The sequence below is a fragment of the Schistocerca nitens genome, chromosome 6 (assembly GCF_023898315.1).
Source record: "Schistocerca nitens isolate TAMUIC-IGC-003100 chromosome 6, iqSchNite1.1, whole genome shotgun sequence".
In the NCBI taxonomy this organism is placed as follows: Eukaryota; Metazoa; Arthropoda; class Insecta; order Orthoptera; family Acrididae; genus Schistocerca; species Schistocerca nitens.
In genome coordinates this window covers 571,253,610-571,397,788 of record NC_064619.1, presented here as the reverse complement: position 1 = coordinate 571,397,788, position 144,179 = coordinate 571,253,610, and the positions used below count along the sequence as shown (strand labels likewise).

Genomic DNA, 144,179 nt, shown 5'->3' with positions numbered 1-144,179 from the left:
CAATTTAGACTTTTGCCCACAACGATCTCGCTTATATACTGTAGACTACAGATGGATCGCATGAGAGACAACAAAAGAAAACTACTGGGTTTCCTGATAGCTCAAAATTTAATGGACGACGAATAATAGGATTATTTGTTCCAGACCGATGCGAAGCACAGAAAAACAGTCAACAATACATTTTTAGCACTGCATCAATTAACAGTTCATCTTCTACACTGAGGCACACATGTAGCGTTTTAGCACACTTTGAAGCAATTTTGCTCATGAACTTTTGCCGATTGCATCAACTATTTCACTAGAACGTAGCGCTCAACGCATGACTCGTCCAGAACCCGTTGATCTGTTCCGCCTAATGTAAAGCACCGGCGCACTACGCATAGCGCACTTTCAGAGAACACCTTCACTATTTTATCGCTGTCCAGGGAACGACGTACTATGCCGGACGTATTAGATGCTACGCGGCGCAAAATTCCTGATTCTACAGCACCGTCAATTGATGTTCGAAACAACTATTTCCGTAACAAAACTGCCGACGTTTTTGACGATTCCCCATATTTTTTGGGGTGCTGAATCCGAATTTCATGTTTGTTGCCTTTTAGGAGGTCACCTCTAGGACGAAAAACAGAAAAAACCTCAACGTTTATAAACTTTTTTTCAGTTTTTCGCTTGTATCTCGAAAACTATGGGTTTTTCAAAGATAACCACTGAGCACATGACATCAGTACAGGCATTTCTTCATCCATCGACAGTTCACTATAAAACTTATCTGTCTTTTGTATCCATATTCTGTCACTAAATACGTTCTTTCTTTTTTAGGTGGAGAACCTACTCGAAGTAATACCTCAATCCTGGGTTCCACATTCACTTATTTCATGATATGTACATGATAACATACAAATTTCATATTCATCTTTCTATTCAGTGCTATGTGTCTAATACGTTGTAAATAAAATATGTTAATGTCTTTATCAGATATCCTTTCGAATCAATTCATTCGAAATCTCATTTTAGCGTAATGCGCCGAAAGTGCGCCTGCGTGAGGTAGACAAGTTGTGGAAGGATCGTCTGAATGTAGGGTGCAGAAGGCATTTTTCGTAATCTCCGCTTTGCTCCTTATAAGAAAATTGGAAGTTAACACACGTTCCTTGTAGTAAATTTAATGTACTTTCGCTTGGCGCATGGTTGATAAGATGTATACTTTTCAGGCTGTAGAGGTTGGGAATGGGCGTTTTTGACGTTTTGCAGAAGGACCGAAAATTCGCTGTTTTTCATCGCGCTCTAGCGCAGACATCGCTTGTCAGAATATTAAACCTGACCAGTGAATTTTGCACGACATTTTGCCTACCTTAATTTTGTATGGACTGATTATCTTCGAAAAAACTCATAGTTTTCGAGATATAAGCGAAAAACTCAAAGCAATTCGACAGTTTTGGATTGAGCACCTAAGAGAAGAAAAACAAAAAAAAAGAAACAAAACAAAAACATACAGAACCACTAAGAAGAACTTACAAATTTGCTACCGAAAGACCATTATTTGACAGGGCTATTAGGAAAATCCCGGTTTTAGCGTGGGACGAAATGTATAACGTGTTGACTGTAGTCCCTACGTAAATATTTCATCTATTTTTGCGTGGTTACGTCTTCGCTTATTTCATGTCGCTTCCCAGCATTAACCGCTAAATATTTAAATGATGTGACGTACTCCAAACAGTTTCGCATACTGTCTCTCTGTTATGGGCGTTATCTTACATTAACCATACTCTTACCCGAAGTGAAAATTTTGTTCAAAGCATTCTTCGTTTTCTTACGATCGTCTTCCGACGACACTCTTGAAAAAAAAAAATAGAATCTTAAATAGTCTGACAGCGCTCCTGACGCTGGATGATCATTTATGTTTACATACATCTGAGAAATCTGAAGCCTTGTTATGCTTCCTTTGTCACGTTCATTATTACTTTTGTTTCTGTTGAGCATTCACAGTTCTAGTATAAAGTCTGGGTTCTATTAGTGAAAAATTCATTGACAACATCGAGTATCTGTGAAGACACGTCGTATGACCATACTTTTGGTTATCATTCAGTGCTGTGGCATAGTGTCGAAAGGTTTTCTGAAATCTAGGAAGATGGTGTTTTCCAGCGTCCCGTACTTTTCTGTGTGACAGGGCGGACGACTGCCTTGTGCGTCTTGGCACTAAAGTACGTATGCATTCGTTTGTCACAGAGCACGATGACCAACGATCCCAGTCTGGCTGCTCACTCTTTCATCTCCACTGAACCTTCTAATAAGTGGCGCAAGATATCATAATAACTCTATCATCCCGTACACGTGATAGTTCAGTTGCCAAGACGTAATATGTAGGAAACTGATAAATTTTATTTTGTTTCTAATACGAAGAGTATTTGTCTTGGTTCCAGGGACATTACATTGTTAATATATCGATACCAAATTACCTGGTACGGGAATGCCACTTTCTTTCCTGTATTCAATATTAGAAACCAAGTACGTGTAGCCTCGGATGGCTTACAACTATTATCACAAGACTTTTATGTATATTATACCTGGACACTGCTATTTTGTGAAGCTTTATTCAACAGCTGTACAGTTAGCCAACAAGCTTATTTCGGCAGCATTGCCATTTTCAAGTGATCTTCAACTATATAGTGTTATTAGTGTATACAGTTTTGACGTTCTATATATTTGAATAGAAATTACTCAACATCAACGTCTACTGTTGAGAAAAAACATATATAAACAAAAACGAGTCTGTCTGAGGTACAAACACAGAACATATAAATATTTCACAGCTACAACGTCAACGATAAGACATACACGGCACACTGTTACAAAACCAATCAGACATATAACATAAAAATTGTGTATACTAATAGCGGTATGTACCGCAACTGCAGGTTGCTTGAAAATGGCAATGCAGCCGAAATAAGCTTATCGCCTAACTGTACAACTCTTGAATAAAACTTCAAAAAATATCAGTTTCCTGGTATATTATACACAAAAGTCTTTACAATGTATCTACTGCGCTGCAGGCCGCACACGCACACTGGTTAACGTTCAGCTGCTTATTGCTTCAGCCACATTTCATGAATTCTTACATAATATTGCCTATATCGCAGAGTTTTAATTTCAACTTTCCAACAGTTCGTGATTTTCGGTAAACTTTCACGTAAATGCAAATCAGCAGGCTTCTATGACAAGTTAATAGGTCAAATTTCCATCTCACGAGCGTTTCTTACGTATATAAAAACTTATTTTGACTTTCTAACACTCAAATTAGACTTCATTTATGTATTCTTTTTTTCTGGAGGACGAAGAAGCAAACTCCATCACTCCCACTCAGAAAAAAATATCGTCGGTTATATCTATGTCTACATGTACATGATTACTCTGCAATTCACAGTTAAGTGCCTGGTAGACGATTCATCCAATAACCTGCAAACTATTTCTCTAGCATTTCGCTCTCGAACATCGTGCGGGAAAACGAGTTCATAAATCTTTCAGTGCTAGCTCTGGTTTCTCTTATTTTATTATGATTAGTAATTCTTCCTATGTAGGTGGGCGCCAACAAAATATCTTCACACTCTGGGGAGGAAGTTGGTGATTGAAATTTCATGAGAAGTTCCTGCCGCGGCGAAAAACGCCTTTGTTTTAATGACTGCCACACCAATTCGTGTATCATATGTAAGTAGGCTGTTTAGGTTTTCTTATTGGTAACGCCACGTAGCGCTCTGTATGAAAATCACTGGCTGTGCTGTGTGCAGTGTATGGCTAGTTTGCACTGTTGTCTGCCATTCAAGCGTTGGGCAGCTGGATGTTAACAGCGCGTAGCGTTGCGCAGTTGGAGGTGAGCCGCCAGCAGTGGTGGATGTGGGGAGAGAGATGGCGGAGTTTTGAAATTTGTAATAGTGGATATCATGAACTGCTATGTATATTATGATTTTTCAACACTATTAAGGTAAATACATTGTTTGTTCTCTATCAAAATCTTTCATTTATTAACTATGCCTATCAGTAGTTAGTGCCTTCCGTAGTTTGAATCTTTTATTTAGCTGGTAGTAGTGGCGCTCGCTGTATTGCAGTAGTTCGAGTAACGAAGATTTTTGCGAGGTAAGTGATTTGTGAAAGGTATAGGTTAATGTTAGTCAGGGCCATTCTTTTGTAGGGATTTTTGAAAGTCAGATTGCGTTGCGCTAAAAATATTGTGTGTCAGTTTAAGCACACAGTCTTGTATAATTGTTCAAAGGGGACGTTTCATATGTCGACCCTTAGCCGAGGATACCTCACTGGAATCTTCTGATTTTTTCTTGTAGTTTGTGTAATTAGTGAAGATTTTGTTTATTGCTAGCGCGTAATTGTAGAGAGAATCTCCTTTGTAGTTGCAGTCTTTCACTGTTGTACAGCAAAACAGGTGTGGCACGCATGTAAATTTGCACCAAGTATTTCGCAGCTGCGCTTGCAATTAGCTAGATATTATTTTCAGTGCTATGTTAAGGTGTTCTCTTATTTTTGCTCTTCAAATTGTGTTTTCCTGTGTTGTCGTGTGAAATATTGTGACAATAATGGTGTGTGAAAAACGTAATACTAGGCTCCAAAGTAAATTGAGAAGTGACAGTGAAGACGAAAGCAGTGTGTTAGCACCACCATGTAATGAATTAACTAATATTCAAAGTAGTAATTTGGTAACTGTGCATAGGGAAATGGAGCGGGCGTCAAATAATGGTGTAGACAGTGAAACAGGTAGTGAACAGGGAAGCATTATCGATCGATCGGTCGGCAACAGCTCGCCTCAGGAATCGGGAATGACAGAACACAATATTGCAAATACTGTAGACTCAGGTTTTGGGTTATCACCGTTTTCTCAAATGAGTCAAGACACATTTTCCGCTTGTCAAAATGTGAATGTTGCCGGTGCAAATTCACTGCCGAAAAGCACTGAGGAACATGTTTCAGACACCAGTGCATTGTTATTACAATTAATGCAACAAATGGGACAAAAGCCTCAAAAGTTAGACACAATGGAACAAAATCAGAGACAAACACAGCAACAGTTAGACACAATGGAACAAAATCAGAGACAAACACAGCAAAAGCTTCAAAAGTTAGACACGATGGAACAAAATCAGAGACAAACATAGCAACAGCTTCAAAAATTAGACTCATTGGAACAAACTCTTGAACAAACACGTGAAGATTTAACTACTGAGTTACATAACATTGAATCGAAATGTCAAAAAGTCTGTAATGTAATAACTCAAATTTGTGAGCATTTTCAACCTATTTTTTCGCGGCATGAAAATGCATTACAGAATAACGAAGCAGCCATAAAAGAGCTGCAAACTATTGTTCATGAAAATCATGAGACCTTGCAAGCTAAAATTGACTCAGTTGCATCTACCGATTCGGTTACGCAACTTGCAAAAACTCAGAAAAACTTAAAGGACACAGTAGATACTCTGAAAATTGGTTCAGAAAGACACATGGAGGAAATTAGTTCATTATCAGAGAAAGTAGCTGAACTTTCGAATCAGCTAAATAATTTATCTACGAAGGTAGATGATAATCTGAATGACACAAAACCGGTAGTCTTTAATGACACAGAAGAGTGCGAACAAATTAGAAAATTCAAACAAAATCAAAATCAAATCAATACACAGTACAAAAGAGAAATCCGAGAAGTACAAGATCAGCTGACACTGGTAATACAAGAATTACGTATTTCAGAGGACACTCGCGCCCCAATACGGGAAGAGGGACATAGAAATACGGAACAGCCACAAAATAATAACACAGGGCATTTCGTAAGTTATGAAAGAAATTGGCAATGTGCACCGAATTTTGAGATTGAACCGCCGACACGACGTAACAATGACCGACATGCGACTCGCCGACATGATGATTTTGACTATAAGCTGTTCATTACAACACGTAAATTCAAAACGTTTAAGAATTCTGGCAACGACATTCATCCACAAGCGTGGCTCCATCAATTCTCTCATTGTTTTCCTCCCAACTGGTCATTAGAGCACAGATTAGAATTTATGTGTGGCTATTTAGAGAATGAACCAGCTGTAAGAATGCGATCGGTCATTCACGATTGTCACAGTGAAGGAGAATTTTATCATGCCTTCCTCTCAGCATATTGGTCTCAAGCTACACAAGACCGAGTAAAACATAGCATCATAATGATGAAACATTTCGAACAATCTGAATTTTCCAGTCTTGTGAAATATTTTGAAGACGTGTTGCACAAGAATCAGTACCTGTCAAATCCATACAGCCCCTCAGAACTCATCCACATTTGCCTAATCAAATTACCTGAACATTTACGACAAATTACGAGGGCGGTTCAGAAAGTAACCTCCGATTGGTCACAGTGCGGGTTGTGGGGGGAGTAGCGACGCCATCTGTGCGTTCACGCACTCAACAGGTCAGTCAGCATCAAGCCGTGGTCGAGTGAACGTCGTACCTGCGCTAGTTTAGTTTTTGTGGCAGTTTGAAATGTGTGCTGCAATAGAAAACCCCGCCAAATGTGAAGTGCGTGCTGTCATAAGGTTTTTTACAGCCAAAGGATATTCTGCAGCAGCTATTCATCGTGAGCTTCGTGCCGTGTACGGACCAAGAGTTATGAGTGAAGGAGTTGTCCGTGAATGGGTACGTTTATTTAAAAGTGGACGAGAAAACGTTCATGATGAAGAGAGGAGTGGTAGACCATCATTGGTGACTGACGAACTCGTTCAGACAGTTGATGCAAAAGTTCGTGAAAATCGACGTTTCTCAATGTCGGAGTTGTCTACTGGTTTTCCACAGATTTCTAAGACTCTCTTGTACGAGATAGTGACAGCAAGATCGGGTTACCGTAAGTTCTGTGCACGATGGGTGCCCAAAATTCTTACCGACCACCACAAAACTCAAAGAATGGCCTCTGCATTAGACTTTCTGTCACGTTATGAGGACGAAGGAGAACCATTGTTAAACAGAATCGTGACCGGTGACGAAACCTGGATTAAGTACGTGAACCCTGAGACAAAAGAACAATCAAAGATGTGGGCACATTCAAATTCGCCTACCAAACCAAGAAAAGCCTCGCAAGATTTTTCTGCCAGAAAACTGATGGCAACAGTGTTTTGGGATGCCAAAGGGGTGTTGTTGGTTGAATTCATGGAATGTGGTACGACCATTAATCAAGACGTGTACTGTGAAACAATAAAAAAGTTACGACGGGCTATACAGAACAAACGCCGTGGTATGCTGACTTCCGGTATCGTTTTTTTGCACGATAACGCCCGTCCTCACTCTGCTCGCAGAACAACGGCCCTTCTTGAGTCCTTCAAGTGGGACGTTATCAACCATCCACCTTACAGCCCAGACCTGGCGCCAAGTGATTATCACCTCTTCATGCATTTGAAGAAATGGCTTGGGTCACAGCGGTTTGATGACGACGAAGAGCTCAAAGATGCGGTCACAGGCTGGCTCCAGGCACAAGCGGGTGATTTTTATGCAGAAGGAATTTCAAAGCTTGTGAAGAGATACGATAAGTGCCTCAACCGCTATGGAGACTATGTAGAAAAATAGTGCAAAGATGTAGTTGTAAGATGTATATATTAAAATATTTTTATTTAACTTGGTGTATTTTTTTAAATCAACCGGAGGTTACTTTCTGAACGGCCCTCGTATTTTGGCAGGACGTTGCAAAGACGACATTGAAGCTTTTCAGGGACTCATACAGGAATTAGAAATTGACACTGACAATCGCGGAACGCGAAAACAGGAACACAACAATTACAGGTCACATCCGTCGCAATTCCGCGATGAAAGAAATAATAACTGGACACGACAAGGCTATTCTCACAACACAAATCGTGACCAAAACAGACACCACCCGTATGACAACCACTGGCAGAGTAATAGTTACAGAGAAAGATCGTATTTCCGTAGTAATGAATACGATAGAGATAATCATGGAAACTGACAATATGGGAACCAAAACAATTATTATCAAGGGAGATAGAATAACTTCAGACGCAACAGTTTTGCGCACAGTAACGATTCAGGGAGAAATTCTCCACCAAGTGACAGACAAGGAAGAAACTACGGAACCTACTGACATGACGACAGACGATATATTCGTAACGACAGACCTGAATTGCATCAGAACTGGCGGGATTTAAACAGGGCAGGGCCTTCTTGGAAAGGTGAAATTGTAGAAGTTAGGTCTCCTAATCCCAATAACGACGCGCGCCAACAAAGGGACAGACAATGACTCGCACCGCAGGCAGCCGCATGCGCCAGCTGGCTCAGAGAAAAATAACATAGACGCTAACCTTGAGAAAAATTCCAGTATTCTTTACCGACGTATACCGCATGATAATTGCGTTGAAGTTGAAACTCTGCGTACTAGGAAGAGTAAAGGTTTACACCACATTGCACATATAAAGCCGTTTGTTGAAAGATAATCTGCTTTTTAACTTTGTCTTTGCCATAAAACTCTTCACTTCACATTTCTAGTATGCATTGTCAGACTTAGAAACTGTTACCATGCAACAATGTTTGATGTTAAATATCCAATCAAGAACCAAGAGAACTTATTTAAACAGATATTACGAATGCATTGTTATAGTGAACAGACGTCACAGTGTCATTGTGTGTGTACATTCTTGCGTGTTAGTTGCACGATTACGTAATGACTATAAGGCTTACATACTTAGAACATGTACCAGTACTGCTAATGAGATTTTAATGTAACATTTTGGTTTACTTGAAAATACATTCTGGATTTAAAGTACTTTCTGTGAGATACCAGATGACACAGTGGTTAGTTTATGTGACAGCTATACGATTTTATCACGACGCTACTAATGAGTGACAATTTACAATGTTGCTTTTGCGGTGTATCTGTTTTATATCTGCACAGTTTTTCTGAATTATTCTGGAAAGTAAAACATGTTTTAGTAGGACCTTTTGTGGTATAGCTACAATGAGACAGCCTTTTTCGTATCACAACGATACGTTACATTATAGTACTTTCTTGATCACGGTAAGGTACGTAATAACTACGATATCTATACGCAAAGCATTTCACTTTCGTTTATGATGAGGTAAATACATTGACTTCAGCAGAACTTTGCTTACAGAGGACGATAACTACGACAGTTCCACAGAATTATATCTTACAGCAAGACGCACATTCAGCGCTACAGGAGATGCATTTGAGTGATTAATTTTGTACCTAAACCATCTATTTTTCAAGATTTTTGAATTACAATGAAAGTTTTCCATGCTACATTTCATTCCATTTCTGTAATCTGTAACACCTGAGGGTATAATTACATTAATCCTCAGGGGGGTACACGCCTACTTTGTGTACCATGTGTGTGGCAAGCACAAGGAGCCCTAGCTAATATGGTATTTGCTTATACAACTTTACACATCGGTACCATATTTCTCTAACACAGAATTACACAGCTATCTGATCATTTAACTGAGAGAGACAAACATTTTTTTTTTCTACGTCAGTGACAGATGTTTATGCAATTACACAGCTGGATAACTTCACACCTATGAAATTTTATTTTGTGTGTACTGTGTGATCCCTTCATAATTTTCAGAACCATTGTGATACTATGAGAGCTTTGAATGATGTATTTGGTATGGGATCATGATTTTTAAAGTACGTTTGAGGTGGATGAAACTTTTGACATGAGCAGAGAGTTTTTTTTAGGTTCTTAAATTATTGGAGGAAGCTACGAGGATTTTGAGAGTTGACTGAGGTTTTATGATGTTATTATTACAATGACTATGTGTATTATGCTGTTGCGGTATGTTTATGATCAATAAGCTGATGCTATACGAGTTATTTGAGTATGCTACGTATCTGTTATGATGAAATATTGAAGAAGTGTCGACGAATAAGGTAAGGAATAATGAGTAGTGGTTAGGGACTCTGGTTTGTGAAAAAGGATGTTGGAAACCGAGAATCGTATTTTAAGAGTTATGAAATGTGTGTACATGTGTGAATGTATCACAATGCCACTCAAAATTTTTTTGGACACTGTTATATTCATAGGATTTTGTTTCTACACATTTGCAAAGCAAATTTTCGACCTGTGAAATTTTTTATATGAGACTGCCACTGTAGCAGAAACTGCTGTCGTAAATATTTCCATAAGAAAGTTAAGTGACCACCTGCACGTAATGCGACGTGGGCACCCAGCTGTGCCAGACGCCTGGAGAAAAAGCCATTAGTGTGTGCCTTTTCAGAGGCACAGGTAGAAAAAAAAGGGAGGCCATTATCCTCGCTATTGACATTCCTTTGTAGAAAGCATCGCAAATATGACACGCTCAAATTTGAAAACATATGATTATACTGTGAAGCTCTTAATTTATGATATTTACTAAATTGCCTAATGAAACGATGAGAAATATTTCACGACTATTGTCTTGCTAGTTGAGAGAAATGCCATATGGCTTGCTTTATGTATTTATTTACTCAATTTGTTTAATATCTAGTTTCTAGCTGCGCTGCAGCATTGGTTAAAATAAAATTTATAGATGTACTAATATAAATATTTTCTGTCTACAGATCGAGTAAATAATAATTTTTTTCAAAAAAATTTGGGAGCACAAAAAGACATTTACCTTCACAGGAACTGCATTCATAATTTTCTTTTCCAGTACTTGGTAATTTATTTTGTAGAATAAGTTGTGGTGCACCACTTTAATGACATAGATATTAAGATGTGAATAGACATTTCCCTTATCTGCATTGTTGTCTTTACTGTAATATTTTTCTGCTTGAGCTTTGTCATGCTTAGATATAATTTATTGCATTTGCTTCTGCTGTTTGCCAGGCATAGTACTACTAAATTTCACATTACATTACTCTGTTAAGCCAGTTTTACTACTGATTTATTTTTCTTGTTTGCTGCTCATTGCATAATATGAGTTGTAATATTGCTGCTTGCTTGGCCAATTTGAATATTTTGTCATTGCTGTTTGTGTTAATTGTTTTGTACTGCTGCATTGCCTCGTCCCTTAGTTTAGCATCTGAGCTCAGTAGATTTAAGTTAGCTTAAGAGGGGGTAGACTATATAAGAGAATGGGTTGCGATGAATTGGAAGAAATGCATTGAGAAGTTATACGAAAAAAGTACAGAAAGCAGGTATAGATAGGACCTTTTGGGAATAATGAAGAACGAAGGGAGATCTCCGAGAAGTAAAGAAAGTTTTGTTTGCAAAATACTGCAGTAAAAGAAACCCTGTCCTTTCCTTGTGTTATCCCACTATGTGTTTGTGTTCCCTTGTGTATTTGTGTTTTTCCTGTCTTTATGTGTTTACCTGATGTTGTTATGTAGTAGAATTTTTCTAATACTATGTTATTTACTTCGTAAAGATGTTTAAACATTATTTGTTCTGTTTTGTTTTAATGCTCATGTGTGAAGTTGATGTTTCGAAAGTTATTCTGATCTTTTATGTATGTACTTATGTCACAATTTTTGTAACACTGATGTGCATGTTTATTTCTATTCTTTTGTAAAGTCTGTGTTACTACAAATGTTATCTGTACTGTTATGTTCTTTAATGATGTATTTAGTACCTTTGTTATTGTATTCTTAAGTTATAAAATTGTAATTGACACCAGTTCATCAAATTAAGTATCATTTCACTACAAACGTTTTGGGTGGCCATAGTATATGGACAATATGTGAGAAGTAGGGACTGTTAGTGTTTGCACGTGTGTTGATAATTCAGCAAGGGACTGGTTAACAGCATTGCTGGTTCTAAGTACATTCCAAAAAGTTTTGTGAGTACACAAGCGGTGGTTTATGGACTTGCTATATTGTTCGCAAGACTCTTCGATGGTGATTGTGCACCTTGCACAGTCACAACAGATGGCTGCTGGCCATCTCTACATGGACTACAGTGGGTCTGCATCTTTGATGACCCACCAATACCATTATCTCTACAATGACTGCAGTAGGTCTGCACCTCTGGTGGCCCACCAATACCATACTCTCTACCAAGACTACAGTGGGTCTGCTCTGTGATGACCTACCTACCAATATTCTTCAAAACTTCGACTGACTCAGCTGTGGGTTTGCTCTGTTGTGGCCCATTACCTGTCTGCATGTCAAGAGTCAGCACTGTCTTTCCGTTGGAAGGACAACACTACTTCTTCAAGACTGCATGGAAATCCACTACTTCCGTGTGCATTTTCTTTTACTGCTCAGACTTTGAGAAAAACACTGATATTTTAATGTGATGAACGATCAGGACTGTCTTTATGGACTGTAAGAAAATTTTAGCTTTTGACCAACATTGTATCAATAAGTGTGTTCATTTGATTTCTTTGTTATTGTAATTATGAAAACTTTTTTCAAATCTGTATTGGCCACTGCCCAAAACAATTTGTAAAATTTTTTGTGGGGAGCATGGGGGCTATGTAAGTAGGCTGTTTAGGTTTTCTTATTGGTAACGCCACATAGCGCTCTGTATGAAAATCACTGGCTGTGCTGTGTGCAGTGTATGGCTAGTTTGCACTGTTGTCTGCCATTCAAGCGTTGGGCAGCTGGATGTTAACAGCGCGTAGCGTTGCGCTGTTGGAGGTGAGCCGCCAGCAGTGGTGGATGTGGGGAGAGAGATGGCGGAGTTTTGAAATTTGTAATACTGGATATCATGAACTGCTATGTATATTATGATTTTTCAACACTATTAAGGTACATACATTGTTTGTTCTCTATCAAAATCTTTCATTTACTAACTATGCCTATCAGTAGTTAGTGCCTTCTGTAGTTTGAATCTTTTATTTAGCTGGTAGTAGTGGCGCTCGCTGTATTGCAGTAGTTCGAGTAACGAAGATTTTTGCGAGGTAAGTGATTTGTGAAAGGTATAGGTTAATGTTAGTCAGGGCCATTCTTTTGTAGGGATTTTTGAAAGTCAGATTGCGTTGCGCTAAAAATATTGTGTGTCAGTTTAAGCACACAGTCTTGTATAATTGTTCAAAGGGGACGTTTCACATATACGTGACACTCCCTCCTTTATTTCGCTGTAATACAAAACGAGCTGCACTTCTCTGAACTTTTTCGATGTCCTCCGTCAATCCTATCTGATGCGCATCCCGCACCTCACAGCAGTACTCCAGAAGAGGGCAGACAAGTGTAGTATGAGCAATTTCTTTAGTAGACCTTTTACATTTTCTAAGTGCTCTGCCAATAAACCGTAGTCTTTGGTTTACCGTCGCCACAACATTATGTATGTGATCGTTCCAATTTTTATGTTAATCGTAGTTGTAATCCCTAAGTGTTTAATTGCGTTTACAGCCTTTATATTTGCGTGATTTATCCTGCAACAGAGATTTGGCGGAGTCCTTTTAGTATTTGTGTGAATGACTTCACACTTTTCGTTATTTAGAGTCAACTGCCAGTTTTTCATCTGGGGACATCACCAGAGGGTGAATGACACCATCGCCTGCAAGCAGTCTGAGCTGCTCAGATTGTCTCCGAAATTGTTTAAGTACATCAGGAACAGCAAAGGGCCTAGTAACACTTCGTTGGAGAATCCCGGATATTAAATCTGTTTTACTCAATGACCTTCCGTTAATTGTTACGAACTATGACCTTTCTGATGGAAAATCATGAATCCAGTAACAAGACTGAGACGATACTTGAAAGGTGGCTACACTGAGCCACAGCGCCAGAGATCGCTAGAGAGCATTGTTCCGCCGCCTCCACGGGAAGTGATTATTGAGATGTCGTAAGTCAGTGCTTGTCCAGGACTCGTAGTAGTCAGTTCGTGTTCAGGTGTGCTAGTAGGGAGTGCTTGCTGAGATGTGATGCTGAAAAGTTCTTGTTGAGATGTGGTAATAGCGAGTCGGTGTGGAGATATATTGTAATGATTAGAGTGATTTTGGTCAATATATGAAGGTAACGAAACTTGATTTATTTTTCATTATTTCCATGTTTTAAATAATGCGTCATTACAGGTTCAGTCAACAAAGCATCTGGCTTGTGTTCTTGTATTAGAGTGTAATTCTGGTTTTCTTGAGTAATTATGGTATTTCTATTTTATTTAATTAATTCAGTATAAATGTTATTTAAAAATTCTTGTGTTATTGAAGAAGAACCGTGCCAGATGCGTACGTTGAGTCATACTTCCACACACAGAACAGTTACACTTGTGCTTTGGTCTCGTAGGTTTTATAGTTGCTGGGGACTTAATTAATTAATTGTGTTAATGAAAATTTCCATTTCATTCCTTGTTATTGTTCTATGCAGTCAGATAGCGTAATAATACTAGTCAGGGCCAACCGTTACGAGACTTCGTAATCGGACAGACTAATACTAAAGCAGAAATTAAAATTATTTGCATTTCATTTTAATTAAGCCCCCATGCACGTGGCGACCCTGCCAGGATCGTCCCTTGGAATTCTTCTGATTGTAAAAATAGTAGACAGTAGCATTGTTGTAGTAATTTGTAGTTTAGTAATTATAGTCTATTTTGCATGTGTAGATTTGGTAATTGTCATTCTTATAATGGTATTTTTTCTCTGAATTTGATTTGTTGTCTTGTATACGCGTTTGACGATTTAGTGCAATTATTTCAATTGTTCGTTAATCGTGTTTGAAGGAAACATTTCGTGTAAATGGTATTGTTGGAGATAAAGTGTCATTGTGTGCAATTTTCATATAGTAACGAGTTTTGTATATTCTGTAATTGATTACGCGGTCGATGAAAAAGGCAAAAATGATGGACAGTGAGAATGACGAAATTGTTGACATGGCGAATTCGCCAACACAGGACAACAGTATGATGAATAATGGAGTTGAAAACAATGTAATAAGTCGGGAAAATAGTCCGGAACCACTTCAAAATTTTTCTCAATCAGAAAATTCACAGAATCCGAGATTAACGGCAGAAGATTCTGGAATTGTATCGAACACAGATAGCTTTATGGCTATGCAGAAGGAAGTTAGTTTTGCGGGAAATGTTAGGGGCGAAAAGAATTTTGATCCATTTAATATGGAGCAGTTGATGGGTGCAATATTAAATTTGGGATCTCGGTTAGACTCACAAATGGGAACAATGGAAGCACGGTTTGACTCACTGGGATCACAGATGGGAATTTTACGATCTGAATTAAAAACTGATATGGGAACACTGGAGACACGGTTAGATTCACGAATAGGGACATGTTTCAAAAACATGAAAGATGATTTAAAGAAAGAAATTAGAGAAGAAGTACAACCGATTTTGAATTCTCACAATAATAGATTAATTGCAGTAGAGATTAGACAAAGGGAACAAGATAGAGAACAGGAAGAAAGAGATCGCGTGATAGTACAAAAATTTTCAGAGTTAAATTTACAACGTGCACACGATAAGGAAGAAATATTTGAGAGAATCGAGGAATCCGTACCAAATGACAGATTAAATAACCTAACACAACAATATGAACAGTTAACTACCAAATGTGTCAACACTGAAACCCGAGTCGCGACACTTACGGAAGACGTAGGTAAACAGAAAGAAAAAATAGGTGACTTATCGGAAAGAGTTGAGGAGATTTCAGATAAATTGACAAGTCTTAGTTTACATGGGGGCAGAGATTCGGATGATACAGCTCCATTACCATTTGCAGAAACCGAAGAGTACCAGAACATAAGTAAGCATGTTGAAAATCAGGGAAAATTTAATGAACGTGTTAAAAGGGAAGTTGAGGCATTACGGAAGCAAGTCAAACAAATTGAAGGGGAAATCGTAGGAAAAGACAGTAGAAGAAATTTAGAATCACAGATAGCAGAGGGCTTTGAAGAAGATAATTTGTTTCATTTACGGGATGCAGCAAGAGAGCGCCAGGCGCGCGAACTTGACAATAATCGACATTCAAACTGGGACAGACGCGGTAGGTCTTTGTCGCCACGAGGCGAAAACTTTGACTATAAACACTTTTTGACTGTTCGGAAATTTAAGATCTTCCGTAATTCTAAGAATGACATACATCCATGTGCATGGTTAGATCAATTTATGTATGCACTCCCACCAAATTGGCCACTAAGTCACAAACTGGAATTTATGTGTGGATATTTAGAAAACGAACCGGCGTGCACTCATTAGAGATTGTAATAATCTGAATGATTTTTATCATGCATTTCTATCGGCATACTGGTCCGAAAACACACAAGACAGAGTCAAACACAGTCTTATTATGCAGCGTAATTTCAAACAGTCTGAGTTCCGCACGCCAGCAGAATATTTTGAAGATATGATTCGAAAGAACCAGTTCCTTTCCAACCCTTATAGCCCGACTGAATTAATTCGCATTTGTTTAACTAAGCTGCCACAATCCATAAGACAAATTGCTTTAGCTGGAAGATGTAAAGACGACATTGAGACTTTTAAGACTTTGTTACAAGAACTTGAGTATGACAACGACGACGGGACTTTTTGTAACTTTTTCAGTAACAGTAATTACGATAGATTTTCAGAGAAAAGGGATAGTGATCGGAACGGGCGTTATATGGGTAATTTTGAGAATGACAGACGTAACAGACAGGACAATAGATACCAGCCTTATGACAATAACAGACGTTCCAACAGAAATTACACAGACAATTATAATAACGGTAATTCTTACCGGAATGATCAATCATACGGAAACAGTAATCGGTATCATCAAGACAGAAATTATTCATACAATAATAGAAACTCTTACTACAGAAATAACCAGGGTAGTAGGTCTAACAATAATTTCAGAAGTGACAGTCGAAATTATACAAGAAGTAGTTATGCAGACAGACAGGAAAACAGAAATTTTAATAACAGACACAACCAAGAATTTGCATCTAACAGACAGGAAGGACCTAATTGGCATCCTCCGCGTGACAGAAATTCAGAGAGACAAGTAGAAATAGTAGAAATTGATCCGCGAAATGTCGGGAATAATCAAAGACGTGACGCAGACAATCGACAATGACTAGCAGCTTCGGCTTCTGGCAGCAATATAGACGGTTCAGAAAGTAATGACACTACGACTTTACACTACGTACGCCTGGAAGACATGAGAGACATTTTGCTAGATGAAAAGGAAAATAATGTAGACGCATTTTTACATCCTGTTATTGAAGTATGTGTGGGTAAGAATAAGTTCACTGCAGTTTTAGATTCTGGGAGCCCATTGAACGTCATTAGTGAATCAGTTTTTCGTATATGTGAAAGAACTATTGCCTGTCCTGTGTTACCTATTTCTAAAACTACAATTCGAGGAGCGATTTCTGGAAAAGGGGTGGAAGTTAAACAACAGACCAACCTAAATTTCATTTGTCAAGGATACGAATTGTCTGCTAATTTTATTATTGTTCCATTACTCAGTACACAGATTATATTAGGTATGGAGTTTCTTAACACACATAAGGCAATTTTGAACTTTAAAGAAGGAAGTGTGAATTTGACTGTTGCCGGAATGCCGAAATGTTTGAAATTTTTCGAGTGTTTAGCAAGATCTGAATCAGATACAAAATGTTTAAGGTTTCTTACTTCTGATGCTTTCGTTGAGCATTATGACGACAGTGTGTTTATTCATGACAATGACAATAGATACAGAGACGCGATGGAAGATATAATTAGTAGCGAAGAATTAATTAATGAAAAGGTTAAAAAAGCTGAAGTGCCAGATGACGTTGCAAGAGAAGAGCTGCACCATATTTTGACTTCACATGCTACAGTGTTTAGTCATCACACAGGAACTATACAAGGCTTACAATATTTATTTAAAGTTAAAGAACACACACCATTTCGAGGAAAAACGTACGCTATTCCTTTGGCTTACAGAGACAAGGTTAAGAATGAACTTCAATACATGTTAGATCAGGGCATTATTGAGCCAGCAGTCAGCCCTTATACCAGCCCATTACACGTTGTTCTTAAAAAGGATGGATCAATTCGTTTGGTTCTGGATTCCAGACAGATAAATAATATTATTATTCCTGAAACTGACCGTCCACAAAATTTAGATGAACTTCTTCAACATTTCCATGGAATTAAAGTTTTATCCACGATTGATATGCGCGCAAGTTTTTGGCAAATAGAACTCCACCCTGATTGTAGAAAATATACTGCCTTTTTAGCCTTTGGTAACTGTTACCAGTTTCGGAAATTACCGTTTGGACTTACTGTATCTTCTGCAGCATTTATTCGCAGTTTAAATGAAATTTTACCTGTTTATCTTCGTGACAATATTACTTCTTATGTTGACGACATTCTTATTGCTAAACGTTCTTGGAGTGAGCACAACAAAATTTTGGATTCATTATTACGTATTTTTGCACGAGTTGGCATGACAGTGAACTTGGAAAAATCAGAATTTGGTCGTTCTCAGGTGAAATTTCTCGGTCACATTATTTCTACAGAAGGTATTCTTCCTGATCCAGAGAAACTAGACGCTATTCGTAATTATGCTGTTCCTTCCACAAAACGTGATGTTCGTAGTTTCCTTGGTGTTTGTAATTTTCTTAGACGCTTTGTTAGATTGGACAATTTGGCCACACCTCGTTTATGTGAACTATCTGGAAAAAATTCTAATTGGTGTTGGGATGAGGAAGCTCAATCAGAATTTGAACAACTTCGTGATGCTTTAGTTGCTGCTCCACTTCTTTCACATCCGGATTTATCTAAAGATTTTTGTTTGGCGACGGACTCATCATACAAAGGCCTAGGGGCACATTTATTTCAAGAGATAGAAGAAAACGGCGTTGTAGTACAGAAGACAATTGCATTTGGAAGTCGTGTTCTCTCTAAATCAGAGAAGAATTATTCGATTACGGAACTTGAAGCTTTGGCTGTTGTATGGGCTTTCACAAAATTTCGCACATTTTTGTTTGGCAGACATACTAAGGTTTACACCGATCATCGAGCTCTGGAATTTCTTATGTCGACAAAATTAACTCATGGCAGATTGTCACGATGGGCGTTGTACCTACAGGAATTTGATTTTCGTATTGTTTACATACAGGGATCTTCAAATATTGTTGCTGATGCTTTATCACGTGCACCTATGGGTTTGAAACAATGTGCTGAAGAGGACTGCAAAGAAAACCATTATTGTTTGATGTACATTCAAGGTGTTGCGTTTGAGAACTTTATTTCGTCTTCGCTCCAGGACATCGCTAAGGAGCAAAATAAGGATCCAATCTGGAAGGACATTAAGGAGAAGTGGAGGAGAAAGGAAAGCGTAGCGATTAGACAGCATTATTTAGTTCGCAATGACATTCTTTTCAAACGAAAATCGGTCGACAACTCTGTTTGGTTAGTTTGTATTCCTGATGAGTGGGTCAATAAATTGATTTGGTACACACATTTCAGTTATGCGCATTTTGGTCCCAGAAAATGCTTTCATAAATTACGAGAAAATTGTTACTTCAGTAATATGGAAAAACGTATTCGATCTGTTCTTGCCAAATGCAAATTATGTCAAAAGGCTAAGCCGCCAACGGTTTCTCACAGAGCACCGTTGTTTCCTATCATTCCAGCGAAATTAAAGGAGATGGCTGCAGTCGATTTGTTCGGTCCAGTGGTTCGTTCTACTAATGGTTTTGCGTACATTTTCGTAGCAGTGGAGTTGACATCAAAATATGTGTGTTTTACACTTTTACGCAAAGCAACAGCTCGTTCAGTATCTAACGCTTTCATCAAACATTTTCTTAAAGAAGTTGGTCATGTTGATAAGGTTATATCAGATAATGGATCACAGTTTCGCTCTAAAATTTGGCTTCGTACTCTACGGCGTCGGAAGATTAAACCAATTTTCATTTCACTTTTTCACCCTCAATCTAATGCTTCAGAGAGATGGATGAAGGAAATCAACAAATTGTGCCGTCTTTATTGTCATCAGAATCACAGAACTTGGGATCAGTATCTTAATATTTTTCAAAACATTCTGAATGAACTTCCTAATGACTCAACTTCTTTACCGCCTCTATTGATATTAAAAAATAAAGTACCAACAAATCGCATTTCTGAAATCGTTCATTTTCCGCCTTCACGGAAACTGCGGCATTCTGAAGTTGTCAACCTGGCTCTACAAAATATTGCATCGGCGGCTGCTAGAAGAGAGAAATCAGCTAAGCGTCCTGGTCGTTTAAAAATCTTGTCAGTTGGCCAGAAGGTGTTAATTAAGTCCCACCGTTTATCTCATAAAGGAAAAGGCTTATGTCGCAAATTTTTTCTGCTTTATAACGGTCCGTATAGAGTTTGCAAAATTATTCATGATAACACTGTTGAAGTAGAAACTCTTAAATCTCGACGCTCTAAAGGAATACATCATATATCAAACGTTAAAATTTTTGTGGAATGACATACTTGTGAGAAACTAATAGCTATACGTAAACATGGAGAGAGTACAAGGATACCGCGCTGTGTTTGGCGGCGGCACATACTCAAAGCAACAGTCAGTCTGCGCGCCGCACAAGGCAGTCGTTGACCGCAAACAATCACTTCCTACGTCACGCGCCTACAGCTGATCGAGCGCTCAGTGCGAATGCACTGACAGACGTAAATAAATACACAGTTTAATTTCTCCGAATAAATTCTGTATAAAGCTATAAGGACTTCATAAATTATGTTATTAACGTTCAGCATTTTTCAGGATACGGTTGTATAAAGTATTTAAGACCTTCAGGTAAATTCTGTGCGTGTCCGACGTTAAGACGACTTGCTTTGGAGAAAATTTTCAGGAAGAATGTCATTTCGAAGAAGAAAGTAATAAACAAAAAAAGGTAACGGTTAATTGAGTTTATTTTTCAGGTAACATATTTCCACTTAGGTACGTACTTTAGACGTAATTTGCTGCTCGCGATTACGTGACTCATACTTTGTGCTAAATTTTATGTTCTATGAATTTACTTGTGAAGCGACGTGCTTGTGTACATTTACTGATTTTGACAATTATTGATTAATGAACAGTGTTATTACTTGCGTATATTATGCATCGCTTGGCTGCTATGCTTTTTCACTGATGTCATATTTTTCTATTATGTGCCTGCTGTGCTTATTTATTTAAATTATAATTGTCACCTGATTAATTGTGCTGATGTGGTTAGATATGTAAGTTATACTTTGTGATTTATCTGCTTGCGCCTTCATGCTTACTTATTAAGATTACATATAAACATTTATTTGCTTATGCTGATATGATGCTAATGACCTGTTTATTATGATAGATAACATATATGCTGCCTTGCTTATGGATTGCATATTTACACATTTCTGTTTTGTTGTCATAACTACTCTTCAATTTAGTATATAGAAATGCTGATATACTGTGTACAAACATAGAGACTAGGTTACACTATGGTATTAGTTACAGATTGTTCGCTTGGCAGAGCCTCGTTGTAAGAATTGTGCTGCATCCACTTGTTGACATTCTGTTCTCTACTGGTATATTTACTCACTATTGCATGTTTTGCTTACGCTCAGTGCCTTATATATTTAAGATAAGAAAATGAACTGCTATAATTCGACGAACGACATTAGTACAAGAAAGTCATAGAAGTCACATGAGCTGAGGTTTTATGGAAGCTGTATAAATTTATGCTAATAGGAAGGAAGCTAACGACATGACATACCAAAACTAGGTTTAGACCATTGACAGTATTACACTGCATTTTTCGTGAGCAATTGAAATAGGAAGTGACACTTGACACAAAAAATACTCCACATGTTTGCTTCTGCTTTGATTCTTGAAGTGGTGTACACACTGTGAAATATTATGATCATTCACACTCCGTAATCGTACTTAATTACTGAGAGTTATTCGAACTAAAGTCTGTTAGAGGTCATGTATGCATTTCTTTTATTTAATGATGGACAAGGAATCAAAATGTATCTTATAATTTATAATGAGTAGAAATTTGGGTCAGATGGATTACACAGAGGTTGTGTGTAGACACTGTGTCTTCGGATTGTATGGGATGATGAATTGAAGTTGCACTAGGATTTTGTCTGTACTTGTTCGAGGAGACTGACTAGAGGAAAGAGTTGTTATGGAAGTGAAATGATATTGGTGCTGAGGTTTATATGTATCGACGTATTATTGAGGTATTGAGATTAGGTGAAGTTGATGATTATTGGAGTTTTGGTGGATAAGAGGTAAAGTAAATGAGGAGCATATTGTTTTGTTGGTTTATATGGAACAAGGAGGATGAAGATGGCAGACTAGAACACTAAAGTGGAAGGAAGATTGTCTATACACACACTTTGTCAAATCACTAAGCAGTATACACTTTTTTTTGAAGAGAGGAAGTATTTGCATATCTTGGCTCACTGACAGTTGTTCAGCAACAGTACAATTTGATCTGGCTTGGCAAACATTGGTCTAGACATGATGACTATGACGTTGACTAACTATTATTGACTGTTATACATTGCTGCCACTACTACTTGATACACATAATGAACATAAAATTTCGACAGAATTGCATTTACACAGTTAACACTATTCAATTACACAGTAGCACTAATGTGGATGAAAGATGAGTGAGTGTGTTTTGTGTGTTTTCCTTTTATAATCCCAGAGAAGTGATCCCAACCTATCTCCTAAATATTATTTCACTTGTTTGTTGTGGCTTGCACTGACACCCATAAATATTATAGGTTAACTGTTATTGTGTACTGTAATAGTTAATGTGACAATTACCTGATATCATTTGTGTGTTTATTATGATTTGTATGTTTAGTGTAAGAGCATTGATAATAATTTGTTAAAGAAATTGTATGTGCATTCAAACTATTGTTCATGACTGAACTGTCTCAGTAGTTATGGTGAATAGTATGGACTGTTACTTGCACTTTTTCTACATGATTGGTGCCACTAGGACATGTTTAATTTCTGCTTATAAACTCTGATGAACAGTGTGATCAGTGACAGTGTATTTTATGGAACTGCTTCTGCTGAGAAATGTGACTTGTTGGTGTCTGCACCTGCTCAACATTACTGAGTGCCACTGATGGACTGTTTCTACTGAAAAGATGGCACCTGCTCAACATTGCTGGGTGCCACTGATGGACTGTTTCTACTGAAAAGATGTCACCTGTTGCTGTGTGTACCTACTCAACATTGCTGGGTACCACTGATGGACTGTTTCTACTGAAAAGATGTCACCTGTTGCTGTGTGTACCTACTCAACATTGCTGGGTACCACTGATGGACTGTTTCTACTGAAAAGATGTCACCTGTTGCTGTGTGTACCTGCTCAACATTGCTGGGTGCCACTGATGGACTGCTTCTACTGAAAAGATGTCACCTGTTGATGTCTGCACCTACTCAACATTGCTGGGTGCCACTGATGGATTGCTTCTACTGAAATGAAGTCACCTGTTGCTGTGTGCACCTGATCAACATTGCTGGTGCCACTAATGGACTGATTCTACTGAAATGGTGTTACTTGTTGGTGTCAGCACCTGTTGACCATTGCTGGGTGCTACTGCTGGAACTGTCAACTGCTTATTCTTGGGCTATGGAAAGCGTTTGTGTGAATATTTGTATAAACTGATTTTTTGTGTATTACTGTTTGTGGAAAGTTATGAGACTCTTACCTGCACATATTCGTCATTGCTGACGCTATTGATTGAATTGTTTAACCACATAATACTTGTGTAAACTATTATGTATAGTCACATGTATTAAAGAATTTGTATTGCTTACTGTATTCTATATAATAGGTTATTGAAAGGTCAGTGCAAAGCCAAAATTTTATCTAGTTATATGATATTTACGTATTAATATTATCTTTTATTTTTGTCTGTATTTTTTTTGACGAATTTGGTGGTATTTTCACCACCAATGCTGGCAAAAATACCATCAAATTCTAGCCGTGGAGGAAGGGCATATGAAAGGTGGCTACACTGAGCCACAGCGCCAGAGATCGCTAGAGAGCATTGTTCCGCCGCCTCCACGGGAAGTGATTATTGAGATGTCGTAAGTCAGTGCTTGTCCAGGACTCGTAGTAGTCAGTTCGTGTTCAGGTGTGCTAGTAGGGAGTGCTTGCTGAGATGTGATGCTGAAAAGTTCTTGTTGAGATGTGGTAATAGCGAGTCGGTGTGGAGATATATTGTAATGATTAGAGTGATTTTGGTCAATATATGAAGGTAACGAAACTTGATTTATTTTTCATTATTTCCATGTTTTAAATAATGCGTCATTACAGGTTCAGTCAACAAAGCATCTGGCTTGTGTTCTTGTATTAGAGTGTAATTCTGGTTTTCTTGAGTAATTATGGTATTTCTATTTTCTTTAATTAATTCAGTATAAATGTTATTTAAAAATTCTTGTGTTATTGAAGAAGAACCGTGCCAGATGCGTACGTTGAGTCATACTTCCACACACAGAACAGTTACACTTGTGCTTTGGTCTCGTAGGTTTTATAGTTGCTGGGGACTTAATTAATTAATTGTGTTAATGAAAATTTCCATTTCATTCCTTGTTATTGTTCTATGCAGTCAGATAGCGTAATAATACTAGTCAGGGCCAACCGTTACGAGACTTCGTAATCGGACAGACTAATACTAAAGCAGAAATTAAAATTATTTGCATTTCATTTTAATTAAGCCCCCATGCATACTCCATAGGTACGCAATTTGATTCGAAGTTACTTATAGAAGCTAGTATCATTCATGACTTTGGAGGGGAATATTTTTCTTGTTTGCTAGTGCTTGCCTGAAGATAACATGGGTTCTCAAAGACTGGCTTCTACTCTTCGTAACATTCAACTATCCTGCTGATGGAACAATATATCTCACTTATGTTGAACGGATTTTGTTTCATTGCCGAGGTAATTCAGGCACTCGTGATAAAAAGTTTTTACTCCAGTTACTCTTGCACAAGCAATATCATCGCTCACCGTATGTGCAAGGATCGTACCGAACCAACATTAAATGAAAGGTTAAACCCTAATTATTTTGGCCATAAAGACTTTTAAGTCGCGCTATGGAGAGAACGCTTGGGATTCTGGAGGACAGTACGGTAGCAACCATTTCCCTGTGGACCAATTTCTTATGCTAAGAGGCAACACTCGTATATTACTCGGACACTCTATCAGAGTGGAGAACTTGAAAAAGGTGAAGCAACTACGAATGAGTTTCAGCAATTGAACGTTTCTTATATTGAATTCCGTCTCCACACTGAACAGGTACATTACATCAGAACAAACGTAACTTCACTACGGTGTCTTACACAACTAAGTAGTTATCTAATTAATTAAATGATCAGTAATAATTATGGGATTTCATACTCTTTAAGCTAAAAGGAATAGGCTAGATTCGGCCCAAATAATCAATCACACAATGCGAGGAGAAATACTGAATTCATCACGCCTAGAAAAATCCAATAATTTCACTTATATACACTCCTGGAAATTGAAATAAGAACACCGTGAATTCATTGTCCCAGGAAGGGGAAACTTTATTGACACATTCCTGGGGTCAGATACATCACATGATCACACTGACAGAACCACAGGCACATAGACACGGGCAACAGAGCACGCACAATGTCGGCACTAGTACAGTGTGTATCCACCTTTCGCAGCAATGCAGGCTGCTATTCTCCCATGGAGACGATCGTAGAGATGCGGGATGTAGTCCTGTGGAACGGCTTGCCATGCCATTTCCACCTGGCGCCTCAGTTGGACCAGCGTTCGTGCTGGACGTGCAGACCGCGTGAGACGACGCTTCATCCAGTCCCAAACATGCTCAATGGGGGACAGATCCGGAGATCTTGCTGGCCAGGGTAGTTGACTTACACCTTCTAGAGCACGTTGGGTGGCACGGGATACATGCGGACGTGCATTGTCCTGTTGGAACAGCAAGTTCCCTTGCCGGTCTAGGAATGGTAGAACGATGGGTTCGATGACGGTTTGGATGTACCGTGCACTATTCAGTGTCCCCTCGACGATCACCAGTGGTGTACGGCCAGTGTAGGAGATCGCTCCCCACACCATGATGCCGGGTGTTGGCCCTGTGTGCCTCGGTCGTATGCAGTCCTGATTGTGGCGCTCACCTGCACGGCGCCAAACACGCATACGACCATCATTGGCACCAAGGTAGAAGCGACTCTCATCGCTGAAGACGACACGTCTCCATTCGTCCCTCCATTCACGCCTGTCGCGACACCACTGGAGGCGGGCTGCACGATGTTGGGGCGTGAGCGGAAGACGGCCTAACGGTGTGCGGGACCGTAGCCCAGCTTCATGGAGACGGTTGCGAATGGTCCTCGCCGATACCCCAGGAGCAACAGTGTCCCTAATTTGCTGGGAAGTGGCGGTGCAGTCCCCTACGGCACTGCGTAGGATCCTACGGTCTTGGCGTGCATCCGTGCGTCGCTGCGGTCCGGTCCCAGATCGACGGGCACGTGCACCTTCCGCCGACCACTGGCGACAACATCGATGTACTGTGGAGACCTCACGCCCCACGTGTTGAGCAATTCGGCGGTACGTCCACCCGGCCTCCCGCATGCCCACTATACGCCCTCGCTCAAAGTCCGTCAACTGCACATACGGTTCACGTCCACGCTGTCGCGGCATGCTACCAGTGTTAAAGACTGCGATGGAGCTCCGTATGCCACGGCAAACTGGCTGACACTGACGGCGGCGGTGCACAAATGCTGCGCAGCTAGCGCCATTCGACGGCCAACACCGCGGTTCCTGGTGTGTCCGCTGTGCCGTGCGTGTAATCATTGCTTGTACAGCCCTCTCGCAGTGTCCGGAGCAAGTATGGTGGGTCTGACACACCGGTGTCAATGTGTTCTTTTTTCCATTTCCAGGACTGTATGTATTAGGGAACAACCATCACGCACATAGAGATTCGTTGCACTCAGTGTAATTAGTGCCACGTAATTAAAGAAGGAACCGGGGGCAAGACAAGCGAAGGACAGGGCCATTCGGCAAAGTAAAACACATTCAGTCCAATAAAACTGTTTTACGGAGGATCGTAAGCAAACAGGCAGGGATTCGTTACAGTCAGTGATTTTTGCACTATCTAACAGAATGGTCTTTTAACTATAGAACCCAGAGTGGAAAACAAATAGTGGACAGAGCCACACAAAGGATGTGTTTGAACTACCGGACGTATGAAATGGTATAAGGAACCAGAAAGAAAAAGATCCGCAATATTGGAAATAAATCATTCACATAGCACGCCGCGACAAAACCCTCTGCGAAGAACTGATACTGAACAGTCACATCGAAAGACGGAATATTAAACTTAGCAACAACTAACATGCTAAGCTCACATGGCCGGTAACTAAGGACAAAGAATATCTGCAGGATCGCACGTAATATACGAAGTCAATTAATTTCAAAATGCGTGCCTCACTAAAAGCGTTAATAATTACTAACTCAATATTGAAACGTTGATTTACTCATAATTACTAACAATAACTGCCCATGTCGTGTTGTGCCGACTCCTGTGTAGCTTGAATGGATTTTTAAGTTTGTTTTATATGCCTGACTTCTAATTTCACCACACAAGTATCCAGGGTTGAGCAGTTATTGCCCGATGACGACACGCAATACAGTTTGTTAAAGCGGAGTTCGCCGTTATTAATTATGTTTTTAGATTTAATTTTATCACTCGTACAGAGACTCAACGCTCCTTTGTTTAACAGCGCGTCGTCAAAATAAGTGTGAAATGCTAATGTCTTTGCAATACATAATGTCGACTATTGAGTTAAGTACGTACCTATTTTGCCATTTTAGAGTAGAGAAACCTTAAGCTCTTCTTCTTATATAGTCTCAATATCAAATGTTCACTAATTTCAATTTACTTCCTATCTCAGTTCAGTATTCAACACAAATTATATATCAATGTCATTTCAGAGATATTACGTCGGTTCCACACTAACGGAATAACACGCAATCGTCATTTAACATCACTTTTATTAATAATCTTTTTTCTTATGACGTAAATGTTAATGAATGATCACTATCTATGAGGAAAGAGGGATTGATCCTAATCATGAGATAATAGCTTTTAATGAGCCCGCAATCGTTAATTAAATAAAAAGTCGCGTTCAAGGATGATATGCGAACAACTTTCGTTACGTCCGTTTTCACGTATCTGTCAAAATTAATCCTGTCGCCCACAATTCAAATTAACACTGACGTTAACCCCTTTTCTTGGAACATCGAATCGTAACTATTATGTGAAATTTTATTATAGTCCCCGAATTAATTCCTTTCAATACGCGCACGACTGAACAGCAGAACGGAACACAAACGACTTGTTTTAACAACCGAACAACGCAATGACGTTACATTACGACACTGGCCGCCCAATGAACATCTCCTTAACTTTATCTTTTCTACTCTGCTTAATTAAATTATTCCTAATTACAATTTATTCAGCTATTTGACGAAAGCATCTAACAAAAAATAAAATAAATTTATCCCAACGTAAAAGATCCGTTTACAACTCAACATGGAAACGTTGATTGAGTCACACCGGCGGACATCTCAGCTCGCACAAAGCAACCTGACTTAGTATTGAGCAGTCGTCGCCAAACTTTCTTCCTTAAGGGCTGATACTGACATTGTGGAGAAGCTCCTCGGGACGTATATGTACCGATCTTACTATTAATTGGATGGTTGGTGTGTAGATTAAAGGGACTAAACTGCATGTTTATCAGTCTACTATTAACTGCTAACATACATAAAGTAATATGTTATGAGCCCCCAATAGACTACATATAGTAAGAGCATCATAAGTTGGCCAGCTCCCCATGTGAATGACATCAGATTTTTGAGTTTTTAGAGTCAGCTGCCTCTTTTCGCACCAAACAGATGTCTTGTCTGAATCATTTTGTAATTTTTTGATCATCTGATGATTTTCCAAGTCGGTAAAGGAAGGGATCATCTGCAAACAATCTAAGAGGGCTGTTCAGATTGTCTCCTAAGTCGGAATAGCCGTTAAAAGTCGGCACCATTCGAATCACTTTCTGTTTGAGGTTGTTGCCATCCTCAGCGACCCCAACGTTGTGACACTGTATTTACCTAACGAAGTGTTGTTGTGTTATCTGTGTGAGCGATTGATTAATTGGTGCATAACAGTAATTGCACTTATGTTTAAATGAATTATGCAATATGAGGCATTATCACACATCTTTACTAAATGTTATGAATGCCATTTTTCTTCTACTCATTGCGTTGTCTTACAGGAACCTTAATTCAATTCCTTGTTACAAATATGTACCGCGTTTTTTATGGCGTATGTATTTCGAAGACTAGTCTTCGAAGCCACATTTCACAAAAAAGGCATACAATCCAGGTATTGATAGCTCCGATTATGCATGCATCGATGTATCTGATTTTCTATACGTCGAGTGCTTAGGGGTAGAAGATGATGTTAATCAGATGTTGAATTCCCGGGTTCGATTCCCGGCGGGGTCAGGGATTTTCTCTGCCTCGTGATGACTGGGTGTTGTGTGATGTCCTTAGGTTAGTTAGGTTTAAGTAGTTCTAAGTTCTAGGGGACTGATGACCATAGATGTTAAGTCCCATAGTACTCAGAGCCATTCAGATGTTGAAACTCAGGTAAATAAAATAAAATAACAACTTCTGAAAACATACGGCTGTTTGGTGATTTTTCTTTAGTAAATATCTTACCGGCCGCTGTCCCATACCCCCGAAGGATCAACTGAGAAATATCCACTTCCTTCCTTCAGCAAACAGACTGAGTATTATTAGACGAAATTCTAAATTGGACTGGTCACATGACTGCAATGTGCAAGAATTCATCAGCATTTCTCAAAAAAATGGCTCTGAGCACTATGGGACTCAACTGCTGAGGTCATTAGTCCCCTAGAACTTAGAACTAGTTAAACCTAACTAACCTAAGGACATCACAAACATCCATGCCCTAGGCAGGATTCGAACCTGCGACCGTAGCGGTCTTGCGGTTCCAGACTGCAGCGCCTTTAACCGCACGGCCACTTCGGCCGGCAGCATTTCTCCATGCTATACAAAAACATGAAAAGCTCTTCCCTCTTGACCCGAAAAAGAAACTTCCTCGATCACTTATTTTTCCAATTATTGATTACAACGATGTGATCCTGCATTTCCTTTGTCAGGAAAGCTCACAGACGCTTAAATTGGTTATGAATGTCTTTGTTAATTGTATCCGTGATGTTCGAACCTTTTACGTATTTCATCATCTTATGAACAGCTATCCTGTCTGCATACAGACAAGTGCAGAGAGTTCCATAGCCTTTGTCTTCTCTACTGTATCATCCACGAACACTGTCGTTCTTACAACTCCTCGACCTTACCGCCTTTGTGTGAACAACATGGCACGCATGTCCAAAGGAACTTCGTATCGTAATTCAGGATAACACAGCCACTGCAATATCGTGTTCATCCATCAACACCGGGCAAGCCGGTTTTGAGTAAAATGTTTTGCCTCTATGGGAATACACATAATACACTCCTGGAAATGGAAAACAGAACACATTGACACCGGTGTGTCAGACCCACCATACTTGCTCCTGACACTGCGAGAGGGCTGTACAAGCAATGATCACACGCACGGCACAGCGGACACACCAGGAACCGCGGTGTTGGCCGTCGAATGGCGCTAGCTGCGCAGCATTAGTGCACCGCCGCCGTCAGTGTCAGCCAGTTTGCCGTGGCATACGGAGCTCCATCGCAGTCTTTAACACTGGTAGCATGCCGCGACAGCGTGGACGTGAACCGTATGTGCAGTTGACGGACTTTGAGCGAGGGCGTATAGTGGGCATGCGGGAGGCCGGGTGGACGTACCGCCGAATTGCTCAACACGTGGGGCGTGAGGTCTCCACAGTACATCGATGTTGTCGCCAGTGGTCGGCGGAAGGTGCACGTGCCCGTCGACCTGGGACCGGACCGCAGCGACGCACGGATGCACGCCAAGACCGTAGGATCCTACACAGTGCCGTAGGGGACCGCACCGCCACTTCCCAGCAAATTAGGGACACTGTTGCTCCTGGGGTATCGGCGAGGACCATTCGCAACCGTCTCCATGAAGCTGGGCTACGGTCCCGCACACCGTTAGGCCGTCTTCCGCTCACGCCCCAACATCGTGCAGCCCGCCTCCAGTGGTGTCGCGACAGGCGTGAATGGAGGGACGAATGGAGACGTGTCGTCTTCAGCGATGAGAGTCGCTTCTGCCTTGGTGCCAATGATGGTCGTATGCGTGTTTGGCGCCGTGCAGGTGAGCGCCACAATCAGGACTGCATACGACCGAGGCACACAGGGCCAACACCCGGCATCATGGTGTGGGGAGCGATCTCCTACACTGGCCGTACACCACTGGTGATCGTCGAGGGGACACTGAATAGTGCACGGTACATCCAAACCGTCATCGAACCCATCGTTCTACCATTCCTAGACCGGCAAGGGAACTTGCTGTTCCAACAGGACAATGCACGTCCGCATGTATCCCGTGCCACCCAACATGCTCTAGAAGGTGTAAGTCAACTACCCTGGCCAGCAAGATCTCCGGATCTGTCCCCCATTGAGCATGTTTGGGACTGGATGAAGCGTCGTCTCACGCGGTCTGCACGTCCAGCACGAACGCTGGTCCAACTGAGGCGCCAGGTGGAAATGGCATGGCAAGCCGTTCCACAGGACTACATCCAGCATCTCTACGATCGTCTCCATGGGAGAATAGCAGCCTGCATTGCTGCGAAAGGTGGATATACACTGTACTAGTGCCGACATTGTGCATGCTCTGTTGCCTGTGTCTATGTGCCTGTGGTTCTGTCAGTGTGATCATGTGATGTATCTGACCCCAGGAATGTGTCAATAAAGTTTCCCCTTCCTGGGACAATGAATTCACGGTGTTCTTATTGCAATTTCCAGGAGTGTAGATGTACGAGTACAGGTTATCAACACATGGATGACGACAAATGGTGATAGGTGACAGACCACTCTCTCACTTTAGCAACACTCTCCGTCAGATTAATATTCATATTTTAGGTCGTGAACTCGGTGTTCCCCAGTACTACATTTGGTATGTGTGGTTTATGATGTTTTGAAATGAGGAAATTGTGGTCAGAATGTTCTTATAACTGCATGTGTAGCCTGTAGAGAACTTGTACCCGAGTGCCTTAGTGGAGACATTGGAGAACAGGGAGAAAGATGGATTACAGGCCATAAATGCAGCCTCCAGCGACCTGGCTGTGCAAGTGATTCTGGGAACCAATGCTCTGTGAATTGTACCTGAAGAGGACTTTGGGCCATGGCACTCCCTCATCCCACTTAGGTTAGAGCAGGAGGGCTCTAGTTCGCAAAACATTTTATCTGGGCCATGCAACAGACCCTCGCAAAGGCAGCCAGTGGACGCAAAGTGGGTGGAAGAAGCCATTTAAGAGAGACTGTTGTAATCTGAGCTTTTGTACAAATGGTGGGACGGTCGTAGTTCTCCAAGCATTCTTGTGTTAGAAGCTGGGATGATACGGACAGAGTGGCTGGTGCACGTGTTTAGTAGAGGCAAGACGGTAACTCGCCTGACGCCAGGAAGTCGCCAGGTTCTTTTAGCTAGCGCCGAAAACACGTATTTCATGTGTACGACTGTCTGGGAAGCTTAACAGCTTTCCTTCAGAAATTGGAAATGGACGACCTGTAAAGATTAGATCCCTCTGTAAATGAGGGTCTGTGGTCCCTTCTAGGTAGACGTTTCTTACCGAAACATGACCACACGTACCGTGAGAACGACGCCTCCCACGTCTAAAATCTTCTATTTTCAGACAAGAGAGATTTCGAGTTGCGGGTTGGCTCCTCTCAGGATATGCAAAACAGAGGCGTGCTCCCCCAGCGTGGGAACCCCGGTGCTCTGTCTGGACTGGCTGCCAGGCCAGTAGATCAGTTAAGTGGAGACATTCAATCAGTAGAAAGTACACGACTGGCCATTAAAATTGCTACACCACAAAGATGACGTGCTACAGACGTGAAATTTAACCGACAGGAAGAAGATGCTGTGATATGCAAATGATTAGCTATTCAGAGTATTCACACAAGGCTGGCGTCAGTGGCGACACCTACAACGTGCTGACATGAGGAAAGTTTCCAACCGATTTCTCATACACAAACAGCAGTTGACCGGCATTGCCTGGTGAAGCTTTGTTGTGATGCCTCGTGTAAGGAGGAGAAATGCGTACCACCACGTTTCCATCTTTGATAAAGACGTTTGCAGCAGCATTGACTATCAACTCGGAGACCATGGCTGCGGTTACCCTTGACGCTGCATCAGAGACATGAACGCCTGCGATGGTGTACTCAACGATGAACCTGGATGCACGAATGGCAAAACGTCATTTTTTCGAATGAATCCAGGTTCTGTTTACAGCATCATGATGGTCGCATCCGTGTTTGGCGACATCGCGGTGAACGCACATTGGAAGCATGTATTCGTCATCGCCATACTGGCGTATCACCTGGCGTGATTGTATGGGGTGTCATTGGTTACACGTCACGGTCACCTCTTGTTCGCATTGACGGCAATTTGAACAGTGGACGTTACATTTCAGATGTGTTACGACCCGTGGCTCTACCCTTCATTCGATCCCTGCGAAACCCTACATTTCAGCAGGATAATGCACGACCGCATGTTGCAGGTCCTTTACGGGCCTTTCTGGCTAAAGAAAATGTTCGACTGCTGCCCTGGCCAGCACATTCTTCAGATCTCTCGCCAATTGAAAGCGTCTGGTCAATGGTGGCCGAGAAACTGGCTCGTTACAATACGCCAGTTACTACTCTTGATGAACGGTGGTATCGTGTTGAAGTTGCATGGGCAGCTGTACATGTACACGCCATCCAATCTCAGTTTGACTCAATGCCCAGGCGTATGCAGGCGGTTATTACGGCCAGAGGTGGTTGTTCTGGGTACTGATTTCTCAGGATCTATACACCTAAATTGCGTGAAAATGTAATCACATGTCCGTTGTAGTATAATATATTTGTCCAATGAATACCCGTTTATCATCTGCATTTCTTCTTGGCGTAGCAATTTTAATGGCCGGTAGTGTAGTTCGATTCCTTTGTACAACATGTAGAGGATTTTTTTTTCTCTAATTCGGCTCCCGTACCAAGTCCTGGTGGAAAGTGATTGTGATTCTTTAGCTGTTATCATCTTCTAGTCTTCACCTGCTGGAGTGAGACTTGTGCACTGCAACTTGTGGTGGACTAAGAAGCAGTAGCAGTTTCCAAATGTACCGGCAGTGGAACTGTGTATCGTGTCTGACATATTGTGCGTCACGAGGGTGAGATTATTCGTCCTGAGTCGGCTGTCCGTCGTTTGACAATTCCAGCACGCACCGTCGCGCCTGTGAGTCACATTGGTTCGGTCAGACCTCACACTGAAATCTGCTGGAATTTCGGAGCTCTTACAGGGAAGTTCCCCGCTTTCTAATAATCAGAACACCAGTCCGCGTAGTTTACAAATTTTCGTGGACGCGTCAGAACATTACAGCTGACTCAGCGCGTCGCTCCTCGCTCACAGTGTACCGTTTTCTGCTGCCACAAGAGTCGAGGTAAAAGGGTATAAGGTATTACTGCAGCGGTGTATGGTTGTTAAATGATATTTACAGCTCCATGGTCTCCAGAGAACCATAGTTTGTGGTGTTCTTGGTCGTAGTTGATTCCAGTTTAATAGATTTCTGCCTCACAGTGGATTCGTGTATCAAAGTCCGATTGCGCTGTAAAAGGGAGAATTTCTATAGTTTCCACCGCAAGGAATGCTTAGCCAATCAAGCGCTGTCCCTTCCTTATTTGTGTTTGTCATCTTTTCGTAAAATTTATCAGCCCATTGTAAGTATAAAAGGATTACTAAAAATTAGTCATTATTTTTGTAAACTTAAATACACTATTGTCCTCATTCATACTCCCTCAACTAGTCATTGTTTTTATTTTATTGTGGGGATACATGAATACACCAGCAATTCAGAATTCAATCGTATTAAATTATTTAATTTGATTATTAATTTGAGTTCTGAAAGTGACCGCAGACATAGGCAACAAAAGTGCCATGAGTAAATTCACTAATTTCAGAACATAAAAACCAAGGGTGTAGCTCACAATTTGAAAGTTATTGACAGGGTAATACTTTCACTTATGTAAATGTAATAATATTTAGCATCCTTGGACATATATTTATGATTAAAGCAAGTGGCAGCTTGCAATGGAATATGACGTTTTTTGTGCTCATGTTTATCTTTTTAACAGATAGTCTAATGATGAGCAACGCCTGAAACTTGTAATAAAGAGTTTGGATTCAATACAACAATTGCACGGAATACCCAAGATCTCTTATTACCGACCAGTCAGAGTTGTATAGTTTATTAACTTAGGTGGATTTGAGCTGGCCGGTGTGGCCGAGCCGTTCTAGGAGCTAAAGCCTGGAACCGAGCGACCGCTACGGTCGCAGGTTCGAATCCTGCCTCGGCATGGATGTGTGTGATGTCCTTAGGTTAATTAGGTTTAATTAGTTCTAAGTTCTAGGGGACTGATGACCTCAGAAGTTAAGTCCCATGGTGCTCTGAGCCATTTGAACCATTTTAGGTGGATTTGGTGGGATCGTCGAGATTTCTGGAGTGTAGGATAGAAGGCGAGGAAAGCGGGTAGAAGGCGAAGAAAGCGGTGTCATCAGCATAGTGAAGGAGATAGGCTGGTGGGAGTGGATTGTAACCTCCCAACAGAAAAAATAATTATATAAATATATAACATTCACATTTAGTGTATCCTCCCAACAGTTTATTATACCGTAACCTTGCAATAATAACGTGACTAACCTCCCAATAAAAAATGTGACTCATATATAACCTTTCAATAGTTAACTCACTGTGAATCTAAACTGGTAAATTTGGACGTCGGCAGTGCTGCGTCATAGCCCTGAAAGATCATTCTGAATAAATTGAAAACTGTTACCTCAATGAAGTCGCCAGATAACGCGTATATGTCTAATCCTACAAGAAATTTTTCTGGCACAGCCCAGGGCAATGCTGGCTGCTAGATTTGTCATGTATAAAAAGAAATAACTGATTTTTCTTCACGAAAATCGGGATGACCATGGATTGGAGAAATTAGTAAATTCTTTAAATTCAGATGAATGATTGTAAAAAGTTAATTTTTACAAGAAAGTTTATTATTAAAAGGTTTTTTAAAAAAACATTTACATGTTACTTGATATGACAATAGTACAAATTTAGTTGTAACAAATTAGATACGCCCGCAGCTGCTTTTACCTTATATTACATCGCTCAGGAACGACCGGCCCAACCGCCCGACTGCGAGCTACCACCACTACTACCGACACAGCTCCTACTGCAGCCGACACTGCTCTCTGGTCTGCGATTCTATTATAGCTTACATATTGCAGGCAGCGCGTGAGCAATCCATCGAAATTACATCTGCTCGAGTGCGCTATCAATAGATTCCTTGGTCATGGACCTCTTACAAGTTGTATAAGTTTATTAACTTAGGTGGATTTGGTGGGACCGTCGAGATTTCTGGAGTGTAGGGTAGAAGGCGAGGAAAGCGGTGTCATCAGCTCAGTGAAGGAGATGGGCTGGTGGGGGTGGATGGGCATATCAGCTGTGTACGGGAGATAAAGGAGAGGAGAGAGGGCGGAGCCTTGCAGGACACACACAGTGGGATGAGAGGTATGGAAACTGGTATTGTTCGTAGTGAGAAAGGATGGGCGATTAGAAGGCAAAAATAGCGGATTTATGGGAGTTGAGTTGGAGGGATAGGAGATGGGTGAGGTGCAGGAGCAATCAGAGGAGAAATTGAATGGAAGCTAGTCTCTTTAAAAGCAAGAAGGTGGTGTTGGTTCTTCTGTGCCGTCTCGTTATCACTGTAATCTTGTACCACGGGAAGCAAGGAGAGGATGTTGTTTGGTGGCCGGTATCCTCTTTCTGTAACATAACTGCATGCATATATTAAAACGGTTCTTTGTTCATAAGAGCAAGAAGTTAATTAACTTAAGATAGTCCAGATGTTGTGGTACAAGGTCCTACTAATCTGACTGATTCTGAGCTACAGGCTGAGCTAACTGCGACTGGGACTCGCACTGGACTGCGACTGATGACTCGACTCATTGACTCACGGATGACTGACTGACTGGGCCCCGCAGTCCGCGGTGGTGATCTAAATACCGGTGGCAGAGAGGGCATTGGAGGCGCGTTTCTTGTGAGTCTGTCATTGGCCTCACTCCTGATAGGCTCGCTTGTTCCGATGCCTACTATCGATCTTCTGGTAACCTCTTTGCTGCCCGGTGGGCTGGCGACACAGGTTGTGGTGTTGGTGGATGTCTCAAAAGGGGATGGTTTGGAAGACCTTGCTGAACACTGAAGCGAGTCAGGTAGGGTAGTAGGAGGAGGTATCAGTAGGGCATAACTCATTTGAGAATAATAACCCCAGGCTATGATTACACTTCTCCTACATCTGAGAATAAAGTTCCTGGAGACAAATGTAAGGTATTTCCCGTATTATTACATGTAGTAGTTGACAGTTTATTAGTTTTGACACCAAAATCTGTAAATTATAGTCGTTATATATAGGATACTCACAGAGAACGTTTTAAAGCAGGAACATTCCTGGCCTTTCGACATGCTACTGATGACGTGACGATTTATAGCACTAATCTCATCTATTCCAACTCCATTAACTGTACATAGTATGTAGGACGAGTTTAATAAAATTTTTATTAACTTATGTATTTGACCAAGATGGTTCAAAATGGCTCGAAGCACTATGGGACTTAACATCTGAGGTCATCAGTCTCCTAGACTTAGAAGTACTTAAACCTAAGGACACCACACACCCGTGCCCCAGGCAGAATTCGAACCTGTAACCGCAGTAGCAGCGCGGTTCCGGACTGAAGCACCTAGAACCGCTCGACCACATTACCAAGATGTTTTGTATTTTTAAATTATATTCAGTTGTAAATTGTGCATCATTAACTGCCGCCACTGGCTAGTCCACACAGTTACCACCATGTGTAGCCGTAAAACATTAGTCGGCAGTTTTAATTACAACCGCCTTACTTGTTTCATGTACATAAGTTTTTTAAAGTATAAACTAATAATAAAATGATACTCGTGCGACTGATGATTTGTCTTTTTATTGTGCAAAGCGTTTAATTTTGTCAGTGACCATGATCATCTTTTCTATTACATTGTTTAGAATTATATTTTCGTGTAGCTGAAGAGCTGCAAACTGTATGCGCTGAAGTAACAATAAAAGAAAGATTAATAAAGTGATAAACATACTAAGTGTAAAATAAAGTTAATACATGATTTCAGTGCATCACAGATGTAAGGAGGATGCTGTAGATTTGTATGACGTACACTGAAATCAGCTGTGTTGTAATTGTAAACAGCGACCTCAGTGTTAACTCAACCTCTGACATGAATAGTCCACATATAAAAAAATATTTTTAATGTTTTCAAATGGTTCAAATAGCTCTGAGCACTATGGGACTTAACTTCTGAGGTCATCAGTCCCCTAGAACTTAGAACTACTTAAACCTAACTAACTTAAGGACATCACACACATCCATGCCCGAGGCAGGATTCGAACCTGCGACCATAGCGGTCATGCGGTTCCAGACTGACGCGCCTAAAGCCGCACGGCCACACCGGCCGGCCTTTAATGTTTTAACTTGCATTTAATGGTATGTGTTTTATGACTGAGTCACATTTAAAGCTTATGCACGTTACCTTATTGTAACTGGTTCTTCTGATGTTTTCTTAGCACTGAAGATGGGCACACGTGACCGAAATCCACATACGTAATAAACATCATTTGCAACTTCTTGCTGTGCCCTTTCCTGCTTGATAAAATGATTTACTTTACTTTTTCGAGGTGATAATTAAGATTTTATGACTGCGTCTCGTTGTGGAAACAAGTGTGAAGTGCACCATTTTTCAGACATCACCGTGAAGAATCTTCGCTGAGCGTCTGGCGCAGCGCCAGCGTGTGCGCACGTGATGACGTGACGTGCCCGCTTCATTACAGCAGCGCGCCTCCTGTGGTAGGCAGTCGACTGGGAGCGTTGCGCTGCACAAACACTACGCCGCCGCCTGCTTTCCGAATGCAGCTTAGGTGAGCAAACTCTTTGTTTACACTCGGTTTTCGGGTGCACAGTGATCTCAGAACGGTTGAATACAGCAGTGTGCGCGTTAACCGCTTTGCAGATTATCTGTGAACAATAAAAAAATCTTAACAAAATCGAAACCTGAAGTATTCTTTTATAACACGAACAAGTACTTCCATTTATAATACACTATTCGTCATATGACTCATCTCTTACTTCTAAAACATCGGAAGAGTTATACGAACTTTGTTCTGCGTACTCCAGTAACAGACCAATGCATTTCAGCGCCTCGACGTGCGTGGTAATGGGATCCTCTCTATTGCCTCCACTTCGCTCTCTTCCTTCGCACTATCCGTGATACCTACCTGCTCAAATCCCGTTTCACTGAGATCGCTGTTTAACCACTTGTGGATGCTTCCATCATCTACTTATTCGTACCAAGGATTCTGTTTCAAAACATACGTCAGACAAGAATAGTATCGCATTCCTGACTACTTCACCGATGTTTTGACCGTTAGAAAAATGAGAGACACAGTCGGAATATTAGTGTATGGAAAAAGGGCACGGAAGAAAACTTGACGATTATCTCCCGAAAGTGAACAGAAAGCAACTGATAGGAATTGCAATTTTGTAAACATGTTGTCCCTTTCTGGCGAGTAACGCGTAAGTAATGCACTGGACTTTCAAATGCGACATGTGATAGTATTTTTTAAACAGCACTTTCCTGTAAAACTATTTGCACTCTGCATTATCTGTGTTTTTCTGTCAGCCACACAGTCTCGGCCCGCTTAACCTGAAAAATCGGGAGCAGTGTGTACCAAACATTTCTCCTTTATTATTATTTAATTCCCCTAAAGGAGATGGACTGGCAGATTTAAAGTATCTGCTCGTCAGCCGTACTGTTATTGAAAGTAATTAAGCTGGGTATAAACTTACTTGTACGAAAATGTGGTAAAAGAGTGCGAATTTCAAGAATTGAATTAAACGATCTCTATTTGGCGATGGATATCTGGGATGGCGATTTAATGCAGCTGGCGATGTCGATATTGAAAGATTTTTAATTCGGTTCCACTACTTCAAGTAAAAAAAAGAAAATTGGCTGTAATGGAATTGCGGAACAGAGAAAAAAGGTGGGAAGCTCGGTTGGTCGCATAGGATCTTACTGCGATAATAGTGTAGAAGAGTAGGGATGCTGTGCAATATGGGATGGGGTTTGTAGAAGCTAGAGGGGGAAAAGTGAAACGGGTGTGATTCTGAAACTATGTAACTGTGGCAACAGTGTGAAATATGGAACGGTTAGTTAGCGTAGGTTGCAGCAAAATGTGGGGTCGCTGAAAGAGATGGATGTTTTGGCGAACTGTGGTTAAGAAACAGATTATATCTTCGGTGATTAATAGTTCGTTAACCTGTTAGATCTCTAAACTATTCAGTTTGTCGCAGGATAATCGAAAAACATATCGTTCGATGATAGTAAACGACCATCGCACCAGTAAATGTCGCGGTTGATTGGGATGTTCCGTAGAACTTCAGTCGCGTCAATGTGAAGACTTCATTCACTCACATGAGTTGCTCAAATTTCCGTGGTAAACTAAGGGGAATGAGAGTATTGTGTCGTAAATATAAATAAATACGTGTCTTTTGAATGCGCGGAGAATATTTTTTTGTGTTCGCGTGGTTGATGACAGCGATGTAGGGAAGGGAGGAGTGAAACCCGGTGTTTACACATCAGTTCGTCTTTCCAGGAACGGTTTAAGTTGGCACCCAAATCAGAGGGCTGACCACCGTATTTGTTTCTCACGGGTGCCGTGGAAAAATACAGGACCTATTAATAGTTGCTTTTAAGACACCAACATTAATTACTTATGTAGAAAACTTCAAGCTATCCGCATTCGGGAGGACGACGGTTCAATCCCGCGTCTGGCCATCCTGATTTAGGTTTTCCGTGATTTCCCTAAATCGCTCCAGGCAAATGCCGGGATGGTTCCTTTCAAAGGGCACGTCCGACTTCCTTCCCCTTCCTTCCCTAATCCGATGAGACCGATGACCTCGCTGTCTGGTCTCCTTCCCCAAACCAACCAACCAACTTCAAGCTATCTATACCACACTCGCTTTTCTGTTTCCTGTAATAGCACGGCACGTAATATTTCGGCATCTTGTTGTCATCTTCAAATGTTCATACGTTATTATTATTGTTATTATTATTATTATTATTATTAGTGTAATATGCACTCCTATCAAATATTGTGCTTCTGCCGAGGGCGCCATTTAGGCTAGGTGGCGAGTTTTTGCTCCTAATAACAACAATTTAATATACATCAGTTCAATCTATCGTTTGTATGATTTGTACATTACGGCACGAGATGTGAATAGGCATCCGGTCGCAGATTCGAATCCTGCCTCGGGCATGGATGTGTGTGTTGTCCTTAGATTAGTCAGGTTTAAGTAGTTCTAAGTTCTAGGGGACTGATGACCTCAGAAGTTAAGTCCCATAGTGCTCAGAGCCATTTCAACAAACACAGCTTCACAATTATTCTTTACAAATGCCTTTTATTGGTCAAATGTTGTTATGTTATTCAGATGCTATCGATTGGTTCAGGCGTTAATATTACCAAAATTTACGTTACGATAAGTTATATGGACTACACAGATGAAAATTTTTTCAGAGTACTTTGCGCTTGTTTATGAAACAATCTTTCACCAATGGAGCACTGTTTGAAGAAATTTGCGTAGTTACTTTCTAATTACTATAACGTGTCATAATGAATATTTTGCCCCTAATCTAATTAACACTCCCAGCAGAAATATTGTATTACAAAACAGTCACTGCTGCGCAAAACAATGTAATGGTAACCTCTGATCACCTAAAGACACCAGCGAGCTTCCGAAACGCTTCGTGACAAACTATTTGAAATAAAACAAAATGCCGAAAGCAAAAGACGTGTGGATTCCTACAAATTCCGTAAGACAGACACGAACCTTAACTAGTACTGTTGTAATATGCGTAAATTTAAGTAGAATATTAATAGTATCTTCTTGAGACACATATTCATGGTTGCTGTTTGTGCTATACGTGTCAACAGACCATACGACCCCGAAAACGTAATGAAATCTGATCTGTTATAGTTTAAAAAAAAAGTTTTATCTTTTTTTAATATTATCTGCGAATTCTCATTCGTAAATTATAAATAATATCAAAAAACAACTAGAAACAGACTTTACTTGAAAGCAGCATCTAGCAGGAAAATACTGACGAAATGTTGTGTATAATAAACAGTGCTGCACACTCTTTTCAGCGAGATACCTTTATAAAGATATATCACATACAGGATAGCTCACACAATGGTAGAACCTACATACATTGCACAGACAATGCAATGTAGGTAGCCATCAGTACCAAAGAAATAGATAAAAGAAAGTGATGGTTCAAATGGCTCTGAGCACTATGGGACTTAACATCTGAGGTCATCAGTCCCCTAGAACTTAGAACTACGTAAACCTAACCAACCTAAGGACATCATACACATCCATGCCCGAGGCAGGATTCGAACCTGCGACCGTAGCGGTCGCGAAAGAAAGTGATGCGTACTTTGTGTTCACATTTTGTGTAATTCTGAAGCGTAGAAACACTTGAGCTCTACTATCAATAGATACAAAACACATTAAAATGTCGAGTGTGAAACGGAGAACAGATTCAAATAGACTGTGTGTTAGCTCAGTTGTTTTATTAATCGGTTTTCTTACCAACCTCTACAGAGCGTTATTAAACAGTGACTGCATTCTTGGTACGTGATGTTTCGCAGGAAAACGAATGTGCATGCTATTGTGTTGGAACGAGAGTGGAGTGTAGAGGGGAGAGACGAAGGTTATCTCGTGGACCTGTCCCTCAAGGTCGCCATAAACACTAGCGGCTGAGGCTCTGGGCAAGCAAGTTGCGGAGTCCAGGCACGTTGCCGCAAGAGCTCGTGTCTTGCTTTAATTCTGACTTAACACTGGTCAGTTCTTCTGGTGAACTTACTTCCATGCGTGTTGTGCAGTGACTATTCCACTATCACAACTACTATTCGGGGCGGATGGGAAAAACCGACCAGTTAAAACCCATACCACTATTTCAGCTCTGAATAACCAGTATTTTTCGATATTTGTCTTGTCCCAGTTATAACAGGGTTTTTAGTCATAACTGGCAACAAAACCGCTATATCAATTTGCCATAGCACAGCAGCGCAAATATTTTAGATTCTTTTTTAATGGGTAATGTTCATTCGTAAAATTTCCGTTGCTTAGAGCTATTGGGTTGCTATAGAAAACGGTGAAGGCTACCAGTGTTATTTTAATAACAATGCTGACAGGTAGAGAAGTGCAACAAACACAAAATTTAAGAATCGCTGAGAAATTAATGTACCTCTTGCCATGTAGCGTGGCCGATCAAATGTGGTGTGCGCCCACGTGCTCTGTGCAAGACTTACCCATACTTCGTTTATTATTGCCAAGAGAATAATGTACGTGTTCCCTTGTTGCTTGCCCTGTTGGACGGTATGCCTTTAAGTGCACTGAGCAAGACTTGCCATCGCCTGGTCTATACTGTAGTTTCATGCCATCTACTATCTAAATTGTTCATTTCAATTTTTTGAAAGAACAGTTTTAGTTTTGTCAGCAAAAATTCCTATTAAAAAGTAATAAATGTATATGGCTGCAAAATGTGTTTTACATTCAGAATAAAGAAATTAACGCTACAAATTCTATGCAAATATTATTTTCTGGCATTTCTATAGAATAATAAAGAAACGAAATTTTAAACATGGCTGAAGCAGCAACTGTTAAAAATCTTCAAGGTAAATAAACACACCTTTAGAAAAGGATTGTTTAGAAATAGGAATAACTTGAGTAAAATCCATAGCTATCAACAATGGATAAGACCCTATGTTAATTGACCTAATTGTTAGGAAAAAAACAGCTGTAAAATGTTCAACCTCAGGAGATAACAGGGCGATAAGGAGTGAGGGTAAAAACTATATTTTCTATTCCATTTTTGGGGAACGTATCATACAAGATAAGAAGACTTCTACAGAAGGAATACGATTACAGAGTTGCCTTTTCCGTAAATAATAGTTTGAAACAAAGAGTGATTCATATCACTGGGACACGGGAAGAACTTGGTATTAGATCCGGAGTTTACATAATTACTTGTAACTACTGCCCCAACTATTAAGTTGGACAGACAAGTAGACCCATTAAAGTAAGATATAAAGAACACGTGCTAGGTAAAAATGGGGAAAACGTGTAAAATTCCACGTTTGCTGAACATCTGTTGCTCTTACAACATACGCCATGTAAACCGGATGACGTAGAATTGCTCCACGAAGTGAGTAAGGGTTACAAGCTGTTCGAGGAATTAGAAATTTCTAAACATCTATCTCAAAAAGATGGATTTATTCTTAACAAACAGGTGCAGCCTAGAAACAAAAATTTTTTGCATAGTTTCAAACCCCTTCTTGCTCTGACGTAATATAGTCTGGTTGACTAGAAGCTAGTTTTCTTGTCTGTTGATGCTGGTGAGATGCTCCTTTCCTGTCTTTTGGGGATTTTACGTATTTTTGATTACTGTTGTTCGCTGTTTTCGATGTGTATATGTGATTTAAATAATTCTGTTATATGTTTTATTTATGATGGCAAATGTTTTCGATTTTCTACAACATCTTGTTCGTTTTCGTTAGTATGTATCCTAGCCTTTAATTTTGCGCGAGAATCTTGCGCGTAACAAGAGCGCCCTCTCTCGTTGGATATGTTCCTTAGCGCAAGCTTTACCTGCTTGACACAAGGACACAGCCAAATTGATGTTCATATTTTCTGTTGTATGCAGGTGCTTTAAATGGTTATGATATGTTTTATTTATTAAGGCAGAGGGTTTGAACTAGCACAACCTTTAAAAATTTTGGCGCGCATGAGTATGTATCCCAGGTTTTAATGTGCGCGACTGTCTCGCGCATACCACAAGTGCCCTCTCTCGGTGAAACTGTCTGCCCTAGTGCTTCCACACTCTCTTCACGCTAGTTCACGGGATAAATACTGGTAGTATGCTGCGTTCGCATCGACCATCTTTTCATAATTATGCTGTGCAGATGGAGGTGATATTTTAATTTTAACTAGTGGTGCCGCCTTTCGCACGATTGTTTTATGCATCTCCACTGCTGGATGTGATTTTAGTAAGTGACTAAAGGGTTTTGTGCTTGTCATACTTTGGTAATTTTCACGGTTCCTTAAAGCTATAAGTGTTTGTTTTTCTCTTCTATCTCAGTTATGTTGCTAAGTTTTTTGCTAATGAAGGTGTTTTCCTGTTCAGGTGTAATTTTGCTTCTGATGAAGGTATATTTAGATATACCCAAACCGTGGTCAAGGATTTCAGTAAATCTTTATCCTGCATCTGTTTGGCTGTTATCATTTACCATGAAGATAATAAGGAAAGAAAATTATGGCAACAGCAATAAATTACAAACTTAACAATTCATTTAAAGTTTATAATACAAACAGAAAGCAGCCGATCTGCTGCCTGTGTTCAGATGATGTCGTACGTCATGTTCCTTTATCTCGCTGTAACGCTTGGAAACGGACAGCCCAATATGAAAAATACAGTTGCCCATCCTCACCGTTCATCATTCAGCACTCACTATTCTTCATGTCCAAATAGTGGTATGACCTTCGATTACAACGTGATTTTTTAGTATAGTTTCAAAAAAATTAGAAAGAATAAGAGAATACAGATTTCTTGTGGTATTCAACTCCTCATCACTTTTCGATAAAAGCAGCGGACAGTGCACAGACTGAATTTTATTTACTTATTTTATTTGTTATTATGATTCTACGTGCCTTGAAACGTATAATACAGATGTCTGAGGAGTGTTAGAATTTTTCAGTCTTTGTTTGGTGTCTATGTTTATTTCTGAACGTAACAGCAGTAAAAAGCCGAAAACCGATTCTTTTAATGATAACAGCCATCGCTATTGCTCTGGCGTACCAGCTTTCAGGCCACAGACGTACTCCTTACAGAACCCTCTGATACCAGAAATTTTAGACACACAAGATGTTAACGGAAATGAATGTACTTCACATGGTGGGATGATTACTTTTGAAACTAACGCAAATGCAGAGATGTAAAGCCCGAAGCTCGCTCACTCCAGCAAGAAAGAGTTATTAAAAGATATGTCTTCTGGTGTTCCGAAATGTCTTTACTGTGACCATTCTGCAGTTACCGTAGAAAAAAACATAACCGGAGCATTCAAGGCTATGTGTCATTCAGATTAAACATTCGATATAATAGTCTGTTTTCAGATTCTGTTTTATCGTGAGTCAAGAACTGTTATTTACTTCGAAGCGCAGTTTTTTCTTTTACGTCAGAAAGCCCGTCATTTATTAAGTACATCTACATCTACATCTACATCTATACTCCGCGAGCCACCTTACGGTGTGTGGCGGAGGGTACTTATTGTACCACTATCTGATCCCCCCTTCCCTGTTCCATTCACGAATTGTGCGTGGGAAGAACGACTGCTTGTAAGTCTCCGTATTTGCTCTAATTTCTCGGATCTTTTCGTTGTGATCATTACGCGAGATATATGTGGGCGGTAGTAATATGTTGCCCATCTCTTCCCGGAATGTGCTCTCTCGTAATTTCGATAATAAACCTCTCCGTATTGCGTAACGCCTTTCTTGAAGTGTCCGCCACTGGAGATTGTTCAGCATCTCCGTAACGCTCTCGCGCTGACTAAATGTCCCCATGACGAATCGCGCTGCTTTTCGCTGGATCATGTCTATCTCTTCTATTAATCCAACCTGGTAAGGGTCCCATACTGATGAGCAATACTCAAGAATCGGACGAACAAGCGTTTTGTAAGCTACTTCTTTCGTCGATGAGTCACATTTTCTTAGAATTCTTCCTATGAATCTCAACCTGGCGCCTGCTTTTCCCACTATTTGTTTTATGTGATCATTCCACTTCAGATCGCTCCGGATAGTAACTCCTAAGTATTTTACGGTCGTTACCGCTTCCAATGATTTACCACCTATGGCATAATCGTACTGGAATGGATTTCTGCCCCTATGTATGCGCATTATATTACATTTATCTACGTTTAGGGAAAGCTGCCAGCTGTCGCACCATTCATTAATCCTCTGCAGGTCTTCCTGGAGTACGTACGAGTCTTCTGATGTTGCTACTTTCTTGTAGACAACCGTGTCATCTGCAAATAGCCTCACGGAGCTACCGATGTTGTCAACTAAGTCATTTATGTATATTGTAAACAATAAAGGTCCTATCACGCTTCCTTGCGGTACTCCCGAAATTACCTCTACATCTGCAGATTTTGAACCGTTAAGAATGACATGTTGTGTTCTTTCTTCTAGGAAATCCTGAATCCAATCACAAACCTGGTCCGATATTCCGTAAGCTCGTATTTTTTTCACTAAACGTAAGTGCGGAACCGTATCAAATGCCTTCCTGAAGTCCAGGAATACGGCATCAATCTGCTCGCCAGTGTCTACGGCACTGTGAATTTCTTGGACAAATAGGGCGAGCTGAGTTTCACATGATCTCTGTTTGCGGAATCCATGTTGGTTATGATGAAGGAGATTTGTATTATCTAAGAACGTCATAAAACGAGAACATAAAACATGTTCCATTATTCTACAACAGATTGACGTAAGCGAAATAGGCCTATAATTATTCGCATCTGATTTATGACCCTTCTTGAAAATGGGAACGACCTGCGCTTTCTTCCAGTCGCTAGGTACTTTACGTTCTTCCAGAGATCTACGATAAATTGCTGATAGAAAGGGGGCAAGTTCTTTAGCATAATCACTGTAGAATCTTACGGGTATCTCGTCTGGTCCGGATGCTTTTCCGCTACTAAGTGATAGCAGTTGTTTTTCAATTCCGATATCGTTTATTTCAATATTTTCCATTTTGGCGTCCGTGCGACGGCTGAAGTCAGGGACCGTGTTACGATTTTCCGCAGTGAAACAGTTTCGGAACACTGAATTCAGTATTTCTGCCTTTCTTCGGTCGTCCTCTGTTTCGGCGCCATCGTGGTCAACGAGTGACTGAATAGGGGATTTAGATCCGCTTACCGATTTTACATATGACCAAAACTTTTTAGGGTTCTTGTTTAGATTGTTTGCCAATGTTTTATGTTCGAATGTACATTGCTGCATGGTAACTTGACAGTTACAATCACAGAACTATTTTTAGCCCTCCGTGCAATACATACACACATAGACTCAGGAGACAGAAGTCATGGGCTACCTCTTAATTTCTTGTCGGATCTCCTTTTCTCTGGCGTAGTGCAGGAACTCGACGTGGCGTGGACTCAACAAGTTTTTGGGAGTAACCCGCAGAAATATTGAACCATGCCGCCTCTAGAGGCGTCCGTGACTGCGAAAGTGTTGTCGGTGCAGGATGTTGTGCGCCGACTGACCTCGCGGTTATGTACCATAAACGTTCCAGTGGATTCATGTCGATCGATCTCAGTGGCTAAATCATTCGCTCGAATTGTTCGGAATATTCTTCAAATCAGTTGCGAACAATTGTGGCCCAGTGATATGGCGCAACGTCGTCAATAGAAAGTCAACCATTGTTTGGCAACATTAAGTCCAAGAATGGCTGAAAATGGTCTCCGAGTAGCCATTTCCAGTCAATGATTAGTTCAGTATGACTGTATTACAACGGCCAAAAATAACCGAGACTCCGCCCATTATTGAAACCCATTTCTGAATTTACCAAGTTTCTCAGAACTTTCTTAGAAATTTTTCCCAAAAACATCGTTCAAGAAGGCACTTCTGTAGTGAAATAAGATGTTTCCCTGCGAGAGGAGTCTAATGTCATCAAAGAAATAATGAGCAGTGATACAGCACCTCAGCAAAATGTGTTTCTGCATTTGGAACTGATGGGCAGTTTCCAACATCCTTCGAATATTAGTTGTTTATAGTTGTATTTCACTTTAAGCACTGAAGCTATTTTTTTGTTTTGTAGCCAGCCCACGAGCAAAACGTGAACAGGCATCTCAGTTTACCCAGCTTATTACAGGGCAATGATCTTCATTGGCGAAATGTGCACTATCTTAAAAAATTTAGTTTCGAGTTGTAGCATAACTTTCTCCTCACAAAAATCGAAGCTAATTGACAATAGAGAGCAACATATATTGTCAAAACTTGGACACAATAAGAAAGGAAACCCACAGGTAATGACGAACAATCATTGTAATTTATAGTATGATACGGAGCATGTCTTACGGAAATTTTATTCACAATATCAGTATAAAGAACTTCCATATGAGACTACTTCGGTCGTAAAACATAACCTATTTAAAAATGGTACATAATGTTGAAAGGGATACGATTAAATAGAAGAGCGATTCATTGTAACATTCTAGAGACGGGCAGAAGTGAATGGAAAAAGGAGTGGGAGACTGAAGATCTCCATAGGCGCACCTGTCAAAAGAAAAAAATTGTATGCTGAAAAATAATGGGATATGAATCCTTGCTCTACTGGCAAACAGGACAAGAGACTGTTCGTAATGACCCCCGCCAGACTGAAATTCAGCCACTGCTGCTACTGTCGACAGTTCCACAAAATTCACGTTTACCATCATAATTTATGGATTTTGTGGGGAGATCTAAGACGTCAACCACACACAAAAATGCCATACGACTTTACTTTTTTCTCTGGCTACCCCAGGCTGGAAAGAAGTAAGATTGGCTAAAATGAAACGAAACAAGAACTTCCCTCGCATATATTGATGCTGTTGGTAGCAACTGTAAACTACACTTAGGACTCTTTTTAAAAGTTGACATTAAAATATAAACCACCAGTTGTGCGCGTGAGTGGGTATGTTATTTTGATCATTTACAAACTAGCTTTGTTAATGTAAGCCAACGGTCTTGCCGCAGTGGTAACACCGGCTCCCGTCAGATCACTGAAGCTAAGCGCTGTCGGGCTTGGCTACCACTTAGATGGGTGACCGTCGTGGTCTGCCGAGCGCTGTTGTCAACCGGGCTGTACTCAACCCTTGTGAGGCCAGTTGAAGAACTACTTGATTAAAGAAGTAGCGCCTCCGGTCAAACTGACAACGGCCGGGAGAGCGGTCTGCTGACCACATGCCCGTCCATATCCGCATCCGGTGACGACTGTGGACAGAGGATGACACGGCGGTCGGTCAGTACCGTTGGATCTTCCGAGGCCTGTTCGACGGAGGAGTTTGTTAACCTGATATGAAGAGACCTTTCAGACATTGTCTTTATTTAAGCATTATCGTCAGTGTCAATAAAATTTGTTAATAAAGTACTTAACAATTTTTGAAAAAGACAGGCTGTAAAGGCAACCCTAGAAGTTTGAACTTGCTATATCGATACACCCAATACAATTAGAAAGTATTTAAAAAACAAAATATAAGTTAATAAAATTTTCTCGGGCTTCCAGCAGCGTCAAGTGGCTAAAATCCCACGAGCTGCCGACCGAGCTCTCCTCAGTCGTTGTCAGTGCTACCAAAAATGGCTCTGAGCACTATGGCACTTAACTTCTAAGGTCATCAGTCCCTTAGAACTTAGAACTACTTAAACCTAACTAACCTAAGGGCATCACACACATCCATGCCCGAGGCAGGATTCGAAGCTACGACCGGAGCGGTCACGCGGTTCCAGACTGTAGCGCCTAGAACCGCTCGGCCACCCCGGCCGGCTCAGTGCTACCACTTGACAATGACTGAGGAGAGCTCGGTCGGCAGCTCGTGGGATTTTAGCCACCTGACGCGGCTGGAAGCCTGAGATTTTGTTAATTCATATCGCTGCGAAACCATGCATTCATACAAAATATAACTTATCTAATATAATTTATTTTACATATAAAAAAGCAAGATAAATTCCCATTTTCATTTTTGGGACTTTTTTTTGTCATCAGTCTACTGACTGCGGCCCGCCACGAATTCCTTTCCTGTGCTAACCTCTTCATCTCAAAGTAGTACTTGCAACCTACGTCCTCAATTATTTGCTTCACGTATTCCAATCTCTGTCTTCCTCTACAGTTTTTGCCCTCTACAGCTCCCTCTAGTACCATGGAAGTCATTCCCACATGTCTTAGCAGATGTCCTATCATCCTGTCCCTTCTTCTTGTCAGTGTTTTCCACATATTCCTTTCCTCTCCGATTCTGCGTAGAACCTCCTCATTCCTTACCTTATCAGTCCACCTAATTTTCAACATTCGTCTACAGCACCACATCTCAAATGCTTCGATTCTCTTCTGTTCCGGTTTTCCCACAGTCCATGTTTCACTATCATACAATGCTGTACTCCAGACGTACATCCTCAGAAATTTCTTTCCTCAAATTAAGGCCGGTATTTGATATTAGTAGACTTCTCTTGGCCAGAAATACCTTTTTTGCCATAGCGAGTCTGCTTTTGATGTCCTCCTTGCTCCGTCCGTCATTGGTTATTTTACTGCCTAGGTAGCAGAATTCCTTCACTTCATTGACTTCGTGACCATCAATCCTGATGTTAAGTTTCTCGCTGTTCTCATTTCTACTACTTCTCATTACCTTCGTCTTTCTCCGATTTACTCTCAAACCATACTGCGTACTCATTAGACTGTTCATTCCGTTCAGCAGATCATTTAATTCTTCTTCACTTTCACTCAGGATAGCAATGTCATCAGCGAACCGTATCATTGATATCCTTTCACCTTGTATTTTAATTCCACTCCTGAACCTTTCTTTTATTTCCATCATTGCTTCCTCGATGTACAGATTGAAGAGTAGGGGCGAAATGCTACAGCCTTGTCTTACACCCTTCTTAATACGAGCACTTCGTTCTTGATCGTCCACTCTCATTATTCCCTCTTGGTTGTTGTACATATTGTATATGACCCGTCTCTCCCTATAGCTTACCCGTACTTTTTTCAGAAACTCGAACAGCTTGCACCATTCTATATTGTCGAACGCTTTTTCCAGGTCGACAAATCCTATGAAAGTGTCTTGATTTTTCTTTAGCCTTGCTCCCATTATTAGCCGTAACGTCAGAATTGCCTCTCTCGTCCCTTTACTTTTCCTAAAGCCAAACTGATCGTCACCTAGCGCATTCTCAATTTTCTTTTCCACTCTTCTGTATATTATTCTTGTAAGCAGCTTCGATGCATGAGCTGTTAAGCTGATTGTGCGATAATTCTCGCACTTGTCAGCTCTTGCCGTCTTCGAAATTGTGTGGATGATGCTTTTCCGAAAGTCAGATGGTATATCGCCAGACTCATATATTCTACACACCAACGTGAATAGTCGTTTTGTTGCCACTTCCCCCAATGATTTTAGAAATTCTGATGGAATGTTATCTATCCCTTCTGCCTTATTTGACCGTAAGTCCTCCAAAGCTCTTTTAAATTCCGATTCTAATACTGGATCCCCTATCTCTTCTAAATCGACTCCTGTTTCTTCTTCTATCACATCCGCCAAATCTTCACCCTCATAGAGGCTTTCAATGTATTCTTTCCACCTATCTGCTCTCTCCTCTGCATTTAACAGTGGAATTCCCGTTGCACTTTTAATGTTACCACCGTTGCTTTTAATGTCACCAAAGGTTGTTTTGACTTTCCTGTATGCTGAGTCTGTCCTTCCGACAATCATATCTTTTTCGATGTCTTCACATTTTTCCTGCAGCCATTTCGTCTTAGCTTCCCTGCACTTCCTATTTATTTCATTCCTCAGCGACTTGTATTTCTGTATTCCTGATTTTCCCGGAACATGTTTGTACTTCCTCCTTTCATCAATCAACTGAAGTATTTCTTCTGTTACCCATGGTTTCTTCGCAGCTACCTTCTTTGTACCTACGTTTTCCTTCCCAACTTCTGTGATGGCCCTTTTTAAGAGATGTCCATTCCTCTTTAACTGTACTGCCTACTGCGCTATTCCTTATTGTTGTATCTATAGCGTTAGAGAACTTCAAACGTATCTCGTCATTCCTTAGTACTTCCGTATCCCACTTCTTTGCGTATTGATTCTTCCTGGCCGGCCGCGGTGGTCTCGCGGTTCTAGGCGCGCAGTCCGGAACCGTGCGACTGCTACGGTCGCAGGTTCGAATCCTGCCTCGGGCATGGATGTGTGTGATGTCCTTAGGTTAGTTAGGTTTAAGTAGTTCTAAGTTCTAGGGGACTAATGACCACAGCAGTTGAGTCCCATAGTGCTCAGAGCCATTTGAACCATTTGATTCTTCCTGACTAATGTCTTGAACTTCAGCCTACTCTTCATCACTACTATATTGTGATCTGAGTCTATTTCTGCTCCTGGGTACGCCTTACAATCCAGTATCTGATTTCGGAATCTCTGTCTGACCATGATGTAATCTAATTGAAATCTTCCCGTATCTCCCGGCCTTCTCCAAGTATACCTCCTCCTCCTGTGATTCTTGAACAGGGTATTCGCTATTACTAGCTGAAACTTGTTACAGAACTCAATTAGTCTTTCTCCCCTTTCATTCCTTGTCCCAAGCCCATATTCTCCTGTAACCTTTTCTTCTACTCCTTCCCCTACAACTGCATTCCAGTCGCCCATGACTATTAGATTTTCGTCCCCCTTTACATACGGCATTACCCTTTCAATATCCTCATACACTTTCTCTATCTGTTCATCTTCAGCTTGCGACGTCGGCATGTATACCTGAACTATCGTTGTCGGTGTTGGTTTGCTGTCGATTCTGATTAGAACAACCCGGTCACTGAACTGTTCACAGTAACACACCCTCTGCCCTACCTTCCTATTCATAACGAATCCTACACCTGTTATACCATTTTCTGCTGCTGTTGATATTACTCGATACTCATCTGACCAGAAATCCTTGTCTTCCTTCCACTTCACTTCACTGACCCCTACTATATCTAGATTGAGCCTTTGCATTTCCCTTTTCAGATTTTCTGGTTTCCCTACCACGTTCAAGCTTCTGACATTCCACGCCCCGACTCGTAGAACGTTATCCTTTCGTTGATTATTCAATCTTTTTCTCATGGTAACCTCCCCCTTGACAGTCCCCTCCCGGAGATCCGAATGGGGGACTATTCCGGAGTCTTTTGCCAATGGAGAGATCATCATGACACTTCTTCAATTACAGGCCACATGTCCTGTGGATACATACCTCAATCGGTAGAAACGGAACCCGTGTAAGACCACTTTGTTGTCTGTCTGTCCGACTGATAAAACTCTTTTTTTTTCAGAAACTGATAGACGTATCAAGTTGAAGTTAAGTCACATATTAAGATCTACGGTCCCTTGGCGGTGTAAAACACTCAAACTTCAAAGTAAATGCAAAAAAAATACAGCCATTTATATCACATTATTTATACCCAGAAACTCACTTATGCAAACCTAAAAGGCACTTTCCGTTGATCTAGAACCATAAAATTTGGCAAGAAGCAAGGTTTCACAGTACAACCAAAGGAAAAAATCCGGAAACTGTTAATTTGTAATTATAACGTAAGTAAAAACTTATCCGATTATCTATCACGTTAACACTCCTTTTTCTTAGGATTGAGCAGACGTACATCTTGCCTGTATCGGTAACAGGCAAAAATCGTTGGGATTCTCAATTTCCAGGTTGGATAAATCACCTATTATACATAATTAGGTTTAGATGGAACCCTCGGTGCGCGAGTCCTGCTCGCCCTTATCCTGATTTTTTTCAGTACGGTAAGGATACTTCTACATAAATTTCACCGTTCACTCCCTATTCCATGTATTTTTCCCCCCTTTACGCACCTTCCCATGCCAAATATATGACATTCACTAGAACACAAAACATAATTACTGCATATCCTATATTTGATATGGTACCTTTTTATGACAATCGCCGGCCGCGGTGGTCTCGCGGTTCTAGGCGCGCAGTCCGGAACCGTGCGACTGCTACGGTCGCAGGTTCGAATCCTGCCTCGGGCATGGATGTGTGTGATGTCCTTAGGTTAGTTAGGTTTAAGTAGTTCTAAGTTCTAGGGGACTGATGACCAAAGCAGTTGATTCCCATAGTGCTCAGAGCCATTTGTACCTATTTTTTTTTTATGACAATCGTCGAAATTCAAGAAGACAATGCTTTTGAGAAAGTAGTATCTAAGAAGACAAGCATTTCTCTTGTATCAGACCCAAAACCAAAGTAAAGGCAAAAAATTTTTACCATGATCCCAAAAGGCAGTGATCAACACAGTCCGTTAAATTGCAGTTTTCTTAAGTTTTTAATAAACGGAACGCATTATTGCATTTCTGCATTGGTTAGAGTGCAATCACCGCGTATGTTGTCCGGCGTAACACCAGTATTCCTGATCGGCACTGCGGCGACGGCTTTCTGTGTTGCGTCCGGCGTGCGCAGCTGACTGCTCAGCGTGTCGTGTCGTGCTGTGACACAAGAAGCAATTAAACGCACCCGCCTTGCCAGGGTCACTCATTCCGCACTTCCTGCCGAGCGAGAAAATAACCGTTCACTACTGTCACGGATACCGCGGAACTTTTCATGCGTTTTACATTTTCCTATTTTTGTGTAATTCAGACAAGATTTGAAAATCGCTCATCTACATCTACTCTACATCCATACTCCGCAAGCCATCTGACGGTGTGTGGCGGAGGGTACTTTTGAGTACCTCTATCGGTTCTCCCTTCTATTCCAGTCTCGTATTGTTCGTTGAAAGAAAGATTGTCGGTATGCCTCTGTGTCGCCTCTAGTCTCTCTGATTTTACCATATCCTCATGGTATCTTCGCGAGATATACGTAGGAGGGAGCATATACTGCTTGACTCCTCGGTGAAGGTATGTTCTCGAAACTTCAACAAAAGCCCGTACCGAGCTACTGAGCGTCTCTCCTGCAGAGTCTTCACTGGAGTTTATCTAGCATCACCGTATAGCTTTCGCGATTACTAAATGATCCTGTAACGAAGCGCACTGCTCTCCGTTGGATCTTCTCTATCTCTTCTATCAACCCTATATCAGATGTTAGTCAACTACTTGCCTGGTCTATTCGTGCATGGAGCGAAAGAAGAATGTTTATACGCTTCCGTTTCCAGGTGCTCTCATAATCCCACGTTATAGGTACCCATTCCTACTTATTCAATCTAGATTTCCCCTCTATTTAAATTTAATGGTTTCATGGTTTAAATTCAATGGTTAGTCTCTTTCTATGCATTCTTGTAATGTGGTTATAGCATATTTCTTCCGTGGCCTCGAAGTTTTATTTTTGAGCTACAGATATCCGTTTCTTTCATAATATCACTGTTACTGTCCGAACTACATTTTTTTACTGTTTTAATAAATCTCTTCTCAGATATTATAGTATGGCTTTTCTGTTGCTTGTTTGTAACCAATAGTTCGTTTCTACATAACGCCGTTTGAACCGCAACTGTTTTAAGTTTTATCCTTTTTTTCCGTTGTCTCATAAATATCCATTTGGCATTCTTCACATATCAGTGAACTTTGACGGAATCTGTCTATATCATTTTCTCATTCGCAACTGATATCGCCGGCTCATTAAAGTAGCTAATTTATTCTCCGTTTAATCATCTTTTATTATTTTTCCTATCTCCAATAAAATCGAACATTTGCTTATTTTCTATTTGATTTTACATAATATTTTAAATTACGTAAGGACATAAATAATATCTTCAGAGAGCTGCAGCAATCCTTAGGAATTTTTAACTACATCTCTACATCTACATCCATACTCCGCAAGCCACCTGACGGTGTGTGGCGGAGGGTACCTTGAGTACCTCTATCGGTTCTCCCTTCTATTCCAGTCTCGTATTGTTCGTGGAAAGAAGGATTGTCGGTATGCCTCTCTGTGGGCTCTAATCTCTGATTTTGTCCTCATGGTCTCTTCGCGAGATATACGTAGGAGGGAGCAATATACTGCTTGACTCTTCGGTGAAGGTATGTTCTCGAAACTTCAACAAAAGCCCGTACCGAGCTACTGAGCGTCTCTCCTGCAGAGTCTTCCACTGGAGTTTATCTATCATCTCCATAACGCTTTCGCGATTACTAAATGATCCTGTAACGAAGCACGCTGCTCTCCGTTGGATCTTCTCTATATCTTCTATCAACCCTGTCTGGTACGGATCCCACACTGCTGAGCAGTATTCAAGCAGTGGGCGAACAAGCGTACTATAACCTACTTCCTTTGTTTTCGGGTTGCATTTCCTTGGGATTCTTCCAATTAATCTCAGTCTGGCATCTGCTTTACCGACGATCAACTTTATATGATCATTCAATTTTAAATCACTCCTAATGCGTACTCCCAGATAATTTATGGAAGTAACTGCTTCCAGTTGCTGACCTGCTATATTGTAGCTAAATGATAAGGGATCTTTCTTTCTATGTATTCGCAGCACATTACACTTGTCTACACTGAGATTCAATTGCCATTCCCTGCACCATGCGTCAATTCGCTGCAGATCCTCCTGCATTTCAGTACAATTTTCCATTGTTACAACCTCTCAATATACCACAGCATCATCCGCAAAAAGCCTCAATTATTATGCTCACAATTGCGAAATAAACTCTATTATTAGAGATTTCAGTCGTTGTGGACCACTTCAGATTTTTTCATTTTCTTTAAAATGTGATACGTCAATTTCCTCGCTCTATATAAATCTCGTCATTAAAGTTTCAATTAATTTTAATGCTGAGACTGGCGTACACAACGATGAAGCTGACGAGCTATACCGGAAGGAACCTGAAAAGATTAGGTGGGCCGCAACGGCCAAATACGGTGAGCATACATTCCATTTCGCAACTGTGACTAATTATTATTATTATTATTAAAATATTTCACTGAGAAGATAGATTTCTTGTTCGCTGTAGTCTTAACTTTCTGTCAATGTTGTAATATAATATTTTGTATTTATCAATACATATCTAGCATTACGGTCTCCAGTGTAACTTTTTGTGTATTATTATCACTTATTGATGTCTTTTATGGGCTACATTTAGCAAGTTTTTGTCTGAGTATTTCCCATTCTTACAGTCAGTTTTCTGCTATATTAGCTGAAAGTCTGAAAACAAAAAGAAAGAAAGGAAGCAAACATATAACAGCAAAAGAGTGTCTGTAACTAAGAAAATAAAAAAAAAATTGACCATATGTGTATCTCAACTTTTTTATTTCTTTTGAAGTCCACTGTCCATCCCCCAGAGGATTCCCACATATTAGTAAACACCCTACAAAATTTGAAAATGAACATTTTTTTGTCACCATGTATATAGTTCGCAAACGTTTTCCAAGAACTTGAGAAAAGAAACTTTCACGACTGTCGCTTAAGTGCCTAAAGGCTTAAGGCCCTTCAACAAAAGCATCGGTGGCCGAGCGACCAAGACAACTGGATGGGAAGCGAAGGTCCCCTGTTCGATTCCTACATACATTCTATGGTTTTTTCATTTGTATTTTTCCCAGTGTCAAAATATGTGGGAATAAGAGATTTAATAAGATAAATAAATCCAAAACGAATAAGAACAACGTGAGTAAATAAAATTCTCAAACAATTTGGATGAGTGATGAAGAGAAATTGTAATCCTAGTAGTTTAATAATCGACCTTCTATTCACTCTGTTACATATTCTCACATTCCTTCGAATAACAAGGTGAATGATACTGATCATATAACCATTCGAAGCAAATATATTCGCTTCATCAAGAAAATCTGAGGAATACCATCATCTAGCAACCACATCGTTCCCAAGATTCGTTGGAAAATGACTCATGTTACATTTAAAATATTTTTCTCTCTCTTTGCCGCTAACCACGAATACGATAACATTGAAATATCGATGCTAAAACTTGATCATAAATGATGCCATGGATCGTTATTGTCTCCGCGCAGTTTTGCAATCCCCACTGGGTTTCCAGAAGCGAGTTGTAGTCATGAAACCCCGAAATAAAGCAGTCCGTGGTCCCATGTGATGAAATTTGGAGGCATCTTCCTTGGAGTTGTTTTCATACAACGAGGATTAAAATCATAATTCTTCAGTAACCGAACTTGTTTGAAAAATTTGTTTAATTACCACTGAAGGGCTAGGCAGTTGGTTGGGGAATGGTAAGTTGCTGGGTCAATAAAACTGTATACATTTGTTTAGTAGTTTATCATAAAAACACAGTTGAACCCTTTATAATCAGTAAAATAAACAATTTAATAGCGAGAGCACTGATAAGTAAATCAAACTGTTAAACCCCAAGGCTCAAGACGTCGATTAATACAATCCTTAAATCGCATGGTTGCAAGGTCGTAACTAAAAGGAAACTCTCCCCACTTTCGCAGACCTACAAATGAAATCACCTTCCTTTTCTTACCAAAATAATTTAAAGTACTAAGCAGTATCATCACCAATTATTAGTTGCCACACAGCGTTCCTAGTTAACAGATAGTTACGGGTCAAGAACTTCAATTAATCAAATAACTTAGCAAGTCCACAAATGGCTTAAGGCCCAATGATAAACGCTTACCACCGCGAAACCCTTTCAAGTAATTAAATTTTACGCACTTCATTAAGAAACAAGATGCCTCGTCCCTAAACACCAGCTTACAGCAACACTAATGATCTTAAGTGATTAAAATTTAACTTCTCAGAAAGCGTTAACCATATTTAAGACGGATACGGGATAACAGAAGCAGCGGCCGGCGGCCACGCGGACAAGTTTTACGATGGGTGAAGGAGCTTCAGGATTTACACGAAATTTGGCTACGAATACAAGAAGCCTATTAGTAACTATCTTACGGGGTTTTAAGTTTGCATACGAGGGTTGACTGAAAAGTAATGCCTCCAACTTCGTAACTCTTCAACAGTTGGCAGCATTGGTGTGCGGCAGGTACTGGCTTGTTCCGTAGCCTCTTCTCTACAGCTCCAGTTGGCGAGAAGCCTTAGCATTGAACTGTTGTGTTGTTACAGTGTAAAGTATGCAACCCTGCGCAGACGGTCGGTCAATGCGATTTCAGCAAAGTGAAGTCATTGAATTCTTGACAGCAGAAGGTTCATCAGAGATTCATCAGAGAATGAAAGCAGTTTATGGTGATGGTGTTGATGTGAGTACTGTGCGTCATTGGACGAGTAAGTTTAAAGTTGTTGAGGTGGGAACATATGACCTGCGTGATAAACAAAGAGTTGAACGTCCTGTGACAACAACCACCGAGTTTAACAAGCAAAATGTTGGCAGAGTGTTTCAGGACGATCGTCGGATCACTCGGAGAAAATTTGCAAGCACAACCGGCATTTCATAAGAACGTGTGGGTCACATTATTGCTTTGCTTGGCTATCGACAGATCTGTGCACGATGGGCACCCCGGATGCCGACTACTGAAATGAAAGCGCACTGACTTCCATTTGTTCCCGATAGTGAAAGTCGATCTGCAGGGACATCATTATGCTTCTGATGAAGACGTTGAGAACTGTGAGACTGTGGTTGCGGAAACAGAGTGTCGACTTCTTCCGTGACGGCTTCAGAAACCTTGGCAGAAATATATCCAATTGACTGGTGATTATGTGGAAAATGAATATTGGTAATTAAATATCACATTCTAAGGATTATTTCTGCGTTTGACTTACTAAAATATTCCCATCCAAACCCAATTAACGAAGGTGGAGGCATTGCTTTTCACTCAACCCTCGTACAAACATACCACCGCGGGCAAACAGGCTATTAGCCTTATAACCACAATGAGCCTTAACGCGCAGTGGCCGATCAAAACTCCAGGTACGAGGCGTGAAGTCTGTGAGACTCTCACGACAAGTTTCCTACGACATATGTATAAATCGCAGGGGAAACTAATTGTAAATATTAAACTCCCTTAGCCGATATCATATAAAATTAAAATACAGAACGCCAAAGTACGACAAACAATCTTAGAAGATACAGACAAGCGAACAACAGCAGTAACCGATCAAATACAAATGAAGAATTAGCTAACCCGGCGTGCAGAAACACCAAAAAACAAACACAATACAATTATTGCACAGGTGGCTAGTTGGACAAACAAGTAATAAGAAGTAATGCAGGTCTGCTAGATTCAGTTGGCCAGCTGTCTTACGAAAATAGACACCATTTCTACAGATTTACGAGAATTTACATTATTACAAATGATCTGATAAAACCCATAATACGAAGTAAAGCACGCATATGTGCTGTTGCGGACTCTATATCAGTCTCTGATTGACTACTTTGGGTCTGCGGACATTATTTTAAAGGATGCTGATTCAGAGAAATCTGTTGTAAACTCTATAGCACAACGGTATGGCGTGTCTCTTCGTGTTTTGTTCACAGAATTGCGGGAGCAGTCAAAGCTCGCCGTCCGTCCACGTAAAGGTTAGCTGGAGGCGTGTTCCTTGGAGGCGGCCATCATGAGCGTGGTACTGCAGTCGTGGCTGGGGGACTTGGCGGCCGTCGCACTGGTGGTGTTGGCGGCGGCGTTCGTGTGGTTCTCGCACAGCTTCACCTACTGGACCAGGAGGGGCGTGCCCCAGAGACAGCCGCAGTTCCCCTTCGGGAACGTCAGGCAGAGCCTCTTGGGGCAGACACGCTTCGAGTTTGTGGTGCAGGACATTTACAACGAACTCAAAGGTACTGGACCTTGTCGTGCTTTTATATTGTCACAAAGCAGCCACTTCTGATCCAATGAATACATGCAGCTTAAAGCAACAGTACACCGAGGAGCTCTCGAAAACACGTCGTTCTTGGTAGGATTTGTTGCAACAAAATTGCGGGAAACTGCATGTATCTGGTTAAAGAATTGCTGTATTACTACCCTTTTCACCACTTCTTCAACCACGTATTGAACACACCTGCCCCTTCCCTTCTGTGTAGTTACCTCTTTCTCCCCCGGTCTGTCATTCCCATCTTCCCACCTCTGTCTGTCTATCTCCTTCTCTCCATTGCGTCTGTCTTCTACTCCCACTCTCTTTGGCCATTTCTTCCACACCCTCTCTGACCATATCTTCCTCAACCATCTCTCTGTCTGTATCCTTCTCCCCATCTCTCTTTCCATCTCCACCTCCCCCTCTTCCTTTTCCATCTACCCACTACCCCTCCACACCTTCCACCTGCATCCCCCCCTCCTCCCCTTTCTCTGTCCATTCCTCCTTCACCTCACTCAGTTCATCTCAAGCTGTCCCTAGCCATGCTCAGTGGCATGTGTAGCCCCTGGAGTAAAGTAATGGAGACAGCTGCGACTTATTTCGCTACAGCTCCCACAACATGCCTGTCATGCAGGACAGGCTACACATCAAGGGCTTGAATACCATTTATTTCACCCTGATGTACAGGTCACCACTCAAATCAGGTCGATAAAGCAGGCCCATACTATTCCAACACAACATGCATGTCATGCAGGGCAACCTACATGTCAGGGCCAGGGAAACCGTTTCTTGACCCTGACAGGTAGGCTGTCTAGCCAAACAGGCACATTTCTCTCCAAAAGGCATTGTTATTGGTAGGACTGTTGTAATAAAATTACAGAAAACATCATATTTCTGGTTAAAAACTTATTGTATTACCAGCCTTTTCCCCACTGCTTTGCCTGCGTATGAACTAGACACATATATTGGACACAACACCTCCTCCCTCTCTGTGTGTACAGTTCTTTCTCCCTCTGTCTGTACACCTCACCCTTCCACCTCTGTCTCTCTCCTTCTCCTCGCTCTGTGTTTCTTCATCTCATCTCTGCTCCTGCCAACACAACATGCCTGTCGTGTAGGACAGCCTACATACCAAAGGCCGGAAAAAGTACTTTTTTTCCTGTATCTCCGCTCCTACTGGAGCCTGGAGGTTATAAACCTCACAGTGCTGATACTGGAGAGGCCTACTGTTTCTGTGTCACATTTGGTTACAATTGATCTGGGAGTTTGAGAGATCACAAACATAAATACGTACATATATACATACACCCTGATTTGTATTTACAACAGATAACTTGCATATTATGAAAGTATACCCTTTCATGTCATCGGCGCATTAAGGATACATTAAAAATGCATTTTTCTTGGAATTATTTGTTAAAATCAAACGTATCAACGATTAAAGCCTTCAGGATATTGTGACATATAATACATGGCCGAAAGTTGGATAAGTTCAGTGTACTGCAATGAATAGGAAGGCGGAACTACGAGGCAAAGAGGGCTGTGTACTGCTCGTTCGCATCCCACAGAATCCAAAAAAAAAAAAAAAAAAAAAAAAAAAATTATTCCTCTTCGTGTTTTCTGAAAGGTTCTGGGTCTTCCTCATTCATGTAAGAGAAGTATGTACTGGAATATTTTATGTAATGTAAATATAAGTGAGCTCTCTCTCAGCAGCGAGTTTGCTCGACTGCCTTTATGTACAAGAGAACTTGCTCTACTGCAGTAAGAGATTTTCCACTTTCTTATTTCATGTGTAGTATTTCACAGGTTCTAAAGATTCAGGTAATAATGACATTGGTGGTTTACTGAAATGTGAAAATGGTGAGAAACTTTTATCTTATGTGGAAGACAAATTTGTATTGCGCTATTTGTAATGGAACTTTTATAAGCTGAGATTCTTATTGAGCGGAAATGTAACTAACGTTGTTGTGTTATAACATATTCATAGATATTGAAGTTTTAATTTATGTATGTTAAAGACCGAATAACGTGACTAATGTATGGATAAGCGAGGAAATGTGCATTTCAATAGAACTAACATAGGAATTTTACACCTGTACAGTCACTAAACAAACTGTCTGATTTGCTAGCCATCACGTACCGTTTGCACAAGCCGGGCTGTTTCTGAGCGTTTAGCAGCACGGTAGAGATCAAGCCACGTCGAATGCTACGATCCACGTGACGACGGCTTTGGGTGAAGCCAGGTGGAGTACTGCTGGTGCTCTGTGATGCTGGTGAGAAGTGCGGCAGACCCACATCGAACCCAGGATCCTCAGATTGGCTGGAGTGTCTGGCAGTCGCACCCACTGAGCTGTCTCGCCGCAGCGAATCCAGTTCTGGAACCATTAGGGAAGGTGAAGACTCGTAGATCAGCCGCTTGACCTAGTGTGTGATGTTGCTCAAAGAGGCTGCAGTAGTTTACCTGTGCGGTAGGCTCCCGCCATTTAATCGATTCTGGCCATGCTGTGTTATCCTAAGCCACGTAGCAACACAGTAAACCACTGAGGCACAACAGCGCATTGCAGGGTGTTGCACCGGCTCTATTGTGGTGTCCAGCCACAGAAATAAGTCGGTGGCTGGCCAGCATATCCCTTGGCCACTTGCGAAGATCTGCCTGAAGCTCAGACCGCATCAGTATCCTCGGTTATATTCGTCTGCACTCATGTCATGTCGTTTTCAAACACCAGGTTTTCGAAAGACGTTTGACGCTGACCACATTGCCCATTACTAACGAAGACACGATCACACGGGATATCTTTGCAAATATGCTACTGGCATGATCAATGTTTGACTAATAGGCCCTATAACTACATTGCAGTTACTGGGCGGCGAGTGTTACACAGAAACAATTGTAATCGCAATTGGGCCCCTAATGTTTTCGATATACATAAACGGTTTATCTCTTGAATCAAAGTTTATGAAGTTTATTCTTAATCTCATGCCACTGCTTAACATGCACCGAACTATAGCACCTAAATTTACTGTCTACCTTCAGCAGAAATACCAGTCGTGGCGAGCTGTTATTATTGTCACTACATGAGTCTCAAAGCTGCAATCAACGGAACGCTTCTGCCATTTCTTTGCATGCTTTTCAGACCAGAACGAAAGTCGTCGTCAGGAGATTCACAGAGAACTGTGTGAGGCAACCCAGTTTTCGGAAGTAGACATGTAGCACATGTAAATTAATAACGAAAGGCACATTTCATCGGAATATTTAATCGGCACGGAGGAATATGGTAAACCACATTACTTGTGTTTGTTGGCAACTGACTAATGTAACCCTACTCCTCATTTACTCTTTTTTACCTATTTGTATGCCTTATATAAATTAGAGGACCCTGAAAGTATTCTGAATAAGGCAGAAGGACACAGGCTGCCAAGGCAGTAAACATGCCCACAGCCATTTCGCAGAAGGATGCCTGAAGAAGGCGTTGGTTAATAGCCAACAGGCCAGGCAGGTCTTTTCATTACCGCACTGGGATGTCCAAAACATCATCGATGAACACAAATAGGATCTCTTGTGGTGCAAGCCCCCTGCCATAAAACATTTTACAGCCCAGGCGAATGGGAAGAAGAGGAACGTTTTTAGCAAAAGGCACTACTGAGTTTTTCTCCGTAAAGTACCGCACGCGACAGACACACCATGGAAATGGAATGGGAACTCGGAGTTTTCGGGCCTTTGAAGGCGTGAGATGCCACTGGGCATGTTGACTCAACAAAAACCGAATGTTTACTCGAAATAAGAATCATAGGGACTGGCTGACGTAAATAAACAAGAGGTTAGATAAAGAAGATTTACTGTACTGACGAAGACTATCTCGTTGGTCACAGACAGAAGAAGAGAGAGAGAAAGAGAGAGAGAGAGAAAGAGAGAGAGAGAGAGAGAGAGAGAGACTTTGTTCCGTATAAAATGATAGAACGCGCGTTGCTGGTTAACCAAATAGAGGATGCCTCAGGGGAGGGGACTAGCATGTTCTGAGGAGCAATTTTATAGGTCGGTTCTTGGAAGATTTAAAGCCTAACCTGTTGGGTCCACTCATATAGGTTGCCTAAGGGATGCTGTGTTCTCGGAATGCTATACAACAATTCAAGCAAATAACAATAGTAGTTTTATGTCACTAAAGCAGATCTGACAATACTTAAGTTGGAGATTTACAAGGAGTAGTCGCAAACGATGGGCGACATGCGAACAGTCACATTTTGGCTATGCAATGTTCCTGCAAGTTTTACACGCGTCACTGATAACTAATGTCCGCACTGAGCCGATACTGAGTACTAATGCCCGTGTACTGAGCCAATCTGAGCGGCCGAGTCTGGCAGAAGCGGTGCTTATATTCACTTCGGTTTGAGGGCGCTCCTGTCGTGGTGCGGTCCTATTCCGTGCACCATTGGCCGATGTCGTTTCACCGCCTTCCCTGGTCTTGCGATCTTCGTCTTCGTTCTGGCGCTTGTGGTTACGCCAGAACATAACCAATGTGAATACAGTACAAGGATTGAAACTTGGCAATGATTGATTTCCTTGTAGAAGACATTCGATCAGAAATCACTTCATCCTACTCTTCATCTTGCACTTCAGACTTTGCCGAGAACTTGTGACGGCACGCCACCACCAGCGTTGATGTATCCAGAAACTTAGAGAAATTTCAAGACACTGTCCATTCCGGTCAACTGCTCTTCCAAATCCGTAGCTGTCTCTGACAGAATTACAAAGTCATCGGCGAACCTTAAAGTTTTTATTTCTTCTCCACGGATTTTAATACCTACTCCGAATTTTTCTTTTGTTTCCTTTACTGCTTGCTCAATATACAGATTGAATAGCATCGGAAATAGGCTACAACCCTGTCTCAATACCTTCCCAACCATTGCTTCCCTTTCATGCCCCTCGACCCTTATAACTGCCATCTGGTTTCTGTACAAATTGTAAACAGCCTTTCGCTCCCTGTATTTTACCCCTGCCACTTTGAGAATTTGAAAGAGAGTATTCCAGTCAACGTTGTTAAAAGCTTTCTCTAAGGCTACACATGCTAGAAATGTAGGTTTGCCTTTCCTTAACCTATTTTCTAAGAGAAGTCGTAGGGTCAGTATTGCCCCACGTGTTCCAACATTTCTATGGAATCCAAACTGATCTTCCCCGAGGTCGGCTTCTACCAGTTTTTCCATTCGTCTGTAAAGAATTCGTGTTAGTGTTTTTCAGCCGTGGCTTATTAAACTGATAGTACGGTAATTTTCACATCTGTCAACACCTGCTTTCTTTAGAATTGGAATTATTATGTTCTTCTTGAAGTCTGAGGGTATTTCGCCTATCTCATACATCTTGCTCACCAGATGGTAGAGTTTTGTCAGGGCTGGCTCTCCGAAGGCTATCAGTAGTTCTAATGGAATGTTGTCTACTCCCGGGACCTTGTTTCGACTTAGGTCTTTCAGTGCCTTGTCAAACTCTTCACGCGGTATCATATCTCCCATTTCATCTTCATCTACATCCTCTTCCATTTCCATAATATTGTCCTCAAGAACATCCCCCTTGTATAGATCCTCTATGTACTCCTTCCACCTTTCTGCTTTCCCTTCTTTGCTTAGAACTGGGTTTCCCTCTGAGCTCTTGATATTCATACAAATGATTCTCTTTTCTCCAAAGGTCTCTTTAATTTTCCTGTAGGCAGTATCTATCTTACCTCTAGTGATGGACGCCTCTACATCCTTTCATTTGTCCTCTAGCCATCCCTGCTTAGCCATTTTGCACTTCCTGTCGATCTCATTTTTGAGACGTTTGTATTCCTTTTTGCCTGCTTCATTTACTGCATTTTTGTATTTTCTCCTTTCATTAGTTAAATTCAGTATCTCTTCTGTTACCCAATGATTTCTACTAGCCCTCGTCTTTTTACCTACTTGCTCCTCTGTTGCCTTCACTATTTCATCTCTCAAAGCTACCCACTCTTCATCTTCTGTATTTCTTTTCTCCATTCTTGTCAATCGCTCCCTAATGCTCTCCCTGAAACTCTCTACAACCTCTGGTTCTGTCAGTTTATCCAGGTCCCATCTCCTTAAATTCCCACCTTTTTGCAGTTTCTTCAGTTTTAATCTACAGTTCATAACCAATAGATTGTGGTCAGAGCCCCCTGGAAATGTATTACAATTTAAAACCTGGTTCCTAAATCTCTGTCTTACCATTATATAATCCATCTGAAACCTTTCAGTATCTCCAGGCTTCTTCCATGTACACAACCTTCTTTTATGCTTCTTGCACCAAGTGTTAGCTAAGATTAAGTTATGCTCTGTGCAAAATTGTACCAAGTGGCTTCCTCGTTCATTCCTTACCCCCATTCCACACTCACCTACTATGTTTCCTTCCCTTTCTTTTCCTACTATCGAATTCCAGTCACCCATCACTATTAAACTTTCGTCTCCCTTCACTTCCTGAATAATGTCTTTTATCTCATCATACATTTCAACAATCTCTTCGTCATCTGCGGAGCTAGTTGGCATATAAACTTGTACTACTGTGACAGGCGTGGGCTTCGTATCTATCTTGGCCACAATAATGCGTTCACTATGCTGTTTGTAGTAGCTTAACCCTCATTCCTATTTTTTTATTCATTATTAAACCTACTCCTGCATTACCACTTTTTGATTTTGTATTATAACCCTGTATTCACCTGACCAGAAGTCTTGTTCCTCCTGCCACCGAACTTCACTAATTCCCACTATATCTAACTTTAACCTATCCATTTCCCGTTTTAAGTTTTCTAGCCTACCTGCCTGATTAAGGGATCTGACATTCCACTCTCCGATCCGCAGAACGCCAGTTTTCTTCCTCCTGATAACGACGTCCTCTTGAGTAGTCCCCGCCCGAAGATCCGAATGGGGGACTATTTTACCTCCGGAACATTTTACCCAAGAGGACGCCATCATCATTTAACCATACAGTAAAGCTGCATGCCCTCGGGAAAAATTACGGCTGTAGTTTCCCCTTGCTTCAGCCGTTGTCAGTACCAGCACAGCAAGGCCGTTTTGGTTAGTGTTACAAGGCCAGATCAGTCAATCATCCAGACTGTTGTCCTCGCAACTACTGAAAAGGCTGCTACCTCTCTTCAGAAACCATATGTTTGTCTGGCGCCTCAACAGATACCCCTCCGTTGTGGTTGCACCTGTGGTACGGCTATCTCTGTCGCTGAGGCACGCAAGCCTCCCCACCAACGGCAAGGTCCATGGTTCATGAGGGGGTCTTATGATATTAATATTGCCGTTGTTAGTTAGTTGTTTTTATAAATAACTTTATCAGAATAAACCAAAGTAATTGTGATTTTTGTGTAATTTAGTAGATGTAGTACTCCTAACCAATTATTTTGGAGAGTGATTAATTAACGTATATCAGATACAGAGCCGACTTAGCATGCCAAACCTGGGTTCACTAACGATTGGTGGAATATCACTTTATTTACGACGACGTTACTGTGTCTTTAGATTTCAGTTTTCTAAACAGAAAAGGCTGGGTTACCAGACTGGCAAATGGGACGGCCGCAGGCACGGCCAATCGATTCGGCTCGTATTTGGCAGGTCGGTTGCGTACAGCCTAAAACGAAAGACTAAGATATTTGGCCTAAAGCCCTTCGCTTTTGAGAAAACCACCCGTAAATTTCATTATACGCATTGAATTCAAAATTGACGGGATCGATAGATCATTAAAAATTGTACATTTTTCATCAGTATTTTCTTAGAAACTATTACGGCCGCCACTTGCGTACCCGTAGGCTAAACTCGCTGTTCAAAGACTGCGCCGCTGGCGTAGCAACCAAGGCCTCTGCCTGCGAAGCAAAGAACCACTGTTCCATGGTAAAACACATTCTGCAGGTCTTTTTATTTGTATTTCTTCCCGTGTCGCCATTGGTACGAATACTATGATTATGAAGATAATCAATAAGGAATAATAATGATGTTGACAAGCACATTTCTGAAACGCGATGAATTAAAACTGTAAGTCTCGTCGTATGAAAACAGTTCAGTGTGACGATAGTGTGAATTCGTCGCGAGAGACCACAGGGTGGTGACCGCAGTTGGTGAATCTGGGCCCTTCCAGTGCCTGGTTTGGCGCCTAGTTTGTGGATCATAGCTCAAAAACCAAGATTGGTCACATCTTGTCACTCTTTCCAAGAGATTAGGATCGTTTCCAATTGTGTTCGAAGCGTCAATATATACATTTTCACCAACTTCTTTTGTTCTATAGTGAAAATTTTCAGCACCAGTTTTGCATGCAATTTAAATGGGTTGTATAAAATTTGACTTACTCATTCTTTATCAGCTTCTAGTTTCAGCAACCGATCGAATACTCAACAGACTGTCAGATCGAATCAGCTTACTTACTTTTTCGAGATTGTCATCCACTTTTGACGTTGAAGGGTGTCCCTGGCGTGAGTCATCTTCAGCGTCTTGTCGGCCATCTTTGAAACGCTTGAACCACTCAGAAATTCGCGAACATTATAAACAGCCTTCGCCATACACTTCTTTCAGTAAAAGATAGGTTTCAGTAGCACTTTTTCCAAGTTTCATGTGAAACTTCACAATTCGTTGCTTCGGTATTACATTTAACATTTTCCTGCCAAAACCGAATAACAACTCTTACTCAAACGAAAGTCACGGCCACACTGGTTTGTCTACAGACATCAGAGATGCTGCATTCAACTGAGAAAACGTCACGCTACATAGTTATTGCTCATTTATCTTTGGTGCGTGCGTACTTCCTCTATGACAGCATCAGTCCCGTTATTTTATGTTCACGCCTCGTGAGCCACCTTTGTCAGCTGCATTTTCGTGTCTACTCTGATCAGTAGATTCACCTCGGTTGTCAATGGACTTGATTCCTGCTTCTAGGTCAGCTAATTCCCTCTGAGTGGCTTTTTCCATGAACATAAGGTTCAGATCAATGTGAATGTGCTGCCTACATTATTTAAAAAAAACTGTTTCCTAATTAAATAATTTCTGCCACTTAGGGTTCGCTGTATCTTGTTCATGTCATTAAGATGATGGTTTAGTCCGTTGGGCAAACGGTGTGTATTCTGTTTCGTAGTAACACTAGCAAGTAATTCAATGTGCTAAATTCCTAGCTTTCAGAGTGTGTGTCCCTAATAGTAAGACTATTATAATTCGTTTCGTAGTTAAGTGTTTTCAATTAAAATTTAGATGTGATATGCTTAAAGAAATCTCTTTCTCTTCTCACCTTATTTTAGTAGAATATTGAATATAAACGCTAACTTTATGCAGCAACAGCAACAGACAGCAGGCCGGCCGGTGTGGCCGAGCGGTTCTCGACGCTTCAGTCTGGAACCGCGCGACCGCTACGGTCGCAGGTTCGAATCCTGCCTCGGGCATGGATGTGTGTGCTGTCCTTAGGTTAGTTAGGTTTAAGTAGTTCTAAGTTCTAGGAGACCGATGACCTGAGATGTTAAGTCTCATAGAGCTCAGAGCCATTTGAACCATTTTTTGAATAGACAGCAAGGAAACACTGTGCTTTTGTACTTCTTTAGCTGACAAATCGATGAATAGTCTTTTCTGATTACCAGCTGCCTTCATTACGGTAATACCAGTAATTATACGATATTTCCAGAAATAGCACCGTCGTTCCCACTATAGTCTAATTGAAATTACTTGATAGTTGACACTTCTCATGTTAGATCTGATTTCCTCCAATCAGAGAGCTCAACGTCACGCCCAAACCGTTCGCCATTGCCAAACTGACACAACAATTGGTCAGTTCACCTAGAATTCCTTGTCCTGCATTCATTCTTGATGTTTGGATCCTGAGTCACAGGTCTGGCATTTTTATTTAGTATTTCATCATACATTATAACCACACCAAAAACAGCACACACACATAATGATGCTAATGAAATACTCACGTTTCATACACAGCACTATCTAAACACTAATGGATATTCCCAAAAGACGTGATTCAGCGTCACATATGCAGTTATCATAATCACAGAGGTCGGCTCACGTTAGATAAGCTTCTCACGACCTTGCGTGAAACCAAGTTTTTGAAGCCTGCAATTCATGGTTGCGGCTGGATGACCAGAGTCAAAAATATAATGCCTTGTTTCAGTGTTGTATTGTAACGCTATGGTTAGAGTATAATCCTGCCATGCTTGGGGTTGTAGGTTCGAGTCTCGCCAACCGTCTCAAATTTTTTTCGTTTCTAAATCTAATCAGAAGAATTTGACTATCATTTCTGTTCAGTTAATTGGTTTAAATGTAGCGTTCTTATTTCTGGCCGGCCGAAGTGGTCGTGCGGTTAAAGGCGCTGCAGTCTGGAACCGCAAGACCGCTACGGTCGCAGGTTCGAATCCTGCCTCGGGCATGGATGTTTGTGATGTCCTTAGGTTAGTTAGGTTTAACTAGTTCTAAGTTCTAGGGGACTAATGACCTCAGAAGTTGAGTCCCATAGTGCTCAGAGCCATTTGAACCATTTTTCTTATTTCTGATTCTTTGCCACGTCATTTTAATCATCGTATTGAATTTTTATTTGCTGCTGTTTTTCTACCTATCATTTTTTTGTGTCTGTAATCTACCTATGTCGCCTATAATTTGCAACCAAATGCCAACGAGGACTGCTCACCGTTTGCTAACGCGGCAGCCTGTGACCCAGTCAGAGCCATAGTTTCAAGTAACAAACGATAGCGAGAAATTACCGATTGCTTCTAGCGCTGAAGCTAGACTTTTTCTGTCTTCAGTTTGCTCGTAGAGGTTAGCTTTAATAGCCGTGAACAAAGCGACCGTCATTTTAGTTGTGCCACAGATTGTTTACCACCGCTTTCTTGTGTACATTTCACATGTTGAGATTGTGCTTAGCTTAGGATAAGAGTTTAAATTCAGATCTATAAAACGTGTCTCCTGTCACAGTTCTGTCATTGGTCGCTTAAAATCAGCTGTCGAGAGAGCATCTCGCATTTCCGACTTACCTCGCCGCGGGCATTTCCAACATTGTTCCGCGTTACACATTAAGAAAATTTGCAAAGTGATTCGCCATGTTTGTGTATCGCCTATAAGCGAGCAGTAGCCGGCGGCCGATGTGGTAACACTATGGCAGCCGTCAACCATCAAGTAATTTTAAACGAACTATAGGAAATAGAGCTCCGTGTACACAATGTAAAATAAATATTGCTAGCACTTAGGTCACATTTTTACTATTCACCAGACATCATTCGCCTAACACAATCACACTGATGGAAAGTAGCACACTGAGAAATAATCTTATTTCGTATTAGAAACTCCGATGACAGACATTCTAACTACTGTACTGACCGTTTCTGACTCTTGTCTTCTGTTGTAGGTGAAAAATATTTTGGAATGTACGGATTCAGCAGACCACTACTTGTCTTGAGGGATCCAGACCTCATTCGACTAGTGCTGGTCAAGGACTTCGATTCTTTCAACAACCGAGGCGTTCCTTTCAATGATCGGGAGCCACTGAACCATAATCTGTTCTTTTTAACTGGTGTTAAGTGGAGGAGGCTGCGAAACAAGTTGACGCCGACATTTACGACGGGGAAGCTGAAGATGATGTGTCAGGTAAGAAGGTGCTTTGCCTCGAGATACGACAGGTTGTAATTATTAGCCTGCCGCGGTGGTCTCGCGGTTCTAGGCGCGCAGTCCGGAACCGTGCGACTGCTACGGTCGCAGGTTCGAATCCTGCCTCGGGCATGGATGTGTGTGATGTCCTTAGGTTAGTTAGGTTTAAGTAGTTCTAAGTTCTAGGGGACTGATGACCACAGCAGTTGAGTCCCATAGTGCTCAGAGCCATTTGAACCATTTTTTTGTAGTTATTAACAGATTACAGTTACACGACCGTTTCCGTTTTACTTACTTCTGGAAGCTTTGTTGGTTGCTGTGAGGCTTACCTAGTCTATGAGGTCTTTGCTTTCTTTTATTGTTCCTTTCTTATACGAAATGTTAAGTGCGGGTTGCTGTACTACGTATTTAGTTCATTTCAGCATGATTCTAGTAAAACACTGATGTCACCACAAACCAGGATCATGTGGCGATGAATTACGTTGATGGTTAAAGAAAAAAGCACTGAAATCTATGTGGGATGCGCCAGATTTGTGCCTTTTTTTTTTTAGCTGCTACATTAATATTACACCACTCGCATGTGTCAGAAAACTGTATTTGTGTTGCAGAATTCGCCATTTCATTTTCTCGACGTATACTCAAGTGTAGACAGTGAGCGATTTTTTTTTCACTTTTTAATAAACTATGGTCGATTATTAGGTTGACTGAATGATGGTGTCAGTGACTGCACAAATAACTGCGATGAACTTGTTTTTTGGTAAGTGATCTCTGTTCTACCTGGATACAGAACTCTGGGCTTGGAGTATAGAACTTACGCTTATCTACAGGTTCTTGTCGTCTACATCATATGTCATGTTGCGGTAAAGAAGAAAAGTTTCAGTCGTAGCGTAATTATGGATCATTTGCATATTTCTGATTATAAACGTGTCTGAACCTGGTTCGATCAGATAAACGCAGTGTTAATGCGCTTTATTAGAAGATATCCGCACAATCAGAACACTTCCTTCCGTCACATAAGATGCGAATTTTAGTCTCTCTTGTGGATTTGTTTCTACAAATGATGGCAGAAAATTTAGTTCTAAAAATGGCTCTGAGCACTATGCGACTTAACTGCTGAGATCATCAGTCCCCTGAAAATTTAGTGCTCCAGGAATATTTCGTATGCTTTGTATCTTCAGGAGGCATTCCCTGCTAAAAATTTACAAATTTTTTCCAGTATTAATACAGAAACCCATTATCTGTCACCTAGTCTATCTTGTACAAGCCTTATCTCTGTATAGCGGCAGCAACCACCATGCACTGAACCTACTTTCTCTATTGAAGCCAGGTGCTCCCTTTAAAATGTTTAACCCCACTTTCTTCCTTTCTTTTAGTCAAGTTGTGCAACAATTGTTTCCTCAATTAGATTCAGTGCTTCCTCATTATTTACCCAATCAGCCTATCTAATCTTCAGCATTCACTTAGAGCACCACATTTCAAAAGCTTCCATTTTCTTCTGGTATGAACACATGCAGCTTTACAGTATGATTAAATGATGATGGCGTCCTCTTGGGTAAAATATTCCGGAGGTAAAATAGTCCCCCATTCGGATCTCCGGGCGGGGACTACTCAAGAGGCCGTCGTTATCAGGAGAAAGAAAACTGGCATTCTACGGATCGGAGCGTGGAATGTCAGATCCCTTAATCGGGCAGGTAGGTTAGAAAATTTAAAAAGGGAAATGGATAGGTTAAAGTTAGATATAGTGGGAATTAGTGAAGTTCGGTGGCAGGAGGAACAAGACTTTTGGTCAGGTGATTACAGGGTTATAAATACAAAATCAAATAGGGGTAATTCAGGAGTAGGTTTAATAATTAATAAAAAAATTGGAGTGCGGGTTAGCTACTACAAACAGCATAGTGAACGCATTATTGTGGCCAAGATAGACACAAAGCCCATGCCTACTACAGTAGTACAAGTTTATATGCCAACTAGCTCTGCAGATGATGAAATTGATGAAATGTATGACGAGATAAAAGCAATTATTCAGGTAGTGAAGGGAGACGAAAATTTAATAGTCGTGGGTGACTGGAATTCGTCAGTAGGAAAAGGGAGAGAAGGAAACATAGTAGGTGAATATGGATTGGGGGGAAGAAATGAAAGTGGAAGCCGCCTTGTAGAATTTTGCACAGAGCATAACTTAATCATAGCTAACACTTGGTTCAAGAATCATAAAAGAAGGTTGTATACCTGGAAGAATCCTGGAGATACTAGTAGGTATCAGATCGATTATATAATGGTAAGACAGAGATTTAGGAACCAGGTTTTAAATTGTAAGACATTTCCAGGGGCAGATGTGGATTCTGACCACAATCTATTGGTTATGAACTGCAGATTGAAACTGAAGAAACTGCAAAAAGGTGGGAATTTAAGGAGATGGGACCTGGATAAACTGACAGAACCAGAGGTTGTAGAGAGTTTCAGGGAGAGCATAAGGGAACAATTGACAGGAATGGGGGAAAGAAATACAGTAGAAGAAGAATGGGTAGCTCTGAGGGATGAAGTAGTGAAGGCAGCAGAGGATCAAGTAGGTAAAAAGACGAGGGCTAATAGAAATCCTTGGGTAACAGAAGAAATATTGAATTTAATTGATGAAAGGAGAAAATATAAAAATGCAGTAAATGAAGCAGGCAAAAGGGAATACAAACGTCTCAAAAATGAGATCGACAGAAAGTGCAAAATGGCTAAGCAGGGTTGGCTAGAGGACAAATGTAAGGATGTAGAGGCTTGTCTCACTAGGGGTAAGATAGATACTGCCTACAGAAAAATTAAAGAGACCTTTGGAGAGAAGAGAACCACTTGTATGAATATCAAGAGCTCAGATGGCAACCCAGTTCTAAGCAAAGAAGGGAAGGCAGAAAGGTGGAAGGAGTATATAGAGGGTTTATACAAGGGCGATGTACTTGAGGACAATATTATGGAAATGGAAGAGGATGTAGGTGAAGATGAAATGGGAGATAAGATATTGCGTGAAGAGTTTGACAGAGCACTGAAAGACCTGAGTCGAAACAAGGCCCCGGGAGTAGACAACATTCCATTAGAACTACTGATGGCCTTGGGAGAGCCAGTCATGACAAAACTCTACCATCTGGTGAGCAGTATGTATGAGATAGGCGAAATACCCACAGACTTCAAGAAGAATATAATAATTCCAATGCCAAAGAAAGCAGGTGTTGGCAGATGTGAAAATTACCGAACTATCAGTTTAATAAGTCACAGCTGCAAAATACTAACGCGAATTCTTTACAGACGAATGGAAAAACTGGTAGAAGCGGACCTCGGGGAAGATCAGTTTGGATTCCGTAGAAATGTTGGAACACGTGAGGCAATACTAACCTTACGACTTATCTTAGAAGAAAGATTAAGAAAAGGCAAACCTACGTTTCTAGCATTTGGAGACTTAGAGAAAGCTTTTGACAAAGTTAACTGGAATACTCTCTTTCAAATTCTGAAGGTGGCAGGGGTAAAATACAGGGAGCGAAAGGCTATTTACAGTTTGTACAGAAACCAGATGGCAGTTATAAGAGTCGAGGGGCATGAAAGGGAAGCAGTGGTTGGGCAAGGAGTGAGACAGGGTTGTAGCCTCTCCCCGATGTTATTCAATCTGTATATTGAGCAAGCAGTAAAGGAAACAAAAGAAAAATTCGGAGTAGGTATTAAAATTCATGGAGAAGAAGTAAAAACTTTGAGGTTCGCCGATGACATTGTAATTCTGTCAGAGACAGCAAAGGACTTGGAAGAGCAGTTGAACGGAATGGACAGTATCTTGAAAGGAGGATATAAGATAAACATCAACAAAAGCAAAACGAGGATAATGGAATGTAGTCAAATTAAATCGGGTGATGCTGAGGGGATTAGATTAGGAAATGAGACACTTAAAGTAGTAAAGGAGTTTTGCTATTTAGGGAGTAAAATAACTGATGATGGTCGAAGTAGAGAGGATATAAAATGTAGACTGGCAATGGCAAGGAAATCGTTTCTGAAGAAGAGAAATTTGTTAACATCGAGTATAGATTTAAGTGTCAGGAAGTCGTTTCTGAAAGTATTTGTATGGAGTGTAGCCATGTATGGAAGTGAAACATGGACGATAACCAGTTTGGACAAGAAGAGAATAGAAGCTTTCGAAATGTGGTGCTACAGAAGAATGCTGAAGATAAGGTGGGTAGATCACGTAACTAATGAGGAGGTATTGAATAGGATTGGGGAGAAGAGAAGTTTGTGGCACAACTTGACTAGAAGAAGGGATCGGTTGGTAGGACATGTTCTGAGGCATCAAGGGATCACAAATTTAGCATTGGAGGGCAGCGTGGAGGGTAAAAATCGTAGAGGGAGACCAAGAGATGAATACACTAAGCATATTCAGAAGGATGTAGGTTGCAGTAGGTACTGGGAGATGAAGAAGCTTGGACAGGATAGAGTAGCATGGAGAGCTGCATCAAACCAGTCTCAGGACTGAAGACCACAACAACAACAACAATGAACACTTTATATCGATTACGTTTCCCATTCGAATAGGGCTACACTCTACACAAATAGATTCAGAAAAGAATTCCTAGCACTTACAGTTGTACTCAGTGTTGCACTATTTCTGTTGTTCAGGACTGCTTTTCTTGTTATTGTCAGTATGCATTTCATATCCTGTCTGTTTTCACCATCGTCACTTGTTTTGCTACCCAAATAGCAAAACTCGCCAACTACCTTTAGTGTATGCTTTGCTAATCTAATTCCCTCAGCATCACTTGACTTAAATCCAGTACTTTTCAATTTTGTTGGTTATTCATCTTACAATATCTTTTCATGCCACTATCCATTCAATTCAACTGACCTGCCACGTCCTTTGCGGTCTGTGACGGAATTATCATAACTACGTAGTATGCATAAATAAAGATAATCTTAACAAATGAGTTATGAAGAAACAAATGCGCCGTGGACGCACTGTGACTGCCCGATTGCACCAGAAGAATGGAAAACTACCACATGCAGGTGACATCACTAACCGAGTCATGAATGACCATCCAATCAGTTGGGTAAAGTATAAGGTTCGTCGAAACTACGACTTCATCCTAATAACGTGCTTACAAACTCTGTCTCGTACCCTGTTCATTTAATGTGCAATTTCTCACTATATTCTACCTTGGTGAGTGCTCCATGATCCGCAGCGGTCTGCATCATCACATCAGCTGCCAATTGCGGGAACATCCCTCTTCAGATACCGCAAACCTTGCCTCTTCTCCAGAATCCGCAGTCCAACTGTTCGCTAGTGAAAAAAATTTCTCCTTCCTCTCTAATGGTGCAAATACTGTGCACCAATGAAAACGGCTCTGAATAATTCTGTCATTAAGAATATAACTAGCTCCCCATCTAGCAAACGTCTTACGACGTTAACTAATCTTTAAACACCCATGTAAGCAGTTCCTAAACAATGTTACTCTTCCACTCCCCACTGCTCTGATTGTTAAACGGCGATCTTGTCGAACAAGTTTACCGATTTTTTCAATCTTTGCATCAGTTTTTGCTGACAATGGTCTGCCAGTGCGAGTGTCATCACTGGTGTCTTCGCGGCCATCTTTAAATCGTTTAAACCACTCAAACACTTGTGTTCGCGATAAACAATCATCGCCGTACACTTGTTGTAACATTACAAACGTTTCACTTGCAGATTTTCCTAGTTTGAAACAAAATTTGATGTTAACACGCTGTTCTTTCTGTACACTCAACATTTTCCGACGCACAGACAAAACGTCAACCACTTAAGACAGACGCCACGGGCAGACTGAGTGCAGGAGGCAGGTGAAACTCGAGCAGTAGGCGGAGCGAGAGTCACGTGACAGGCCACGCGACTTTCAGCCTTATTGCATTCGTTTTATTGTTTCACCAGTACTAGTCCGGTTTTTTTCTAGCCACACCTCGTACGAGCACGCGAATTCGGCGGAGTCCAGCGGAGCGGAGCGATGTCATACCAGAGTCCAGCGACAGTGGTGGCTAGGCGATGGTGGCAGCACAGCGCGGCTGGTGACGACTGATGATATAACTGTGCCGTACCAGTAACCTAATCTAGAATCTGGTCTTTCGCAGGCAGTACTCTTACAAACTGAGCTACCAGCCCATGAGGCACGATCTGTTTTCGCAGCTTCCAGTCTTCCAGTGCGTCTCTCACACTTCGCAGGAGCTGTCCTGCATACCTCCCTGGACTAGTTAGTCTTGTTTCTTCCAAAGCGATAAGAGATGGCGACTTTAGGTGCTACAGTTTTCCGCGGTGGTATATACATACTATTTATTTCTCTTTTATAATATTCCATGTCCAAATAACCACATTTATTTTTTGTCCTCCAATTTCGTAGCCACAACGCTACATCTTCATGCACCAACTGCGGGACTCGATCTATTATAAGTCTGCAGGCATATCACGTGACCATGAGGCAGCATCTGCATTACTAACCGAATACCACTGTTCACGGCTCAGGGTTCAAGGTTCACGTTCTCAGTTGCATGTTGCCTGTCTAAAGGCTTTCAGTGGCAAAAAATAATATTTCGTATAATTATTGACAGAAGTAAAATTTTTAAAATGCTGTGAAACATAACTAGCTCTTAACTCACACGAAGTGTTGAGTGCTATTGACTAGGATTTTCAAATTTATTTCGTATTTCTAGATTTCCAGAAGGCTTTTGACACTGTACCTCACAAGCGGCTTGTAGTCAAATTGCGTGCTTATGGGATATCGTCTCAGCTATGCGACTGGATTCGTGATTTTCTGTCAGAGAGGTCACAGTTCATACTAATTGACGGAAAGTCATCGTGTAAAACAGAAGTGATGGTTCAAAGGGCTCTGAGCACTATGGGACTTAACATCTGAGGTCATCAGTCCCCTAGAAAGTAGAACTACTTAAACCTAACTAACCTAAGGACTTCACACACATCCATGCCCGAGGCAGTATTCGAACCTGCGACCGTTGCAGTTACGCGATTCCAGACTGAAGCGCCTAGAACCGCTCGGACACCCCGGCCGGCAAGCAGAAGTGATATCTGGCTTTCCACAAGATAGTGTTATAGGCCCTTTGCTGTTCCTTATCTATATAAACAATTTAGGAGACAATCTGAGCAGCCGTCTTAGGTTGTTTGCAGATGATGCTATCGTTTATCGTCTGGTAAACTAATCAGAAGATCAAAACAAATTGCAGAACGATTTAGAAAAGATATCTGTAGGATGCGAAAATTGGTAATTGACCCTAAAATTGAAGAGTGTGAGGTCATGCACATGAATGCCGAAAGGAATCTGTTGAACTTCGGTTACACGATAAATCAGTCAAACTAGAGGCCGTAAATTCAACTAAATACCTAGGAATTACAATTACGAAGAACTTAAATTGGAAATAATACGAGCACGTGGAAAATGTTGTGAGGAAGGCGAACCAAGGACAGCATTTTTTTGTCAGTTCACATAGAAGATGCACATTCCCCTATGTAGGTCGTCGCCAACATAATGTTTTCGCACGCGGAGGAGAAAGGCAGTGATTGAAATTTCGTGAGAACATTCCGCCGCAACGAAAAACGCCTTTATTTTAATGATTGAAAAAGTTCAAAGAAGGTCAGCACGTTTTGTATCATCGAGAAGTAGGGAAGAGAATGTAGCTGTCATGATACAGTACAAGCGGTGGACATCATTAAAATAAAGGCGTTTTTCGTTGCGGCGGAATGTTCTCACGAAATTTCAATCACTGCCTTCCTCCTCCGCGTGCGAAAACATTATGTTGGCGACGACCTACATAGGGAGAAACGATCATCACAGTAAAATAAGAGAAATCAGAGCGTGCACGGGAAGATCTATTTGTTCGTTTTTTCCGCGGGCTGTTCGAGATTGGAATAATAGAGAATTGTTGTGAAAGTGGTTCAATGAAGCCTCTGCCAGGTACTCAAGTGTGATTTGCAGAGTATCCGTGTAGATGTAGATAAAAAGAAAAACTTTTATCACTTGCTACATTTTCGCTGTTCATGCAGTAAAACTTCAACATCAGACGTGATGCACTTTAATTTATTATTTCATTGCTGCTCAGCTTACTTGCAACACATTTTGCAAATTTACACACATACACAATTGAATGTCCCTGCAAATTTATACAGCTGTACGATACACAGTTCAGGATATATGACATCATAAACGCGCAAATTACGCAGACTACACTAATTCAGTTTTTGATGGTGATACATAGCCTTCAGTGACTTCCAACGAAGTTTCAAACCTTTACCAATTTTTTTCTCGCTTCTATGCTTAATGTCAGATATTTAACACTTCAATTCATTTGTGAAGTAATCAGAAGTTTGAAGCTGCTTTATACATGAGGGTTCGATTTTTTTTTAAGAATCGGGAGGTTACTCGTCTATTTATAAACGGGTATAGTATACCTCCATTCCTTGCTGGATTGGCGTTCCGGGGAGAAAACGCTGTGATCGTTTCAAGAATGAGTCTTTCGCTGTGCAAGGAATGTTTCGAAAAATTCCTGGCCGATTAAACTTGTGTACTGAACCAAGACTCGAACTGGAACCGATCTGCGGGTCTCGATCGCGCCTGGATAGCTCATATCCCGCGAAAGATAAGGTTCATAGTTAGTGTTCCTGTACGGCGCATTATTTCAGTCCGTCAGGAAGTTTTAGAAGAGGGCGTCTCACTACAGAGTGAAAGATGCGTTCTAACAAACTTACACATTTGGCTAAGTCTCTCGACGCTTACAATAGATGTTTCCGTCGACTTTTTAGATTCAATTAATGGAGTAACTGTACAAACTGATACACTGACAGCAGCCGATTTCAATCTTACAGACGATGCAGGACTGTGGTCGGGAGATGCTGGAGGTACTGGAGGAGTCGGCAGGCCGAGGCGAGGTGCTGGAAATGAGGGAGGTGTCCGCCAGGTACGCCACGGACGTCATCGCGTCCGTCGCTTTCGGCGTGGAGTGCAACTGCCAGAGGAATCCGGAGGCCGAGTTCCGACAGTGGGGGCGCAAGGTGTTCCAGCCCAGCCTCAAGAACAGATTTTCCATGTTCATGCACGATTTCCTTCCTACTCTGGCCAAGCTGTTGGGGTAAGACTCTCACTTGCGCCTTACTGCGTCTATTAGTGCTCATTTACACGTTCTGGAAAGCACACGACAAGGCGCACGGTAAAACCAAAGGGAAAAGTCGTGTATGGTTAGACATGCACAAAGCGCACAACAGCACTACACACACACCATGGATAGAACTAGCATGGGGTCGAGGGATAAAAAGAAATCAGAAATTCTTGCTGTCTCTGTGGCACTGCATTATACACTAGAGCCAAACAAACCGGCACACATGCCTAATATCGTGCAGGGCCCTCTCAGGCACGCAGAAGTGTCGCAACACGACGTGGCATGGACTCGACTAATGTCTGAAGTAGTGCAGTAGTGCTGGAGGGAATTGACACCATGAATCCCACAGGGCTGTCCATAAATCCGTAAGAGTACGAGGGGGTGGAGATCTTTCCTGAACAGCACGTTGCAAGGCATCCCAGATATGCTTAATAATGTTCATGTCTGGGGAGTTTGGTGACCTGCGGAAGTGTTTAAACTCAGAAGCGTGTTCCTGGAGCCACTCTGTAGCAATTCTGGACGTGTGGGGTCTCGCATTGTCCTGCTGGAATAGCCAAAATCCGTCGGAATGCACAATGAACATGAATGGATGCAGAAAGGATGCTTACGTACATGTCATCCGTTACAGTCGTATCTAGACGTATCAGGGGTCCCATATCACTCGAAATGCACACGATCCACATCATTACACAGCCTCCACCAGCTTGAACTGTCCTCTGCTGACATGCGGGGTCCATGGATTCATGAGGTTGTCTCCGTACCCGTACACATCCATCCGTTCAATACAATTTGAAATAAGACTCCTCCAACCAGGTAACATGTTTCCAACGTTCAACAGTCCAATGTCGGTGCTGACGGGCCCAGGCGAGGCGTAAAGCTTTGTGTCGAGCAGCCGTCAAGGATACACGAGTGGACCTTCGGCTCCGAAAGCCCATATCGATAATGTTTCGTTGAATGGTTCGCACGCTGACTCTTGCTGACGAACAGTATTGAAATCTGCAGCAATTTCCGGAATTGTTGTACTTGTGTCACGTTGAGCGATTCTCTTCAGTCGTCATTAGTCGCGTTCTTGCGAGATCTTTCTCCTCCCGTAGCGATGTCAGAGATTTGATGTTTTACCGGACTGCTGATAGTCACGGTACACTCGTGAAATGGTCGTACGGGAAAGTCCCCACTTCATCGCTACCTCGGAGATGCTGTGTCATGTCCCTCGTGCGCCGACCTTAACACCACGTTCAAACTCCCTTAACCTTGATAACCTGTCATTGTAGCAGCAGTAACCGATCTAACAACTGCGCCAGACACTTGTTGTCTTATATAGGCGTTGCCGACCCCAGAGCCGTATTCTGCCAGTTTTCATGTCTCTGTATTTCAATACGAATGCCTGTACCACCTTCTCTTGTGCCTCAAAGTATATCGTGGCAGGGAACAACGCGTAAGAAAGAAAACGGACGTAATGGGCGAAAAAAATGGATGATCAGACGGAAAGGGAGGAGCAGCATCATATTTCTTCGAAAATAACTTCTTTGTCAGGACAAATACTCGTTTCGAAATTAACTGAGAATGAGCAAAGATGACTATCGATTCCTACTGGACACTGTGCAATGGAAATTAACGTAGCAGGATATTGCGATAAGGAGAGCAATTACTTCATCTGAGAAGTTATCGGTTACTCAAATATTCCATCCCACTTGTGAACTGAAGTCGGTCAAGAAACTATACTTTTGATGCACGAACATCCTCACTGCCGCGGTCTCGATGACGTCATTTTAGTAATGCTGCGAACGCAGAATTTTTACTTTCTTCTTAATTTCCTCCACTGTTGTCTGCGGCCTAAGCTATTAACATAAAGCATATTTTGTTTAATGCTATATCACCTTTGCCCCTGTTGTGATAATGTTGAGTCCTGATGACAAAAAGACACGGGTTCAGTTCGTATTGTTCAAGTAAAACACACGACCATTGATTCTTTTCGAAACCATGTTGTGAGCGCGCTACGGGAGCTATAGGTGCACAGCTGCAGACGTGTTCCTCGCTTTAAAGCACATCTGTGAGTGAACGCTTCAGTTCATCAGCGACATTCATGTATCATCAAAGGCGGTTTCACGCACAGATATAAACTTCTTTTTGCTGCAACGTGCAGCAGTAGGGCGAGGGTAGCGATTTAAGGCAGTCCGCACAATTCCGTGGTCTTTTGTGCACTTACAGCGTGCGTCTCGTCTTCACAGCGACAGACAGTGATAGGGAAGTTACACTCCTGGAAATGGAAAAAAGAACACATTGACACCGGTGTGTCAGACCTACCATACTTGCTCCGGACACTGCGAGAGGGCTGTACAAGCAATGATCACACGCACGGCACAGCGGACACACCAGGAACCGCGGTGTTGGCCGTCGAATGGCGCTAGCTGCGCAGCATTTGTGCACCGCCGCCGTCAGTGTCAGCCAGTTTGCCGTGGCATATGGAGCTCCATCGCAGTCTTTAACACTGGTAGCATGCCGCGACAGCGTGGACGTGAACCGTATGTGCAGTTGACGTACTTTGAGCGAGGGCGTATAGTGGGCATGCGGGAGGCCGGGTGGACGTACCGCCGAATTGCTCAACACGTGGGGCGTGAGGTCTCCACAGTACATCGATGTTGTCGCCAGTGGTCGGCGGAAGGTGCACGTGCCCGTCGACCTGGGACCGGACCGCAGCGACGCACGGATGCACGCCAAGACCGTAGGATCCTACGCAGTGCCGTAGGGGACCGCACCGCCACTTCCCAGCAAATTAGGGACACTGTTGCTCCTGGGGTATTGGCGAGGACCATTCGCAACCGTCTCCATGAAGCTGGGCTACGGTCCCGCACACCGTTAGGCCGTCTTCCGCTCACGCCCCAACATCGTGCAGCCCGCCTCCAGTGGTGTCGCGACAGGCGTGAATGGAGGGACGAATGGAGACGTGTCGTCTTCAGCGATGAGAGTCGCTTCTGCCTTGGTGCCAATGATGGTCGTATGCGTGTTTGGCGCCGTGCAGGTGAGCGCCACAATCAGGACTGCATACGACCGAGGCACACAGGGCCAACACCCGGCATCATGGTGTGGGGAGCGATCTCCTACACTGGCCGTACACCACTGGTGATCGTCGAGGGGACACTGAATAGTGCACGGTACATCCAAACCGTCATCGAACCCATCATTCTACCATTCCTAGACCGGCAAGGGAACTTGCTGTTCCAACAGGACAATGCACGTCCGCATGTATCCCGTGCTACCCAACGTGCTCTAGAAGGTGTAAGTCAACTACCCTGGCCAGCAAGATCTACGGATCTGTCCCCCATTGAGCATGTTTGGGACTGGATGAAGCGTCGTCTCACGCGGTCTGCACGTCCAGCACGAACGCTGGTCCAACTGAGGCGCCAGGTGGAAATGGCATGGCAAGCCGTTCCACAGGACTACATCCAGCATCTCTACGATCGTCTCCATGGGAGAATAGCAGCCTGCATTGCTGCGAAAGGTGGATATACACTGTACTAGTGCCGACATTGTGCATGCTCTGTTGCCTGTGTCTATGTGCCTGTGGTTCTGTCAGTGTGATCATGTGATGTATCTGACCCCAGGAATGTGTCAATAAAGTTTCCCCTTCCTGGGACAATGCATTCACGGTGTTCTTATTTCAATTTCCAGGAGTGTACATAGGGTGCGAGGTTTACTTACACGTTGTGGCGCCGTCCACGTTGCCAAGCCTTACGAAGAATTACTTCAAAAAACAACGATTAAAGCATGCCACTGATGTGTGGCCACGTTGCAATTTGGACACCGTTTGTGGGAGAAGCTAGTGTCACTCAAAGCTTACCGGCAACGGATGCCGGAATAACGTGTCTTCCATAAACCTCTATTCGACCACGAAACTCGATTAGAGTCGACAAATGAAGAACATTAGAAATACCCTATCGGATTTGGCCGTTTTTACTTACGCATTTGGTTGTTTTCGTATTATAACTTGTATCTTCCGACAGGGTGCGATTTCAAGCCAACGGAGTATTAAAAATTTGTCACTACCATTTGCTCGTGATGCGCTGTTTACTCTCAAGGGAAAAAATGATTCATTTTATCACAGATTGCCATCTCTGGACGAAAACTGAAAGTTTATGGTTTCTTTCAACACTTAACGACAAAGCGATTTGCTATGTAATAAGACTTGCTGCGCTACAACTACACAATGTACACTGAACAGCGACACACTTATAAAATCAGTGCGGACGGGAGAGCTTTGGTACACCCTGTTAAAAAAACGGAAAAAATGGAGGCGGTACAATTGGAGAGCGATCCGCCTTCACCAACATGCATAAGCAATTCATTAATTGTTTATATATATATATATATATATATATATATATATATATATATATATATATATATATAATTTGAATTACAAAAAACTAATAATAAAAAAAATTGCATGGCGCGAGATTCGATCCGGCGACCTTCGGATTACGAACCCGAGCGCTTACCGCTGCGCCACGACGCTGTAGAACATTATTAATCGTAGACAGTATTTCACCGCAACGGTTTCTTTTAACTGTCGATTTTCTCGACAACGGCTGAGAAGTGCATCTTGGTGCTTTGCCACATTATACCTCTGGCCATGAGCTTTTATTATGCGCAGTATGAATCGAATCTGAATTTCACAATTGGCGGCCTCCCCTTGTTAGAGTAAATCACATTTTTGCTACTCTAGGCCGACGGTCGTCTTCACAAACGCCATCACCGTGGTGAACGGTGGCTTGAAACCAGAAGCGCGCCACGGATACAGGCTTGTGGGAGCAGTTTTATGTTGTGAGAGACATTCTGCAGCCCTTGCACCGGACCTGTGGTAGTAATTGAAGACACACTGACAGCTGCGAATCACCTGCATCCCTTCATGTTTGATGTCTTCCCCGTCTGCGACGTCATCTCTCAGCAGTGTAACTGCCCGCGTCTCGGAACCAGAATCGTGCTACAGTCGTTTGAAGAGCATTATTGTAAACTCATGCTGATTCGCTATCGAGTGCCATCACAGCCTACGCAAATCAGCGGCTCTATATTTACACGAATTACATACCTGTACGGAGACATTTTATGCCATATACCTCCAAAAACCTACCAACATACTATCAGATCCCAGACACCCAGAATCAGTGATGTACACTACTGGCCATTAAAATTTCTACACCAAATAGAAATGCAGATGATAAACGGGTATTCATTGGACAAATAGAACTGACATGTGATTACATTTTGATGCAATTTGGATGCATAGATCCTGAGAAATCAGTACCCAGAACAACCACCTCTGGCCATAATAACGGCCTTGATACGCCTGAGTCAAACAGAGCTTGGATGGCGTGTACAGGTGCAGCTGCCCATGCAGATACCACAGTTCATCAAGAGTAGTGACTGGCGTATTGGGACGAGCCAGTTGCTCGGCCACCATTGACCAGACGTTTTCAATTGGTGAGAGATCTAGAGAATGTGCTGGCCAGGGCAGCAGTCGAACATTTTCTGTATCCAGAAAGGTCCCTACAGGACCTGCAACATGCGGTCGAGCATTATCCTGCTGAAATGTAGGGTTTCGCAGGGATCGAAGGAAGGGTAGAGCCATGGGTCGTAACACATCTGAAATGTAACGTCCACTGTTCAAAGTGCCGACAATGCGAACAAAAGGTGACCGAGACGTGTAACCAATCGCACCCCATACCATCACACCGTGTGATACGCCAGTATGGCGATGACGAATACACGCTTCCAATGTGCGTTCACCGCGATGTCGCCAAACACGGATGCGACCATCATGATGCTTTAAACAGAACCTGGATTCATCCGACAAAATGACGTTTTGCCATTCGTGCACCCAGGTTTGTCGTTGAGTACACCATCGCAGGCGCTCCTGTCTGTGATGCAGCGTCAAGGGTAACCGCAGCCATGGTCTCCGAGCTGATAGTCCAAGCTGCTGCAAACGTCGTCGAACTGTTCGTGCAGATGTTGTTGTCTTGCAAACGTCCCCATCTGTTGACACAGGGATTGAGACGTGGCTGCACGATCCGTTACAGCCAGGCAGATAAGATGCCTGTCATCTCGACTGCTAGTGATACGAGGCCGTTGGGATCTAGCGCGGCGTTCCGTATTACCCTCCTGAACCCTCCGATTCCATATTCTGCTAACAGTCATTGGATGTCGACGAACGCGATAGGCTACAATCCAACCTGTATCAAAGTCGGAAACGTGATGGTACGTATTTCTCCTCCTTACACGAGGCATCACAACAACGTTTCACCATGCAACGCCGGTCAGCTGCTGTTTGTGTATGAGAAATCGGTTGGAAACTTTCCTCATGTCAGCACGTTGTAGGTGTCGTCATTGGCGCCAACTTTGTGTGAATGCTCTGAAAAGCTAATCACTTGCATATCACAGCACCTTCTTTCTGTCGGTCAAATTTCGCGTCTGTAGGACGTCAGCTTCGTGGTGTAGCAATTTTAATGGCCAGTAGTGTATTTCTTTCCAAAGACTGACAAACAAGCTTGTAAGCATGCGGCAATAGTGTCTGGCTCATCGGTGTATATCATGAGACCACCACACTTACACCATACTTTCCACACCATTCGTCACCATACTCTTCAGTATCGGAATGATTTCAGGAGAGCACAGATGTTCATTATTAACAACTTGGCAAAAATGCCATGCAGACTGTAGTATCCTGCCCACTCGTCTAATATAGGGTGACTAGGAATCTGATTTCTCGGATCACTAGACAACAACTCAAGCAAATCGTTTTAATTGAGTTTATTACAGTAGGTTAAATTGACAATACTTAACTTTGCATATTCGCAAAGGAGTATCGCAAGCAAATGGCGACATGCAAATAATCAGTGTCCATCAGTATATAAATTTCAATGCAAGCAAAACAATACAGTTCATAAGTCACTGCTATAGCGTTTATGTGATGGCTCGTCTTCCACTGCGGCCGCGGCTACGCGGTGCGGCGCTTATATTGTAACGTCCCCTTAGAAAAATTAGGAATAACAGTGCTGGAAAAACTCTTACGTTATTTGATACAGAAACAGCTGAGTAAGATTGAACGTACTCACACATTTCCCTCTTTACTTATTCTGACCATCACTAAACTGAGACCAATATTTTTTAGCGCAACGCAATCTGACTTTCAATAATCCCTATAAAAGAATGGTCCAGACTAACAATAACCTATACCTTTCATGAATCACTTACAAAAATCTTCGTTACTCGAACTAGTGCAATACAGCGAGCGCCAATACTGCCAGCTAAATAAAAAGATTCTAACTACTGAAGGCACTGACTACTGATATGCATAGTTAGCAAATGAAAGATTTTGATTGAGAACAAACAATGTATTTACCTTAATAGTGTTCAAAAGTCATTATACGTATATATACAGGGTGAGTCGCGTAAGAAGTAACACCGTCATTATTCCGGGGGCGATTGCACATCGACAAGCGGTGTTCGGCGAATCATAGCCGACTATAGGGCACGTACGTTGGTACATACACAATAATCACAACGTTTATATTGACCGAGATAATGAGGCAAGTACATGTTTGTTAAATGGGACGCTATACTTTTTTTACCATCATTCGAACGCTCTGGAAAAGACGCGTGTAGTGATGTAACGCATGTTGCTATTGTGATTCAAACTTTGCTTAAAAGACGCTGGGAAATATGGTACGATTAAAGATCGAGGCGGTCAGAAGCGGCTGCAGACTAAACACGCCTCGCGCGGCCCACAGGCCGGGTTGTCGTGCTCTATGCGGCATGAAGGCCTACGCTACGTAGGTAGATCCTCATCCGCCCTCTTCACGATACACAATAGGTACAAGGATGGCAAGTCGCTTTTCGTATTTAACTGTGGCACATGCTAGCTAATTGCATCTCAAAAGGGGATTATGAGAACTATGCCAGATACATGGACATTCCCAGGCTGAAATGAATAGTTATTGTGTGAACGTAGGAACCGCTTTGTCACGCGTTTTCTCATTTAAGCTTTGCCCCCTTCCTGCTTACATGTCACACCTGACGCACAGTAAGCCGCTGATAATGTTATTGATGGATGCGTCATGGGAAACTCTTCACTGGGTGACACCTGAGTGTGTCTGTAGGGTAACAAAGTGTCTGCTGTGAAACTACTTTTTCCATAGATAGTATTGGACATTATAATTAGAGAGAATACACATCTGATACGATAATCATTTTATTCACATTCATATGCTGACCACGTTACGAGAAGGATACTCTACGTGGTATACACATTGTCCACACACGTTACATTTATACTTCAAGGATGTTACTGGTCATTGACACATATCGTTTAATAATACATTGGTACCTACTGATAACCTTCACAATTGATAGTGTTCTTAACAAAACATGGCGTTGTACTTTACTTAAGCATGTACTCAAACGGTTTACCCTCGACTGCAAGACACATCTGTAAACGACGTTCAAGAGAATGGATAACAGATGAAAGGTCAGTGGATGATATGGCGGAGCAAGCTGTGACAGTTCGGCGGCGCATGTCACCTGGCGTTGTTGGGGCTCCGCGGTAGACCGCATCTTTCATTGTTCCCCACAAAAAGAAATCAAGTGGAGTCAAATCGGGGGACCTGGCAGGCCATTGTACTGCAGCAATATTTGACTTGCAACACTTGAGGAGTGAGCTGGGCAGCCGTCGTGTTGGAATCACATACACAGGCGCTCATTAAGTGGTATCTCCTCTAGCAGAGCGGGTAGAATGTTCCTAGGAAAGTCTCCATACTTATTTCCATTTAATACTCCTGTAATGAAATAAGGTCCTACGATGTAATTCCCTACAATGCCGCACCACACGTAGACACGCCATGGCTTTTGGTGCTGTACCTGACGCAGCCAATGTGGGTTCTCAGCTGCCCAGTAGTGCATGTTACGTAAATTTATATTCCCGTGATTAGTGAATGTTGCTTCGTCGGTGAAGGGCACACGTTTGAAGAATGTATTATCATCTCGTAGGCGTCGCAGAGCAAACCGACAAAATTCCATACGACGTTCGAAGTCGCATCCTTCGAGTGCCTGATGGAGTGTAAGGTAATATGGGTGGAACTTATGCCGGTGCAGAATGCGCATGACACTCGTCTGGCTGACCCCACATTCCGCGGCAATACCTTTCGTGCCACAATGAGGATCGATAAACGTCATGGCCAGAATAGCCTCTTCGTGGTCTCTGTCAGTCGCAGTCTTCTTCGTCCTCCTTTGTTTGCTGTTAAAGCTGCCTGTTCGCACTAGTGTAGTAATCATTCTTGCAATGGCCTGGCGAGTAGGACACCGACGATCAGGATACATACCCCTCTACCGCCGCACGGTTTCGACAGCATTCCTACGACATTCGTCATACAGAAGTAACACGTCTAACTTCTCCTGATTTGTGTACAATACTGGACGTAATGTTCCAGCAGCAACTACTTCTGGATAGGAGACGCACATCCTACTGCTTGAACGTCGCACGAACTACTAGTTGTACGACGTGGCCTGCTTTCCGGATGTGTTTACATTCTGTAGCGGCTTCCGACCGCCTCGACCTTCAATCGTACAATATTTCCCAGCGTCTTTTAAGCAAAGTTTAAATCACAATAGCAACATGTGTTACATCACTATACGCGTCTTTTCCAGAGCGTTCGAATGACGGTAAAAAAGTATAGCGTCCCATTTAAAAAACATGTACTTGCCTCATTATCTCGGTCAATATAAACGTTGTGATTATTGTGCATGTACCAACGTATGTGCCCCATAGTCCGCTATGATTCGCCGAAAACCGCATCCGGAATAAAGGGGGTGTTACGTCTTACGCGACTCACCCTGTATATATCAGTTCATGACATCCAGTCTTACAAATTTCCTTTTTCTGACGGACACACGTCCAGATCGTCCGCTCTCAAAACTCTTGCATCTCTCCCCCCACATCCACCACTGCTGGCGGCTCACCTCCAACTGCCCAACGCTACGCGCTGTTCACATCCAACAGCCCAACACTACACAAGCGAATATTCCAACAATAAGACCAACCAGCTATTTTCATACAGAGCACTACGTGGCGTTACCAACATAAAAACCTAAACAGCCTACTTACAATATACTCTTCATATTGATGTCACTCCAATCGTGATCTCGTCCTAGTCAACGTCGTCTCACAGCCCTCTCTGCTGTAACATTCCAGACCGACGTGCCGGCGCTTGATGTTACGCCGGAACACAGACAGCATAGGTAATCTCTTCGTTCCACCATTCCGCGGCGTTAACGTCAATGATGCTGATGGGGAGCACTAATATGACCGGTCGATGTATGGTTCCTCTTCCTGCAGAAGTAGTCAGTGATGCAGGACACGTAACTCCTGAACACACGTAATGTCCCTCTACTAAACTACGAGGGCAGTTCAATAAGTAATGCAACACATTTTTTTTCTCGGCCAATTTTGGTTGAAAAAACCGGAAATTTCTTGTGGAATATTTTCAAACATTCCCGCTTCGTCTCGTATAGTTTCATTGACTTCCGACAGGTGGCAGCGCTGTGCGGAGCTGTTAAAATGGCGTCTGTAACGGATGTGCGTTGCAAACAACGGGCAGTGATCGAGTTTCTTTTGGCGGAAAACCAGGGCATCTCAGATATTCATAGGCGCTTGCAGAATGTCTACGGTGATCTGGCAGTGGACAAAAGCACGGTGAGTCGTTGGGCAAAGCGTGTGTCATCATCGCCGCAAGGTCAAGCAAGACTGTCTGATCTCCCGCGTGCGGGCCGGCCGTGCACAGCTGTGACTCCTGCAATGGCGGAGCATGCGAACACACTCGTTCGAGATGATCGACGGATCACCATCAAACAACTCAGTGCTCAACTTGACATCTCTGTTGGTAGTGCTGTCACAATTGTTCACCAGTTGGGATATTCAAAGGTTTGTTCCCGCTGGGTCCCTCGTTGTCTAACCGAACACCATAAAGAGCAAAGGAGAACCATCGGTGCGGAATTGCTTGCTCGTCATGTGGCTGAGGGTGACAATTTCTTGTCAAAGATTGTTACAGGCGATGAAACATGGGTTCATCACTTCTAACCTGAAACAAAACGGCAATCAATGGAGTGGCGCCACACCCACTCCCCTACCAAGAAAAAGTTTAAAGCCATACCCTCAGCCGGTAAAGTCATGGTTACAGTCTTCTGGGACGCTGAAGGGGTTATTCTGTTCGATGTCCTTCCCCATGGTCAAACGATCAACTCTGAAGTGTATTGTGCTACTCTTCAGAAATTGAAGAAACGACTTCAGCGTGTTCGTAGGCACAAAAATCAGAACGAACTTCTCCTTCTTCATGACAACGCAAGACCTCACACAAGTCTTCGCACCCGAGAGGACCTCACAAAACTTCAGTGGACTGTTCTTCCTCATGCACCCTACAGCCCCGATCTCGCACCGTCGGATTTCCATATGTTTGGCCCAATGAAGGACGCAATCCGTGGGAGGCACTACGCGGATGATGAAGAAGTTATTGATGCAGTACGACGTTGGCTCCGACATCGACCAGTGGAATGGTACTGTGCAGGCATACGGGCCCTCATTTCAAGGTGGCGTAAGGCCGTAGCATTGAATGGAGATTACGTTGAAAAATAGTGTTGTGTAGCTAAAAGATTGGGGAATAACCTGGTGTATTTCAATGCTGAATAAAACAACCCCTGTTTCAGAAAAAAAATGTGTTGCATTACTTATTGAACTGCCCTCGTACTTCATCCTAATAACGTGCTTACAAACTCTGTCTGGTACCTTGTTCATTTAATGTGCAATTTCTCACTATATTCTACCTCGGTGAGTGCTCCATGATCCGCAGCGGTCTGCATCATCACATCAGCTGCCAATTGCGGGAACATCCCTCTTCAGAGACCGCAAACCATGCGTCTTCTCCAGAATCCGCAGTCCAACTGTTCTCTAGTGAAAAAAATTTCTCCTTCCTCTCTAATAGTCGGTGCAAATACTGTGCACCAATGAAAACGGCTCTGAATAATTCTGGACAATGATACTGTCATTAAGAATATAACTAGCTCCCCATCTAGCAAACGTCTTACGACGTTAACTAATCTTTAAACACCTATGTAAGCAGTTCCTAAACAATGTTACTCTTCCACTCCCCAGTTTAGTTTGCGACTTCAACCAATATACGTCTCCACATACGAATTTCTTGAAAACTGGCGTCCTGACGTAACCAAAATTTTTAGATTCAGCAGTGAGTGTTCTTACAACATTTTAGTCAAGAAGGTGTTCATCTTGCCTAAAGTGGCACCAGGAAGTCGACCCAACACTTTACAAAAACAGAAAAGAACTCTGAACACAATTCTGCGGTGTCACTACTCACGGAGCTCAGAGGTCAGTATCTGTGGTGGACTTCCACCCTCACGGCTTTCCAGTAAGGCGACCCGTCAGCGAAAAAGGAAACTCCTTTGAAATGTGTTTTGACCGGATGCCACAGCTTGTAAAAACCAAGATTTTGTACCAGCGCAGTTGCTCTTCACGGGGCGTTACGCGAATTGTTTGAACAGTGACCTGTACTCCATATTGTGCAGGGTGTATAATGCGAAAACCTACCGGAGTGACACTCCTAGGCGACCGGGCCAAACAGTGCTTCTGGTTGTCAGTCTACATGCTGCGACCTGACACTTCTCCTCACGTCCTTCGATTTCTCTTCTGAAAGGCGAGCCGCAACTGCCATGTCGTCCGACCGGATTGCGAGTCATCGCCTTGGCCGTCTCTGGTTACTCTGGCTCATCGTGGAACCAGGTATACAATGGAATACATCATGTGCAAGTCTGCTACCAGAAAAGATAAGGAGTTAATGCAAAAATAGACTACGTCATCCTGGCAATCACTGAAGTTACTCATTACAACCGTTAAATATTAATTAAATGACAGGGATATAATTCAGGTAGTGATTAATTTAAATCAACTCTGATTGAAACATGAGATGTGACATTCCAGAAATGGACTGAAGGGCATTAGTGACTTCCTATGATTTTCTGTGTCTGGAACACAGGGTTCAGCATGCTGCTCGCAACAAAATCTACAAAATGGTAGTAGTGTTTTTAGATTTGTAATCCTTTTTAATATAAGTAGCAACTTCGCCTTCAGTTTCGCTTTTCAGCTTGGTTCGTGCTCCCTGAACAACTATAAATTCTAGCGGAAAGACCTTACTTTTCGTAGGCTTAGTGAAATGAAACAAAACTACACAACCACACTTAATAACTAGACAAGCGAGTTTCAACCACGCAGCCATATTGCCATATGTGACCGATTCGACACATGCGATCCATCAAATTACTTTGGAACTACAAGTGAGCAGCAATTGACGGCCCGGTCTTACATTTATGTTATTTTATGTTATGTTAACCGGGGGCCTAGAAACGATGAAGAGGCTCCGTCCCCGCCATAGCCGCAGTGGTCCACAACCCCACGACGACTACCGCAGTCCACTTCACCCCTCCGCCGCCCAACACCGAACCCAGGGTTATTGTGCGATTCGGTCCCCGGTGGACCGCCGAGGGAACGTTTCACACCAGACGAGTGTAACCCCTATGTTTGCGTGGTAGAGTAATGGTGGAGTACGCGTACGTGGAGAACTTGTTTGCGCAGCAATCGCCGACATAGTATAGCTGAGGCGGAATAAGGGAAACCAGCCCGCATTTGCCGAGGCAGATGGAAAACCGCCTAAAAACCATCCACAGACTGGCCGGCTCACCGGACCTCGACACAAATCCGCCGGGCGGATTCGTGCCGGGGACCGGCGCTCCTTCACGCCCGGAAAGCCATGCGTTAGACCGCACGACCAACCGGGTGGGCTGATCTGAACGTGAACCTGAAGAAAACGGGAAAGCAAAGCTAGATTCCAAAGAACATGTAAAAAACACCCGTCTCAGCAGTTTCTGGGAATGATTTTCGCTAGTGATTATAAAAAGGATGTGAGTCATGTTGCTTACGTATAGTATGGCTGCTGTTCTGCTCTTGTCTCCTTCAGTTTCACTCTGCAAACCCATCTGAAGACACACATCTGCCGACACGCGAAAGTGTAAGTTCTGACTCACTACCATTTTTAATGAAAGATGTCGACATCTACATGGATACTCTGCAAATCACATTTAAGTGCCTGGCAGAGGGCTCAACGAACCACCTTCACAATTCTCTGTTATTCCAATTACGTATAGCGCGCAGAAAGAGCGAACACCTATATCTTTCCGTAAGAGCTCTGATTTCCCTTATTTTATAGTGGTGATCGTTTCTCCCTATGTAGGTCAGTGTCAACAAAATATTTTCGCATTCGGAGGAGAAAGTTGGTGATTGGAATTTCATGAGAAGATTCCGTCGCAACGAAAAACGCCTTTCTTTTAATGATGTCCAGCCCAAATCCTGCATCATTTCTGTGACACTATCTCCCATATTTCGCGATAATACAAAACGTGCTGCCCTTCAGTCCCATCCGGTAAGGATCCCACACCGCGCAGCAGTATTCTAAAAGAGGACGGACAAGCGTAGTGCAGGCAGTCTCCTTAGTAGATCTGTTACATTTTCTAAGTGTCCTGCCAATAAAACGCAGTCTCTGATTAGCCGTCCCCACAACATTTTCTGTGTGTTCCTTGCAATTTAAGTCGTTCGTAATTGTAATACCTAGGTATTTAGTTGAATTTACGGCTTTTAGATTACACTGATTTATCGTGTAACCGAAGTTTAACGAATTCCTTTTAGCACTCATGTGGATGACCTCACACTTTTCGTTATTTAGGGTCAACTGTCAATTTTCGCACCATTCAGATATCTTTTCTACATCGTTTTGCAATTCGTTTTGATCTTCTGATCACTTTATTAGTCGATAAACGACAGTGCCATCTGCAAACAACCTAAGACGGCTGCTCTGATTGTCTCCCAAATCGTTTATATAGATAAGGAACAGCAAAAGAGCCTATAACACTACCTTTGGGAATGCCAGAAATCACTTCCGTTTTACTCGATGACTTTCCGTCAATTACTACGAACTGTGAACTTTCTGACAGGAAATCACAAATCCAGTCCCGTAACTGACACGATATTCCATAAGCACGCAATTTCACTACAAGCCGCTTGTGTGGTACAGTGTCAAAAACCTTCCGAAAATCCAGAAATACGGAATCGATCTGAAATCCCTTGTCAATAGCACTCAACACTTCATGCGAATAAAGAGCTAGTTGTGTTTCACAAGAACGTTGTTTTCTAAATCCGTGTTGAGTGTGTGTCAATACACCGTTTTGTTTGGGATAATTCACAACTTTCGAACACAATATATGTTTCAGAATCCTGCGTTAACGATAATGGCCAGTAATTTAGTGGATTACTCCTACTACCTTTCTTGAATATTTGTGTGACCTGTGCAACTTTCCAGTCATTAGGTACGAATCTTTCGTCGAGCGAACGGTTGTTTATGATTAGGTATGGAGCTAGTGCATTAGCATACTCAGAAAGGAACCTAACTGGTATACAGTCTGGACCAGAAGACTTGCTTTTATTAAGTGATTGAAGTTACTTCACTACTCCGAGGATATTTACTTGTACGGTACTCGTGTTGGAAGCTGTTCTCGATTCGAATTCTGGAATATTTACTTCGTCTTCTTTTGTGACGGCATTTCGTAAGGCTGTGTTTAGTAACTCTTCTTTGCCAGCACTGTCTTCGATAGTACCTCCATTTCTATCGCGCAGAGAAGGCATTGATTGTTTCTTGCCGCTGAGATACTTCATATACGACCAGAATCTCTTTGGATTTTCTGCCAAGTTTCGAGATAAAGGTTCGTTGTGGAAACTGTTATAATCATCTCGCTTTGAAGTTCGCGCTAAATTTCGAGCTTCTGTAAAAGATCGCCAATCTTGGGGATTTTGCGTCTGTTTAAGATATTATAGCTAAAAAGAGCGTAGAAGGGTGTGTGAGATCTACCGCGATTTGTATTAGTATCCGGTGGAGGATTTCACGCTTGACGTCACGAGCTTAAAGATGACGTTTCATAAACTGGACAGGTGGATGTCTTAAGCATTCTGCCTCATCCAACAACAGCATCGCGCAACACAGAAGGAAAGGCCGATGATATAAGAGTGAATAATGTTTCCGCTAGCATAGATGCCGCAGGCATGAATGGCTGTTCGTGTACAGCGGATATGTTGACTGATCTATAGCGAAAAAATTGTTGCAAATCAGTAACTCTGTTGACCACGATTTGACACTATGTGGTGTGGTACAGATGGCAACTCACTTCTGTGAGACGAAAAAAAATTGAGAAGTTTATTAAGATTCACAATGTTGAAACGTAGTTTAATTTGGAAGTTTTGAAAGTTTCCGTTTTCAGTTTATTAGGTGGTAATACTCACGCCAGTGCTGAGAGATTTTCGCTACTGCTGCTGATAAGGAAACTCAACATTAAGACGACCAATCTCTTGTTCACATCCCAGGACAGAATCAGTGTATCCCAACTGTCTGCGTCCAGAGCACATTCTATGTGCACATGTGAAAAAGTTTTCTAAATGGGTGCCAGCCCGCCATTCGCTTCGTGGGACACGAAAACCGCCTAAAAACCACATTCAGACTCTCCGGCACACCGGCCCTCGTAGTTAACCCGCTGGCCAAATGCGAAACGGGGCGGCGCGTCTGCTTTCCTGGAAGCGTGCCTTTAATGCGCACGGCTAACCGGGCAGCTAAAACACGAGCACGTGAATTCGGCGGAGTCTAGCGGAGCGGAGCGATGTCATACCAGAGTCCAGCGACAGTGGTGGCTAGGCGATGGTGGCAGCACAGCTCGGCTGGTGATGACTGATGATATAACTGTGCCGTACCAGTAACCTAATCTAGAATCTGGTCTTTCGCAGGCAGTACTCTTACAAACTGAGCTACCAGCCCATGAGGCACGATCTGTTTTCGCAGCTTCCAGTCTTCCAGTGCGTCTCTCACACTTCGCAGGAGCTGTCCTGCATACCTCCCTGGACTAGTTAGTCTTGTTTCTTCCAAAGCGATAAGAGATGGCGACTTTAGGTGCTACAGTTTTCCGCGGCGGTATATACGTACTATTTATTTCTCTTTTATAATATTCCATGTCCAAATAACCACATTTATTTTTTGTCCTCCAATTTCGTAGCCACAACGCTACATCTTCATGCACCAACTGCGGGACTCGATCTATTATAAGTCTGCAGGCATATCATGTGACCATGAGGCAGCATCTGCATTACTAACCGAATACCACTGTTCACGGCTCAGGGTTCAAGGTTCTCGTTCTCAGTTGCATGTTGCCTGTCTAAAGGCTTTCAGTGTCAAAAAATAATATCTCGCATAATTATTGACAGAAGTAAAATTTTTAAAATGCTGTGAAACATAACTAGCTCTTAACTCACACGAAGTGTTGAGTGCTATTGACTAGGATTTTCAAATTGATTTCGTATTTCTAGATTTCCAGAAGGCTTTTGACACTGTACCTCACAAGCGGCTTGTAGTCAAATTGCGTGCTTATGGAATATCGTCTCAGTTATTGATTGGATTCGTGATTTTCTGTCAGAGAGGTCACAGTTCATACTAATTGACGGAAAGTCATCGTGTAAAACAGAAGTGATGGTTCAAAGGGCTCTGAGCACTATGGGACTTAACATCTGAGGTCATCAGTCCCCTAGAACGTAGAACTACTTAAACCTAACTAACCTAAGGACTTCACACACATCCATGCCCGAGGCAGTATTCGAACCTGCGACCGTTGCAGTTACGCGATTCCAGACTGAAGCGCCTAGAACCGCTCGGACACCCCGGCCGGCAAGCAGAAGCGATATCTGGCTTTCCACAAGATAGTGTTATAGGCCCTTTGCTGTTCCTTATCTATATAAACAATTTAGGAGACAATCTGAGCAGCCGTCTTAGGTTGTTTGCAGATGATGCTATCGTTTATCGTGTGGTAAACTAATCAGAAGATCAAAACAAATTGCAGAACGATTTAGAAAAGATATCTGTAGGATGCGAAAATTGGCAATTGACCCTAAAATTGAAGAGTGTGAGGTCATGCACATGAATGCCGAAAGGAATCTGTTGAACTTCGGTTACACGATAAATCAGTCAAACTAGAGGCCGTAAATTCAACTAAATACCTAGGAATTACAATTACGAAGAACTTAAATTGGAAATAATACGAGCACGTGGAAAATGTTGTGAGGAAGGCGAACCAAGGACAGCATTTTTTTGTCAGTTCACATAGAAGATGCAACAGATCCGCTAAAGAGACTGCCTGCAATACGCTTGTCGGTCCTCTTTTCGAGTACTGCTGCGCGGTGTGGGATCGGGATCCTTACCCGATAGGGTTAACGGAGCACATTGAAAAAGTTCAAAGAAGGTCAGCACGTTTTGTATCATCGAGAAGTAGGGAAGAGAATGTAGCTGTCATGATACAGTACAAGCGGTGGACATCATTAAAATAAAGGCGTTTTTCGTTGCGGCGGAATGTTCTCACGAAATTTCAATCACTGCCTTCCTCCTCCGCGTGCGAAAACATTATGTTGGCGACGACCTACATAGGGAGAAACGATCATCACAGTAAAATAAGAGAAATCAGAGCGTGCACGGGAAGATCTGTTTGTTCGTTTTTTCCGCGGGCTGTTCGAGATTGGAATAATAGAGAATTGTTGTGAAAGTGGTTCAATGAAGCCTCTGCCAGGTACTCAAGTGTGATTTGCAGAGTATCCGTGTAGATGTAGATAAAAAGAAAAACTTTTATCACTTGCTACATTTTCGCTGTTCGTGCAGTATAACTTCAACATCAGACGTGATGTACTTTAATTTATTATTTCATTGCTGCTCAGCTTACTTGCAACACATTTTGCAAATTTACACACATACACAATAGGAAGTCCTTGCAAATTTATACAGCTGTACGATACACAGTTCAGGATATTTGACATCATAAACGTTCAGATGCGGGAAAAACTAGCTGTTGCGTACAACAGAGCGCAAATTACGCAGACTACACTAATTCAGTATTTGATGGTGATACATAGCCTTCAGTGACTTCCAACGAAGTTTCAAACCTTTACCAATTTTTTTCTCGCTTATATGCTTAATGTCAGATATTTAACACTTCAATTCATTTGTGAAGTAATCAGAAGTTTGAAGCTGCTTTAAACATGAGGGTTCGATTTTTTTTTAAGAATCGGGAGGTTAGTCGTCTATTTATAAACGGGTATAGTATACCTCCATTCCTTGCTGGATTGGCGTTCCGGGGAGAAAACGCTGTGATCGTTTCAAGAATGAGTCTTTCGCTGTGCAAGGAATGTTTCGAAAAATTCCTGGCCGATTAAACTTGTGTACTGAACCAAGACTCGAACTGGAACCGATCTGCGGGTCTCGATCGCGCCTGGATAGCTCATATCCCGCGAAAGATAAGATTCATAGTTAGTGTTCCTGTACGGCGCATTATTTCAGTCCGTCAGGAAGTTTTAGAAGAGGGCTTCTCACTACAGAGTGAAATATGCGTTCTAACAAACTTACACATTTGGCTAAGTCTCTCGACGCTTACAATAGATGTTTCCGTCGACTTTTTAGATTCAATTAATGGAGTAACTGTACAAACTGATACACTGACGGCAGCCGATTTCAATCTTACAGACGATGCAGGACTGTGGTCGGGAGATGCTGGAGGTACTGGAGGAGTCGGCAGGCCGAGGCGAGGTGCTGGAAATGAGGGAGGTGTCCGCCAGGTACGCCACGGACGTCATCGCGTCCGTCGCTTTCGGCGTGGAGTGCAACTGCCAGAGGAATCCGGAGGCCGAGTTCCGACAGTGGGGGCGCAAGGTGTTCCAGCCCAGCCTCAAGAACAGATTTTCCATGTTCATGCACGATTTCCTTCCTACTCTGGCCAAGCTGTTGGGGTAAGACTCTCACTTGCGCCTTACTGCGTCTATTAGTGCTCATTTACACGTTCTGGAAAGCACACGACAAGGCGCACGGTAAAACCAAAGGGAAAAGTTGTGTATGGTTAGACATGCACAAAGCGCACAACAGCACTACACACACACCATGGATAGAACTAGCATGGGGTCGAGGGATAAAAAGAAATCAGAAATTCTTGCTGTCTATGTGGCACTGCATTATACACTAGAGCCAAACAAACCGGCACATATGCCTAATATCGTGTAGGGCCCTCTCAGGCACGCAGAAGTGTCGCAACACGACGTGGCATGGACTCGACTAATGTCTGAAGTAGTGCAGTAGGGCTGGAGGGAATTGACACCATGAATCCCACAGGGCTGTCCATAAATCCGTAAGAGTACGCGGGGGTGGAGATCTTTCCTGAACAGCACGTTGCAAGGCATCCCAGATATTCTTAATAATGTTCATGTCTGGGGAGTTTGGTGACCTGCGGAAGTGTTTAAACTCAGAAGCGTGTTCCTGGAGCCACTCTGTAGCAATTCTGGACGTGTGGGGTCTCGCATTGTCCTGCTGGAATAGCCAAAATCCGTCGGAATGCACAATGGACATGAATGGATGCAGAAAGGATGCTTACGTACATGTCATCCGTCACAGTCGTATCTAGACGTATCAGGGGTCCCATATCACTCGAAATGCACACGATCCACATCATTACACAGCCTCCACCAGCTTGAACTATCCTCTGCTGACATGCGGGGTCCATGGATTCATGAGGTTGTCTCCGTACCCGTACACATCCATCCGTTCAATACAATTTGAAATAAGACTCCTCCAACCAGGTAACATGTTTCCAACGTTCAACAGTCCAATGTCGGTGCTGACAGGCCCAGGCGAGGCGTAAAGCTTTGTATCGAGCAGCCGTCAAGGATACACGAGTGGACCTTCGGCTCCGAAAGCCCATATCGATGATGTTTCGTTGAATGGTTCGCACGCTGACTCTTGCTGACGAACAGTATTGAAATCTGCAGCAATTTCCGGAATTGTTGTACTTGTGTCACGTTGAGCGATTCTCTTCAGTCGTCATTAGTCGCGTTCTTGCGAGATCTTTCTCCTCCCGTAGCGATGTCAGAGATTTGATGTTTTACCGGACTGCTGATAGTCACGGTACACTCGTGAAATGGTCGTACGGGAAAGTCCCCACTTCATCGCTACCTCGGAGATGCTGTGTCTTGTCGCTCGTGCGCCGACCTTAACACCACGTTCAAACTCCCTTAACCTTGATAACCTGTCATTGTAGCAGCAGTAACCGATCTAACAACTGCGCCAGACACTTGTTGTCTTATATAGGCGTTGCCGCCCCCAGAGCCGTATTCTGCCAGTTTTCATGTCTCCGTATTTGAATACGAATGCCTGTACCACCTTCTCTTGTGCCTCAAAGTATATCGTGGCAGGGAACAACGCGAAAGAAAGAAAACGGACGTAATGGGCGAAAAAAATGGATGATCAGACGGAAAGGGAGGAGCAGCATCATATTTCTTCGAAAATAACTTCTTTGTCAGGACAAATACTCGTTTCGAAATTAACTGAGAATGAGCAAAGATGACTATCGATTCCTACTGGACACTGTGCAATGGAAATTAACGTAGCAGGATATTGCGATAAGGAGAGCAATTACTTCATCTGAGAAGTTATCGGTTACTCAAATATTCCATCCCACTGGTGAACTGAAGTCGGTCAAGAAACTATACTTTTGATGCACGAACATCCTCACTGCCGCGGTCTCGATGACGTCATTTTAGTAATGCTGCGAACGCAGAATTTTTACTTTCTTTTTAATTTCCTCCACTGTTGTCTGCGGCCTAAGCTATTAACATAAAGCATATTTTGTTTAATGCTATATCACCTTTGCCCCTGTTGTGATAATGTTGAGTCCTGATGACAAAAAGACACGGGTTCAGTTCGTATTGTTCAAGTAAAACACACGACCATTGATTCTTTTCGAAACCATGTTGTGAGCGCGCTACGGGAGCTATAGGTGCACAGCTGCAGACGTGTTCCTCGCTTTAAAGCACATCTGTGAGTGAACGCTTCAGTTCATCAGCGACATTCATGTATCATCATAGGCGGTTTCACGCACAGATATAAACTTCTTTTTGCTGCAACGTGCAGCAGTAGGGCGAGGGTAGCGATTTAAGGCAGTCCGCACAATTCCGTGGTCTTTTGTGCACTTACAGCTTGCGTCTCGTCTTCACAGCGACAGACAGTGATAGGGAAGTTACATAGGGTGCGAGGTTTACTTACACGTTGTGGCAGAGAGGGGGAAGACACCGTCCACGTTGCCAAGCCTTACGAAGAATTACTTCAAAAAACAACGATTAAAGCATGCCACTGATGTGTGGCCACGTTGCAATTTGGACACCGTTTATGGGAGAAGCTAGTGTCACTCGAAGCTTACCGGCAACGGATGCCGAAATAACGTGTCTTCCATAAACCTCTATTCGGCCACGAAACTCGATTAGAGTCGACAAATGAAGAACATTAGAAATACCCTATCGGATTTGGCCGTTTTTACTTACGCATTTGGTTGTTTTCGTATTATAACTTGTATCTTCCGACAGGGTGCGATTTCAAGCCAACGGAGTATTAAAAATTTGTCACTACCATTTGCTCGTGATGCGCTGTATACTCTCAAGGGAAAAAATGATTCATTTTATCACAGATTGCCATCTCTGGACGAAAACTGAAAGTTTATGGTTTCTTTCAACACTTAACGACAAAGCGATTTGCTATGTAATAAGACTTGCTGCGCTACAACTACACAATGTACACTGAACAGCGACACACTTATAAAATCAGTGCGGACGGGAGAGCTTTGGTACACCCTGTTAAAAAAACGGAAAAAATGGAGGCGGTACAATTGGAGAGCGATCCGCCTTCACCAACATGCATAAGCAATTCATTAATTGTTTATATATATATATATATATATATATATATATATATATATATATATATATATATATATATAATTTGAATTACAAAAAACTAATAATAAAAAAAATTGCATGGCGCGAGATTCGATCCGGCGACCTTCGGATTACGAACCCGAGCGCTTACCGCTGCGCCACGACGCTGTAGAACATTATTAATCGTAGACAGTATTTCACCGCAACGGTTTCTTTTAACTGTCGATTTTCTCGACAACGGCTGAGAAGTGCATCTTGGTGCTTTGCCACATTATACCTCTGGCCATGAGCTTTTATTATGCGCAGTATGAATCGAATCTGAATTTCACAATTGGCGGCCTCCCCTTGTTAGAGTAAATCACATTTTTGCTACTCTAGGCCGACGGTCGTCTTCACAAACGCCATCACCGTGGTGAACGGTGGCTTGAAACCAGAAGCGCGCCACGGATACAGGCTTGTGGGAGCAGTTTTATGTTGTGAGAGACATTCTGCAGCCCTTGCACCGGACCTGTGGTAATAATTGAAGACACACTGACAGCTGCGAATCACCTGCATCCCTTCATGTTTGATGTCTTCCCCGTCTGCGACGTCATCTCTCAGCAGTGTAACTGCCCGCGTCTCGGAACCAGAATCGTGCTACAGTCGTTTGAAGAGCATTATTGTAAACTCATGCTGATTCGCTATCGAGTGCCATCACAGCCTACGCAAATCAGCGGCTCTATATTTACACGAATTACATACCTGTACGGAGACATTTTATGCCATATACCTCCAAAAACCTACCAACATACTATCAGATCCCAGACACCCAGAATCAGTGATGTACACTACTGGCCATTAAAATTTCTACACCAAATAGAAATGCAGATGATAAACGGGTATTCATTGGACAAATAGAACTGACATGTGATTACATTTTGATGCAATTTGGATGCATAGATCCTGAGAAATCAGTACCCAGAACAACCACCTCTGGCCATAATAACGGCCTTGATACGCCTGAGTCAAACAGAGCTTGGATGGCGTGTACAGGTGCAGCTGCCCATGCAGATACCACAGTTCATCAAGAGTAGTGACTGGCGTATTGGGACGAGCCAGTTGCTCGGCCACCATTGACCAGACGTTTTCAATTGGTGAGAGATCTAGAGAATGTGCTGGCCAGGGCAGCAGTCGAACATTTTCTGTATCCAGAAAGGTCCCTACAGGACCTGCAACATGCGGTCGAGCATTATCCTGCTGAAATGTAGGGTTTCGCAGGGATCGAAGGAAGGGTAGAGCCATGGGTCGTAACACATCTGAAATGTAACGTCCACTGTTCAAAGTGCCGACAATGCGAACAAAAGGTGACCGAGACGTGTAACCAATCGCACCCCATACCATCACACCGTGTGATACGCCAGTATGGCGATGACGAATACACGCTTCCAATGTGCGTTCACCGCGATGTCGCCAAACACGGATGCGACCATCATGATGCTTTAAACAGAACCTGGATTCATCCGACAAAATGACGTTTTGCCATTCGTGCACCCAGGTTTGTCGTTGAGTACACCATCGCAGGCGCTCCTGTCTGTGATGCAGCGTCAAGGGTAACCGCAGCCATGGTCTCCGAGCTGATAGTCCAAGCTGCTGCAAACGTCGTCGAACTGTTCGTGCAGATGGTTGTTGTCTTGCAAACGTCCCCATCTGTTGACACAGGGATTGAGACGTAGCTGCACGATCCGTTACAGCCAGGCAGATAAGATGCCTGTCATCTCGACTGCTAGTGATACGAGGCCGTTGGGATCTAGCGCGGCGTTCCGTATTACCCTCCTGAACCCTCCGATTCCATATTCTGCTAACAGTCATTGGATGTCGACGAACGCGATAGGCTACAATCCAACCTGTATCAAAGTCGGAAACGTGATGGTACGTATTTCTCCTCCTTACACGAGGCATCACAACAACGTTTCACCATGCAACGCCGGTCAGCTGCTGTTTGTGTATGAGAAATCGGTTGGAAACTTTCCTCATGTCAGCACGTTGTAGGTGTCGTCATTGGCGCCAACTTTGTGTGAATGCTCTGAAAAGCTAATCACTTGCATATCACAGCACCTTCTTTCTGTCGGTCAAATTTCGCGTCTGTAGGACGTCAGCTTCGTGGTGTAGCAATTTTAATGGCCAGTAGTGTATTTCTTTCCAAAGACTGACAAACAAGCTTGTAAGCATGCGGCAATAGTGTCTGGCTCATCGGTGTATATCATGAGGCCACCACACTTACATCATACTTTCCACACCATTCGTCACCATACTCTTAGTATCGGAATGATTTCAGGAGAGCACAGATGTTCATTATTAACAACTTGGCAAAAATGCCATGCAGACTGTAGTATCCTGCCCACTCGTCTAATATAGGGTGACTAGGAATCTGATTTCTCGGATCACTAGACAACAACTCAAGCAAATCGTTTTAATTGAGTTTATTACAGTAGGTTAAATTGACAATACTTAACTTTGCATATTCGCAAAGGAGTATCGCAAGCAAATGGCGACATGCAAATAATCAGTGTCCATCAGTATATAAATTTCAATGCAAGCAAAACAATACAGTTCATAAGTCACTGCTATAGCGTTTATGTGATGGCTCGTCTTCCACTGCGGCCGCGGCTACGCGGTGCGGCGCTTATATTGTAACGTCCCCTTAGAAAAATTAGGAATAACAGTGCTGGAAAAACTCTTACGTTATTTGATACAGAAACAGCTGAGTAAGATTGAACGTACTCACACATTTCCCTCTTTACTTATTCTGACCATCACTAAACTGAGACCAATATTTTTTAGCGCAACGCAATCTGACTTTCAATAATCCCTATAAAAGAATGGTCCAGACTAACAATAAGAAGTAACACCGTCATTATTCCGGGGGCGATTGCACATCGACAAGCGGTGTTCGGCGAATCATAGCCGACTATAGGGCACGTACGTTGGTACATACACAATAATCACAACGTTTATATTGACCGAGATAATGAGGCAAGTACATGTTTGTTAAATGGGACGCTATACTTTTTTTACCATCATTCGAACGCTCTGGAAAAGACGCGTGTAGTGATGTAACGCTTGTTGCTATTGTGATCCAAACTTTGCTTAAAAGACGCTGGGAAATATGGTACGATTAAAGATCGAGGCGGTCAGAAGCGGCTCGAGACTAAACACGCCTCGCGCGGCCCACAGGCCGAGTTGCCGTGCTCTATGCGGCATGAAGGCCTACGCTACGTAGGTAGATCCTCATCCGCCCTCTTCACGATACACCATAGGTACAAGGATGACAAGTCGCTTTTCGTATTTAACTGTGGCACATGCTAGCTAATTGCATATCAAAAGGGGATTATGAGAACTATGCCAAATGCATGGACATTCCCAGGCTGAAATGAATAGTTATTGTGTGAACGTAGGAACCGCTTTGTCACGCGTTTTCTCATTTAAGCTTTGCCCCCTTCCTGCTTACATGTCACACCTGACGCACAGTAAGCCGCTGATAATGTTATTGATGGATGCGTCATGGGAAACTATTCACTGGGTGACACCTGAGTGTGTCTGTAGGGTAACAAAGTGTCTGCTGTGAAACTACTGTTTCCATAGATAGTATTGGACATTATAATTAGAGAGAATACACATCTGATACGATAATCATTTTATTCACATTCATATGCTGACCACGCTACGAGAAGGATACTCTACGTGGTATACACATTGTCCACACACGTTACATTTATACTTCAAGGATGTTACTGGTCATTGACACATATCGTTTAATAATACATTGGTACCTACTGATAACCTTCACAATTGATAGTGTTCTTAACAAAACATGGCGTTGTACTTTACTTAAGCATGTGCTCAAACGGTTTACCGTCGACTGCAAGACACATCTGTAAACGACGTTCAAGAGAATGGATAACAAATGAAAGGTCAGTGGATGATATGGCGGAGCAAGCTGTGACGGTTCGGCGGCGCATGTCATCTGGCGTTGTTGGGGCTCCGCGGTAGACCGCATCTTTCATTGTTCCCCACAAAAAGAAATCAAGTGGAGTCAAATCGGGGGACCTGGCAGGCCATTGTACTGCAGCAATATTTGACTTGCAACACTTGAGGAGTGAGCTGGGCAGCCGTCGTGTTGGAATCACATACACAGGCGCTCATTAAGTGGTATCTCCTCTAGCAGAGCGGGTAGAATGTTCCTAGGAAAGTCTCCATACTTATTTCCATTTAATACTCCTGTAATGAAATAAGGTCCTACGATGTAATTTCCTACAATGCCGCACCGCACGTAGACACGCCACGGCTTTTGGTGCTGTACCCGACGCAGCCAATGTGGGTTCTCAGCTGCCCAGTAGTGCATGTTACGTAAATTTATATTCCTGTGGTTAGTGAATGTTGCTTCGTCGGTGAAGGGCACACGTTTGAAGAATGTATTATCATCTCGTAGGCGTCGCAGAGCAAACCGACAAAATTCCATACGACGTTTGAAGTCGCATCCTTCGAGTGCCTGATGGAGTGTAAGGTAATATGGGTGGAACTTATGCCGGTGCAGAATGCGCATGACACTCGTCTGGCTGACCCCACATTCCGCGGCAATACCTTTCGTGCCACAATGAGGATCGATAAACGTCATGGCCAGAATAGCCTCTTCGTGGTCTCTGTCAGTCGCAGTCTTCTTCCTCCTCCTTTGTTTGCTGTTAAAGCTGCCTGTTTGCACTAGTGTAGTAATCATTCTTGCAATGGCCTGGCGAGTAGGACACCGACGATCAGGATACATATCCCTCTACCGCCGCACGGTTTCGACAGCATTCCTACGACATTCGTCATACAGAAGTAACATGTCTAACTTCTCCTGATTTGTGTACAATACTGGACGTAATGTTCCAGCAGCAACTACTTCTGGATAGGAGACGCACATCCTACTGCTTGAACGTCGCACGAACTACTAGTTGTATGACGTGGCCTGCTTTCCGGATGTGTTTACATTCTGTAGCGGCTACCGACCGACTCGACCTTCAATCGTACAATATTTCCCAGCGTCTTTTAAGCTAAGTTTAAATCACAATAGCAACATGCGTTACATCACTATACGCGTCTTTTCCAGAGCGTTCGAATGACGGTAAAAAAAGTATAGCGTCCCATTTAAAAAACATGTACTTGCCTCATTATCTCGGTCAATATAAACGTTGTGATTATTGTGCATGTACCAACGTATGTGCCCCATAGTCCGCTATGATTCGCCGAAAACCGCACCCGGAATAAAGGGGGTGTTACGTCTTACGCGACTCACCCTGTATATATCAGTTCATGACATCCAGTCTTACAAATTTCCTTTTTCTGACGGACACACGTCCAGATCGTCCGCTCTCAAAACTCTTGCATCTCTCCTCCCACATCCACCACTGCTGGCGGCTCACCTCCAACTGCCCAACGCTACGCGCTGTTCGCATCCAACAGCCCAACACTACACAAGCGAATATTCCAACAATGAGACCAACCAGCCACGGACTGCACACAGCGCAGTCAGCGATTTTCATACAGAGCACTACGTGGCGTTACCAACATAAAAACCTAAACAGCCTACTTACAATATACTCTTCGTATTGATGTCACTCCAATCGTGATCTCGTCCTAGTCAGCGTACTGCTGGCTGACGTCTCACTGCCCTCTCTGCTGTAACATTCCAGACCGACGTGCCGGCGCTTGATGTTACGCCGGAACACAGACAGCATAGGTAATCTCTTCGTTCCACCATTCCGCGGCGTTAACGTCAATGATGCTGATGTTGTTGTTGTTGTGGTCTTCAGTCCTGAGACTAGTTTGATGCAGCTCTCCATGCTACTCTATCCTGTGCAAGCTTCTTCATCTCCCAGTACCTACTGCAACCTACATCCTTCTGAATATGCTTAGTGTATTCATCTCTTGGTCTCCCTCTACGATTTTTACCCTCCACGCTGCCCTCCAATACTAAATTGGTGATCCCTTGATGCCTCAGAACATGTCCTACCAACCGATCCCTTCTTCTGGTCAAGTTGTGCCACAAACTTCTCTTCTCCCCAATCCTATTCAATACTTCCTCATTAGTTATGTGATCTACCCATCTAATCTTCAGCATTCTTCTGTAGCACCACATTTCGAAAGCTTCTATTCTCTTCTTGTCCAAACTATTTATCGTCCATGTTTCACTTCCATACATGGCTACACTCCATACAAATACTTTCAGAAATGACTTCCTGACACTTAAATCTATACTCGATGTTAACAAATTTCTCTTCTTCAGAAACGCTTTCCTTGCCATTGCCAGTCTACATTTTATATCCTCTCTACTTCGACCATCATCAGTTATTTTGCTCCCCAAATAGCAAAACCCCTTTACTACTTTAAGTGTCTCATTTCCTAATCTAATTCCCTCAGCATCACCCGACTTCATTAGACTACATTCCATTATCCTTGTTTTGCTTTTGTTGATGTTCATCTTATATCCTCCTTTCAAGACACTGTCCATTCCATTCAACTGCTCTTCCAAGTCCTTTGTTATCTCTGACAGAATTACAATGTCATCGGCGAACCTCAAAGTTTTTATTTCTTCTCCATGATGCTGATGGGGAGCACTAATATGACCGGTCGATGTATGGTTCCTCTTCCTGCAGAAGTAGTCAGTGATGCAGGACACGTAACTCCTGAACACACGTAATGTCCCTCTACTAAACTATTTTAAAATAGATGTTTTCGCATATGAAGTGTGTGGACTATAATCACGGGAAGAGTTGGCGCATTAGAAGATAAGCCATGTATGGTCCCCGATTGTTGTGGCTGCGTGGGGCGAAAGGAGCATGTACAGACACGATATTTAGGTAGTCTGCTACAGACAGGTGTATAGCGATGTGATACCAAGTCACAGGTTGACGTGGGACGACAACGGATGTACGACGGATGGGTTTTCGCATATCGAAGTTTACTTAAGAATTCGGGTTTCCGATTTCAACAGTTGTCTAGCGTGGATCTTCAGCAGTGCAACACAGGACAGCCACAAGTGACTGACAGACTGACGTCACATCGCCTCCGCACAGCCATAGTAGGCGATCGACGATCTACTGAGCCCCATCGCGGTCGATTTGAATGTGGGACGCCAACAACCCATTTCTAGCTGGACTCTACGGAGACAAATGCACTTCCAATGCCTTCCCATGACTTTTGGTAACTCGGTCTAATTAAAACCAACTCGCATCAAGTTGTTTCTGTGACTTGTCGACAGCGGTATGGCTCCTGCCAGTTTAAAGTTTGGATGAAGCTCGAGTATTCGGACACATTGTCGCAAGATATAGCTTATCGGTTGTGTTCAGGCTCTGTTTTCTAGTATAATTTCTATTGTGTAAAAATCACTCAGGCATTTCGTGTCATACCAGTGATATAAAGGCGGAAAGGTTTTATTCGTTTTCATGTGCAAATTACACGTTGCCCGTTGCGTCTCACGCTGAAAATATTTTCGTTTGCCTCACCGCATACATCGCGACGAATGTACGGACCTGAAAGACCTTCATGTCCAATATCGCACAACAAGGTCGCATATGAAGGCTGTTGAACTTTTTCAACTGTAAATTCAGGATTTTCTGCTCTGTGGCCCAGATACATTAGTACTGATTGATGATCCAAGTAAGGTGAAAGATGGCTTAATCTGCTCCAAAAATATTTTTTTAGATATTAAATTCATTCAAAATCCTTGCACAGCTAGTAGCGTTGATTCACTGCATTCCTGTATCCGTCCGACATTACTTGTGAATTTGTGTTAGGGTAACAAACATTATTACCAGGTAAACAGTTACCGAAGACCACGAGTCCTTTACACCAAAATGCTCAGAAAATATTTTCGAACAGCCCCCAAAATTTTGTCTAGAGTGTTCGGGTTCATCCAGTATTAAGCTGTATAATTAGTGTAAGGTATAAGTCAACATCTGCAGGGGCAGAAAAATGGCACAAGAACCGAGAATGAGACGTTTTGTCTCCGAAATCAGCCTTGCAGTCATTAGACAACTCGACGTATCATGAGGCACTACGCTTCATTTCTAGTGGCAAATCCAGGACAGTAGTCTCAAACTAGAGCAATTTATAGGTATCTTTCGTTTCAAATGTTAAAATAAACTAAAAGTAACAGAGTAGGTTAACAGTCAACTATCTTTTGAGTTCAGTTGTTACTTTATTTCCTTTTGTAAATAAGAACGAATGCTACAGAAACTACAGGTCCATTATTCGACCTACACTCTTATTCTACATTAATCAGTCAAACTTCAGTTAAATCGAAAAGTCAATTATTATAAGTTTCCGTTGGGTCTTTTGAACTTCGATTTCTCGAGAGACGACTGTATTGCACTAACTGAAATGAAGAACGTATGTGCATTTACTTTACCGCAACAGACGTCTCTGCAGATGTGTTGATTTCGCTCTTATTTTCAGGATTGGTGGTGGAACGGAGGAAGTGTCGAAATTCTTCCGAAACATGGTGAGAGAGACCGTGGAGCACCGCGAGAAGAACAGCGTGACACGCAACGACTTCATGCACCTGCTGATACAGCTCAAGAACAAGGGCTTCGTTGACGAGGAGAAGACGAATGTTGTCACGGATCAAAACAAGGAGGTCGACAACTGGAGTGAGTTTAGGTTTGCTAGAAAGCCACATAGATACTCACAATCTGAACTTTGAGACATTATCACATAACAAGCAAAGATTTTTACATTAATCAAATTAGTAGTATCTCACATAAAAGCAATTATTTTAATGAAGGTAAAATATATAAAAGTTTCATAGTCATCCAAACGTATCCTGGCATGTTAAGTACAGAACGTTAGCCGGACGCTGTGCCCGAGCGGTTCTAGATGCTTCAGTCCGGAACCGCGCTGCTGCTACGGTCGCAGGTTCGAAACCTGCCTCGGGCATGGATGTGTGTGATGTCCTTAGGTTAGTTAGTTTTAAATAGTTCTATGTCTAGGGGACTGATGACCTCCGATGTTAAGCCCCATAGTGCTTAGAGCAACTTGAACCATTTGAACAGAACGTTACCATGGCTTCGTTGAATCAAATTTCGTCTTCGTCACGAATATAGTCACAGATCTGATCTACTAATATCACTGAAACGCATAATATCCATATTTCTGTATCGTAACTACTGCAAGTGTAAATTGTGAAGAAAACATGCCACTCTTCTTATCTACAGGTCAGAAACGTACAGCAGAAATGTCCTACCACTACATTTTGTAATCCTATGGTTAATTCTGGACTACCATCAACAATATCTAATTCTGAAGCGTCTCCACTACCACAGATCCAGTCGTTTTTCAGTATATTTCAGTTCGATTCCCTTAATACAAGGATCGAAGGCAGACTAACCGGCGTCATCCGTGTGTTTAAGAGTCCTCATATTTACAACTTTCCAGCTTATTTGGAATCCATTTATGATCTCACCATCGTCTCATATCAAAACATCTTACTCTGCTTTCCATTACTTCACCTGGGATGGATGTCATTCTGACTCTGCTACGAATTTGTATTTATGGGACACTGATGTTATGTTACTAGCCCTCTTCTTCCTCCTAGTCTGTTTTTTACGTAGACTACTTACATATTTTAACATGATGTTTGTCAATTGGGCAATATTCATTTACACACACGTCACTAATAAACAACCAAACGGAATCAACAGCTGGGACGAAATGGTACACTTTGAAACTAATTTGAGTTTAGTTAGTCTAAAGTAGTTTATTTACGTGAATGTTCCGTAGACGATATTTACAACTTTTCGCTATGGTGTGGAACGAGTCAGTAGGTTTACAAATGTTATACATTTTCTCCTTGAAAACATGGCTATGTGCTGACTATTTACGTAACTAGATTTTTAATTTAATCTTAACCTACAAAATTTAAAATTTAAAAGCTATATCCCTAGTTATATAGGTATATAGATGTATTACCTTGCCAGATAGTGGAGAGTGTCCCAATAACGGAATTGGCATTGGTAATAACGAATATACTTTATTCAGAAAGCGCGATATGTCAACAAGTCTATATGTGTCATAGCTCAGAATGCAATGCTTTCTTTCACTCGCCAACAATTCCTGTGCTCTTTGGCCAGCGATGCGTGACGCTAGGCGCTAACGATATCCCTATCAACTCCCCCCCCCCCCGTCCCCTCCCACGTAGTGAGGAGCGGTGAAGGAGAAATGTGAACTGCGTCGGTGTTTGGCAGCATTGGAGTGCGCAGGTGTGCGTGAGAAGCCGTGTCATGGCTGGCTGCAATGCAGGACACAGCTGGACCGCTTCTCATAGTCGTGTTGTGTGTGGCGTTGATGGTTCTGCTGGCTGATAGGCTAGGAAGTGGCGTGCTGGCACTCTGGTGGTGTGGCTGAGGATGAAGGAAGTGGCGGCAGTTGGGTAGTCTCTGCAGCAAAATCTGCTCCAGCCTGTCGGGGAGGAGTAGATGGCGATCGTGGTAGAACGTTCGGGCAGGTGAAAGGCGGGATGATATGGAGGCGCAGTCGATGTCATTGGGTAGTATGTATGACGGATATATGCAACATTCCGTGTCACAGTATCATCTTTGCAGACAGAGATGCATAGGTCGTTAACGACGAGTTTGACGGTCATGTCGTTCGAGTTGAAGTCTCTGAGGGCGAACATAATGATAACAGGGTGTACCGCATTGGGGTTGGCCGCCTACGCATTGCGTAGTTGCTGGTCGTAGCCGCCGTTTTGTGGCATTCAGGACGATATTCTCCCGGAGAACCCATGCTAATATCAAGCGGTTAACTCAGACAGTCGTTGGTTTTTCATTCAGGGGTGACATTTGAGAAAATACATGGACATCTGTAAGCTAATGTAAGTTTTACTGTTTGAGAGGTAATTGAAGCAAATTTTGCACAGGTTATCATTATGTTATTGACTATAATGTGTAGTTTCAACTTTTTGTCAAATAATTAGATCAGGCTGCTGCTGTATACTTTTAGAAAACATTGAATCACATGAGGAACATTTTCTCAGTGGTTTCTTTACTTTTTACTTTCAAAATTTAATGGGCTGTTCTTGTTAGTTAGATAAACAAATCTGTGTAACAGTTTCTTAATATCAGTCTGGGAACTCTCACAAGAATTTTTTTTAATTTATGTGCGTAATATGTAGCAATTTTTACTTCACATAAATTTAAATGAATTTGACAGTGATGCACGTTGACACTTTTGCAGCGAGGGAAGTTATGGTGTAGTATGTATAAAGTCTGCAGCAAATTTTACCTTTTTATATGCAATGGTTCAGCAGAAAATGTTCCTTATACACTGGAAAATGAATGTTGCATTTATGCCAGAAACAAGTACCTTAATGTTGGTTATGACCACACACTTGGTCTTTTTGGTCTTGATGTACCTCTTTTCTTCTGTTCTGAGCCTTCTGGCATGCTCTTCCTGGTAATATCCTTCGCTGACATTTCGGGACTAACATTACGCACATCAGTCTTCTTCAACAGATTTCTGTGAAGCAAACTGAATCAAATCCTAATCTCAAAAGGGTCCTGGCTCTTGGATTGTTACCATCGCTGAACATCAGACAAGCATCATATGAGTAAATTTTAGCAATAGTAGATACACAAAATGTTATCTCCAGGTGTTTCTTCAAAATGAGGTTATTATAGCTTGCATTCAGGTAGTGTGTCCCAACACGTGTAGATTTCTTTAATAGATCGTAATTAATCGCATCTTAAATGAGCTCACAGATGTCTTTTGTGATGGCAGGAAATAATAAAATAACGCAAACAATAACAGATTCGTGGAGCAAAGGAGACATGTCACTGCGCCTGGGTTGAAACAAGATACGTTTTACGTCATTTGTAGCACGGATTAAACTCTGAAAGCTGCAGGCAATATTTCTAGCATACTACAGAACTATCTGGTGCCAAAAAAATTTCAAAATTTTTGACCAATTTTACGTACATCCCCTTTTATCAGAATGTCAGATGCATGTGTGCCTCTCTTGAGAAATTTGAAATGTCCTGCGCAGCTGCAGCATCAGCTGGACCATGTCATCCTGGAGCATGATGTGTTCATAGTATCGAACCACTTTTTGTCTACAAAGACATTGGACTCCCAAGTGTGGACGGGAGGTGGCACTTGGATATGTGTAATGTGGTCCTTTACCTGCTGAACCAGTGCAGGTAGGTCCATTTGCTCCTGGTCTTGAATGGGTAGAACAAAATCTGTAGAAAGTAACAGAGATTCTACGTATAGTATTCGGTGACGGACATTTGAAAATCCTCCTTGAAGGTGGTTCAGACGCCGGCCGAATAGTACCAATGTTAATGCTTCAGTTCACAACCTGCCATGGCACATAACGGTGACATTGAGAATCCTATACCACCTCTCGACTAGCCCATTACTCAGGGGTGATTGACTGTAGAACTACTGCATTGATTCCAGAGAGGTTACACAGTGTGACAAACCGTTCCAACTCAAACTGCTGATGCTTATCTGTAGTTATGACGCCTGTTGCGCCGAAAAGCACTATCCACATTTCTACAACGGCACAGGCATTAGACTTTGCTGTGATGCCCCTGAGGGGGACCACTTCCTTCCACTGAGGCACTCTATCGTTAATAATTTATACTTGAAGCCCTCTGGCTCTGGGAGAAAGGTAACGAGATCAATATGTACATGGCAGAAGCGAGATTTTGGAATTTAAAAACGACTTAATCATGGTTATGCATGTCTTCCGACTTTATCACATTGCCGGGATGGTTCCTTTCAAAGGGCACGGCCGACTTCCTTCCCCCTCCTTCCCTAATCCGATGAGACCGATGACCTCGCTGTTTGGTCTCCTTCCCCAAAAACCAACCAACCAACCTTTATCACATTGGCATGGTGCACATGCCTGTGTCCAGGTGTGGCAGTCTCTTGATGCTGGGTCACACAAAGCATTCTATAATGATCCAGACTGGCGGTCTGACGCCCTGAAGGGACTGGCTGTGGAGTTGGTCAAAAACTGCATCATACATTGTTTGTGGCACGAAGGGCCATATCCTGTTGAGAGAGATGCCACAAAGGATCGTCGTTTCAGTCACCGGACTGGGGCATTCGATCTGTAAGCCGGTAGCGTCTTTTCATATCAGTTCTGCGATGCTTGCATCGTTGCACTGGTCGATGGCTACCTTATCATAATAGAATTGAAAGGAGATGACGTTCACTCACGATAAATACTCAGCGATGAAATAGTCAGCCCCGTGTAGGTGGCGGAAATCCATAGTGTACTGCGCAACAAGATCCATATGTCGGTAGCTCTAGGGGCTGATGTCCTTTGACGGATGCTGTATGGCATCGACGAGTGGTTTATGGCCTGTCATCCTTTAGTATCTTCACAGAAGTATCTCACTCTGCCTCGTAAATGACAAGAAGTTCTCGGTCAAAGGGTGGCTATTTGGACTGAGAGGATGTAAGTTTCCATGAGAAGAATTAGAATGGGCCGTGCCTCCCCAGCCATTAGCTGTTGCAGTACGACGCCAATAGCAGTGTTGCTTGTGTCAGTGATGTCTGTGAGTTGCGTGTCTGGATTGGGATGGGACAACGCGGCTGCACGTGCAAGGCAATCCTTCGTTATTATGAATTCATCCTTCATCTTTGCAGTCCACTCAGTCCTCCTTCTACCTTGCTTGGTAGATCCTGCAAATACGCTTGTGAGGGTTGCTTCTAAAGCCACTGTTTGTGGCAGATGATACCGGTAAAAGTTCAAAATTCCTAAGAATCGATGGAGCTCATCATAATTGTAGGGAAGGGGAAGCTGTCTTACGTTGTTGATTAGGTCTGGGGTCAGTCTGATCCTTGCAGAGGCACCTATGTGCCACATGAAGGTAACGTATGTCTTCTGTAACTGATCAGTGTCCTTATTGATCAACGCACCTCCATCTTTTAAGGCAGTGAGAACTTGTTCTAGGTGTCAGTTCTGGCTTTTTGTGCTGAAAAATGGAAAACGTTATCTAAATAGGCGTAGCAGAAATCATACCGAAGAAGTATCCCATAAATGAAGACCTGCCGCATCTGCGCTGCATTCTTCTACCCATATGGCATGAAAAGATACTCAAAGAGACATAACAGTGTGATAATCCCAATTTTTATGATATTGTCTTGGTGTGTGGGGATTTGTAGGTAATCTTCTTTACAGTCAGTCGCACTGAATGAAGTGTCACCCACTAGTGAGTGCATGAACTCGTGTGTGTTGGATACCAGGCAGCCGTCTTAGACTATAGTCACCATACAGTCTGGAGGTTCCATTTTTCTTCGTTACTAATTTGGTCAGCGACACCCATGGGTGTTGGACGGTGAACTATGCCTGCCTGTAACAGTTCATCAATGATCACGTTAATGGCACGGAAGTTAGCGGAGGCCAGTTGGTACACCTTGTGATGTACTGGCGATCCGGCGGTTGATAGTATACGATGCACCATGCCGTTAATTACGTATCGCACAAGCTTACACCTTTGTGTGAGGTTGAGTAATGAGGGTCGTGAAATCTATGTCCAAAGCGCTGCACGTCGAGGCAGAGTTTGCTGCACTGACCTTTGGTTGTGCTCCACACTGATTCGTTGGCCGTGTAATTGCTGGATGTGTGGGTGCAGGGGCATGGTTGGTCGGTGAGAACAAGGCCAAGTGCTCGCTCTCGCATTCGTCAGAGTAGCAGGTGCTTGAGATGACCTTGAGGTGCTTGTGTGTTAATGCAAGTACAACAGATGAGTCCTCAGAGAACTGTGTTCTTGCGGAGTGTTTCAGAAGCTGCACAGCAGCTATTGTAGAGCTGATGTGCCGGCAGTAGTTTTCTTCCGTTGTTAGACACTGCCTCAGAGTGTTAATGTACTCAAAATAGGCGTCCTTCTGCATGGATGGCCAGCGTGTTGTGTTGTGTAGGAATGGGGTTGTCAGAGCGAAAAGTCCTGGGATGCGGTGCAGAAGTGAAGCACATTGTATGTCCAGAGAGATGCAGGTGATTCAGGAAGTCAGTTCCCACTATCTATTCTGTCACGTCTGTGGCATAAAGGGTCCATGTGAGTCGGTAATGAGTCACAGTTGTAAGTTGTGTGTGGTAGATCCATAAATTATTAACCATTTGAAGTTTTAGTGCTGACATTATTTGTCGCATGTTGATGTGCTCTCCTTTGGTACTGTGCTAATGTCCCATCTGGTGTGCACACAAAAAAGTCCTTTCCTTCATTGAGGCAAAAGATGTATTGTTGGCCTCCCAGATGTGTGGTTGAAGGGGTGTGTGCTTGAGTCACCTGTGGTGACTGTCGGTGACCTTGACAGTACAATGCGAGCCAGTGCACCTATTGCAGCCTGCATCTGGAGTTCAGAAACGCATATGGGACGTGACAGTTACGTGTGATGGCGCCAAACTGAAAATGGTACCAGCATAGCTACGACCTTGAGGTTTCTGAGGTCCTGTCGCCTTGTTGCAAAGTTGCTGTGGTCTATGGGCTGCCAGTTGCTCTATTTACATGAGGAGTGGTAACGTCCTCATCGTGCATAGTCCTGAAGAATCGAGTCGGGTCGCTTGGCAGGGTGCCCAGTTGGGGTCACATATTGTGTGATGTGGAATTATTCATGATGTCAATTTTCTAGCAGTGCAGAAGCACTGTAAACATTCTGTCCAACAGAGCAAACCATTTTTTCAGGGATTCAGTTTTGTGTGATATTATTGCCAGATGCAGTTGTGGGGGAATTTTAACAGCCAAGAGTGTCCGAAGGGCAGCATCCGGCAAGAGGTTAATGTTAGCGTAGCTCGAAGTCATCGCCAAAACTGATATGGCCTTCTATTAGGCAACTGTCCGTCATGGGTAGCTTGTTTTAACTGTCTCTAACCATTGTCCATGAGAACCGTCGTAAAAGTGCGAATTTGGCTGCGTCGTACTAGTTGCGGGTAGACAGTGCTAATATAACGTCACTGATTAGGCCAACGTGTTTTGCGAAATGACAAATTGCAAATGAGGGTATCAAAATGAGTATCTTCATATGAAATGCGTAACGAACTGAATACATACTTAACAGTGGCGAACCATAAAGTGGGCCGTTTTGCTCGAAACGGTTGCAGTTTAAGCTGGGAGCTGAATCTGTGAGGTAGGTATTGTGGCCCAGTTACGGTAGGCCAAGCAAGTACCACTAACGAGAGACCTTTCCGAGATCGTGGGTTGGTAGGAAACACAGCTCCCGAATTGTCGTACTACCCATCCAATTGTGTAGGTGCGTAGGAAGTGGTGAATGTCCAGTCACATTACATGTTGAGGGTATCGAGATGGCTTGAGAAGCTCATCACTGTTTGAAATAAATTCTGCTTGCTACTTTTGTGCACGTCATTGTAAATTTGCGGTAGGTTCCTGTTTGAAGTACAGCAACAAGTTGTCTGTTTGCCGCCATTGTCATAGCATAGTAGGAATTGTGTTGGTTGCTAACATTACACTCTTAGCCGTGGTAAACTCATGTTTTATTACAGGTCGATGGTACACCCAGTAATTGCACTGTCAGTACACTTTACTCGCGTTAATCCCAGATGCGATGTTCCGTGGAGCTGGCAGAGCTATATTGACAACAAAAGATGGCCGAATTGATAATGTGCAGTAAAACGATTCGAACGAAAACTTGTTCAACCCACTTCAAGGTTGATGTGGGGTCAAAACTATGGATGTATTTCACTACCGGGTGACGGAGAACGTCCTAATAACGGAGCCGACACTGTTTATAGCGAATATGCTTTATTCACAAAGCACGATACTTCAATATGTCTACATCATATAATGACTAACAGTGCACTGCTCTCTTTGACTCGCTAGCAGGTGTTCCTCTGTTGTCTGGCCAGCGATACGTGTCGCTAGCGATGTCCTCAACGGTAATAACCATTCAGTAATTCGTCTGTGAAGCATAAACAGTTCTCATACAGAAATTCTTTCAATTTGTTTCTAAAGCTTTGTCCACCATTACTTTTACTTCGCAAGAGAGATATCCAGATATGTTTTTATAGTTGCAAACATTGCTTCTTTCTGTTGAACGCTACAGTTAACCTACGGAAAGTCTAGGCTATTTTTAGTCCTAGCGTTATTTTATGAATACTACTATTATTTTCCGATTGTCTGGTTCTTCACTTAAATTTATCAAGAGACTAAATGTATTGTGAGGTTGTTAATAAGTCAATTTTTTTAAAATAATTGCCTGCATATGACACAAGGACGGTATCCATATAGCATGTTTCGGTATAAGTGTGGAATTGCCTCAAAAATTATTCCTTATGACGTTAATGATTGGAAGAGTGTAATGCAGTGCAATTTGCTGATTTTTTCATTAGTTATCGTATGCAGAGCAAATGTTGCTTAACACAGTCATTTGAGAAAATCTCCAGCATTCGCTTTCGAATACGCAATACGCCCGATCGTCATTGTTTCTTCTACGTTTGTGTTTCTCCTCCAGACAGGGCAGTTAATACAGATAGAAATGTTGTACTTCATCATAGCCAGGCATTTGGTTTGCATTTCTGGATGTTTGATCCAAATTTTGCTTATCATTGAAAATCTACGTCGCACTTGCGCATAAAAAATGTTCAGATGTGTATGAAATCTTATGGGACTTAACTGCTAAGGTCATCAGTCCCTAAGCTTACACACTACTTAACCTAAATTATCCTAAGGACAAACACACACACCCATGCCCGAGGGAGGACTCGAACCTGCGCCGGGATCAGCCGCACAGTCCATGACTGCAGCGCCTTGGACCACTCGGCTAATCCCGCGCGGCACTTGCGCATAGGAGTTCCATTTTTCCAGGTGTCTGAAAACGAATCCACAGCTCTTCTTGTAAGTCGTTACTTTGATTCATGCGAGCGCTATCGTGTATTAACATACTTCACAGAAATTGGGCGACCGATGAGGGAAAGTGCCAGTGGCAACACTTGGTTTCAAGCTATTGTTGTCGGCCTGCACATCAACCGCTTGCAAGATGCTATGAGAATGTATTAGTTGCCAGTACTCACTTTAGTTGAGCACTAAGAGTAATTTTAAATGTTGCAGTAAACAGTAACTCTGTAGAAAGTAGTAATTCTGGTGAGCCATATCGAGCAGTGCAGCCTGTTTACTCCTGGCATGTGACTCATCAAACCCTCTTCCATTCACAGACAGAGTAGTTGATTCTTCAGATGCGATTAGTAATGATTCGTCGGAGGGGTGAAGTGGAGAGGCGTGCGGTAAGATGTCAGTGATGTTTCCGTTCAAGTTTCATTCGGTATGCTCTCTTTTTGTCAAATGACCAGAAAGCAGACAGTCTTCAGAGTTTTCTGATTCCGAAACGCAAAGCCCATCATGATTTAAACCTTTCAGAAAACGATGAAAACCCGCTGGCACAATCATATTCTGTACACACAAGTTCTCTAGTGCCACTCCCACAGTTGACTACGCATATGTCTGTAGCTTCGAATGCAGCCTTTACAGCTTTACTAAACTCACAAAGAACTAGACAGAACTTTCCAATAACTTCTGGGAATTCAGCCAGGTAACACTTTCAGCGACCGCCGATATTTCGGCGGGAGAACACCCCGCCATTTTCAAGGCAAACTGCAACGGACAGGCGGCGTACATGCAAATTTAAAACCTCGGTTCTCGGACAGAAGCAGGAAAGATAACACACACACACACTGAACACTAGTGCCACTTAAGATGACCAAAGTCAGAGCTATCGATAGTGAGACTACAATAGTTCTGACTTTGGTTATCTTTGGTGGCACTGGTGTTCAGTGTATGTGTTATCTTTCCTGCATCAGTCCTAGAACCTAGGTTTGAAATTTGCATGTACGTCGCCTGTCCGTTGCAGTTGTCTTGAAAATGGCGGGGTGTTCTCCCGCCGAAATATCGGCGGTCGCTGAAAGTGTTACCTGGCTGAATTCCAGGAAGTTATTTGAAAGTTGTATACGTCAGAAGAAACTCAGGTCTCATAACTTGACGGAAGTGTCTAATTAATTGTTTCCACTTCACACTCGGGGAAAATCTGGGTTGTTTCGTATTTCTATGGTGAGTTATTGACTTCGGTCAATCTCTCTATTATCTACACAACATTTGCAACAGACATTACCATGGGAGTGTTAGATTTGGAAAGCGCATAACATTGTAGTACAAAGTCGTCACTGGGTTAACCAGAGTGAAGAGGCGAGGCTAAAACTTTAACCACTTATGAACACGATTACGTTAGCGTTTTCCGAGCACTTAGCGTGTTGTTAACTGCTTGTCGCATAACACTACCACATCTCAACTGCAACAAAGGAGTTTTAGTGCAACATTAACTACGCCGTTCTGAGCAACGTCAGAGCACTTTCCAGATGCGTCTACCCACTAACAACTCCACAAAAAAGTCTTACAAAACACGCCAATGACGGCGTGTGACCCTGCTTGGCCAGTGCAGCGACATCAGTGGGAGTTGGACACATATTGTAACTATTAGCGGCCAGATTAGTAATGAAATTGATCCACAGGCAGCACTGCGCTATCATGCTGCTATTAATATTTTATTGTTGATTATACTTCATGTTGGTCCTTTGATGTACTAGGATCGTGCGTTTGGCTTGGCTAGGAAAGTCCCAGTATGTTGTGTTAAAGTGGTGCCCCATACTTCGTTAAGTATTCAAAAACGTCATATTTCAGCTACCTTGAGCTGCTGATAAAATACGCCGAAAGTGTGAAATTTAATGATCAATGCCTCAAACACGGCCATTTCGAGAACATTTCTGCACACAGGCGACATATCATATGCCCCCACACCTACCTATCCCTCAAGCATTAGTTACCATTCCTTAGTCTCTTGGTAAGATCTGTAAATTTAAATCCCCTGAGCGTGTAAGTGGATTCTCTTTTCTTTTGAAATTAGTGCTATACAGATCGCCCTCCGTCAAAGAAAAAGTTCTTAAACTTTTTCTTAGCTAAACACACTCCAAGAAAAAAACGGTGCTCCAGGAAGGTATTATCCAAATGGCACAGAAATCGATAGATGTGATGTACAAGTACAAACAAACGATTACAATTTCAGAAAAAATTGTATGATGTATTGAAGAAAAAGCGCTCAACAAACTGAGCAAGTCAGTAACGAGTTGCCCGCATCTCGTGGTCGTGCGGTAGCGTTCTCGCTTCCCACGCCCGGGTTCCCGGGTTCGATTCCCGGCGGGGTCAGGGATTTTCTCTGCCTCGTGATGGCTGGGTGTTGTGTGCTGTCCTTAGGTTAGTTAGGTTTAAGTAGTTCTAAGTTCTAGGGGACTGATGACCATAGATGTTAAGTCCCATAGTGCTCAGAGCCATTTGAGCCAGTAACGAGTTGGTTCTCCTCTGACCTTTATGCAAGCAATTATTCGGCTTGGCTTGCGGAATATCAGACCAGCTGTGTGGCTGGATTGAAGAGTTTTTAGCAAACAGAACACAGCATGTTGTTCTCAATGTAGAGACGTCTACAGACGTCAAAGTAACCTCTGGCGTGCCACAGGGGAGTGTTATGGGACCATTGCCTTTCACAATATATATAAATGACCTAGTAGATAGTGTCGGGAGTTCCATGCGGCTTTTCGCGGATGATGCTGTAGTATAAAGAGAAGATGCAGCATTAGAAAATTGCAGCGAAATACAGGAAGATCTGCAGCGGATAGGCAGTGCAGGGAGTGGCAAGTGATCCTTAACATAGACAAATGTAATGTAGTGCGAATACATAGAAGGATCCTTTATTGTATGATTATATGATAGCGGAACAAACACTGGCAGCAGTTACTTCTGTAAATTATCTGGGAGTATGCGTGTGGAACGATTTGAAGTGGAATGATCATATAAAATTAATTGCTGGTAAGGCAGGTGCCAGGTTGAAATTCATTGGGAGAGTCCTTAGAAAATGTAGTCCATCAACAAAGGAGGTGGCTTCAAAACACTCGTTCGACCTATACTTGAGTACTGCTCATCAGTGTGGGATCCGTACCAGGTCGGGTTGACGGAGGAGATAGAGAAGATCCGAAGAAGAGCGCCGCGTTTCGTCACAGGGTTATTTGGTAAGCGTGATAGCGTTACGGAGATGTTTAGCAAACTCAAGTGGTAGACTCTGCAAGAGAGGCACTCTGCATCGCGGTGTAGCTTGCTGTCCATCTTTCGAGAGGGTGCGTTTCTGGATGAGGTATCGAATATATTACTTCCCCCTACTTATACCTCCCGAGGGGATCACGAATGTAAACTTAGGGAGATTCGAGCGCGCACGGAGGCTTTCCGGCAGTCGTTCTTCCCGCAAACCAAACGCGACTGGAACAGGAAAGGGAGGTAATGACAGTGGCACGTAAAGTGCCCTCCGCCACACACCGTTGGGTTGCTTGCGGAGTATAAATGTAGACGTAGATGTAGATTGATTGATAGTGTTTCTGGATGTAGTCCTGTCAAATTGGTGGTTTAGATCGACTAAATCCCTAGCTGATTTGAAGGCCCTGTCTTTAATGCTCCAAACGCGCTCAATGGGGGAGCGATCCAGCGACTTTGCTCGCACGAAGACAAACTCTCGCCGTGTGCGGGCGGTCATTATCTTGCAGAAATGTAAGCCCAGGTTGGCTTGCCATGAAGGGGAAGCAAACGGGGCGCATAATATCGTCGACGTACCCCTGTGCCGTAGTGGTGCCGCGGATGACAACCAAATGGATCCTGCTGTGAAAACAAATTGCACCCCGGACCATCACTCTTGGTTGTCAGGCCGTATGATGGTTGACGGTCAAGTCGGTATCCCACTGTTGTTCGGGGCGTCTCCGGACAGATATTCGGCTGAAATCTCATTGACTGGAGTAGAATTGTCTTCAGTTCCTCTTCGAACTGAGCCTCGATGACTAGCGATAACTTTTATGGAGAATACGTAAATAACATGATCATATGAGCCTGTGACACTCTCATCTGGGTATTAATATACAGGACAGTAATAATTGTAACATTAAATTCACGACTTACTTACATCAAATCTAAGGCAGGCGTTATTCGTTGTTCAATTTTTGGCGCAAAATTCTCAGCAGCGAATGAGTAAGTTCCATTGTTGTGCTCTCCGCAAGTTTGCGGTGGGTAGCGAATTCAACGAAGCCAGCTAATCTATCTCTTCAGGTCCGCAGCTCGTGGTCTTGCGGTAGCGTTCTCGCTTCCCGCGCACGGGGTCTCGGGTTCGATTCCCGGCGGGGTTAGGGATTTTCTCTGCCTCGTGATGACTGGGTGTTGTGTGTCTTTCATCATCATTGACCCGACAGTCGCCGAAGTGGCGTCAACTAAAAAGGACTTGCAATACAGCGGCCGAACTTCCCCGAATGGGGCCTCCCGGCCAACAATGCCATACGATCATTTCATTTTCATTTTATCTCTTCAGACATTATTCCGACCAGCGGGCAACGGTGGATTTTTGTCCGCACATTCAGTTATTACTTTAGTTAAACTGAATTCATCGTGTTCCGTAGATACCATCAATAATGAGAACCTTCAGGGATACGGACTGAATCGAGATATATATTAACAAAAGACGAAGAAATAATAGCAACTTAATGTGTATACCGTATTAAGGATGAACTATTACTAAATTGCTTAATGCTATTCATGATGATGACAGCTAAATTTAAATAAGTAAATTAGACATAAAAATGCTGGTGCTCCCTCATTTATAATGGATGGCTTCTGCTTATCTGCTAGTGGCAGATTGATAGTTAGTTGATTACAGTGGTATTTTCCAAAGAAAATATTTGCCACTCGGTTCACAGCTAAGTTTCAGAATTCTCTGGTTATCCTGTATTCATGCTAGGTCAATAAGTATTTTTTCAGTGCTCAAAAAACCATGTCATCTCCACACTAATGCAAATACTGTACCCAGCAGTGAACGCTTCCTAATTAATAGGTTCACTTACAAAACCACTTACTTTCTTTGCCTTACAAATAATACAAACTATCAAGACTCTGCAAAATTCAAAGGTACTGAAAGCCCAACACTCCACATAATAAATGGAAGTTGATAAGTGTCCAAGCAACATACCGGTGTAACCAGTAAAAACATGCCAGTCTAATATTGAGGTTATAATGGGTTGCTTTTTCTGTTTCCTTCTCAGAACTGTCACTGGATGATGTAGCAGCACAGGCGTTTCTTTTCTTCCTCGCTGGCTTCGAAACGTCATCGACGACAATGAGCTTTGCGCTGTACGAGCTGGCCCTCAACCCGGACGTACAGAAGAGACTTCAGGAGGAGGTGGACGCCACGATGCAGAAGAACAGCGGACAGCTGACGTACGAGGCCATCTCGGAGATGTCGTACCTCGACAAGGTCGTCGCAGGTGAGTCGCCAATATCTGCGGCCATTCATCTGAGCTACTATTACAGGTGTTCCTCAGACAAGAGCCAACCACTTCGTCTAATGCAGTGGCTCCCTCTCCGGGGTTAGTTACCCCCTCAGGGGTAAAATGAAATTTTCTGAGGTTTAAAAACAAAACAGTTCAGGTTTGTGTCGGTCACGAAACTAAATTAATTTTAAAGGATTATTACTAGTATCACTTTTCATAACACTGTAATAATGGTTACATAAGTTCAAAATGGCTCTGAGCACTATGGGACTCAACATCTTAGGTCATAAGTCCCCTAGAACTTAGAACTACTTAAACCTAACCAACCTAAGGACATCACACACACCCATGCCCGAGGCAGGATTCGAACCTGCGACCGTAGCAGTCCCGCGGTTCCGGACTGCAGCGCCAGAACCGCTAGACCACCGCGGCCGGCGGTTACATAAGTTCCCAATAACTAAATTTGTTTTTCAAATACTAACATTAATATGTGAAACAATGTGGTGGATGTTACAACTCCGCGCGGTTTGAGGCGCCATGTCACGGATTGCGCGGCCCCTCCCGCCAGAGGTTCGAGTCCTCCCTCTGGCGTGTGTGTGTGTGTGTGTGTGTGTGTGTGTGTGTGTGTGTATGTGTTTTGTTCTTCGCATAAGTTAGTTTAAGTAATGTGTAAGTCTAGGGACCGATTACTTCAGCAGCTTGGTCCCTTAGGAATTCACACATTTCTACATTTTGAACATTTGGATGTTAGAGCTTGTGAAACGAATATATAAACACCATGTTCTTCACGTAATCCACCCACCACATACATACTCTGTTCTTTGTACCATCATTCTACGACGGTAAAATGGAGACAAACAGACCATGAATGCTTAAATATCCCACGCAAATGGCTTCTCTGAGTTGTAGATAGTTCCCACAATGGATCAGACGTTGTTTCATTGTTTACTTCGCAATAGATAAATGAAGTAATTGGCAGTGCGACACAACAGTAACTATGTAATAGCTACTAAATTGCTCTGGTTGCCTACACACTATTATCATTCTCATTACCATCTTATTATTGGTGGCAATGACTGGACACAAAAGGGTTGCCAGCCCTAAGTTTTCCACTACCCGCTATTTCAGAAGTACGGATTCCAGCAGTCAAGTGATTTACAAACAATAAGTGTAGAGTCCTCATTCTAATTTGTTTAGTTTTAAATGGGGGTGTGACGTCGGGACGAAGCAGATGACGTTTTGGGGAGGAGTGTTGCAGAGAAAGCATGTCTTGTAACAATTATCTACCCTCAATGCAGATAGTTAGCGTTCCTCTCTCAGAAGGTGTTTTTGGCAACACTCGCATCCCATTAAGAATTGTATCATTCTGTACAAAAAAAGTTGTTAGAAATAAGCAGTACCAATTGTCTCAGTGACTCAGTAGTTCATTGTTTAATAAAACACTACAAAAACGAAATATCATTTCTCTTTCGTGATTTTAAAAATAAAAATGTTGAAAGAAAGTTCTTTTTCATTCTACAGTTACACATCAATGTCAGTTATCATGATAGCAGGGGGTAGTTTTATGTCTAGGATACTAAGACCTGATTACACTCAGAGATAATGGTCTCAGATAGGCCACTGGTCTAATAACCACTGGTCTAATAACGCCATGTAGAAAAAATTTCAAATAACATTCAAACAGTAATGGGAGCTTTGGCACTGTGTTGGATGCGTACAGTTTGTTCAAACCTCATTAGTGTTACCCTACTGTGACAGATTTTGATAACACAGTCATAATGATAGCTTGTAACAGTTATTCATAACACAAACAATTACAACAATATCAAGTTATTATACATGAATTTGTCCTTCATTTATGTACCAAGTCTTACAAAACTAGCACTGAATATAACTAAAACGGTTGTCACTATTTTTGTGTCCACCTAATAAGATACTACTTACTGAGTCTGTCTACATCAAAGTAGATAAACTGTAATATTATCGGATGAGATTCACCAGAACCATGAAAACACTAATCTTTTTCCTCCTATTACTCCAAAAGAATCATCTGTCTGAATAGCATTGCTGTCTTTGGCAAATCAAAAGTCGGGACAGTACAGTAGTAGCGCAAACTGCATTATAGGGGTTTTATTAGTGTGGGTTGCATACACTCAGGGGCAAATGTGATTGATTTATGACCCCCTCCCATTAATCCACTGTTCTGTCTATGGTTTATGGGCCACCTGAGGGGGTCATAAACCACTTAGCAGAACAACAGGTTAAGAGGAGAGGGAGGGGTTCATAAATCGATCAAGTTTGCCCCTGAATGAATGCAAGCCACACTAACAGAAACACCTAGAACACAGGCTGCCCTGCTACTTATTAGAAGTCAGAATGTAATTGGGGTCGAAAATATGTACAGCTGAACTGAAAGCATGATGTGTTTTGCTCAGTCACCACTGTAGTTGTTTCCCACAACATCACTCCATGTTTCCAATAATGGACAAGTGCAGTAAATCATGGCTGACTAGTAGCATGAGCTCTACAAAATTGGGACAGATGGCATCCCTACGTCTGAATGTTAGTTGCATTTGATTATGGTTCACCAGAAATGCACGTAACATCACTGCTGGCGAAAAACTTATGCAGCTCCACTTAAATAAATGCAATAAGCAGTAATCTCACATTATCCTATTTTTGTAATACTAAAAATTGACCTATAACTTTATTACCTAGTGAAAAACTCAACTGGGATAGTGCCTCAAAGTTTGGAATACGTTTTATTGTGTTTCTATTCATTGTTGTCATGCTGGATGACTTCAAAGTTGAAAAGTGTTTAAAATATCCAAAAAAGACTGGAACTTTTTCCAGTACAAGGTTAAATATGCGCCAAGCCAACAGTATGTATGAATTATCACACATGCTCATAGGGGTACCCTACCATCATCGCTGCTGAAATAACGAAGACATTTTTGGTCGATCAGCTTGAACTTCAGGTGTTTCAAATCAGTTTCATATTTTTCTTAGCACTGTGGAACTTTCTATAATCCCCAGATCGTGCTAGTGATCGTATGCTGCAACCTAGATATTCTATTTTTATGATGGTAGGTAGCAATACATCATTACTTTTGTCTCAAGAAAAGTCTCTAAATTTTTGCCATTGCCCTTTACAGATTTTCAGTTAAAACAGAAAGCCAAAAGAAAAAAAAACATTAAAAACATTACATTTTCATAATTTTATAAATAACTTTTCTAAACGATTTCTTTCAAAATCACCACACCACAAATAACCTATGTAATAACGACTGTTTTTGAATGCACAAAACAATTATTTTCTCCATGATTATTTCTTAATTATTAAATGTAATGAATGTGCCTTCATGGCTGAGAATGCGCACAGAATGGAAATATCCATGTGACGCTATTTCCACTTGAGTGGCAATATCCACTGCCCTCTATGTAATCACCACCCAGATTGCATCATCTATCAGATCCTTCTACAAGATGACGAATACCTCTTTGCAAAATCCTCCTGCATGGGAGATCTGGAATTTAATGTGCACAGAAAATGTATTAGCCTAATTACTTAGTTACAATCTCACGCAAAATGCTCCAAGAAGCCTAAGGAAAGTTGTCTGACAATTGAGGTTTCATGAAACGCCGGTTTTTAAGGATATTTTTCGGTCAATTTTCTGTTCTAGTTCGTTGCTCATTGCAGATGATCACTTCGTTCTTCCACTCCTAAGTAAACAACGCAATTGACACACAACATCTTCTTCACTCATCACATCTGGTCCACATACATCACGAGTTTTGCAACGAATTTCGACTGATTTGAGATATTTTTCGACACTAAAAACCATATTATAGAGGGAATTTCATAAATATCGGGATTTACAATTGCAGTTCTCATTTCTAACGTCTGGTGTAGGCGAAGATAAACAGTCCAGCTTTCTCGTTGTTATTACTCTGCACAAACTGACCTTCTACATGAGCCAGTGCAATGTGTAGCAGCCATTTACAGGCGAAGGAAGATTCCAGCTGAAGGAGCCTCATAATTTACCATCTGGTATGTGTAGTAGCGCTGCAAGCAAAGCGCAAACGTAATCTGTGGGCGCAGAGGGCGCCGATTGAATAGACAGACAGAATATCGTAGAGAGACAGCATTGCGATGATGGTGAGGTAAACTGAACAATCCGCCACTACGTTTTCTGTCGATAAAATATACGGAGATGCTGCTGGATAGGGTCAAGTAACTTCAAAGTAACATACAACTGTTAATGTTCACCAATAGCAGTTACGAAAGAAGTTCTAATTATTGTCTACAAAAAAATGGTTCAAATGGCTCTGAACACTATGGGACTTATTAATTTCTGAGGTCATCAGCCCCCTAGAACTTAGAACTACTTAAACCTAACTAACCTAAGCACATCACACACATCCATGCCCGAGGCAGGATTCGAACCTGCGACCGCAGCAGTCACGCGGTTCCGGACTGAAGCGCCTAGAACCGCACGGCCACCGCGGCCGGCTATTGTCTACCAATACTTGATATATGAGGAGCACTGAATAAGTAATGCTACACTTTTTTTTCCTCGGTCGGTTTCGGTTGAAAGAATGCAGAATTTGTAGTCTGTTGTCGTAGACCATTCCTGCTCCAGCCCTGTAGTTTCATAAAGTTCCGATGGGTGGCACCGCTATACATAGACTTTAAAATGGCGTCTCTGATGGAGGTGCGTTCCAAGCAGAGAGCTGTCACTGTGTTTCTTATGGCGGAAAACCAGAGCATCACAGCTATTCGTAGACACTTGCAGAATGTGTATGGAGACCTGGCAGTGAACAAAAGCACGATGAGTCGTTGGGCTAGGCGTCTATTATCATCGTAACAAGATCGCGCAAACCTGTCCAATGTCCTGTGTGCCGACTAGCCGCACACAGCTGTGACTGTTGCAGTGTTGAACATGCAGACGCACCCATTCAAGGCCATCCATTGATCACAGTCAAACACCTCGCTGCTCAACTGGACATCTCTGTTGTGTGGTGCTGTTATTCTCGATTGGTTCAAATGGCTCTGAGCACTATGGGACTCAACTGCTGAGGTCATTAGTCCCCTAGAACTTAGAACTAGTTAAACCTAACTAACCTAAGGACATCACAAACATCCATGCCCGAGGCAGGATTCGAACCTGCGACCGTAGCGGTCTCGCGGTTCCAGACTGCAGCGCCTTTAACCGCACGGCCACTTCGGCCGGCTGTTATTCTCGTCCACCAGTTTGGGTACTCAGAGTTGTAAGACCACTGCATTCCTTGCCGCCTAACAGAAGACTATAAAGAGCAACGAAGGGCCATCTGTGAGGAGCTGCTTGCACTTTTTTTTCGAGTCTGAGCGTGACAATTTATATCGAACATTGTCACAAGCGGTGAAGTATGGGTTCATCACTTAGAACCAGAGAGAAAACAGCAATCCTTGACGCCACACAACCTCTCCCTCCAAAGAAACAGTTCAAAACCGCACCTTCAAGTGGTAGAGTCATGGCGACGGTCTTCTGGGACTGTGATGGGGGTTATTCTGTTTTATGTGCGTCCTCACGGTGCAACTATCGACTCTGAAGTAACTGTACTATCCTCAGAAACCTAAAGAAACGGCTTCAGTGTGTACGTCGCCAATAAACTGCTAACCAACTTCTCCTTCTCCATGACAACATAAGACCTCACACAAGTCTACACAACCAAGGGAAGCTCACGAAACTTATTGGAATTTTCTTCTTCATCCGCCCTACAGCCCGGATGTTTGCATCTTGCGACTTCTGACTATTTGGCCCAATGAAAGATGCACTCCAAGGAAGCAGTGTGTGAATGATGGGAGGATTACTTACGCAGCAACACGCTGGCTTTGACGTCGACTAGTAGAGTGGTAGCATGCGGGCATACCGGCCCTCCCAGTGATGTGGCCTAAGGCCATTGCATTCAATACAGATTATGTTGGAAAACAGGGTTCTGTAGCCAAAAGAGTGTGGAATAGTATTGTGTATTATAATCCTGCATAAAACAATCTGCTTTCAGAAAAAAGTGGTACATTACGTATTGAACGCCCTTGTGCAACGAGTGTGAGCAATTTGTGTTTATAGACGTCGCATTCAATGCATTCACCAACAAGTATTGATTAAATTCTCCACTACTGTCGCATCACCGAGGCCATTTAGTTCAGTACTGAATGCCAAGACCCGATGGACAACTCCTTCTTTGACCACTTTCGCCACAGAAAACACTGGGCCAATGTTGAAATGTCATATGAAAATATGACTACTTCGCTTCGAAGTTTTGGTCATACAGGCAGCATTCTTTATGTCAAATGCCGTGAAAAAGTGCTGTTCAAAGCAAATATGTGACTGAAAATCCCGGTGAGAGACATATCATGGAGACAGAACTGGCAAATCCTGTCCATACCCATTGAACTGTCACTGTGTCCGGAGTACCTAGTCCTGCGCAGTGGTTCCATCTCAAAGGTGACGACGACAGTAAGGAACAAACAGAGATATGTCGTGAACTACAGAAATTTCCAGCAGTGTTTCAGTTCGGAAGTGGAAATTATTCAGCTTACTCAACTAGGGCTGAGACATGGCTTTACCCTACCGCCACATCATTCAGTCTGTAGAGTGAGCAAGCAGTACTGGGAAACAAGGGCAAATTTTCCCAGGAATAAAACAGCTCAGAAAAAAGAAACAGAAGGTTCTAAGATTTGCCGATGATTCTACAATACTATCACAAACGGCAAGGGACTTTGTCAATGACTTTACAATACTATCACAAACGGCAAAGGACTTAAAGGTCTGTCAGACGGAAACAGTTATTCCAGCTGAAGATGTACATAGATGTCAGTACTGAAAACGGAGCATTGCGACGTGTGATTTCAAAAAGCATTTTTCAAAATTAATGACCAATTTAAGTTTTGGAAAAACTATAGAAATTTCGAAAAAGCGTCGCGAAATTTATGGTGTCATCCTAAGAACTAGGTCAAACTTGGTACCTCATGACAGAATGATCTCCATGAGGTAGCAACGAATGAGAGACACCAGCACAGCCACACTCTCAGGACGTGTCAGAAGGTTACTTGCGTCAGAACGCAGTGACGCTCAGCCCACTCTGCAGTCATCGCTTACGACGACATCATCATCTTAGTCAGATGCAGCAGTGCGAGCTGTATTAGAATCCACAACTGTATACTGAAGTTTACGGTCAATTGTATGTTGAGAGGAGACTATCATTTTGTACTGCATCAAGTGATACATTATGGAGTTCAGCGACAGTAACAAATACATGTGTCATTCCTGTGGACAAGTATTGTTTCCAAGTAAAGTATTTCAGATTGTTCAAGTTCTAATAGAGTGCTCTAATATTTGGTGTGTGTTGCAGTATCTGCTCAATCTCCTCCAGAAGTAAATCTAGGCTTGCTACGACACACTATAGTGTCGAAGCGAATGTGTCAAGTGTTTCTTTATCTGGTTCATTTAGTTTACCATTGGGATGGGCGTTATGTCTCTAGACATTACATCGCCAGAACAAATACAAGAAGGACCACTACCTTCCATCAAGGATTGGTCTCTCCGGTGTTGGCTAAGGTTTTGGTGGGGTTCATGAAATTTGTCTATGTCATTATGTGTGTACTGGACCTTTCCAAACTCCAATGTACCACTTCCACTATGAGTTTGAAAAACCAGATTTTACCGATCCTGAGTTACTTTCGATTAATGGCTGTGTTCCATATCAAGTAACAACGTACGATCCCAAAGCATTCGAACGGTCGGATATGCAGAGGATAATCCTTACAGCACGACTTGTCAAAACAAGAAGGTTATTAGCCTGACAAAGGACGAGGTGAACTGTCATAGATTGTGGAATTTGTGAGGCTGAGGTCGAAAATGTATGTATACCATACAGATATAGAAGCCACCCAAAGGTGGGCTAAGATTGTACATTGTGCGGCGTCAAAGGGGATTTATCAGTCGAAGATTACAAGAGATGCCTGCTAAAGGATGGTGGCGCTGCTCTGCAAGTGCACCAAGTAGTCTATACATCGTTAGGTCATGAGGTCCCTACTGCACTGCAGCTGAAAGTTGGACTGTCACGTCATGACAACAAACAGTTCATCTGAGGGAAAGTGATCAGCACTTCTTATATTCACACTATTCACTTTTATGATAGCGTGAAAGAGAAAAAGAGTGGATGTACGCTACTGGCCATTAAAATTGCTGCACCACGAAGATGGCGTGCTACAGACACGAAATTTAAACAACAGGAATAAGATACTGTGATATGAAAATTATTAGCTTTTCAGACCATTCACACAAGGTTGGCGCCGGTGGCGACAACTCCAACGTGCTGACATGTGGAAAGTTTCCAACCGATTTCTCATACACAAACAGCAGTTGACCGGCGTTGCCCGGTGAAACGTTGTTGTGATGCCTCGTGTAAGGAGGAGAAATGCGTACCATCACCTTTCCGACTTTGATAAGGGTCGGATTGAAGACTGTTAGCAGAATATGGAATCGGTGGGTTCAGGAGGGTAATACGGAACGCCGTGCTGGATACCAACGGCCTCGTATCACTAGCAGTCGAGATGACAAGCATCTTATCTGCATGGCTGTAACGGATCGTGCAGCCACGTCTCGACCTCTGCGTCAACAGATGGGGACGTTTGCAAGACAACAACCATATGCACGAACAGTTCGACGACGTTTGCAGCAGCATGGACTATTAGCTCGGAGACCATGGCTGCGGTTACCCTTGACGCTGCATCACAGACAGGAGCGCCTGCGATCGTGTACTCAACGATGAACCTGGGTGCACGAATTGCAAAACGTCATTTTGTCGGATGAATCAAGGTTCTGTTTACAGCATCCTGATGGTCGCATCCGTGTTTGGCGACATCGCGGTGAACGCACATTGGAAGCGTGTATTCGTCATCGCCATACTGGCGTATCACCCAGCGTGATGGTATGGGGTGCCATTGGTTACACGTCTCATTCGCCTCATGTTCGCATTGACGGCACTTTGAGCAGTGGACGTTACATTACAGAACTGTGGTATCGTGTTGAAGCTGCATGGGCAGCTGTACCTGTACACGCCATCAAGGCTCTGTTTGACTCACTGCCCAGGTGTATCAAGGCCGTTATTACGTGCAGAGGTGGTTGTTCTGGGTACTCATTTCTCAGGATCTATGCAACCAAATTGCGTGAAAATGTAATCACATGTCAGTTCTAGGATGATATATTTGTCCAATGGATACCCGTTTATCATCTGCATTTCTTCTTGGTGTAGCGATTTTAATGGCCAGTAGTGTATTTACACTGTATGGGGTGGGGGTGGGGATATTTGAATGGACTATTGACACAGACGTGTCTATGTGTATGCCTATATATACTAAGTACTACATACTTGTCGGTGTGATCGTGGTTTTTTCTTCATCTGCTGCAAATATCACCAGTTAATCTTACTTAACCAATAGGAAATGCAGTAATATCTCTCTGCTGTATCTCCATTTGTATATAAGTTTTCTAATAGAGTTAAGAACAATTATATGGTAAAGTACCTTCGCTAAACAATGTTTTTTAAAGTTTCTTGGTAAACCAGAATTTTGTTATATGCATTTTGTTATTTACAAAGAGAAAGACCCTGGCGTTTCCGCAACTGTTTGCAGACCTTGAATGAATGAAGAAACACAACTGGGATAATAAGCAGAGGGAGGGGGAACTTGATCCCTATTGACCCAATGACCTCAGTGCACAAGAACAGTAGCTCTTTGTGCCAGTACTAGGCATGCGATTTGGTGATCTTGTCTTTGTGGTCGGGGGGGGGGGGGGGCTGGGGGGAGGATTATAGGAGGAGGGTCCGCAACTCGTGGTCGTGCGGTAGCGTTCTCGCTTCCCGCGCCCGGGTTCCCGGGTTCGATTCCCGGCGGGGTCAGGGATTTTCTCTGCCTCGTGATGACTGGGTGTTGTGTGATGTCCTTAGGTTAGTTAGGTTTAAGTAGTTCTAAGTTCTAGGGGACTGATGACCATAGATGTTAAGTCGCATAGTGCTCAGAGCCATTTGAACCATTTGAAGAGCGACAGAATCTAAACATTATATTGATAGCATTAATAACACTGCCGTTAGAATGTGCCCACGGTTTTATTCTTGCTAAAGAACCAACCTTACTGTTCGATTACTGAATTTTTATGGACATGATCTTGTACTTACAGAGACACTGAGGAAGTATCCTCCGGGTGCAATACTTGTTCGCAAATGCAATCGCCAATACCAGTTTCCGAATGGCGGCCTTGAACTCGACGAAGGGATCCCCGTTATCATACCGACCTACGCAATGCACCATGACCCCGAGTACTTCCCAGAACCTGACCGTTTCGATCCGGAGAGGTTCTCGGATGAGCAAAAGGCAAAGAGACACCCCTACGTCTACTTGCCGTTCGGGGAAGGTCCCCGCAACTGCATTGGTAAGTCCAGATATCTTCGTTTTTTTTCTGTGATTCAAGCATGTCAGAATATAACTAGATGGAGAAATGTATCTTCAGATTTAGGGTTTAACGTGTCATTGATGATTAGGACTCATTAGCTGGGAATGACGACGGGTAGGGATGGGAACTGGCCGTTGTTGAAGGGCGAGTGGTTATATTTCATTTCAGTTTTCTCCTGATGCTTACTGTCCACCTCGCACCAAGGGCCAATAAACTACTGAGGTAGGTGTTCTGGTAATAGTCGTAACCGAGTTACTTGCTCCAGTTGCCCACATTTCCAGTTCCTCATAGCAGGAATAAAACTACCACTTAATAGCTAGTGTGAGATTAAAGGAAGTAGCCACTGAAATTAAGTAACTAAATTTTTGGACAGAATCCGTATATTAAAATTTCCTTCGTCTCACATGCACAAAATAACATTTCAGCTAATTTGTTTTCTTCTTCCAGAACCTACCACAGTTCAGAATCAAAATCCTGTTCACAATTCTACAAATCCTATCTCTATTAGCCAGCAGGCGGGTCAGTCAAAGGTAGTTTAGCTCAACAAATGGAAAGTTTAATACTCAACTCGACATCCGATTTTAATATGGACGCCACAAACACTCGCTAAACTGGAACTGATGAAGCAAATAACTATCGAACATTCACACGAGAGTTCAGTTTTATACAACGATAATCAAGTACGACCAGAGACGCTTTCACGAGAACTTTAAGTTCTGTCGCATATAGCCATTCGAGGCTCACGCTCACAGTTGCAACTACCGTCACAGATGGACACATCACGAGGTTCGAGCCAACTGGCACACTCTTCCTGACCGACTTCACTCACTCACTCTTGACTTCTGAAGGTGTCTCTGGACCTTGTTCCGCGTAGTTTGAACATTCATAATACCTAGCCTACATATAATCTGGGATTGGGAAATTTAAACATCGCGTTTCTTTATTTGTATTTTCTTGTTGTCACCCAATTTTGTAAAACTGCTCTTGCTACTTGCCACAGAATTGCTGTTCAAGTAGGATGTCCGGCCATCGAGTGGTCGGTCGCCGGTGGACAGGGTTGCCCAGGTTGGCAATGTACCTATTCTCTGAGTGTTGCGCCAATGCGTAAAATTGGTGAGCTGTCTATTTAGATCTGTCTTGAAGGAATGGTATGCCTGCTATCTCATGCACTTCTCTAGTGCTCGGTTCTCACCTTGGGAGATGTAGTGCAAGGTAAGTCCACTAATCTAAAGGTTTAACAACATGTGTGATCAATTATTACACCTACCATAAACACGTAAGTAATACGTATCGTTCCTTGAAGTGTGTATACGTTTTTCTGGCGGACTCCGTAATAAATAAATTGTCAAAGAATAAGTGACAAATTGGGATCCTAATAACAATAACCTTCAGCAGAAAAGTAAAGCAGGGCAGCTTATTTCATGGCAGTGCGTCGATATCTTTATTGACTGCACTGTAAAATGCCACCCTTAATTGTGAGAGGAGAGAAACATTTTAGTTACCACTGATGCTGAGTGAGGAAACTATACAGTATCTCAAATTCTGACTATGGTTGGACAGTGCTAATAGCGAATTCTCAATCATACCATAGGAGCAATTTAATAGTTTGGGCCTCCACCATTCGCAAGTACGAAGACGAGTGAAACAAGAAAACTTCAATTACAGTTAATGAAAGTTCACTTAACCATTTAGCTGCTCCGTATTATGAGATACTCAGCTTTGATATCCTCTGGGGGTCCTTGCGTCCCTCTAGTATATTTTTGAAATAAAACACAGAGTAGAAAACTTTAATTACCAAGTACATAGGTGCAATATTCATTGGCCGTCTGACAGCCTCCGAAAGACTCTCACACAAACTTGCTTCTGAAAGACAATAATCCAGACTGACCACGTGGTTCATACGTCTCTTCCTTTGGTATAAAACAAAACAATCGAATACTTTAGTGAACGTAAGATTCACAAAATAACAGTTAAAAGTCATGAAACGATTTTAGTTACTTGCATCAAAAAATTACCCTGCATGTTCTGATAATCAATTTGGAAACGTTTGCTTAATTTCGTATATAATTTCAGTGAATGTACAGTACAACAATTCAAATTATTTTACTTAATTATAAACAAATTACTTCGAATGAAATATTATTAACAGTATTCGGTTTGTTCTCAAGTAGAACTACCATTTTAAATTACCATAATGAATAAAAATCGTAGCTTTTCAGAAATATGAGAGAGGTAAACATGTGGTGCAAAATGACTGGATATCACGAAATTTCAAAGTTGGATTGTTAACGAACGGCTTATTCCCCTTAGCTGCTAATATAAATCGCGTAATGTATTAAAGTGAAATTTAATCTGAGATAATAAATTCATTTGTACTAATTGTTAAAGGGCAGTTTACTACTGGAACTGGGTATAGACATAACAGTATAAAGTCCAGAAAGTTAAAAATTCGTGCTAAAGTGACCTCTCCAGAGGCTGTTAATATGAGGAAGGAATTTCAGATAGGGGTGGGTAGGTAGGCTCATTTCAGTTGCCCCACGCCACAGCGGCGTATCCAAGAACATGTCGTATAAAGGCCAGATACAATGTTACCCCCTGATGTGTGGGTAGAGTCGAACTGGGATTTAATGGGGGTATAGCGTTTCCATGCGTCCCAGTGCTTTCCCCCTGCCCTCTCGGACGTGCGGTTCCCACGTTAGATGTACATCGGGGTGTCACGCCTAGTTATTTTCCGGACACACTGGCTCTGTACGCTCTGCTGGGGTTGCTACTATATCATCGGTGCGGACAGTAAACGAAACACTCGCTTTTCGACCGCCAGCGTACTTTACTACACGCTTGAAAAGCACCGTTCTTGGCGCATTAATTTCTGATAAGACTTCTAGTTGGACTGCCTTGTTTTTTCTACAGTAAATGATTGGTTCAAGAACATGCTACTTAACTTATGAATCTCTGTTCCGATAAATGAAGCTTGTGTGATTTTTTAGCCTTTGTCCACTGAAATACGCTTTCCATGTCTGCTGTACTCATTTACAAAACATTAGTTTCTTTGACGTTTGATACATATTTATTATTTTATAACCATAATATAGTGCTGTAATATCTAAGCCATAACTTAATTCAAAAGGGTTACATTTTATTAATTTTTCTGTGCTGCAGGCCAAAATTTACTTATTTTGGCTGACAGCTTGGGGGGGGGGGGGGGTACTTTATGCTCACCTTTTGAAAATATTGTAATATGGTGAGTTACTTTATATATTAACATTCCGCAAGAAATATTTTTTTTTGTTTTTAATGAATTCTCCTACCATATTCCATCTATGTTTTAAATTTTTCACTTAAACTGAATCCAAAATTTTAGCTCTCAGTGGTAGTTACTTTTCCTGGTGAATTTTGTGTTCAAAATTTCTGTGCTCAGGCCCTTACTCAGATAACAGTATCCATCTAAAAAGTATGTTGAGATTAAAAGTGAATAACAATGAACGAAATTTGCATTTTTTTATACTTTTTGATGGTCATCATAAAGTCTTTAGTACATGTTATTGAAAGTGCGTTGATGTTGCTAAGCGTGTGCTAAAAGTTATTTTCAGCTTCTGCCACCTCCTTACAAATCAGTATTTCTTTAAAAATTGTCTTGTGAATATAATTCAACAACAAATTTTTTTTAGGGTGATCACGAAGCACTCCCCTGCCCCCTCACTATTGCATATTATGGAAAATACCTCGATATTACTAGTGTTAGTGCTCGTCCAGTGTTCCCTATAAATTTCTGACTAAGGAATGGAAGGTCTTTCTTTTATTCTTGCTTAAGAGGCTATGTGAGACACGTGGAAGAGTAAATTAATATATATTTGATTACCTTGAGAGTTATGTTGTTCCACTTCACTTTCCAGTACAAGTATTGGAACAACGCTTTTGCATTTACTGAGATGTATTTTTTGATAGCAAGAAGGTATACAAAGTATTTCCTTTTTCCCTATGGCACTTTTGATTGAATAATGTATTATCATTTTACATATATTTTTGACGAAGATGTGACAATGGCAATGAACTTGATATTATTCTTCTCTTCCAGGTATGCGACTGGGCCTTCTGCAGGCCAAGATAGGACTAGCATATCTTACATCCAAGTATGAGGTGCAGTGCTGTGAACATACCACAGTGCCTATTGAGTTCAATAAGGTATCCTTCATCCCTATGCCTGCTGGTGGAGTACAGCTGCGCTTAGCCAAAAGGGCTTAGGCACAACAAAATTCATGTACCATAATTTTTTAATTTAATGGTTGTAAGAGGTGAAGACTGCTTGTTTGGCTTTAATTTCCCACCTTATATACATATTCTACCTAATAAAAGATTACATGTCCATTGCTTTTATTCCAATTAGTATATATAACAACATGCAATAAATAATTACTGTTTCTTTTTATTGCATTTTTTTTTGTCTTCACCTATAACACTTTCACCTTCTTTTAGATGTATTGAAAAGGTTGCTAGAGTCAAAGGAAATGATTTAAGAAAATTGTACTTACATAGCTTTCCTAAGACAATTTTTAAAAAGACATGTAAAAGATTTAGAGTAGCGGCAAATATTAACAGTAAGGTCTGTATACAGTTTATATTACCTTCTTCATAAACGTCAGTCTTCTTCGTGGTTTGCTTAGAATCATGCATAACATGATCCATGAATTTCCTACGGGGTATTTCTGCCTTTCCACACCATTATGTCCTATGAACAGCAAATTTGTGGGACTTACACATGTCACTGAGGTCATTCTGCATTGTTCTTCATGTGAGCATTCTACCGAATTACAGTGGAGGTAGAGAGAGAGAGAGAGAGAGAGATGAGGTCCCATACTCCAAGGAGCTTAGGGAATGATGCGGGCGACCCGCACCGCTGACT

At 42.3% G+C, this 144,179-nt stretch overlaps 1 protein-coding gene across 2 annotated transcripts; it reads left to right on the top strand.

The window, feature by feature from the left end:
• The first annotated feature begins 39,025 nt into the window (after positions 1-39,025).
• On the top strand, positions 39,026-143,705 carry LOC126262963 (probable cytochrome P450 6a13). 2 transcript variants are annotated; one of them, XM_049959912.1, is made up of 8 exons: positions 39,026-39,136; positions 61,424-61,720; positions 73,094-73,332; positions 102,174-102,436; positions 113,876-114,069; positions 128,556-128,777; positions 139,007-139,258; positions 143,355-143,705. In XM_049959912.1, exons 2-8 carry the CDS (start codon positions 61,501-61,503, stop codon positions 143,519-143,521), a joined length of 1,557 nt encoding a protein of 518 aa, XP_049815869.1. In that variant the 5' UTR covers positions 39,026-39,136; positions 61,424-61,500; the 3' UTR covers positions 143,522-143,705. The 2 variants fall into 2 exon arrangements, with proteins under 2 accessions (XP_049815869.1, XP_049815868.1); XM_049959911.1 differs by lacking the exon at positions 102,174-102,436 and adding an exon at positions 82,184-82,446.
• The last annotated feature ends 474 nt before the right edge of the window (positions 143,706-144,179 follow it).

What these genes read in the sequence shown, in the direction of transcription:
- LOC126262963 (XM_049959912.1), top strand. Translation starts at nt 61,501, where the DNA reads ATGAGCGTGGTACTGCAGTCGTGGCTGGGGGACTTGGCGGCCGTCGCA. An exon ending in CATTTACAACGAACTCAAAG is followed by an intron (nt 61,721 to 73,093) that starts GTACTGGACCTT and finishes CTTCTGTTGTAG; the next exon opens with GTGAAAAATATTTTGGAATG. An exon ending in CCTCGACAAGGTCGTCGCAG is followed by an intron (nt 128,778 to 139,006) that starts GTGAGTCGCCAA and finishes TTGTACTTACAG; the next exon opens with AGACACTGAGGAAGTATCCT.